This window comes from Prionailurus bengalensis, chromosome A1 (assembly GCF_016509475.1).
Source record: "Prionailurus bengalensis isolate Pbe53 chromosome A1, Fcat_Pben_1.1_paternal_pri, whole genome shotgun sequence".
In the NCBI taxonomy this organism is placed as follows: domain Eukaryota; kingdom Metazoa; phylum Chordata; class Mammalia; order Carnivora; family Felidae; genus Prionailurus; species Prionailurus bengalensis.
This window is the reverse complement of record NC_057343.1, coordinates 129,101,559-129,241,920: the sequence shown is the minus strand read 5'-3', so window position 1 is coordinate 129,241,920 and position 140,362 is coordinate 129,101,559. Positions and strand designations below refer to the sequence as shown.

Genomic DNA, 140,362 nt, shown 5'->3' with positions numbered 1-140,362 from the left:
AAGTGTAGGGAATGGCTAAAAGACCAAAGCAGAGGAGGATTTTTTGCAGGTGAAACAGAGAGATGAGTCCAGAAAGGGAAACGAGGTCAGAGATTGGGGCCCACGTGCCTGTGACATCTGGGCTTGATTCTCCAGGATAATGAGAGCATTCAGTGTTTTTTGAGGGAGGTGAGGTTTAATCAGAGTGGTACCTTAAGAGTTATCTGGTGGGGCAGGGTGGAGTGGCAGCTTTAGATGCTAAGGAGAGAGATAAATTGGTTGATTAAGGGTGAGGGGAGGATAGCCAGCATGTGTGACCAGAAAGAAAGGCAGATGTGAGAGAGCTTTTGAAGGGAGAGTTTCATCTAGGCTGACCATGGATGGATGGGTAGCAGGGTCCAAGGAAGCTGTGTGGTGGTGTGGAAAGCGGTCTGAAACTGAAGCCATGGGGCATGGATGTTAGGTGCCAAGTGACCTTGGAGAAGCCAGTTAACCTCTCTCAGCTTCTGTTTCTTCATCTGTAAAACGATAGTACAAGTTCTCCTTGCTGGATTATTGTGTGGCTTAAATGAAACAATGTATTTAAAAGCCCTTTGTAGTAATTGATAAAAATAAGACCATAAGCAGAGAGAATACTAACTGAGCAGGCTTAAATGGGGAGGAAAGCAAAGTGAGTCCCTAGCTCAAAAGAGCACAGAGGTCACATTTCTCTCTACTTCAGGTGGAGTAAGGTATGTGATGATTGGGGAGGGGATGAGATAAAGGGATTGAGGTAAAATTCTTTTTTTTTTAATTTTCAAAAAATGTTTATTTTTAAGAGAGAGAGCAAGTTGGTCAGGGGAAGAGAGAGAGGGGGCAGAGGATCTGAAGCAAGCCTGACGATGGGCTCAAACTCATGAACCATGAGATCATGACCTCAGCTGAACTCAGATGCTCAGCTGACTTCACCCAGGAGCCCCTTTTTTTTCTTTTAAGGAAGCAGAATAATCATGTTTCTTTATTCTAGGGATGACGTGAAGAGTGAAAATGCATAAACTGTGGGGAATGGATGTGCTTAGGGATAGATACAGATTTCAAATACTTCCCAGCCTCCAGGAGAGCCCTGCTGGAGACCATACACTTGCAGTGGTCCCAATTTGCATAATTATGTTAGCCCATAATCATGTAGGCATGGAGAAGACTTGGATTGACCAAGGTAGGGATTGCAAGAAAGATGCAGCAGGACAAGGGAGGAGGTTGGGAACGCCAGCAAGAATGGATACAGTGATGCATTATGAGAGCAGAGTGAGGCTGTCAAGGGACAGTGGTGCTTACCAAACTCCTTATATGTATCATGCAATAAGAACCTCATAATATCCCTATAAGTTAGATACAATGAGGTAGCTACACATACGGAAATTGATGCTTATACCATTTACATAAATTGCCCAAGATCAGGAAATTATTGGGTGGTAGAGCTGGTGTCAAACCAACTCTCTTTGATTTCAAAACTCTTAACCATCGTGCTGTATGGCCAAGAAAGGCTGATGGAATAAGGGAGTGAACGGATTTGTAAGTTTAACTAGGAATGATGAAAACCTAAAAATAACAGTTCCTTAAACAAGAGAGATGTGCTTTCTCATATAAGGTTCCAGAGATAGGCAGTTAAAGTTGGATTAGTTGTATTATAATATCTGAGACCCAGGAGATTTTTGTCTTGCAGTTCTGCCATATGGGCTTCCTTTCCCATAGTCCCCTCATCCAAAATGGATGTTGGAACCATCCATTAATATACATATAACCAGCCATTAATATGCATTTCAGCCAGCATGAAGGAGGAAGAGGATAAGAGAAGGAATGTTCTCTCCATCTAAGACCTATAACGAAAGTGATACATCACTGGCCAGAATTGCCACATGGGTCACATGTAACAGAAAGAAATCTGGGAAATATACTCTTTATCTTAGGCGACTCTATCTAAAGTCAGAGATTCTACGTCTCTGGAAGAAGGAGGTGAATGGGCATAGTGGGGGCTGTAGTCTGTGGTCAGCATTTCAAACTGTGGAGTAGTACTGTATAGCTCTGGAAGTGAGTGGCTGATACAGAATGGGTATGATGGTTATTGGAACTGAACAGACTGATGAAGTGTTAGACATGGTGGTGGATGGTTTGACTACATGAATGTTGAAAGGCCTCAGAATGATGAAGAGTCTTGGAATGAAAAACTAGCCAGATGATAAAGTGTTCTGAATGTGAGTATATGGCCAAGAAGACAGTAGATGACAATAATGAGAAAAGCAAATGAGCAGTAACCTCAAAAGCCTCAAGATCTGGGCTTGTGTATGAATGGGGTTCTTTTTAAAAATTAATTTTAGGGGTACCTGGGTGGCTCAGCTGGTTAAGCGTCCAACTTCAGCTCAGGTCATGATCTTGTGGTCTGTGGGTTCGAGCCCTGCATCTGGCTCTGTGCTGACAGCTCGGAGCCTGGAGCCTGCTTCGGATTCTATGTCTCCCTCTCTCTTGGCCCCTCCCCTACTCACCCTCTGTGTCTCTCTCTCTCAAAAATAAATAAACATTAAAATAGTTAATTTTTCAAAAAACAAGAGTCCAGAGCCAGAGGGCTTTCCAGGGGAATTCTACCAAACATTTAAGGAAGAGGTAACACCTATTCTCTTGAAGCTGTTGCAAAAAATAGAAATGGAAGGAAAACTTCCAAACTCTTCCTATGAAGCCAGCATTACCTTGATTCCAAAACCAGACAGTGACCCCACTAAAAAGAACTCTAGACGAATTTCCCTGATGAACATGGATGCAAAAATCCTCAACAAGATATTAGCCAACCAGATCCAACAATACATTAAAAAAATTATTCACCACAACCAAGCAGGATTTATATCTGGGATCCAGGGCTGGTTCAGTATCTGCAAATCAACGTGATTCATCACATCAATAAAAGAAAGGACAAGAGCCATATGATCCTCTCAATAGATGCAGAGAAAGCATTTGACAAAATACAACATCCTTTCTTGATAAAACCCTCAAGAAAGTAGGGATAGAAGGAGCATACCTCGAGATCATAAAAGCCATATATGAATGACCCAATGCTAATATCATCCTCAGTGGGGAAAAACTGAGAGCTTTCCCCCTAAGGTCAGGAACAAGACAGGGATGTCCACTCTCACCACTGTTATTCAACATAGTATTGGAAGTCTTAGCCTCTGCAATCAGACAACACAAAGAAATCAAAGGCATCCAAATCGGCCAGGAGGAGGTCAAACTTTCACTCTTCACAGATGACATGATACTCTATATGGAAAACCCAAAAGATTCCACCAAAAAACTGCTAGAATTGATTCATGAATTTGGCAAAGTTGCAGGATATAAAATCAATGCACAGAAATCGGTTGTGTTCCTATACATCAACAATGAAGCAACAGAAAGAGAAATCAAGGAATCAATCCCATTTACAGTTGCACAAAAAACCATAAAATACATAGGAATAAATCTAACCAAAGAATTGAAAAATCCATGCACTGAAAACTATAGAAAGTTTATGAAAGAAATTGAAGAAGGCACCAAAAAATGGAAAAAGATTCTATGCTCCTGGTTAGGAAGAACAAATATTGTTAAAATGTCAATACTACCCAAAGCAATCTACATATTCAATGCAATCCCTATCAGACTAACACCAGCATTCTTCACACAACTAGAACAAATAATCCTAAAACTTGTATAGGACCAGAAAAGACCCTGAATAGCCAAAGCAATCTTGAAACAGAAATCCAAAGCAGGAGGCATCACAATCCCAGACTTCAAGCTATCCTACAAAGCTGTAATCATCAAGACAATATGGTACAAGAACAGACACTCAGATCAATAGAACAGAATAGAGAACCCAGAAATGGACCCACAAACGTATGGCCAACTAATCTTTGACAAAGCAGGAAAGAATATCCAATGGAAAAAAAGTCTCTTCAGCAAGTGGTGCTGGGAGAACTGGATAGCGACATGCAGAAGAATGAACCAGGACCACTTTGTTACAGCATACACAAAAATAAACTCAAAATGGATGAAAGACCTCAATGTAAGACAGGAAGCCATCAAAATCCTTGAGGAGAAAGCAGGCAAAAACCTCTTTGATCTTGCCTGCAGCAACTTCTTACTCAACACGTCTCCAGAGGCAAGGGAAACAAAAGCAAAAGTGAATTACTGGGACCTCATCAAAATAAAAAGCGTCTGCACAGCAAAGGAAACAATCAGCAAAACTAAAAGGCTACCGACAGAATGGGAGAAGATATTTGCAAATGGCATATCAGATAAAGGGTTAGTATCCAAGATCTATAAAGAACTTATCAAACTCAACACCCAAAAAAACAATCCAGTGAAGAAATGGGCAAAAGACATGAATAGACACTTCTCCAAGGTAGACATCCAGATGGCCAACCGACCCATGAAAAAATCCTCAACATCACTCATCATCAGGGAAATACAAATCAAAACCACAATGAGATAACATCTAACACCTGTCAGAATGGCTAACATTGACAAGTCAGGCAACAACAGATGTTGGTGAGGATGCAGAGAAAGAGGATCTCTTTTGCATTATTGGTGGCAATGCAAGCTGGTGCAGCCACTCTGGAAAACAGTATGGAGGTTCCTCCAAAAACTAAAAATAGAACTACCCTATGACCCAGCAATTGCACTACTAGGCATTTATCCACAGGATACAGGTGTGCTGTTTCGAAGGTGCAAACATACACCCCCCATGTTTATAGCAGCACTATCAACAATAGCCAAAGTATGGAAAGAGCCTAAATGTCCATCGATGGATGAATGGATAAAGAAGAAGTGGTATATCTATACAATGGAGTATTACTTGGCAATCAGAAAGAATGGAATCTTGCCATTTGCAACTACATGGATGGAACTGGAGGGTATTATGCTAAGTGAAATTAGTCAGAGAAAGACAAAAATCATATGACTTCACTCATATGAGGACTTTAAGAGACAAGACGAATTAACATAAGGGAAGGGAAACAAAAGTAATATAAAAACAGGGAGGGGGCCAAAACAGAAGAGACTCATAAATATGGAGAACAAACTGAGGGTTGCTGGAGGGATTGGGGGAGGGGCTAAATGGGTAAGGGGCAGTAAGGAATCTACTCCTGAAATCATTGTTGCACTATATGCTAATTTGGAAGTAAATTAAAAAAAAAGAATGAAACAAGTTTTTAAAAAGTTAATTTTAGAATAGTTCAGATTTACAGAAAAACTGAAGTTAGTGCAGAGAATTCCCATATATGCGCACCCAGTTTCCCCTCTTATTAGCATCTTACATATGTATAGTACATTTATTACATTTGATGGGCCAATATTGATACTGTATTATTGTCTAAAGTCCATACTTCATTCAGATTTCCTTAGTTTCTACCTAATATCCTTTTTCTTTCCCAGGATTCCATTTAGGATACCACTACATTTAGTTGTCTCCTTACGCTCATTTTGGCTGTCATGGTTTCTCAGATGTTCCTTATTTTTGATGATCTTGACAGTTTGGGGGAATACTGGACAGGTATTTTGTAGAAAGTCCCTCAGTTGGAATGTATCTGATGTTTTTCTCAAGATGAGATAGGGGTTATTAGTTTTTAGGAGGAAGACAATAGAGGTAAAGAAGTATCATTCTTATCACATCATGTCATGGGTACTTACTATCAATATGACTTCTCACTATTGACACTAACCTTGGTTACCTGGTTGAGGTAATGTTACTCTTTTTTTCTCCTTTTATATTGTATTTTTTGGAAGGGAGTCACTGTGCAGTCACACTTCAGGATCACACTTCAGTGCAAAGTATCTACACAAATTATTTGGAATTCTTCTGCCTAGTTGCCTTATGCAATGATTTATTCACATTAGCATGGATTTGTGAATATCTATTTTCTACTTTGGGATGTAATCTAATACTGCATTACTTATTGAATTGCTCAAATTCTTCCAGCTTTGGCCATTGAGCGTTCTTCTGGATGGCTCTGTGTCATTTTGACATATTCCCACTTCCTTACCTTCTGGCACTGCTAGATACCCCAAGCTCATCTTGCATATTTCCTGCCCTAGTTCTACAGTCAGCCAATTCTCCCAGGGGTCTTGGTTACTTTTCCTGGGGAATGGTATTAGAAACCAAGAGCTGGCGCTAAGTGCGCTTGTTGCTACTGGAGTGTCATTGCTTCTAGGCCCTCTCAGATGACAGCAAGGAATTACATGTGTGTATACTAACATACACACATCCCTGTAAATATTTCTATATGTAACCATCTGTATATATATTAAGGAAAACATGAGTTCATATTGATATCCCCAATTCTAATCCATTACCACATGGATCATTCTAGCCTTTATCCCGCTTGATTCTCTGTAACTCCAACAGTAAAAAAAACAACAAAAACCCTAGCTCTCACATCAGCCATCTATTTACTTAATAGTTCAATTCTAATATATGCATGTATATATATATATATGTATATATATATATATATATATATATGCACACATAGTGATTTCAGAATTGTTAACTCATACCACACTTTATCAACTAGAGTTCCTTTTGTTTTCCATTTACAGATCCCACTCATTTCCAAAATTACTTAGGTTAGCACTCTTCCCTGTCACCCTCTTCAATGAGGTTGTTTCATATATTTATAATACAGTTAGATTCTTTTGTTACCATTCAATATTCCTTCCTGGGACTCCCTCACTTTGTAAATGATTTTTTTAATGTTTATTTATTTATTTTGAGAGAGAGAGAGAGCAGGGGAGAGGCAGAGGGAGAGGGAGAGAGAGATAATTCCAAGCTGTCAGTGCAGAACCTGATGCAGGGCTCGAACTCAGGAATGATGAGATCATGACCTGAGCCGAAATCAGGAGTCAGATGCTTAACCAACTGAGTCACCCAGGTGCCCCTCTAAATGATTTTTGCAATTTTTGCATCTTTTGAGTTTGACTCTGTGCTCTAAAGCTCTTGGAGATTTGACAAATGCGTGGCGTCATATAGTCAATATTACAGTATCATACAGAATAGTTTCACAGCCCTAAAAAAATCCTCTCTGCTTCACTAATTGAGCCTTTTGCCACCATAAGCCCCTATCCACTGACCTGTTCACCATCTCTATAGTTGTGCCTTTTCCAGAGTGTCATATAATTAAGGTGTTTGTTTTTTTTTAAGATGAGTTTAAGATTCACCTATGTTTTTCTTGTGTCTTGATACCCCATTCCTTTTTACTGGTCAATAATATTCCCTTGTCTGGAGAAACCTCAGTTATTTCATTTTTCTTTCTTTCTTTCTTTCTTTCTTTCTTTCTTTCTTTCTTTCTTTCTTTCTTTCTTTCTTCCCTTCTTTCTTTTTTTCTTTCTATCTATCTTTCTGTCTTTCTTTCTGTCTAGAGGGTAAGTGGGAGAGGGGTGGAGGGAGAGAGAGAGAACCTCAGGCAGGCTCCATGCTCAGTACAGAGCCCGATGAGGGCTCTATCCCATGGCCCTGGGATCCTGACCTGAGCTGAAATCAAGAGTCGGGTGCTTAACTCACTGCGCCACCCAGGCATCCCTGAACCACTGTTCTTTATCCACTCACCTATTGAAAGACATCTTGGTTGCTTCCATTTGGGGAGATTATTATTAAAGAAGCTGTAAACATTCATGTGCTGGTTTTTGTTTTCAAAATCAGGAGGATAAATATGCAGGAGCACAGTTGCCGGATTGTACAGTAAGACTATGTTTAGCCTTGCAAATAAAACTGCCAACATGTCTTCTCAGGTGACTGGACCATTTTGCAGTCCCACCAGCAACAAATGAGAGTTTCTGTTGCTCTACATGTTTACTAGAATTTTGTATTTTCAGGCTTTAGGGTTGTAGGCATTCTCATAGGTGTGTTCTCATTGTTTTATCTCATTGTTTTATTGGGGTTTTTGTTTGTTTGTCTTTAAGTTTTTATGTAAATGCCAGTATAGTTAACATACGGTGTTATACGGTTCAGGTGTACAATACAGTGATTCAAGAGTCCCCTACAACACCTGGTGCTCATCACAACAGTGCCCTCCTTAATCCCCATCATGAAATCTTTACAGACCTTGTTAGTCCTCCTAGCAACACCTTCCTCTTTTGATTGCTATTGCACTGTACTACAGTTAACTAATACCCTAATAGTATCTACCTTACTCAAACTCACTTACAGATTCCCAGTCTTTTCCTGTGATTAGAAAATCCAAAAGTCCTGAAACCCGAAGTCTGTAAGTTTGTGGCACACTTATTTGGTGGCCAAACCTGACTTGGGCGCCGAGAGACCATTTATCTTTTTATTCATCCACATAAAGTAACTATTAATATATTTCACTGCAGAAATAGGAATGTGTTTTTTTTTAATTTTTTTTTTTTTTTACATTTTACTTATTTTTGAGAGAGAGAGAAAGAGCACAAGTCGGGGAGAGGCAGAAAGAGAGGGAGACACAGAATCCGAAGAAGGCTCCAGGCTCCGAGCTGTCAGCACACAGCCCGACGTGGGGCTCGAACTCAAACCACGAGATCATGACCTAAACTGAAGTCGGATGCTTAACCGACTGAGCCACCCAGGTGCCCCAATAGGAATGTGTTTGACTATGGGGTGCTGGCCGAACCCTGCTGTGATGTTAAATAATATGTGGTATATGTACAGCATAATCCTCTCAGAAACATCCTAGACTGCATTTAGTAATCCTCAGGGAATGGAGGTATTTTAATTTTCTAGGGACCCGTAGGGAATGGATCTGAAGAGGCAGAGGGATATCTTTGGCTCCTGAGAGCTCCCCTCATACAGAGCTCCTGAGAGGGGAACTTCACCTTCCTTCTGATAGTATTTCTGGAGAAGTGGTACTCCAAGAGAAATGGCTGCATGGGGCATTTGGTCAAACAGGGCCAGGAAGAGCCTGGACCCTAAGGTCCTAATGTAGAAAGGAGCTGTTGAATCCATGAGGAGAGGGAGGAGGGTCCACAGACATCACAAGGGCCATCTCTAAAAGTCAGATGACAAAAGGCACATGTCCACCCCCACCTTCCCACTTCACAGCCCACCCTCCCATACCTGGAGAAAACTGGAAAGAACTGAGGGTATAGTTTCATTGGATGAAATACATAAGACCAAACCAGTAAGGAAAAGTTCAGTGTTAGAAATTTGGACTATAATAAAAACAGTTTTATTTTTTGGAGTCATGAGTTTGTGGACTAAAAGTCATCTCTGACATATAGACGTAAAATTACATCTAGTCCTCACAGAGACGATTTTATTTTTGGTCTTCTTCTTTTTATTTTATTGAAATCAACTGCTCCGGGTCTCACTTCTTGGAGGTCTTTGAATCGTCATTGAAGCCTGAGGCTACTGATGGAAAACTCACCACAGTTTCTTCTGGTTTCTGTTAGTTCATCGCCCTGTGGTGTTCTGTGGATGGATTGCTTACATTATGGTACTTATCCGTGGGTTTTTCTCCACATGTGTACTGTGTGTCTCTCCAGCTTTCTTCTTTACACCATTTTGCAGGTGAATGGAGATAAATTCTTTCCACCATTCTCCTATTCACAGTAAGAGTAGTCACAGTTGCCAGGGGGGAAGCTTTAAGACTCTGATTTTAGGAGTATGAATCAGTTTCATGCCTACAGGCAAGGTAGCCTAGCATGGCAATTCCTCATTTAAAATACATTCCTTTTGTCATTATTTACTTCTTTCACTGGAGAGCACTTTTCCGTAAAACCTCAATGTATTTTGTCCCAGTGAAATCAAACCAAGAGTTACTTTAAGGGAGTTACTTTAGCCTTTAATTAGAGTTACTTGAGCATTTAATTTCTTGTCCCTGGCTACAAGAGGGAAGGGAGTGTCTGTTGCTGCTGGATGGTAGTGGTGATGGTGATGGTAGTGATGCGACGTGTGATTGTTTTTCATTTCTAGTGGCCTCCTTCCCACCTGAGTAACTGCCTCTTGCTTCCTTCTTGGCTACTACTGACTATGAAGACTCTTCTTGGTGTCCTCGGGTGGAACGCATGCCTCTCCAAACTGAACGTAACTACTGCTTTCAGAATCTTTTGCTGAGCCAACCAGGCAGCCCTTTGTTGTCATTTCTTAATAGGCTCTGATACTTTAGGGTTGTAAGACCTGTACTACAATTAACTTTATCGTGTTTAAGTCACTATTGTGTGCTTGTATCATTTTTTTTTCTTTTTTATGAAATTTATTGACAAATTGGTTTCCATACAACACCCAGTGCTCATCCCAAAAGGTGCCCTCCTCAATACCCATCACCCACCCTCTCCTCCCTCCCACCCCCCATCAACCCTCAGTTTGTTCTCAGTTTTTAACAGTCTCTTATGCTTTGGCTCTCTCCCATTCTAACCTCTTTTTTTTTTTTTTTCCTTCCCCTCCCCCATGGGTTCCTGGTAAGTTTCTCAGGATCCACATAAGAGTGAAACCATATGGTATCTGTCTTTCTCTGTATGGCTTATTTCACTTAGCATCACACTCTCCAGTTCCATCCACGTTGCTACAAAAGGCCATATTTCATTTTTTCTCATTGCCACGTAATATTCCATTGTGTATATAAACCACAATTTCTTTATCCATTCATCAATTGATGGACATTTAGGCTCTTTCCATAATTTGGCTATTGTTGAGAGTGCTGCTATGAACATTGGGGTACAAGTGGCCCTATGCATCAGTGCTCCTGTATCCCTTGGATAAATTCCTAGCAGTGCTATTGCTGGGTCATAGGGTAGGTCTATTTTTAATTTTCTGAGGAACCTCCACACTGCTTTCCAGAGCGGCTGCACCAATTTGCATTCCCACCAACAGTGCAAGAGGGTTCCCGTTTCTCCACATCCTCTCCAGCATCTATAGTCTCCTGATTTGTTCATTTTGGCCACTCTGACTGGCGTGAGGTGATACCTGAGTGTGGTTTTGATTTGTATTTCCCTGATAAGGAGCGACGCTGAACATCTTTTCATGTGCCTGTTGGCCATCCGGATGTCTTCTTTAGAGAAGTGTCTATTCATGTTTTCTGCCCATTTCTTCACTGGGTTATTTGTTTTTCGGGTGTGGAGTTTGGTGAGCTCTTTATAGATTTTGGATACTAGCCCTTTGTCCGATATGTCATTTGCGAATATCTTTTCCCATTCCGTTGGTTGCCTTTTAGTTTTGTTGGTTGTTTCCTTTGCTGTGCAGAAGCTTTTTATCTTCATAAGGTCCCAGTAATTCACTTTTGCTTTTAATTCCCTTGCCTTTGGGGATGTGTCGAGTAAGAGATTGCTACGGCTGAGGTCAGAGAGGTCTTTTCCTGCTTTCTCCTCTAAGGTTTTGATGGTTTCCTGTCTCACATTTAGGTCCTTTATCCATTTTGAGTTTATTTTTGTGAATGGTGTGAGAAAGTGGTCTAGTTTCAACCTTCTGCATGTTGCTGTCCAGTTCTCCCAGCACCATTTGTTAAAGAGGCTGTCTTTTTTCCATTGGATGTTCTTTCCTGCTTTGTCAAAGATGAGTTGGCCATACGTTTGTGGGTCTAGTTCTGGGGTTTCTATTCTATTCCATTGGTCTATGTGTCTGTTTTGGTGCCAATACCATGCTGTCTTGATGATGACAGCTTTGTAGTAGAGGCTAAAGTCTGGGATTGTGATGCCTCCTGCTTTGGTCTTCTTCTTCAAAATTCCTTTGGCTATTCGGGGCCTTTTGTGGTTCCATATGAATTTTAGGATTGCTTGTTCTAGTTTCGAGAAGAATGCTGGTGCAATTTTGATTGGGATTGCATTGAATGTGTAGATAGCTTTGGGTAGTATTGACATTTTGACAATATTTATTTTTCCAATCCATGAGCAGGGAATGTCTTTCCATTTCTTTAAATCTTCTTCAATTTCCTTCATAAGCTTTCTATAATTTTCAGCATACAGATCCTTTACATCTTTGGTTAGATTTATTCCTAGGTATTTTATGCTTCTTGGTGCAATTGTGAATGGGATCAGTTTCTTTATTTGTCTTTCTGTTGCTTCATTGTTAGTGTATAAGAATGCAACTGATTTCTGTACATTGATTTTGTATCCTGCAACTTTGCTGAATTCATGTATCAGTTCTAGCAGACTTTTGGTGGAGTCTATCGGATTTTCCATGTATAATATCATGTCATCTGCAAAAAGCGAAAGCTTGACTTCATCTTTGCCAATTTTGATGCCTTTGATTTCCTTTTGTTGTCTGATTGCTGATGCTAGAACTTCCAGCACTATGTTAAACAGCAGCGGTGAGAGTGGGCATCCTTGTCGTGTTCCTGATCTCAGGGAAAAAGCTCTCAGTTTTTCCCCGTTGAGGATGATGTTAGCTGTGGGCTTTTCATAAATGGCTTTTATGATCTTTAAGTATGTTCCTTCTATCCCGACTTTCTCAAGGGTTTTTATTAAGAAAGGGTGCTGGATTTTGTCGAAGGCCTTTTCTGCATCGATTGACAGGATCATATGGTTCTTCTCTTTTTTTTTTGTTAATGTGATGTATCACGTTGATTGATTTGCGAATGTTGAACCAGCCCTGCATCCCAGGAATGAATCCCACTTGATCATGGTGAATAATTCTTTTTATATGCCGTTGAATTCGATTTGCTAGTATCTTATTGAGAATTTTTGCATCCATATTCATCAGGGATATTGGCCTGTAGTTCTCTTTTTTTACTGGGTCTCTGTCTGGTTTAGGAATCAAAGTAATACTGGCTTCATAGAATGAGTCTGGAAGTTTTCCTTCCCTTTCTATTTCTTGGAATAGCTTGAGAAGGATAGGTATTATCTCTGCTTTAAACGTCTGGTAGAACTCCCCTGGGAAGCCATCTGGTCCTGGACTCTTATTTGTTGGGAGATTTTTGATAACCGATTCAATTTCTTCTCTGGTTATGGGTCTGTTCAAGCTTTCTATTTCCTCCTGATTGAGTTTTGGAAGCGTGTGGGTGTTCAGGAATTTGTCCATTTCTTCCAGGTTGTCCAATTTGTTGGCATATAATTTTTCATAGTATTCCCTGATAATTGTTTGTATCTCTGAGGGATTGGTTGTAATAATTCCATTTTCATTCATGATTTTATCTATTTGGGTCATCTCCCTTTTCTTTTTGAGAAGCCTGGCTAGAGGTTTGTCAATTTTGTTTATTTTTTCAAAAAACCAACTCTTGGTTTCGTTGATCTGCTCTACAGTTTTTTTAGATTCTATATTGTTTATTTCTGCTCTGATCTTTATTATTTCTCTTCTTCTGCTAGGTTTAGGCTGCCTTTGCTGTTCTGCTTCTAGTTCCTTTAGGTGTGCTGTTAGATTTTGTATTTGGGATTTTTCTTGTTTCTTGAGATAGGCCTGGATTGCAATGTATTTTCCTCTCAGGACTGCCTTCGCTGCATCCCAAAGCGTTTGGATTGTTGTATTTTCATTTTCGTTTGTTTCCATATATTTTTTAATTTCTTCTCTAATTGCCTGGTTGACCCACTCATTCGTTAGTAGGGTGTTCTTTAACCTCCATGCTTTTGGAGGTTTTCCAGACTTTTTTCTGTGGTTGATTTCAAGCTTCATAGCATTGTGGTCTGAAAGTAAGCATGGTATAATTTCAATTCTTGTAAACTTATGAAGGGCTGTTTTGTGACCCAGTATATGATCTATCTTGGAGAATGTTCCATGTGCACTCGAGAAGAAAGTATATTCTGTTGCTTTGGGATGCAGAGTTCTAAATATATCTGTCAAGTCCATCTGATCCAATGTCTCATTCAGGGCCCTTGTTTCTTTATTGACCGTGTGTCTAGATGATCTATCCATTTCTGTAAGTGGGGTGTTAAAGTCCCCTGCAATTACCACATTCTTATCAATAAGGTTGCTTATGTTTATGAGTAATTGTTTTATATATTTGGGGGCTCCGGTATTCGGCGCATAGACATTTATAATTGTTAGCTCTTCCTGATGGATAGACCCTGTAACTATTATATAATGTCCTTCTTCATCTCTTGTTACAGCCTTTAATTTAAAGTCTAGTTTGTCTGATATAAGTATGGCTACTCCAGCTTTCTTTTGGCTTCCAGTCGCATGATAAATAGTTCTCCATCCCCTCACTCTCAATCTAAAGGTGTCCTCAGGTCTAAAATGAGTCTCTTGTAGACAGCAAATAGATGGGTCTTGTTTTTTTATCCATTCTGATACCCTATGTCTTTTGGTTGGCGCATTTAATCCATTTACATTCAGTGTTATTATAGAAAGATACAGGTTTAGAGTCATTGTGATGTCTGTATGTTTTATGCTTGTAGTGATGTCTCTGGTACTTTGTCTCACAGGGTCCCCCTTAGGATCTCTTGTAGGGCTGGTTTAGTGGTGACAAATTCCTTCAGTTTTTGTTTGTTTGGGAAGACCTTTATCTCTCCTTCTATTCTAAATGACAGACTTGCTGGATAAAGGATTCTCGGCTGCATATTTTTTCTGTCTAGCACCCTGAAAATCTCGTGCCAATTCTTTCTGGCCTGCCAAGTTTCAAAAGAGAGATCAGTCACGAGTCTTATAGGTCTCCCTTTATATGTGAGGGCACGTTTACCCCTTGCTGCTTTCAGAATTTTCTCTTTATCCTTGTATTTTGCCAGTTTCACTATGATATGTCGTGCAGAAGATCGATTCAAGTTACGTCTGAAGGGAGTTCTCTGTGCCTCTTGGATTTCAATGCCTTTTTCCTTCCCCAGTTCAGGGAAGTTCTCAGCTATTATTTCTTCAAGTACCCCTTCAGCACCTTTCCCTCTCTCTTCCTCCTCTGGGATACCAATTATGCGTATATTATTTCTTTTTAGTGTATCACTTAGTTCTCTAATTTTCCCCTCATACTCCTGGATTTTTTTATCTCTCTTTTTCTCAGCTTCCTCTTTTTCCATAACTTTATCTTCTAGTTCACCTATTCTCTCCTCTGCCTCTTCAAGCCGAGCTGTGGTGGTTTCCATTTTGTTATGCATTTCGTGTAAAGCGTTTTTCAGCTCCTCGTGACTGTTCCTTAGTCCCTTGATCTCTGTAGCAAGAGATTCTCTGCTGTCCTGTATACTGTTTTCAAGCCCAGCGATTAATTTTATGACTATTATTCTAAATTCACTTTCTGTTATGTTATTTAAATCCTTTTTGATCAGCTCATTAGCTGTTGTTATTTCCTGGAGATTCTTCTGAGGGGAATTCTTCCGCTTGGTCATTTTGGATAGTCCCTGGCGTGGTGAGGACCTGCAGGGCACTTCCCCTGTGCTGTGGTGTATACCTGGAGTTGGTGGGCGGGGCCGCAGTCAGACCTGATGTCTGCCCCCAGCCCACCGCTGGGGCCACAGTCAGACTGGTGTGTGCCTTCTCTTCCCCTCTCCTAGGGGCGGGATTCACTGTGGGGTGGTGTGGCTCGTCTGGGCTACTTGCACCCTGCCAGGCTTGTGATGCTGGGGATCTGGCGTATTAGCTGGGGTGGGCAGGCAAGGTGCTCGGGGGCAGGAGGGGCACGCTTAGATCGCTTCTCCTTAGGTGATCCACTTCAGGAGGGGCCCTGTGGCAGCGGGAGGGAGTCAGATCCGCTGCCGGAGGTTTGGCTCCGCAGAAGCGCAGAGTTGGGTGTTTGCGCAGAGCGAGCAAGTTCCCTGGCAGGAACTGGTTCTCTTTGGGATTTTGGCTGGGGGATGGGCGGGGGAGATGGCGCTGGCGAGCGCCTTTGTTCCCCACCAAACTGAGCTCTGTCGTCAGGGGGCTCAGCAGCTCTCCCTCCCTTTGTCCTCCAGCCTTCCCGCTTTCCGAGCAGAGCTGTTAACTTATGACCTCCCAGACGCTAAGTCGCGCTTGTTGTGGGAACACAGTCCGTCAGGCCCCTCCGCTTTTGCCAGACAGACTCGGGGGCTCTGCTTGGCCGGCGAGCCGCCCCTCCGCCCCGGCTCCCTCCCGCCAGTCCGTGGAGCGCGCACCGCCTAGCCGCCCTTCCTACCCTCTTCCGTGGGCCTCTCGTCTGCGTTTGGCTCCGGCGACTCCGTTCTGCTAATCCTCTGTTATTTTCTGGGTTATTTAGGCAGGTGTAGATGGAATCTAAGTGATCAGCAGGACGTGCGGTGAGCCCAGCGTCCTCCTAAGCCGCCATCTTGCCGAAAGTCCTCATTTTCTTCCTTCCTTTTCTTTTCTCAGCTTTATGGAGGTATAATTGACAACTAGGAATTGTACGTTATTTAAGGTGTACAGCTTGATGTTTGTATACATTATGAAACGATCACCACCGTCAAGCCCATTAACATTTTATCTCACATAATAACTATTCTCTTACTTTTTTGTGGTAAGAACACTTAAGACCTACTTTCTTAGTAAATATCAAGTATAACATACAGTGCGGTTTAACTGTAGTCATCACACTGTGCATTAAATCTCTAGAACTTATTCATCTTGCATAACTGAAACTTTGTACCCTTTGACCAATACATCCCCATTCCCCACCACCCCAGCCCCATCCGCTGGCAACCACCATTCTATTTTCTGTTTCTATGGGTTTGACTATTTCAGATTCCACACTTAAGTGAGATGGTGCGGTATTTGTCTTTAAGTGTCTGGCTTATTTCACTTTGTATGATGTCCTCCAGGTTCATTCATGTTGTCACTAATGACAAGATTTCCTTCTTCTTCTTTTTTTTTTTTTTATGGTTATTTAGTTTTGAGAGACAGAGTGCAAGTAAGGGAGGGGCAGAGAGAGAAGGAGACACAGAATCTGAAGCAGGCTCCAGACTCTGAGCTGTCAACACAGAGCCCAGTGCAGGGCTCGAACTCACAGACTGCGAGATCATGACCTGAGCTGAAGTTGGATGCTTAACTGACTGAGCCACCCAGGTGCCCCGGATTTCCGTCTTTTTTAAGGCTCAATAACATTCCATTGTGTATACACATACCACATTTTCTTTATCCATTTGCCCATCCATGGACTCTTATGTTGTTTTTGTATCTTGGCTATTGTGAATAATGCAGCACTGAACACGAGGGTGCAGATAACTTGTCAAGATAATGATTCCACTTCCTTTGAATATATACTCAGAAGTGGGATTGCTAGATCATAAGGTAGTTCTTTATAAATTTTTTGAGGAAACTCCATACTGTTTTCCATAATGACAGTAACAATTTATATTCCCATTGCATTGTGCAAGATGTGGATTTTCTCCATATCTTTGCCAACACAAATTATCTTTCATCTTTTTGATAACAGCCATTCTAACAAAAGTGCAGTGATATTGTTGGCCAGGATATAACTAGGGAAGTTACTGAAATCAGAGGGCTAAAAGCTATCAGCAGAGGGAGGAGAGGAAGAGACAAAAGCAGAGAAGGAATGTATTTTGTTTTGAAGAACCAACAGTTCCAGCCAAGCAGATGCCGAGCTAGGTCTTTTGCCTGATAACCCTTGTGAGGTGTTTTGCCTGATAGTCCCTTCTTACGAGAGCCAGTTTGAGCCAGATTGGAGCTGAGAACCTGCACGGAAGCCCCTCTGAGTTACCTTCAGCTCATGAAATTACCTTTTAGCTCATTATAATACTGAGAGATCCTATGTGCAGGGCTTTCCACCATTTTCTGAACATACAATGTATGCAATAGAATATTGACATGGTAGGTATGCACAATTGAAACTTAGTTCCTCAGTAATAGAATAAGTTCCTTAATATATATGGAAGCTCCCTGCCACCACCCCGAATACACTGAATAAAAGTTTCCTGGACAAACTCCACAGGGAGACAGCACTTTGAGAGCTATACACACCCCACCCCCCACACCCAGGTCTCTTTACTTGTAACAAAGTAATAAAAGGGTTATTTGCTCTCAACGCCTCCTTGGGTTGTGGCCAATTTGATGCACCCCAAGTGGCAAACTTGAGTTCATTTACAGTATCTCATTGTGGGTTTGGCTGGAATAATTTTTATTTTCTCATTTGGGGATGAAAAAAACCCCTCATTTTTGTTAGTAAAAACAGTATCTTCCCATTTTAAGAATTTATACCCCAAGAAGCAAAGATTATCAAATTGCTAGAAATAATTTTTACTCTAAAACATTCTGCTTGAGGTGCCAAGGTTGCTCAGTTGGTTGAATGTCTTAACTCTTGACTTCAGCTCAGGTCATGATCTCACTGTTCCTGAGTTCAGACCCCGTGTTAGGCTCTGGGATCTGCACGGGCAGTGCAGAGATTGCTTGGGATTCTCTCTCCCTCTCTCTCTCTGCCCCTCTCCCACTCATGTGCTCTCTGTCTCTCAACATAAATAAATAAATAAATAAATAAATAAATAAATAAATAAATAAATAAATAAAATCATTCTAGTCTTTGCTTTATTTTTTTAAATGTTTATTTATTTTTGAGTGGGAGAGAGACAGTGTGCAAATGGGTGAGGTGCAGAGAGAAAGGGAGACACAGAAACTGAAGCAGGCTCCCAATTCTGAGCTTTCAGCACAGAGCCACCCAGGCACCCCTACCATTCTGGTCTTTAAACCATTAGTGTATTTAATCCAATCATATTATCAAGTTTTAATTTCTAAATTAATCTTTGGAAGGAATCTGATTCCTTTTTTTTAACGTCATATAGTAATTTCTACCTAATGTGGTTTTGTTCCCTTTCACAGGGTGAAATAAAAAACAACATCTTTTTCTCCAACAACAACAAAAAAGGGAAACTTAGATATTATGTTATTAAATAAATTATATACATTTAAATACTTCTAGTTGCTTTGCCCTAAACTTTTAATAAAAAATCATGTCTCCAATACACTGAGATTGTAAAACTGAAGAATGAAACCTGCTAGTCTAAAATATTTCAGTAATGTCAGATTACAGAATGTTCTTAAGTTAACTTTTTCAAATGCATTCTCATAGGGGATATGTTTTTATGGCTGTACATACGCAGTTGGCAAACATACATAAGACAGTCTTATAACCAAAGGCAATATAGGCTAATATGGAAAAAGACGTGGAGTGTGCAGATAAATAACTCTTTACTGTGATACATGAAATGAGAGAATGGGACAGAGCATTACCATGGTTTATAAATGAGTGGGTGTGATTCTTCAGCTTTGTGAGGACTACATTTCAAATTCTTCCCCTCTAAGCAGTTGGTGATTGATAATGTATTGATCCTTCACAGTTTCTCCTTTCCTTAGGTTTAAAATAAAAGGAGAAAAAAAGTTGTTAAATGAGGCAGAAATGTGTGGTTTGTGTGTTTAGAGGTAGTAGACGAAAGAAGGGTCTGTGTATCTGCCTAGTTCGGGAAGCCTTTAAGGAGAAGAACACCAAGACAGGCCCATAATGATTTTCTTGTTAAGATGTCATACTTTTTTACCACGTTTACAGTGTGAAACTCCCAACACTCATTGACTGATTGTAACCTTGCACACAATGTGGAAAATTAGCAATTTTGTTCTAGTTTAAATACAGAGTGAGAAGAAACATAATTATTTCCATTGTTTTGGGGTTTTTTCTCCTAATCCTTCTTTTTTTTATTATTTTTAAATGTTTATTTATTTAGTGTTTATTTTTGAGAGTGCACATGCATGTGAGCAGGGGCGGGGCAGAGAGAGAGAGAGAGAGAGAGAGAGAGAGAGAGAGAGAGAGAAAATCTGAAGTGGGCTCTGTGCTGACAGCAGAGAGCCCAAAGCAGGGCTCAAACTCAGAAACCGATCATGACCTGAGCTGAAGTAGGACTCTTTACCCACTGAGCCACCCAGATGCCCCCATGATTCTTTCATCTTAACAGTAAGACAGCAAAACAGAAACCTTTCATCCTATGACCCGAGCCAAAGTTGGATGCTTAACTGACTAAGCCACCCAGTTGCCCCTCCTAATTATTCTTTTAAATTATATTATTTTTTTCCCACCTCAATTTAAAAGGTAACATAGGCTAAGGTTAGAAAATGTGGAAAACACAAAAAGTGAAAAATCTACCATATTCTATTCATCAAAAGAAATCCACGATTAATATTTTGTTAGAAGTTTCAGGTAACTATTGGCAAGTAATGCTACATATCGATCAACTTCAAAGTCTCAGTAATTTATAACAACAAATATCTATTTTTTCCCACTCATGGGTCTGTGCATTGGTTGGACTGATTTTGGCTGGACTCAGTTGGATTTTGCTTCAAGCAACTGATGTGGGTTAGGTCCCCTTCATGGGATTTATTTTGGGGGCCCAAATAAGACTGAAGAGCTTGAAGGGCACTACAATTTTCTAGTGAGATGATATGGTGGGATGCATGTTGGGCTGGGGAACAGTGGGTGGGGCTGTAGATGAAACAACATTGGCCTTAAGTTGATCATTACTGAAACTGAGTTTATTATACTATTCTTTATACTCTTGTATATTTTTAAACTTTTACATAATAAAGAGCTAATTTATATCCAGGGTACTGCCTTTACTATTAGCAGTTTCTTTAAACCAATCTTTAATGTCTACACACTGTAGCAATAGTAGTATAGCAGTTATTGTTGTTATCTGGTAGCAAATACTGTATGTTAGGTATTTAGTCTATAATCCTGTCATGGTCATGAGCTGCTCTTAAGATCAAAGGACCTATCAAAGGCCCAGCAACTTTTATTGAAGCTCCTGACTTGTTATATTTGTATGATTCATTGTATTTTACAGTAATAGATACGGACAAATCTGTGGAAAGCATTTTAATAGTGGACCCACCAGGATCACCACACGAGCCACTCTGCCTGCCACGTCTCCCTGGAATAATCATACCCAAAGCAATTACATGGTTTGTTTACTCATACCCCATCTGCCACCTGTGTATTTACTATAGAATCCCAAAGTTTATTGGCACTATAACTAGCCATGCCACTCTCCTGTTAAACTTCAAGAGAACCCCTGTTAGTGGGCACTGGGCAAAAGAAGGGCCCTCTGCCTCTGACCCAACCCTCCTCCATCTACTACTGCGTCCAAGAAGAGAACAAGTCCTCAGTGAGGGGTTTCATCACACTCTCCCAGTCTGAGCTCTAAGGAACTCACAGCCAGTAGGGCCATATCTTCTTTCTCACACATGCACAGTCCTACAGGGCATCTTCTTTGTCATCAAACATTATGGTAATGTCCCACAGACATAGGGCATTTCCACGGATAGGAAACTCAGCCTTAAGATCTAGAATGATCTGCTTCCAAATCCTATCAGGACTTCACCCATAAGAATAACTCTACCAGTGGCAGGGAGTCTGGGTGGTTTAGTCAGTTAAGCAACCGACTTCAGGTCATGATCTCATGGTTCATGAGCTCGAGCCCTATGTTGAGCTCTGTGCTGACGGTGTGTTGCCTGGAACCTGCTTCGGATTCTGTGTCTCCCTTTTTCTCTGCCCCCTCTCTGTCTCAAAAATAAATAAACATTAAAAAAAAAATAACTCTACCAGTGGAATGAAGAGTTCCTAGAAAGTTTGACTGGTTGCTGGATATTCTAAGTTCTTTGCTTTTTAAGCACCTATAACCCCAACAAGTCTCCTACCAGACACAGGTGAATCAAGTCTTAATCAGTAGTTAAAGTTATTTAACGATTTGCAGTGCTAATAACTTAACTATTTGTTTAGGTTATCTACTGTTGCACAACAAACTGCTCCAAACTTGTGGCACTGAAAGACAACTAACCATTTGTTATGCTCTCAGATCAGGACAGGACACAACATGCATTGCTTATGTCTACTGTGATATCAGGGCCTCAGTAATGAAGACTTAAAAGGCTGGAATGTCTTGAACGGCTGAAGGTTGAAATCATCTGGAGGCTTTTTCTACATCTGGCATCTAGGCTGAGATGATTCCAAAGCTGGGCTCAGCTGGGACCATCATTCATGCACCAATATTTGACCTCCCACCAGCTTGGCTTTTCACAGAATGGCGGCTGGGGTTCAAGGGGGAGTACCCAGTGAAGGAATTTACATAGAATGAGCAGTCTAAGAAAACTGGGGCAAAGCTGTGAGACCCTTTAGGACCTAATTTCAGAAATCACTCAGTATCACTTCTGTTCTGTTAGTTGAAACTGTCACAAGCCTACCAGATTCACAAGAGGAGATTTAGAGCTCACCTCTTAATGGGAGGAATTTCAAAGTGCTTTGGGGCAAGTTTTAAAACCGAGACACAGAGGCACCTGGGTTACGTATCCCACTCCTTATTTCGGGTCAGGTCACAATCTCATGGTTTTGTGGGCTCTGCATGTGGTACTGCACAAAGCCTGCTGAGAGATTCTGGCTCCCTCTCTCTCTGCCCTTCCCCTGCTCATTCTCTCTCTCTCTCTCTCAAAATAAATAAATAAACTTAAAAAAATAACATTTAAAACCACCACATCGGTGTTCAGTGGATTCCAGCTCCAGTGGGAACTGCTGTGCCTTCAGAACTCCCCAGGTAAGGTGCTTTGCTACCGGCATGATAATAAATACGTATGCAACTTACAACTCCCACCTGGCATTGCAGTCTTGAATAGAGCACTTTAGGAGTCTTGCCTTTTTTCCATAAAGGCCCCAGCATTCTTTTCTCTGAAACAAAATGTGTAGTTCATCCATCTCACTTGTGTTTTCAGAGCTTTTTAAGTGCTCAGTTTGAAATGCTAGAGCATTTCAAATGCATCATTGGTTTCGGTGTTATGGATGGAAATGTTTCCTCTGGCTGTCCAGCCTCCATTTTCTCACATTAAACGGATACGTCAGTTTGGGTTCTGGTCCTTGCAGAGCAGGACAGAAGCATTTTTGACACCCCTTCTGCTGTAGTAGCCACACAAGGTCCCTTCACTCTTTGTCCTCACAGAGGAAGTGACCAGAGAGCTAGACAGGGTTCCATCCTGTCTCCCCAGCCCCTGCTATCAATCCTTGGACATATTCATTGACTACTTCTGCTTCATCCCTGGCAACCTTCTTGTGCCCATCCTTTACCCACTTTTCTATTAATGTCTTTGTTTTTTTTTAAGGAAAGTCTCCTTTACATTAGCATAGCAGTGCTTGGCTTCCATTTGAAATGAAACATTTTTAAAGTTTTTTTTTAACTTTCTTCTTGCATTTATTTTTCTTTTTTTATCTCCAATTTTCACAATAAACATATGCACTTTTAAAATTTTTAAAAGTAAACACACACCCATTAGGATGACTACTATTAAAAAAAATAACAGAAAATAACAGGGGTTGGTGAAGACAGAGAAATTGAACCTTGTGTGGCTGCTATGGAGAAAACGATGGTAGTTCCTCAAAAAAATTAAAAATGCAAGTACCGTATGATCCAGCAATTCCACCTTTAGGTATGTAATCAAAGGGACTCAGAGATATTTGTACACCCAGCATTTGCTACATTAGCCAAAAGGTGGAAGCAACCAAAGTGTGCATTGACCAATGGATGGGTAAACAAAATGTGGTCTATGGGCACAGTGGAAAATTACTCATCCTTAAAAAGGAAGGAAATTGTGACATATGCTATGACATGGATGAACTTGGAGGCCATTACAGTAGGTAACATAACCCAGTCACAAAACGACAAATACTGTGTTGTTCCACATATATGATGTACTCAGAGTAGTCACATTCGTAGAGACTGGGGGTAGAAGGGTGGTTACCAGGGGCTGCGGGAAGCGGTAGTTGTTATTAATGGGTATGGAGTTGCACAATATAGTTGCACAACATTGTGAGTGTGCTTGACCTCTACTGAACTGTACCATCAGAATGGTGAAGACAGTGTCTTTTATGTTGCCTCCTTCCCATTTGCATTTACTATGTCTGTCAGATTTGGTGTCAGAGTTATGCTAGTGTTTTGAAAGGAGTTGGAAAGCTTTTAAAAAAACCTTTATGACACTTTGAAATAGCTTATGAGTTGGATGTGGTTTTAAGGAATAATTCAGGTTATTCTCTGGCTCCCTTCCTCCCAGCTATGTCTGCTAACATTCATCTCTCACACATTCCCTGCCCCCACCTTACTATAGACTTCATTCCTTCCTGCTCTGCTTTCACCATTACCCCTGCTCTCTATTTCAAATCATTTCCACCGCTGGGACAGACCAGGTTTTTTTCATGATGCCACATCTTATGGTGGGAAAAGGGCAGATCCTATAGAGTAAGGGCTGGGTGTGGGAAGTCCTGTGCTCAGCCCTCCATTAACCTCTCATCCATCCTTTCCTCCTCCTCACAAAAGAGCCAAACAAGGGAGCCTGGGTGGCTCTGTCATATAAGCATCCAACTCTTGATTTTGGCTCACCTCGTGATCTCACAGTAGTGTGATGGAACCCCATATCCAGCTCCTTGCTGAGTGTGGAGCCTGCTTGAGATTCTCTCACTCTCTCTCTCTCTCTCTCTCTCTGTCTGCCCCTGCCCTGCTGTTGTGCGCACTCACATGTTCTCTCTCTCTCTTAATGAAAAAAAAAAAGCCAAACAAATTTCTACCTCCTATCCCATCTCTTTCCCTTCCTCCAGAGACTTCCACCCTACTTGTGACGTATGTTCGGGTTTTGGGTTCTTGTACCTTTCTGTTCCTAAGCTCTTGCCGAGAGATCAACTCTGATCTCCCCTTTGTCTTTTCCCTACTGTATAAAAGAAAAGCAAGGAGCAGAGAGAGTGGGGGCTGGGAGGGAGATCTTAGGGAGGAGCCCATTAACTAGATTCCCCATTGTCTTTAGAAACTTTTAGAGAGCTTAACATGGGTGTGTGCTAGCTTCAGTGACAGGAAATGACAGTGAGGTTTCACAGCCACCACTCTATAACACATTACTTGGCAGCTCTCTATGCACTCCTGCAAAGAGCCTGCCATCTGGAGGCTAACATGCATCCTTTCCCCCAGCCAATCTCTTCTGTATTAGCCATTATTCATTTGAAAGTGTAGATCTAATTATGCCTCTCTCCTGCTTAAGTCCTTTAATGGCGTCCCTTTATTTGGAATATGGTAAAGACTAAACCCTGTAACTTGCCCTGAGCTTCCTATGGAGTTAGCATCTGCCCAGTCTTCCAGCAACCCGGCTAGCCTCTTACCCTAGCTCTTGGCTGAATAAAGATCTCACACCCTTCTGTTTTCTCAAGTTCCTCCCTTAACCTGGGTCTGGAACCTACTTGACTGACAACCCCCCTTACCTTCTGCTACCACCATCACTACCTCCAGCATTACACAAATCCCCTACCCTTGGACTGAATAACTGCTCTCCATTTTTCAGTTCATATGTTTAATGAAGCTTTCCCAACTACTCAGAGTATATCAGATTCCCTGTTGTACGCTTAGAACTCTAGAATCTTGTGCCTATATTTAGAGTGCTTATGGTATTTTTAAATATTTGTAGGGTCATCTGATGCATATTTGCCCTGCTCCCTAGACTGTGTGCTCCATTAAGCCCACGAATGTGTTTGTTTTGCTTCACATTTTATCATGGGTGCTTAGCATAACACTGTGAACAATAAGCATTAAAAAAATATTTTGAATCAACATAGAAATGTGAAGATAAGGTGTGAGTCTGTTCTTTATCACATTGGGTCATGTGTTGAGGTGTAGGGGGATTAATTCACAACACCACAAATTCTCCTGCAAACATGGAAATAGATGCAGGAATCAAGCAGGTAAAGATAAAAACATTACTGTTACTACTGAACAGAAATGGTATGATAAATGCCATCTCTACTTAAAAGGGATGTCGGCTTCTTGGAGAGATTGTTGATTTCATGTCTAGAGAAGGAAATATACAAAGTGAGCCTGAAGTGTCTTGCAGTAAAAATAAAGGCCCTTCCTAAAGGCTAATGGAGACATGTTGAAAGAACACAAGAGCTGGTTTCAAAAAGACAAATAACAATTATGAATCATAATTTGTCAAATAAGCAAAAATCCATTGGTCCATAATGATACTCAAAAAATCAAGAGGGGCGCCTGGGTGGCTCAGTCAGTTAAGCGTCTGACTTCAGCTCAGGTCGTGATCTCATGGTCAGTGAGTTTGAGCCCACATCCGGCACTGTGCTGACAGCTCGGAGCCTGGAGCCTGCTTCGGATTCTGTGTCTCCCTCTCCCTCTGCCCCTCCCCCGCTCATGCTCTGTCTCTCTCTGTCTCTCAAAAATGAATAAACATTAAAAAAAAATTTTTTTTAATAAAAATTAAAAAAAATCAGGAAAGGGAAAAAAAGTAGGAAGTGGAGTAAAGGGGAGAAAAGCTCCTATTTATAGTGGAATGTCTGTTAAAAAATGTAGAAGGAATGGCAGAATTAGAAAATTGCTATTGGCAACCACCATTGTCATAACTGGTTATCAGTGGATGCTAAGACCATTGGGTATAAGTATGTTGGGAAACAGGATATTCATATGGTTTAATAGTATCATCCTGCAGATTATTTATTCTGTATAAAGTAAAAACATACCTTTAAAACAAAGAGTTCAGGTGGGTGCCACCTTAACTAAGTGATTAAACTCAGCATTGGAGACAATGGGGCAAACTGACTTTATGATCTTCCTGATGTGATACAACTGGAACCACACAACATCATCAACATGGTATTCTTGCTAAATATTTAAGTTGAATCTTAGGGAAGCATCATGACTTTTGGGGTATTCTGCAACATACTCTGGCTCTTTTAAATTTGTCAATGTCTTGTAAAAAGGAGGGAGATTATGCTAGATTATGGAGAGTAAAGAGACAAGTAAATGCAGTGTGAGGTCCTTAAAATAGGTATAAAAGAGATTTTGAGATGATTAGAAAAATTTACTTTTTTAAAAGTTTATTTATTTTGAGAAAGAGACAGAGAAATCATGAGTGGGGGAGGGGTAGAGAGCGAGGGAGAGAGAAAGAATCCCAAGCAGGCTCCACACTGTCAGTGCAGAGCCCAATCCGGGGCCTGAACACACAAACCACAAGATCATGACCTGAGCTGAAATTGGATACTTAACTGACTGAGCCATCCGGGTGCCCCCAGATAATTAGCAAAATTTAAATATGGATTGTAGATTAGGTAATATTAGTGTATCAGTGTTAAACTTCTTGAGGGTAAAAATGATATAATGGTTAAGTAGAAAAATGCCCTTGTTTTTGGGAGATACCTATTGAACTATGCAGCTTCAGCAGTGGGTAGGGAGAGGTGGCAAATGAAGCACAGCATTAACAATTAATGAAAGTGGGGGCACCTGGGTGGCTCAGTTGGTTAAGTGTCCAACTTCAGGTCATGATCTTGCGGTTCATGGGTTCGAATCCCACATTGGGCTCTGTGCTGACAGCTCAGAGCCTGGAGCCTGCTTCAGATTCTGTGTCTCCCTCTCTCTCTGCCCCTCCCCCATTTGCACTCTGTCTCTTTCTCTCTCAAAAATAAATAAACATTAAAAACTACTCCATTAAAAAAAAACAATTAAAAGGGGCGCCTGGGTGGTTCAGTCAGTTAGGCATCCGGCTTCGGCTCAGGTCATGATCTCGCTGACCGTGAGTTCAAGCCCTGCGTCGGGCTCTGTGCTGACAGCTCAGAGCCTGGAGCCTGTTTCAGATTCTGTGTCTTCCTCTCTCTCTGACCCTCCTCCGTTCATGCTCTGTCTGTCCCCGTCTCAAAAATAAATAAACGTTAAAAAAATTAAAAAAAAAAACAGTGAATGTATGTGGAGAGTTATGTAGGTTGACGTTTTCCCAAATTAAAGCTGGGGAGGTAAATGTTCGAGGAAGATGGCTTCAAACCTGTTGACTAAGTGGGATTGCTGAAACTTCCTTATACCTAAATTAGATAGCCTTAACTTGTCGTTGTCACTTGTGCACAACCATAGGCTTCTCCCAGCTCCTGTTCCCTGTGCCCCTTGCCATAGGGCCTAACATTTAAAAAATTGATGTCTCCGAGTAGTAGAACAGATTTGGCACACTTTGTAGGCAGGCAGATCCCAAATCAAACCCAGCAGAGCCTGAGCCATGCTTGTTGTCTCACCTCCTGAACTCACTGCTCAGAGAAATTCCAAGGGCAGAAATATGGCTCTAGAGCAATGGTTCTCAAACTAGATTGTGCTTTATAAGCCCTTTACAGTCTGATGCCTGGGCCATTCGCAGAACAATTACAGCACAATCTGTGGAGGAGGAACCCAGGCATCAGTAGTTTTTGAAGCTCCCCAAGTGATTCCAATGTACAGACAAGCTTGAGAACAACTACCCTAAAGAACTCTCTCTGTGTGGAAATCACATTAAGGCAAGGCTGGCAACACCAGTCAGAGAAGAAAAGCTCTCCACCAGGGGCCCTGAAGTTGTAATAGGATGCAGGCTCAGAAAGGGAAGAAAGTCTCCTGGGAGCTTACACAATCTAGAACCCTTGTGCCCATAACCATCCAGTCCCTACATTGCTGGAATCTCTATCCTTGGCCACAGGATTGCACAACTTTTGCAGCTATTTTGTAGACCTCATAGGATTTTCTGCATAGACAATCACATTGTCTACAAATAAAAACAGTTTTGCTAATTCTTTCTAATCTGGATCCTTTTTATTTTTTTCTTTCCTCATTACACTAGTTAGAATCTCCAGTACAATGTTGAATGAAACTGATGAGAGCAGACATCCTTGTCGTGCTGCTGATCTTAGGGACAAAGTGTTCACTCTTTCACCAGTAAGTATGATGTTAGCTGTAGGATGTTCATGGGTTCTTATCGCATTGAGAAACCTTCCTTTTATTCTCTGGTTTGTTGAGGTATGTGTGTGTGTGTTTAAATCAGGAATGGATGTTGGATATGGTCAAATGCTTTTTGTATTTTTTCTTTTCCCTTATCTTAAAAAAAGAACTTTTAAGAACAGAAATTGCAAACATAACAACAGTAGACAGAATAGTCATAGGGAGCCCTCATGTACCCATCATCCAGCTTGTTAGAAATGTAAAGTTCTCAGACTGCCAAAAAATCCTACAGGACAGAAACTCTGGGAGGAGGGTCCAGTAATCTGTGGCTCACCAAGTCCTCCAGGTGATTCTGAGGTGTGCTAAAGTTCTATGTCCACTGCCGGGAAGAGTAAGGAGGCTTGGAAAAGATAACTACATGGCGATGATCACACCTAACATTTTAAACTGCAATTCCTGATTATCTTCAAGTATTTGCTCAGTGGTTCCAACTCCCAGTTGTCTCTTTTAAAATATTTTAGTTATTATTTTTCCACTTGGTTGAATTATAATTCAAATAATGTCCACACACTGCAATTAGTTCATGTGTCTCTTAAATCTCTTGGGGTTGTCCCTCCACCCTCTGTTCTCCCCCTTCCTTTCAGTGGCAAACACCTGCTCATTACAGCCTCTCCCACATTCCAGATTTTGTTGGTTGCCACCTTCCATATTCTTCCATCCTCTGCATTGCCTGAAAATTGACAGTGGAGTAATAACAGTGAGGTGTGGCCAGGTTCAAGTTCTACTTGTAGCAGGGGTAGGGGGCAAGAATCCTTAGCAGATGGAATTGTGGTCCTTTTCCCTTTAAAAGCTCCTGGCCCAAACTGGGTTCTAGCTATCTGTACTGCAGTTCTGTGATTTTACTCCATGCTCTGCCTCAAGCCCATGTCCTTGTACCTCCTCTGTTCCCATCTCCTTGAGTTCTTTATTTTTCTGGCCCAGTTTGGAGACCTGACTTGACATTGCTTATGGACTTTATTGAACATTCCTTTAGGATGCTACTTCTGGTAATGTCAGCTTTGAGCGTAGAACACATGGAAGGCACTCTCTCCTAGAATGCTGCCCAGGCTCTCAGGACACCTCTTGGAGGGTCAACAGAACCTTACCAACAGCTGTCAGCTGGCCTGTGGGAGGGGGTCAGATTACAACATTTCTGTGGTCATTCCTCTCTTGTCCCTTCTCCCCAGAGCCGTTACTTTCTGGAGACCTGACGTCAGGTCTGGCATCAGTATTTTCATTAGTTTTCAGTGTTCTGGTCTGTGGACAGCCTGGGGGGGGGGGCACTTCTTAGTGAACTCTGCGTAGATACTCTTCTGCCTACTCCCTCCTTGGAGCTGGAATCAAATCACTGTCCTGTTGTTAATTCCAGGAGTACCCCAATCTGAGATTTTTTAGAGAGAGCTATATAAGAAAATGCATTCAAACAGGTTTGAATGACTACAACGTTTCTGTTTAATTTTAAATGAACGGAGAAGTCTAAAAATGGTATATGTAGGGACGCCTGGGTGGCTCAGTAGGTTAGGCATCTGACTTCCGCGCAGGTCATGGTCTCGTGGTTGTGAGTTCAAGTCCTGCATTGGACTCTGTGCTGATAGCTTAGAGCCTAGAGCCTGTTTCGGATTCTGTCTCTCTCTCTTTCTGCCCCTCCCCCCCACTCATGCTCTGTGCCTCTGTCTCTGTCTCTCTGTCTGTCTCTCTCTCTCTCAAAAATAAATAAGGATTAAAAACTTAAAAAAAAATAATATATCTAGTCAGGCTGGAAACCACTGTGTTTTATCCACTAAATAAAATCCTTTCATCCCTTCTCCCTCCACATTCATAGTTGGTTTTTGGGTTGCCATATAGATGGACTAAATTCCTACTAATTTGTGAGTTGACTCCTGTTCCCTCTTTGGTCTGGGATAAACTCCTTCTTGTTTCTTTTTTTTTCTTACGCAGCAAAAGACCTGTGACAGTTATCCTTGGGGGTGGAGACCGGAGGTGGTGTGAGAATGTCTGCTCAGGCCATGTTCTGTTTCTGGATTGGAGTGCTTGTTACCAGGGTGTGTTCACTTCGTGAAAATTCCTCAAACTCTCTACAGATAATGTGCGTGTTTTTTGTCTATATATGTTACAATCCAGTGAAAAGTTGAGAGAAAGAAGGAAGGAAGAGAAGAAAGGAAGGAAAGAAGGAAGAAAGGGATCTGTGTCAGGAATGAACAAAAGAAAACTATGAAATAGAAAATAATCATCATTAGTAAGGACAAATGTTTAAAATCATTTTTTAAAAAATACATCCAAACCAGTTTCAGTTCCTTGTCCCTGAAAGAAAATAAGAGTGGCAATGTTGTAGGCAAACACAATAATCATTGTTGCCTTTGTAAGCCCTTCCAGATAGCTCAACAAGTACAGACACCCTGCCCCAACCCCCGCTCACAGACCTTCCTTGTTTGACAACAGCTTTTGCTCATTTGCATCCCTGGCTTAGTAATGCTCACCCTGTCCCACTTACTCTCTGGGCTCCTGTGTGTGTTTGTGGTCCACAGGCCCTGGCTACCAGGATTATCTGTTGCTGCTGCCAGAAGAGGAAATACCCCATTACATATCTTACCTTGCAGGATGCAACCCCTGCTACTACTTACAAGTGTCTGGCAGTGAGACCCGAAAGTAGTGTCTTCTGAAAGTTCTGCACATTATCCTTCTCTGTCTACTCTACTTTTATTTTTCCTTGGAAAATTGAGTTCTTTTTTGGCTATATTAACTACATTTGCTATTTCAGGGACTACTTGTGATGAATCTTTTTATTTTTTATTTATTTTATTTATTTTTTCTAAGTAGGCTCGGAGCCCAACACGGGGCTTGAACTCACCGCCCTGAGATCAAGACCTGAGCTGAGATCAAGAGTCAGATGCTTAACCCACTAAATCACCCAGGCTCCCCTGTGATGAATCTTTTAAAAATGCAGACGACGTCATCCTAGATTTTAGGTTTTTCTTAAAAGTGAGCTTAGGTGCTATGGTCAAGGCAATTGATCTACTGAAGCTGGAGTTTATCATTGGTCTCTTTGAGAGCTAGTCAAAAGTTCGGTAACATGTATTGATTTGCAATTCTGGTGAGGCTAAAACTGGAATCTGGTGCCTTTGGCAGCAAAATGGAAGAGAAGGTCTTTGATAGATGTCCAGAGCGTAAGCTTATAGACAGGGAACCAAGAATGGGGACGTGCTCCAGGGAAGCCTGGGGAAATGATGTAAGTGAAGTGACAAGAGTGAGCAGAAAAGCCTAGATTCAGGGGTGAAACAGCAGGTTTGAGGGCCAAAGAAACAGGTCAGACAGAGTAGTAAGCCCAAAGGTCTGAATGGGACAGTGGAGAAGTCCTTTCTTCTCTCCATATTCTTCCTTCTTCTAAGTCCTCATTTACCTGTAGGGTTCCAACTTACCCAACTCTGTCTCTTCTGCCCTTTTGATTTAATATTTTCAACCATGAGTCATCTCTATTTGGATGTTTCACTGTCAGTCAAATGCTGCATGTCCAAACCCCAACTTCTTTTGGCCTTTGACATTTATGGCTTGGGTGAATTCTCAAAAACCAGTAGATATGTTCCCCATACCATGCATAAACATGAAGAGTCGAGAATGTCAGGGTCATATTGAGTGAGGGAATACCTACTCCTACCTAGGTGGTTACGTAGGCTCACTTACAATCTGGATGACATACTCTTGCACAGCAACCTCCAAGGGGAGTTTTATGGTTTTGCCTTATCAGAATTAAAAATCTGTACATGTCATGGATCTCTGGAGTCACTGGTAAAGAGTCAAACCATAAATACCTATGGAATATAGATACCTGGAGGTACTTCTGTGGGTAGAATCCATAAAACTGAATTTTAAACAAGCTACTTTGGTGGTTCTTATGAATAGTAAAGTCCCTTCTCTTTGTTCCTTCTTGCTTATGCAGACAAACCCTGTTTCATTGTGACCAACAATACAATCTTTCTGCCAGTCTTCCAGGTGTCATTTAGAGCCGTATGTGGCCTTTTCTTCTCCCTCATCCTTAGAGCTAACCGTTCACTAAGCACTGACATTTCCACTATCCCCTCTATTGCTGTGTAGTAGCTAGAACAAACATTTATTGAGAGCTTGTGTGTACAAGATGTATCAGTTACCTATTGTCAAATAAGAGAGTACTATACATTTATCAATGAAACACACTCGTTTCTTAGCTTATGTTTAGTAGGTCAGAAGTCTGGAGTGAGGTGGCTGTGCTCTCTGTGCAGCGTATTAAGTGTCAGAAGCCTGAAGTCGAGACATCAGCCAGGCTTGGTTCCCTTGTGGAGGCTCTGGGAGGACATCTGCTTCCATGTGCATTCAGGGTGACAGAATTCTGTTCTACTTCCAATCTCTGACTTCTGCAACCAGCTTAGAGAAAACTCTGCTCTTAAAAGACTCGTGTCATTAAGTCAGGCTCATCTAGGTAATCTCCATGTTCCGAGGTCAACTGATTTGATATCATAGGCAAATTCCCTTTACAGGAGCACCTGGGTTAGTGCTGACAAAATGGGAGAAGTAGGCACATTGGGCCTGGGAATGTTCGAGACCATTTTGGAATCTGCCTACCATACAAGGGAAGCAGAATTCTCAGAAATCTGCATGTATTTACTTAAGTAAGTCTTTCAATAGCCCTATGAAGCAGATACCACTGTTATTTCCAGTTTTTGGATTAGAAACTGACACACAGGAGTCTTGCCCAAGGCTACACAACTGTTTTCATAACACTCCACTGCTCTTGGATTTTCATGTCTATGTTCATTTGACTACCTTCTAAATGGCTTTCCTGTTTCCACAATCTTCCTCCTTGAAATTACACAAGCCAGACCAATGTTAGTTAAAAAAATTTTTGCCACCGAGTGGCTTTCCTATATATAAAGAATCATACTTCTAGCAACAAAGAAGCATGGTTAATGTGCAAGAAACTGAACTTATACTCAAATATGAGAATCCATTCAGCTATATCCTTGGCAAAGGTTTTATTATGCTAACTTAGCACACAATTATGTAATTGTGAAGGGGCAGGAGGTGTGTGTGTGTGTGTGTGTGTGTGTGTGTGTGTGAGAGAGAGAGAGAGAGAGAGAGAGAGAGAGAGAGAGAGAGAGAGATTATAACACAAGGCATCAGGTATGGATTGTGTCTAAGAAAAAAACAGTATAGTAGGTTCAGTAGCAAATTTTATAGGTTATATTGAAAATATAAAAGTTAGCTATTATATTGCAGAGTACATGCAATATAATTAAGACATCGACTTAGAGACAGAATGAATTGATCTTTAAGAGACAAATAACTTACAAAGTTTCGTTTTAATTTGTTCATCCATTTATTCCTTCAGCAACTGTTTGTTGAATGGCACTATGTGCCAAGCACTGTATCAACCACATTTATTTATTGTTTTCTATTAGAGTGTTGCAAGCTTCCTAACTGGTTTTCCTGCTTCCACTCCACACCTACCCCCATTCCAGTCCATTACTCACACAGTGGGGAGAGTGATGCTTTAAAAAAACCCACTGAGATATTGACACACTTTTAAAACTTTGTAATACATTTTCAACCAATTCAGAGTAAAATCCAAGTCCTGTGGCCCATAATGTGACCTCTCCTCTCTGTGTCCAAACTCATCTCCTCCCCTCTCCCTTTCACTCATTCCACTCCAGTGACACAGGCTTCCTTCCCATGTTCCCTGGGTGGACAAGCATGTGTCCACCTCATGCTTTCACACGGGCTATTATTCCATCATCTTAGAAGGTCTGCCCCCAGACAGCTAGTCTTTTGACTCAGATTGTTTACTCAGCTGTCACTTCGACAGAGAGAACTTCCCTGACCACTGGAGCCAAAATAGCATCCTTATCCCCTCACCCTCTCCTCTTTCTTCTTCTACTTTCCTTCCCAGCACTCAGTTATCCCTTGATATAGTATATATATTTTTAGGTATATAGTTGGCTTGCTGTCTCCTCCCACCCTAGGATGTCAGCCTCTGGACTTTGTTTTTTCTCGTGAAGTATTCCAGTGATTGGAAGAGTGTCTGGCACATAGTGGGAATTCATACATATTGAATAAGCGAATGAATGAATGTAAATCTCTATTTTTGTGGTATTTATTTTTTAAATGCTGAAATAAAAATATTATTTAACAGTTTCAATGAAATAGTATGGTTTTACATTTCCCATATATTTTTATCCTTTCTTTGCCACCCATATCCCCAAAGAATATGATGCCCTTATTAGTGAATAGTATTGATACAATTTCTGGGGGAACATTTCCCAGTAGAGTGATGACAGTACAGACCAATAAGTATGGAAATCAAGTCACGGATTTTGCAACTTTTAAGAACCTCAGCAAATGGACTGTCTTGATAGCTTAAATGCCAAGGAACACGACTGAATGGGGTTACAGCATAATCCAAATGGCTCAAGTCTAATATAAGCAGTGAACGACTTGGGTTTCAGCAGAGGAGTTCTTTCAAAACGACCCATCCAACCTGCCGGGAGACCTTTCAGGCAGCAGGAGGAATGAATGAGGTAGTCAGGAACCCTCTGGGCAGTGAGGGACTTGCTCCCAACCACTCCCTACTCAGTGATTGAGAAACACAATTTCCAAACCCACATTAAATATACTTGGTGCCTATGTTGCTTTTTGCTCCACAGCCTGGAATTTCCTAACGCCAGTGATAAGTTAGCTGGTGATGGTGAAATTGCCAATACTCACTGCACCTTATAAAGATGTTCTGAGGCTGAGTCAAAGTTTCTACAGGATCTTGATGGTGTCACACTTAAACGTGCCAGAGAAGAGTATGTAAGCAGTTTCCCAATTGTTTTTATGTGATGCTGAAAGACCGGTAGATTATCAGCAGCCCAATTTAAACTCCAGTCACAAAGACTGTGGCCTCTGATATGTAGATCATTTTGAAATATGTTTTTCCAGTAAAAGTAATTATCTTGTGTATGGCTCATGATGGACTCTTGGGAAAATGCTCAGGAGGCAGGGCATGACATTTTGTATCAGATCGCAGTTTACAACCACAGTGGCTGGTGACAAGTCCCGGATGGATAAGGTTCTGAAGTTACATTTCTTCTTTCTCTTGTGCCTCATTGGAATCCTTTCTGATAAGGATACACTCAGTGGAGGCAAAAATTACCTTTATGTTATCTGTATTGTTTTTTCTGAATATAAAAGTAATACATACATGTCATCTCTGAATTTTTCTGGGCTTTCTAAAATGCAGCTAACTATATATCTAAAGGAGCAAATGGAGGAGGGGTGTCATGAAAGTGGGGGTTTGATCTTATCCCGGGTACTCACTGAGGTGACCAGATATGAACTTTTTTTTTTCATATTTGAACTTTAAACTCCAGTTGTAGGTATAGAGTGGTGACCTCATTTTTCCTTTAACAATAGCAAATCAGACCAGCACTTCATAGGGAGAAAATTCTGAGCAGAAAAACAGCCCTCTGGCAAAAGACAGAAATTTTTAGGCTGATATAAAATATAGAATTCAAATTCAAGGGATAGACTATCAAAAGAAAAAATAGATGAATTGGCACTCTTCCTGCTCTTTTTTTTTTTCATTAAAAAAAGTTTATTTATTTTGCAAGAAAAAGAGAGAGAGCGAGAGCAGGAGTGGGGTAAGCACAGAGAGAGGCAGAGAGAATTCCAAACAGGCTTAGCTGTCAGCGCAGAGCAGGACATAGCGCTCTATTCCATGACCCCGGGATTCTGACGGAAGCCCAAATCAAGTTCAGATCAAGAGTCCCACGCTTACCTGACTGAGCCATCCCCGCGCCTCCCCTCTCCGCCCCCCGACCCCTTTTCCCTCATTTTATTTATTTTAGAGAGAGAGAGCCAGCGGGGGAGAGGGGCAGAGGGAGAGAGAAAGAAAATCTTAAGCAGGCTCCACGCTCAGCACAAGCCTGATGCGGGGCTCAATTCCACCATCCTGGGATCAGTACCTGAGCTGAAACCAAGAGTTGGATCCTTAACCTATTGAGCCACGCAGTCATCCCTGTTTCCAGCTCTTTACTGCTTCTAGGGGCTGTCGACACTCTTTGGGGCCAAGTGACCTTATCCATTGTTTCAGTGTCCCTCCACTTGTAGATGCCGTTCACTCGCTTCATTTCACTGCCCACTTCTCCCAATCCTACTTAGTAGCACCTGCAGGTTCACTGTACGTATGGAATGCTGACTCGGATTTGTTCACAGTCCACGATTTCCATCACCGAATTATACACTCTTTATTGACCCTCTACCAAAGAAAGCGTAGGTATGCCGTTGTCTGAGGTCGGCCAGGTTCGCTCCAGTGCTAAACAGAGACACCCCGCACGGTCAGTGCACATCCTGGCGTGAGCCGGGTGGGATAAGGGAGGACAGCCGACTCGGTCCCCGGCCGGTCTGAGCTCACAGGAGACGCCAACACAGCCACCAGTCGCCTACCAGGCGGGGCCCCGCCCTCGCCCCTCAGTTCCCGTCACGTGTCTCCGTGTCGCCCAATCAGCGTCTGTAGCGCTTAGGCTCGCGATTCAAACTGCTGCGCCGCCAGCCTGCAGGGATCCGCGCAGGGGCGGCCGGCGCCGCCACTGCTTACCAGCTATGGAGCACCGCATCGTGGGGCCCGGCCCGTACCGGGCCACCAAGCTGGTGAGTGACCATGCCGGGGCTGGGCGCAGCCGCCGGCCGCGTACTGGTCAATCCTCCCCTCTACAGGGCTGGCGGGGCCCGGGTTTGGAGGCGGGACATATTTCGGCCGGTGCGGACGGGCCCCACCGGAAAACCGGCCGTTTTCCGGGCGGTGCGCTAGGAAAGGCTTACCGGGTCTGGAGCTCAGCACGTCGTTGGGGTGCGTGCAGCTTCGTCCCCAGACGTCGGCCTGGTTCTCGGCAGTAAGTGACGCCTTCCGATATAAAGCATCCGAAACACTAGGGTGACCGTACCCCCCACCCCCTTTGTCCTCTGGAATCGAACGCCTGCTGCCGGGAGAGGAAGGACCCACCTCATCCGTAACCTCACGGCCACCCACCCTTTCTAACACTCACCCTTTGCCGCAGTCCAGGCAGGGCGTGTCTCCGTCTTGAGTGTCTCGTGTGGTGACACTTGCGGTTCTTTCTAACGGTGCCCCCGGGATGGTGGTGGGTCTTAGCCGCTTTTCTGGCTCCCAGCGTTTCTGGTTCTGGCAGCACCGACCTAAATCAGCGGTTGACCCGAATGGTTGTGAAAGGGACTTTGCAGCCCCTGATGGTCCCGGGTGCTGTCTTTTCTTCTGGGAGAAGAACTTTGGTGTTCAGGGCTCTTAGGTGTAGTTGATTTCTTTGTGACCTGGAGCAAGTAATTTTAGCGCTTTGCGTTTCAGAGGATTACTGTAATGGAGTAAGTGGTGACAATTTGTCAATGTCACTGGCAGGTTTTTAGAAGCTTTGTATGAAAGCCTGCTGATAATTTGGCAGGAAGGACATCGCTCCTTGGTCTGTTACCACTTCTGGCCACGTCTAACTTGGGAATTCCTTTCATTGTTCTCTGCCACCTAACGGATATCCAGGAAAAGGTAGGAACAGCACGGGAGGAATTATTGCACTCATCCTTGCAAACAATCTGTTTGTTACAGGCATTCATAATGATTCATTCATTAAAAAAAATTCAGCAAATATAAATTTAGAATTTCCATTGGGCTAGCCTCTTAGAGGTGTGGATGGTGCTGACAGAGAACAGATAAGGGTTTTAAAAAATCGTGTTTTCATACCTGCTTCCACTTCACAATTGCTTCTACCATTTGAAACCATCTGGGGTCGGGGCTATTAGTAGGTCCATCTTTAGGGATGAGATATAGATTGTGCTTCATCAGGAACTTTGAAAAAGTTTACTGTCCTTTGTGGAGGGAAAAGACACATCCCTCTCTCCCCAGTTTATTCACAGTAGTTAGCAAGGGAAACAGAGAGGCTCAGGATCTTGGAGTAACTAGTTTTCATCCTTCCTGCTTTAGACTAAAACAAGTTACATCAGAATTGGAACTGTTTTTAATCTCATTCACTGAATTGTATGAATCACTACTTTTCTTGGATGCAGAGTACCTATGTAACAAGACACCGCTTCATTCTGAGTCACATTAAAATATTATCAAAGGAATTTATAAAGGAATGTGTTCTTTGTCCTCCAGAGGCTGTCATCCTCCAAGGAGTGATACACAGGTCAAGGTTAGCCAAGCCTGATCAAGTTAAGCAGAAAATTATGCGAATCATTAATGAAAGCACCTCAATTTTACCAGAATTTCCCAGGTAGTCAGTTCATTTGTCAGCTTTATTCTGTTTGAGATCCTTGATCCTAAACTAACATTTTGAAAGCCCAAAAAACATTAGCAAAATTTTTTTAAAAAGTGAGACTTTCTGATTTATCAGTCATCTCAGTCATCGTTACAGGTGCTTTCTCCCTCATTATAAAATGTATGTTTCCCCAAGCATAATTCACTTGTGTCTTACACCTCTTACCAGGTAAATCATGAAGTTTGTGACCAGTCCTCTCTTTACTTATTTATCCCAGCTCCCCTTTCCATCTCCCTCTCCCCTCTTATCATTTTCCCCTTCTCCCAGCATCACCCTCAACCCAATCTTCAGGAAAAGCTTGGGAAAATCTATTGGCATTCCAAGAGCAGACCATTACTTCCTCCTTTCATGCCTTGCTGTACTTTTTCAAACCATGTACAGCTTCATTTTCTAAAGCATCAAAGTCTTATCTGAAAATAACGTTTTATGGATTCGGTGAATTTTTTATGCCAAAAATCAGATGACAGATTCTAAGTCATTACATGATGAATGTGGAAGTTGATTAGCAACTTACTCATCTTCTTTGAAATAGCTTTCACTTTTGTAACCCACATACAAATACAGTTTACCCTTAAACAGTATGGGGGTTAGGAGTGCCCACCCATGTGCATTTGCAAATTGGGGGTGTTTGCTGGCTCAGTCAGAAGCATCTGACTTTGGCTTAGGTCATGATCTCATGGTTCCTGAGTTCGAACCTTACATTGGACTCTGCTGTCAGCACAGAACCCATTTCAGATTCTCTGCTCCCTCTCTCCCCTGCACCCCCAAAATAAAATAAACATTTTAAAAAAAGAAAAGCTGTGTATAACTTTTGACTCTCCTAAAACTTAAGTACTAACAGCTTACTATTCACCAGAAGTCTTACCAATAACATAAATAGTCAATAAACACATACAATAAAACCTTGGTTTGTGAGCATAATTTGTTCCGGAAACCTGCTTGTAATCCAAAGCACTTTATATCAAAGCGAATTGCCCCATAAGAAATAATGGAAATTCAGATGATTTATTCCACAACCCAAAAATATTCATATGAAAATGATGACAATCCTGTAATATAATACAAAATAATAAAGAAAATACAAAATATAAAGAAAAATAAACAAATGAACATGCACTTACCTTTGAAAACCTTCGTGGCTGGTGTGAGGGGGACGAGAGAGGAGCGTTATGGTGTAGGACGACTTTCACTGTCATTAATGGAATCACTGCTATCTATTGGCTCAATGGAATTTTTTTCTGCATAGGGGCCATTGTATACACTCACATCGATGTTGACTACAGTCCAGTATTAATAAGCTCTTGTCATATACTGTATTTAATGAGACTGGCAATAAGGCAGCAGAGGATAGGGTCTGTATCTGCAGGCAGCCTAACCTAGAATGAAGCAAAGCATTCCTAAGCTTACTCTTGTATGGAAAAGCAAAGGACCGTCCATAGGTGCTTTGAAGTGACAAAAAATACACTGGTGCCACTTGTGGGCACCTTCCAGTGTTCTAAAAAATCACTGATTTCTGCTAATCACCGTGGCCTGAGACTGAGTGTCTGAGCATGGGAGATGATCACCCACAATCCCACAGAGAGAGAGAGAGAGAGAGAGAGAGAGAGAGAAGAACCATTGGGTCAGTTGTGATCATATGATGTTTGGCGTCATGTGCAACTCATATTGCAAGACACCTCTCGTTTAAATTTATTAGAAATGTTTGCTCATCTTGTGGAACACTTGCAGAGCAAGTTACTTGTAATCCGGGTTTTACTGTATTGTGTATGTTTATGTATTATATACTGCATTCTTAGAATGAGCTAGAGAAAAAAGTTACTAAGAAAGTCATAAGGAAGAGAAGATACGTTTACAGTACTGTACTGTATTTATAGACCAAAATGTGTATAAGTGGACCCATGTATTTCAAACCCGTTGTTTAAGGGGCAACCATAGTTGATCATTTTAATAGAAATAATGAGGAGAAAGAAAACAGCTTTTTAAAAACTCCTCTATTATCTATGGATTCTTTCTTTGAACTTAATTCTGAGTTATTTATAGCATTTGAAGCAACTGTTAAACTTTAAAACACAGCTGTCATTGAATCTGAGAACTAGAATGGATGTGAATGATTGTCTAGTCCAGTCCCGCCATTCTGTTGAGACCTAAAGGGGTGAACTGACTCGATTAGGCCTGTCTTGTTAGTATGCGGCAAGTACAACTAGATCTAGAGTTTGGTTGTCTCTGCTCCCAGGTGCTATATCATTGTAGCACCATTATCACAATATTTTTGGTACTAAGAAGGAAGGAAATAGAATAAATATCCTGGAGAAAAGAACAGGAAGCACATTTCAACCCTCAGTGCTGTATTTTGTAGTTTGGCTCATGATGTGAAGCAAAAACAATTGTTTGATTCCTTATTTCAGATCCCTAGTTTAAGGGATAAATAAGTAAAACAAAAAAAGTCTTTTAATCACAAAGAAATCTGTTTTATCCCCTTTGCTATAAAGATTATCTCTTCAAATGTAATATGTTGTAGAACAAAATCATTCTGAAGCTCTGCCTTGTTCTTTGTTGATGTAGGTTATTTTCCTTCTAAGTGTGACTGAGAATTGTAACTTGTTTTACGCAGAACTTAATTCTTTGTTTTACAGAGTAACGAAATAGCAACATTATTAGTTTTGGAAATAAGTGGTTCTCCACAGAGTCAGTAAAAATGTTATCATAATGAATTGTTTTTTTCTCTGTGGAAAATGCATTGAATGAAAAGCTCATGCAGAATAGTAAAAGTATGTTCAAAAATTTTTTTTTGGAAAAAAAAAGACTGTAGGTGACCTTGACCTACCAGAAATTTAAACTTAGTATTAATTGATTGTAATCACAATTAATTAATTGTAATTAATTAATTGTAATTTCCTGTGGTATAGTATAGCACAGGAAAACACAAGTAGCACAGTGGGATAAAAAAGAGTTCAGATCTTGATTCAGAACAGAATCAAGAAAGATACTATGTAAGGTAATTTACTATTTCAATTCATTGAAAAAAGGGTATTCTTCCTCCTCCCATAAAAAATTCCAGTTGTAGATTCAAACAGTAAAAAAAAAAAAAAAAAAAAAAAAAATCACTCTAAAATATTAGAAGACTTTGATGAATACTTTTAATACATCAGGATGGGAAAATGTCCAACTTCCTTCCCCTAAAGGGGAAAACCCTGAAGCTATAAAGAAAAAGAAGATATATTTGTTTCATTAAAATATCATCATCAACAATAAAACCTTCATGTAGCTAGAGACTACATAAACAAATTGATAAGCCAGGAGAAAACATTCCTAATATATTTAAAAATAGATTAATATTCCATATTTTTTAATTCAATACACCTTTATTAAATACATGTACACTGCCTTCAGTTGTGGGGATATGGAACTGAGCAAAATAGACTAACTTTCTTGACTTCTTTGCGCTTTGACTTAAATGCTAGATGTAAACATTTAAAAAAAATTAAGAGACTACCCAATAGAAAAATGTCAAGTCTCAGATGAGTAAATGAAAATTACTAAAGATGAAGAGAGCAACATGCAAACAAAATTTAAGCGATACCATTTCTTGAACGCAGATTGGCAGAAACAATAACATCTAGATGATAGTAACATCTAGTGATGGACAAAGGTAAGGTAGGATGCGCATACGCTGCTGGTATCACTCTAAATTGTTACATTTGATTTAAATATGCTGATCCTCTCTAGAAATCCATTCTAACAAAAATAAATAAAAACATTGGTCCTTTAGGTTTTTAAAATAAGAATATTTTGAAACAACAAATACTCATTATTTGAGTACTCATTGAAACAACAACTCATTGAAACAACAACTTATTCATAAGAATGAGTAACAACTCATTGAAACCACAATACTCATTGAAACAACAACTTATTCATAAGAATGGGCTGGATCTACAGGTATTCATATGGAAAGACATCCATGCTATGTTCAGTGCAAAAACAAGTTGGGTAATGTGTGCAATAGGATTGATCGTATTTCTTTAAAAAGGAAGCAAACAACAGCAGTAATAATAAATAACACACATATATAAAAAAAGGAAAAATCTATATATATGTGCATATGTTTGATAGGTATGTGGGATTGGAGAGAGACTGGGCAGGTTCTATTGTATACACTTCTGCATTTAATTTGTTACAGTGTATATTATTACTTACCTAATTAGAATAGAGGAACTGCTTACCATCTTGAGTCAATTAATAGGCATGTTTACTTCTGTTTTGAAATATTGGATCCCAGGAACCCATGTCTCCATTACATTTATTAAGTAATATATAAAGTATGATGTATTAAGTTTAACTGATAATGATTATGATAATTCAGTCAACCTAAAATAAATGCAAATCTTTTTTATTAACTCTTCCCACTCCCAATATGCTTGATCAGGACTAACGTGAAGGCTAGGTGTCAGCAGAGAATAAACAACAACAATGGTTAAAAATATGTGGATATTGTTTAAAAGTATGTTTATATTTATAGCTATAGGTGCTATAATGAAATGACCACTTAATGAGGAAACTACAGAACAGATTTCAGATTATATTCTGAGACTAACTGCCTGAGGGAGATGTGCCATTTTGCACATCTTCCTTGGGTCTTGGTTTTGCCCCAATTTCTTTCTAGCCCTAGAATAGTTTGCACCCCAAATTTGTTGTAAGAGATTACCCTGGGGGTGCCTGGGTGGCTCATTCAAACTCTTGATTTCAGCTCAGGTCATGATTCCAGGGTTATGGGATCAGGCCCCTTGTTGGGCTCCGCCCTGAGCGTGGAGTCTGCTTAAGATTCTTAAGATACTCTCTGGCTCCCTCTACCCCTCTCCCCCACTCATGCTCTCTCTCTGTCTTTCTAAAAAAACAAACAAACAAAAAAACCCAACTATAATTATTAGAAAAAGATTTTCTGATTTCAATGGGAAAGGAGGTGAAAAGTAAAAATTCACTTGGTGCAGTGGTACAGAAAGAGAAGAGTGGGAGAAGGGACAGTGGTTAGGAGAGTAAGACCGTGAGGTTTTAATACTTTTAGGAGTACTGGCAGGAAGCCTAGAGTCCTAAAAAGAAATTGGTATAATTATGTAGGAAGGATACCTTATGTGAACATTTCATTTAATTTAGGGAAGGCAGATGAAGGGGTGGATGTCTAGATTTTTTTTTAAGAGGGAAATATTTTGCAGGAGTTTTAAACATGTTTTGACATCAGGACTATATCTTGTACATCTACCTTTTCTTCTCTCCATTTGATGCTTTTCATGTAATAAAAGATACATATTGCTTAATGATGTAAAATCATATTAGAGCTCCAAGAAGTGAATTAGGCATATTGGGCTCTGGTTTATCAATTTTTTTGATCATATGTTTGTCATTAATGTAAAAATCCATTAAATTCACATAATGGGACAACTTTCTGGTCTTATCTCCAGTAAATACCTATTGAATGAATAAAATACAGTTTTTAAAAATATAAAATACCGTTTCAAAAGTTATTTTTCTTTCAAGTGTGAAGGTCGTAAATAAAAAAAAGTCGAGGCTGTCATTAAGACGGTTTTCTAAGTGGAAAAACTGCCTTCATCATCTTAAATATTTGGGATGTAATAACTTGAACAAAACCAGTTGATTGCTACATGCTTTTCTCCCTTTTTTCCCCAGTGGAATGAAACAGTTGAGCTTTTTCGCGCTAGGATGCCCTTACGGAAACATCGCTGTCGTTTTAAAAGTTACGAACGCTGCTTCACGGCGGCTGAAGCCGTGGATTGGCTGCATGAGCTGTTGAGGTGCAGTCAGAACTTTGGCCCCGAGGTGACCCGTAAGCAAACAGTCCAGCTGCTGAAAAAATTCCTTAAGAATCATGTTATTGAAGACATCAAGGGAAAATGGGGTCAGGAAGATTTTGAAGACAATCGTCACTTGTACAGGTAACGGTGACAAGTAAACCTTAAGGGGGAGGACGGGCGGCTCTGGTCAGTCTCTTGAAACTGCCTCATGTGAAAGAATCTCTCTTGTCCACTGGAGTGATGCTCGTCCTTGTGATTTGTTGAGTGAAGACCTGAATGTGTTGTCACAATAAAGCCTGTTGCCGTGTTCTTAGGTCTGTAGAGTGCCCCCTGGCCGTGTTTTGTTGTAGTGAGTTTTCAGAAAGGACATCTTTTCTTGCCTTTTGCACATCTGGGAGGGTAATCATAGTGGCTCAGTGCTTCTAGAGAATAGGAGAGGGTGAAATAGCTCTGGACCGGGCCTCTCTGGCAGTGAGAATGTATTTATTCAGGGGATTAGCGGCAGAGTGGGTCTGATCTTTAGGCAGATCTCAGAGCCTGTATGAAGCGTTGTACTAGAATTCCCTGATGTATGTCTGCTTTCCGCCAAATGTTTTTGCTCATGTTTTAGTGCTATTTTGTGATTGGTCACTTACCACCCGATCGCCCAAGGGAAAAATGCATGTCTCTCACTCAGACTTTCCTTCTCACTACATGCTAGGTTGTTTTACTGCTGGAGGCGGAGGGGACTTACCTAAGTAAGCTTTAGGGACTGGGAGAGTATTAGAGGAATGAAGCTGCACATGTCCTGAAAAGAGTAAGTATTGAGTTACTGACAGGCCTACCAAAGGGGTGAGAACCTGAAAGGGATTAAAAGAAGAAATGGAGAATATGGATCCTTAACATTTGTTTTCTTTTACTCCAAAAGAAAATCGGGCATGCTCTTACAACACATTTAGTAAGGGAGTTTGGGGTCCCTGGGACCCATGACTTTGAGCAGAGAAAACCTGTTTATTTCCTCCCTGAACCATTTGGCTCTTTTGTGGACTAGCTGCTGAGGAAGCTCACAGAGCAGTGTGAGGGTTGCCACCAGCCCCAAGGCTAAGACCAGACACTGCTGCACATTTAGCATTAACTTCTTTATGGAATTTCATCGGCAGTCTCCAGCTTCTAGATAGCAAGACTGTCATGGGACATTTAGTTGTCTCTCCATTTGGCAGTTATTTCTGGCTTGTTCATCCAACTTTTAATTAGGATCTTGGGTGATTTGAGCTTATTCTGAGACTGTAGTGCTTGTTAGCATCAGGCAGTGGAAACTCCAGCCCTGGTTCTGCATGCCATACTTCCCTGGGGATTTGTAAGTGATTATTTCTCTTGGGAAACTGTAATTGCTTGTACCCCATCACAACTTAGTTAGAACACTTGTGAAAGATTCTCTGGATGAGTAACTTGCAATCTGTTCTCTTGTGACCACCTTACGTTGGGTAACATCCCTTGCATCTCAGGAGGCTTTGAGGGTCCTCAGAAGAGTGAAATGGGAGAATGCTCTAGGAGCCGGCCACCCCGCCCTGGCAGAGCATGCTTCACGTCAGGATGAAGATTTAATCAGGTGTCCCGCTTTAAAACATCGAGTGCACAGCCAGAGTACATTTGTCCTCTAAATAGCGATTTTCTCTTCACTTTCTCTAATACTTGTGAATCATAAAGGGAGCACTATTTTCTTCTGTTGTTTACCACCTGAAAACTCATAGCTTTCCATTTGCCCCAGTGGAAGTATTCCGAGTTAACCACTGGTGTTTGCCAATTTCTCAGATTACTGTCAGATGTAATCTATTCAGATAAGTAAAGCATTTGTTAAGGAGCATGTGCCCTGAATTGAGAGTGAGCTAATGAGAGAGGCGGCAGCTGTTGCCCGCGTGCAGCTTCCAGGACCGGAGCTCGGATCCTCGCAGCTGTGTGCCAGGGCTCCAGAGAAGAGTGGGACGGGGGCTGCCCTGCCTGCTCTGCTTGCACCTGCTTTCCTAGCAGAGTACGTCCTGCTGCCGGATTATAATGGAAGCAGATGAGGGAGATGAGGATCTAGAGGCAGGTTAGATTTGAAAGTAGATGGAGAGTCAGTAAGGTGGAGAAATTCCAGAACATGCTTCTAAATATCAAGCCTTCCTAGGTAGTATCAAGGAGGCTGGAACAGATAGCCGAGGAGTCTTGCTGGCAAGGAAGGAGCTAAGGTACTCACACACTGATGATGTGCTGACTTGTCACGTTATTGTTATTTAATTCAGCATCTGTCGATGTAGCGTATTATCCTGATTTTAAAGATTAGGAAGTTATTAAGGCCAAAGTTACTAACTTCTGCAGAGTCACTCAGCTGGTAGTAAGAGTCAGGATTTGAATTGAGGTGTCTGTGTCTGAAGCCTGTGTTCTTACGATAGGCTATATTGCCTCCATTTCCACAACGTGAGATTGACTTAGGTTATTAGATAGTGATTGGATGAGTAAACACACAGTAATAAACAAGATGCATTTGGTGTACCCAACATGCGTTTATGTATTTACAGAATTCCAGTAATGTTTTAACTACCAGGTAATACAGTTAATGATCCTCTGTCTTCAGGAAATTGTCAAAGGATGACTGGGTGGCTCCGTTGGTTTAGTGTCTGACTTCAGCTTAGTTATGATCTCACGGTTCATGAGTTTGAGCCCAAGATTGAGCTCTCTGCTGTCAGCGGGGAGCCTGCTTTGGATCCTCTCACTTCCTCTCTCTCTGCCCTTTCTCTGCTCACGTGCTCTCTGTCCTTGAAAAATAAGCATTAAAAGAAAGAAAAGAAGTTGTCAAATAAAGGAAGTGAGGTAAACATCATCAACCTAAGCACTTACAAATATAGCAGGAGGTGGGTGGTTTCTTGGGTTTGTGAATTACAGAAAGCTACATGAAATACCAAAGGCTCTTACAGCATTTTTTGGAAGTCCGAAAACACACACACACACATACACACACACACACGCATGCACACACAGTATATGTGGGAGAATTTTGTAACAGAAAGTTAAGCTTTTATTTTGGAATGTACCAAATTTTATTTCTAGTTCTTAAAGACTGTGTGTCATATTTCTTCTGTGACTACAGTTACATTTGTTAACCATGATTTTTTTCCCTCCAGAATCAAAGATGTAAGTATAGAAAATAGAAGGAAGTAGTGAATTTTAGCGTGCAAGAAAGGAAAGCAAGATCCCAATATCTGAATGTCCATCATTGTCAGAGATGTTGTAGAGAACTGCCCAGAGCTAGTTACCGAACCACATCCTTCTTGTTAATAATGCCGTTGTCTGGAAAGAATTCTGAATTTGCTGCTACTAAAGACCATTTTAGATTTCACTAAAGGGTCTATGTAGTTGAGCCAGATGCTTTCATCTGTGTCTGACAAAGTTTCCTGGTCCTATACCTCTAATGAGGAGAGGCATTGATATATATTTGTATGAAAAATTTCAGTTTATGAAGCAGTTTCCCTTCCATGATCTCCTTTGATCTTCATGGCAACCCTGGGAGGTGGACAGGGTGGATAGTTCATCCAAAGAGAACCAAGGATGTTTCTCTTTGAAATATCTAAACCAAACACCAGGAGTATTCTAGTTAAGGAAAGTTCATGCTGATCATCAAATGTGTCTGTTTATTTATGTGAACAGGCAGTTATATAGGAGTATTTAAGACTAATGTAATGGGTCATATAAAAATTGAAGTCGATATTATGATAATTGCTTGTTTTGAATGATTTAATGAGAAAAGTGTTTGTCCTACTGTAGATTTTTAGGAGGATGAGGTTCCTGGTCTTGTGAGATACCTGGCCCTTGACCTGTTCTCATTACTGATGCTAGCTCTGGTGGATCGTGTAAGTGGGAAGGTGTTTGGTGTTCACAGATAGGAATTTGCTTGGCTCAGCTTTAGTGGTTGAGATCTGATGTGTAGGGAACCACTTCCTCTGTTTTCCCACCTCTCCCTGTCCCCTTTATCTCTTCTTTTCCTTTGTTTCTACCTCTTTACGTGTGTCTCTCTCATATTCCTACTTCTTTCTCTTTGTTTCCTATATTCTTTCTGTTCCCTTTGCTTTTTTTCCTGTCCTATTTCCAAAACACTGATTTTAATTTGAAACTAGAATTTGTTAGGTAGATATTGCCAGCTCTCTTGAATAATGTTACTTCCACATTCTTAATTTACAAAAGCAAGACTCATGCTGCCCAGTTTTAAGACTTATTACATAAAGCTACAGTAATGGAGACTGTGGTGTTGGTGAAGGAATGGATGCTTAGATTGCTGGCACAGAATTGGTGGTCCAGAATCACACACAAACTTGGCCACTTGGTTTTTGACAGAAGTGTAAAAGCAGTTTAAAGGAAAAAAGAGTAGTCTTTTCAGCAAATGGTGTTAGAACAATTAGATATATATCCTCTATATTAAAAAAATGAACCTCAAATGTAAACTGTGTACTTTATGCAAAAGTTAATTAAAAGTGAATCATAGATTTAAATGTAAAACTAGGAAAAATTTAGAGAAACAAGAGAAGCTCTTTATGCCTTGGGGTTAGGTAAAGAGTTATTAGACATGACACCAAAAGCATGATTCATAAAAGAAAAAAAAACATGATAATTTGGACTTCATCAAAATTAAAAACCTTTGCTCTGTGAAAGACACTATTAAGAGTCTGAGGAGACAAGGTACAGATGGGGAGAGACTTTGCAAGCCATATATATGACAATGAACTGGTATCAAGAATATATAAAGAACTTAAAAAACTCAACAGTAAGAAGACAAACAACCCAATTAAAAAATGAACAGAACACTTAAATGGACATTTCACCAAAGATAACTCAAGAGCTACTGATGCCTAAAATGATTTTTATGATTAGTATTAGGGAGATGCAAATTAAACCTGGATAAGATACTACTACATATTTATGGGAATGGTTAAAATAAAAATACTGACAATATCAAGCGCTAGAGAGGATGCAGAGCAGTTGGAAATCTGCTCTACTGGTGGTAGGAAGCTTGGATTGGTTATCACCGTGGAGAGAAGTTTGGCATTTTCTTTTAGAGTTGAACCTCTATGTACTGTATAACTCGGTATTCCCATGCTTGGGCATTTACCCTAGAAAAATGAAAACTTATTTTCACACAAAAACTTGTACATGAATATTGATAGCAGCTCTATAGTAATTGCCAGGAGCTGAAAACAAACCAGATGTTCTTCAGTGGGTGAGTGGATAAACATTTTACATCTATAAAATGGAATGCCACTGTGTGTGTTGGGGGGAGATGTGACTGTAAAATCAGAGGAGGGAGTTCTTGGGAAAAATGGAACTGTTCTGTTTCCTGATTGTGGTGGTTGTACAGATGTATACATGTATTAAAATTGATAGAATTGTGGACCAAAAAAAACACATCAATTTTACTGTATGCTAATAACATTTTTTTTAATGCTGGAGATTTGAAGATCTCCGTTTGTACCTCTGGAGAAAGAAATTTGAATTGTTTAGGTCCGTGGCTCTTTAGTCACATCCTGTGGCCCTGGGAAAATGTTTTCATTATCCGTTTGAGGGGAACACTTTTACGGACCTCACCTTCAAGTTAATGGACTATGGCTCCCTCTAGTGGGCATCCTGTATTCTCATAGTAAGCTCAAAATGTGTGTGTGATTTTGTTTTTCTTTTGTTTTTATTCTTTTCATCAAATCCTGGGTCGTTGTCCTGTCATAATTGGAGGGGCCAACATGGGGGAGAAGTAGGGGGTCCATACTTCCTGTGTCTCTCAAACAAAGAAGTGCAGAAGCCAAAGGACTTTGAACATCAGAGCCTGGGAGGAAAAGAGACTGAATCTACCAGGAAGAAAATGGGAAAGCTGGAAAAAAGGGCTACTGCAAGAAACAAATCAAAGCACACCTGGTGGAGGGTCCAAAATATCACTATGAGTACGGTAATAAAATAAGCAAAGTCACAATAACAGAAAGCAAGTAACAGTCTGAGAAAAGACACCTCCTGAAGGGCCAGGCCCTGGACAGTGTATGACCCTCCTTTAATATAGCAGTGCTTACAGGTGCAGAGCACACAACAAGTTTTTAAAATGCATAAGGGACAGAAAACTAGCCAAAGTGATGAAACGGAAGAATACTCCTCAAAAGAAATTCCAGGAAGTAGCCACAGCTAATGAATTGATCAAAACTGATTTAAGCAATATAACTGAACAAGAATTTAGAATAATGGTCATAAAATTAATTGCTGGGCTTGAAAAAAGCATAGAGTACAGCAGAAAATCTATTGCTACAGAGATCAAGGGACTAAAAAATAATCATAATGAATTAAAAAATGCTGTAAATGAGGTGCAAGATAAAATGGAGGTGGCCACAGTGCGGATTGAAAAGGCAGAGGTGAGAATAGGTGAATTAGAAGATAAAATTATGGGAAAAGAGGAAGCTGAGAAAAAGAGATTAAAAAAAAAAATCCAGGTGTACGAGGGGGAGAATTAGAGAACTAAGCGTTGCAATCAAATGGAACAATACCCGTATAATAAGAATTCCAGAAGATGAAGAGAGAGAAAGGGGCTGAAGATGTACTTGAACAAATCATAGCTGAGAACTTCCCTGATCTGGGGAAGGAAAAAGGCATTGAAATCCAAGAGGCACAGAGAACTCCCTTCAGACGTAACTTGAATTGATCTTCTGCACGACATATCATAGTGAAAGTGGCAAAATACAAGGATAAAGAGAGAATTCTGAAAGCAGTCAGGGATAAATGGGCCTTAACATACAAAGGTAGACACATAAGGGTAGTAGCAGACCTATGTACTGAAACTTGGCAGGCCAGAAAGGAATGGCAGGAAATCTTCAATGTGATGAACAGAAAAAATATGCAGCCAAGAATCCTTTACCCAGCAAGTCTGTCATTCAGAGTAGAAGGAGAGATAAAGGTTTTCCCAAACAAACAAAAACTGAAGGAATTCATCACCCCAAAACCAGCCCTACAAGAGGTCCTAAGGGGGACTCAGTGAGTGAAATGTTTCAAGGACCACAAAGTAGCAGAGACATCACTACAAGCATGAAACCTACAGACATCACAATGACTCTAAACCTGTATCTTTCAATAATAACACTGAATGTAAATGGACTAAACGCTCCAACCAAATGATAAAGGGTATCAGAATGGATAAAAAAAAAAACAAGACCCATCTATTTGCTGTCTACAAGAGACTCATTTTAGACCTGAGGATACCTTCAGATTGAAAGTGAGGGGATGGAGAACTATCTATCATGGTACTGGAAGTCAAAAGAAAGCTGGAGTAGCCATAGTTATACCAGACAAACTAGACTTTAAATTAAAGGCTGTAACAAGAGATGAGGAAGGGCATTATATAATAATTACACGGTCTACCCATCAGGAAGAGCTAACAATTATAAATGTCTATGCACTGAATTCGGAAGCCCCCAAATATATAAAACAATCACAAACATAAACAACCTTATTGATAAGAATGTGATCATTGCAGGGGACTTTAATACCCCACTTACAACAATGGGTAGATCATCTAGACCCAGGATCAATAAAGAAACGAGGGCCCTGAATGATACACTGGATCAGATGGACTTGACATATATTTAGAACTCTGCATCCCAACGCAACAGAATATACTTTCTTCTCGAGTGCACATGGAACATGGAAAAATATTCATGGTCATGGATTGGAAGTATAAATATTGTTAAAATGTCAGTACTACCCAATCTACACATTCAGTGCAATCCCAATCAAAATTGCACCAGCATTCTTCTTGAAGCTAGAACAAGCAATCCTACAATTTGTATGGAACCACAAAAGACCCCGAGTAGCCCAAGTAATATTGAAGAAGATGACCAAAGTGGGAGGCATCACAATCCCAGACTTTAGCCTCTACTACAAAGCTATAATCATCAAGACAGTATGGTATTGGCACATAAACAGACACATAGACCAATGGAATAGAATAGAGACTCCAGAATTGGACCCACAAATGTATGGCCAACTAGTCTTTGACAAAGCAGGAAAGAATGTCCAATGGAAAAAAGACAGTCTCTTTAACAAATGGTGCTGGGAGAACTCGACAGCAACATGCAGAAAGTTGAAACTAGACCACTTTCTTACACCACTCACAAAAACAAATTCAACATGGATGAAGGACCTGACTGTGAGATAGGAAACCATCAAAACCCTAGAGGCAAAAGCAGGAAAAAACCTCTCTGACCTCAGCTGCAGCAATTTCTTACTTGACACATCTCTAAAGGCAAGGGAATTAAAAGCAAAAATGAACTATTGGGACCTCATGAAGATAAAAAGCTTCTGCACTGCAAAGGAAACAGTCAAGAAAACTAAAAGGCAACCAATGGAATGGGAAAAGGTATTTGCAAATGACGTATTGGATAAAAGGCTAGTATCCAAAATCTATAAAGAACTCACCAAACTCCAAAAAACATCCGAAAAACAAATAATCCAGTGAAGAAATGGGCAGAAAACATGAATAGACACTTCTCTAAAGAAGACATCCAGATGGCCAACAGGCACATGAAAAGATGCTCAACGTCACTCCTCATCAGGGAAATACAAATCTAAACCACACTGAGATACCATCTCACGCTGGTCAGAGTGGCTAAAATGAACAAATCAGGAGACTATAGATGCTGGCAAGGATGTGGAGAAATGGGAACCCTCTTGCACTGTTGGTGGGGATGCAAACTGGTGCAGCTGCTCTGGAAAACAGTGTGGAGGTTCTTCAAAAAATTAAAAATAGAGCTACCCTATGACCCAGCAATAGCACTGCTAGGAATTTACCCAAGGGACACAGGAGTGCTGATGCATAGGGGCACTTGTACCCCAATGTTGATAGCAGCACTTTCAACAATAGCCAAATTATGGAAAGAACTAAATGTCCATCAACTGATGAATGGATAAAGAAGTTGTGGTTTATATATACAATGGAATACTACTTGGCAACGAGAAACAAGGAAATCTGGCCATTTGTAGCAACATGGGTGGAACTGGAGAGTATTATGCTAAGTGAAATAAGTCAGGCAGAGAAACACAGATACCATATGTTTTCACTCTTATGTGTATCCTGAGAAACTTAAGACCATGGGGGAGGGGAAGGGGAAAAAAGAAAGTTGTAGAGGGGGAAGGAGACAAACCATAAGAGACTCTTAAATACTGAGAACAAACCGAGGGTTGATGGGGGGTGGGGGAGAGGGGAAAGTGGGTGATGGGCATTGAGGAGGGCACCTGTTGGGGATGAGCACTGGGTGTTTATGGAAACCAATTTGACAATAAATTTTATATATATAAATAAAAAGAATGAACAGAAAAATAAATAAAATGACGTGATAACCTAGATCTTTAAGGACTTTTAAAATTCTAAATGCTTATGATTCCAAATATTCAGTAGTTTTCCCACGTGTTTGTCATTCTAATGCAATATAACATGATTCATTTCCTCCCTAACTTGGCATTCTCTGGAGAGATAGAGTATACATATATGAAAAAGATAAGTAGCAGAAAGACGGTGTTATTTAATTAATTAACCAAAATGAACCAGAACAAGTAATAAATTAGAGGTGTTACACTGTTAGCCCTTGGATTGACACATCTGTTTTGTCTCACTGGCATAGTGTTTTTAGTGATAAAAATGTTTTCATCTCGTTTTTTTTTTTTTTCCCCAATTTTGGGTATTTTGGGAAGATAATACTTTAATGTAGTTCAAAATTTATAAAGTATAATAGAGTATTTGCAATGAAAAAATCTCCATTCCACCTCTCTCCTCCAGCTACCCAGTTCCTTTCCCCAGAGGCTCCTAATAATTCTGAGCTTTGACGCAGTGTCTTAAGAAATTGTGAACCTGAAAGTCTTTAGTTGGGGCAAACCCACTGCACTTGATATTCTTGCCACCATTCCCTTCCATTATACTGCACTGTATCATGGTGATGTTGTCTGCCTGGCCACTGCAGGATTTGTGTTTGTGACCCACTTGCTGTGGGAGTGTTTTGAGATCTCATGGAGCAGGAGGTGGAGGACTTCAACCTGCGTCCCAAGAATGTGGTGGGATCTGGTTAATGAGAAGAGAGAGGGTATTTCAGGTGACAAGGATAGCAAGACTGAGGCTATTGTTCAGAAATGTCTAAGTGGGCTTTCCTAGGAGAGGAGAGAGGAGAATGGCCTGACTGGAGAAGTTTAAGGTCAGGAAGTCATAGGGATAAATTTGGTGCAGTTACTTAAATATGTGGTTGTGGAGCAGACTTTAACTTTTAAAATTTATTTTTAATCAAAGTATAGTTGACATATAGTATTATGTTAGTTTCAGGTGTATGACGTAGTGATGAACAGTTATATATATTACAAAGTGCTTACCACGATTAGTATAGTTATTCTCCATCACCATACAGAGTTATTACAATATTATTGATTATATTTCTTCTGTACTTTTTATTCATGACTTATTTACTTTATAACAAGAATTTTGTACCTCTTAATCTCTTTTGCCTGTTTTACCAATTTCTCTCCCCGCTCCCCTCCAGCAAACACCAGTTTGTTCTTTGTCTTTATGAGTCTGTTTTTGTTGTTGTTATTGTTCATTTGTTTTGTTTTTAGATTCCATGTGTAAGTGAAATCATATGGTATTTGTCTTTCTCGGTCTGATTTATTTCACTTAGCATAATACTCCTTGGGTCCACCTATGTTGTTGTGAATGACAAGATTTCATTCTTTTTTGTAGCTGGAAATCCATCCTTCCTTCCTTCCTTCCTTCCTTCCTTCCTTCCTTCCTTCCTTCCTTCCTTTCTCTTTCATCTTCTTTATCCATTTGTCAGTTGATGGACACTTGGGCTCCTTCCATATCTTGGCCATCGTAAATACTTCTGCAATAAACATAGAGGTGCATATATCTTTTTAAATTAGTGTTTTTGTTTTCTTCAGGTGAATACCCTAATATGGAATTACTGGGTCATATGGTATTTCTTTTGAATTTTTTGAGATACCTTCATGTGGATTTCCACAGTGGCTGCACCAGCTTACATTTCCACCAACACTGCACAAGGGCTCCCTTTTCTCCACATCTTCCCAACCCTTGCTGTTTCTTTTTGATTCTAGCCATTCTGACTGGTGTGAGGTGGTATCTCATGGTTTTGATTTACATTTCTCTGGTGATTAGTGATGTTGAGCATCTTTCCATGTGTCTTTTGGACACTGGTTATGTCTTTGGGAAAATGTCTCTTCAAGTCCTTTGCCCATTTTTAGTTGGATTATTTGGGTTTTTTGCTATTGAGTTGTAGTTCTTTATATATTTTGGGTATTAACCCCCAATCAGATGCATCATTTGCAAATATCTGCCCCTACTTAGTGGGTGGCCTGTTTGTTCTGTTGATGGTTTCCTTTGTTGTGCAAAAGCTTTTCAGTTTGATGTAGTCTCAAAAGTTTTTTTTTTTTTTTTTTGTTTCCCTTGCCTGAGGAGGCATAAATATGTTGCTAAGGGCAATATCTAGGAAATTACTGCCTATGTTTTCTTTTGGGATTTTTATGGTTTCAGGTCTCACATTGAGGACTTTAATCCATTTTGAGTTTATTTTTGTGTATGGTGTAAGAAAGTGGTTCAGTTTCATTCTTTTTACATGTAGCTGTTCAGTTTTCCCAGCACTGTTAATTGAAAAGACCACCTTTTCCCCCATTGTATGTTCTTGCCTCCTCTGTTGTCTATTAGTTGACCCTATAGGCTTGGGTTTATTCTGTCCTCTTCTTTTCATCTACGTGTCTATTTTCATGCTAGTACCATACTGTTTTGATTACTATAACTTTGCAGTATAGTTTGAAATCTGGGTTTGTGATACTTCCAGCTTTGTTCTTCTTTCTCTAGATTGCTTTGATTCTTCAGAGTGTTTGACTCTTCAGAATGGTGATACAGAATTTAGGATTAGTTGTTCTATCTAGTCCTGTGAAAATTATCATTGGAATTTTAATAGAGATTGCATTAAACCTGTAGATTGCTTTGGATAGTATCAACCTTTAAAAAATTTTTATTTTAGGGGCGCCTCGGTTGGTCAGGCGGTTAAGCGTCTGACTTCAGCTCCGGTCATGATCTCACAGTTCATGAGTTTGAGCCCCACATCAGGCTCCGTGCTGACAGCTCAGGGCCTGGAGCCTGCTTCTGATTCTGTGTCTCCCTCCCCTCAGCTCCTCCCCTGCTGACACTCTGTCTCTCTCTCAAAAATAAATAAAGATTAAAAAAAAAAATTAAAAAAAATTTTTTTTAAGTTTATTTATTTATTTTCAGAGAAACAGAGACAGCTTGAGTAGGGAAGGGGCAGAGAGAGAGAGAGAGAATTCCAAGCAGGCTCTCCATTGCCAGTTCAGAGCCTGATGTGTGGTGCTCAAACTCATGAAACCATAAGATCATGACCTGAGCTGAAACTGAGAGTTGGACGCTTAACTGACTGAGCCACCCAGGTGCCTCTCAACATTTTAACCATATTACCTTCCAATCCATGAGCATGATGCATCTTTTCATTTGTTTCTGTTGTCTTCAATTTCTTTCATCAGTTTCTTAGAGTTTTTAGAGTGCATCTTTTACCCCCTTGGTTAGATTTATTTCTAGGTATTTTATTCTTTTTGGTTTTTGGCTGTTTTGAGGTTTATTTATAATATCCTAAATATATAGCAGTCTGTATTAAGTCTATGGTCACTTAAGTTTGAGCACATTCTAAAAACCGACACTTATATTCTCCCACCTGTGTATTTTTTTCATTTCAGAATTGCCTTATACTTATTGGCCTTTTCTACTTAAAGAAATTCCTTTAACATTTCTTGTAAGGCTGCTTTAATGGTGATAAACTCCTTTAACTTTTGTTTGTCTAGGAAATTCTTTATCTTTCCTTCAATTTTGAATGATGTCCTTATTGGGCTGAGTAACTTGGTTATAGGTGTTTTCCTTTCAGCTCTTTGAATATATTATGCCACTCCTGTGTGGCCTACACAGTTTCTGCCGAAAAATCAATTGACAGCCTTAGGGAGTTTCTGTTGTTTATAACCACAGCTGACCCTTGAACAACACAGGGTTTGACTGCATGGGTCTACTTATACGTGGATGTTTTGCAGTACAGTATTATAAATGTATTTTTTCTTTATGATTTTCTCAGTAACATTTTCTTTTCTCTAGCTTACTTTATTGTAGGAATATAGTATATGACATATAATACACAAAATATATGTTAATTGACTGTTTATATTCATCGGCAAGGCTCTGGTCACTGGTAGGCTATTCGTAGTTAAGTTTTGGGAGAGTCAGAGTTAGACTTGGGTTTGGGGTGCATGAGGGCAGTGAGTGGGGTGTCATTGCTCCTAACCCCCACATTGTTTAAGGGCTTCATTGTTATTTTTCTGTTGCTCCTGTTAAGATTCTCTTTTTATTTTTAATTTTGGGCATTTTAATTATTAGGTATCTTATTGGGACCTGGATGGACATTTCTTTCCCCAGGTTAGGGAACTTTTCTTCAAATAAGTTTCTGTGACTTTCTGTCTGTCTTCTTCTGGGACCCTTATAATGTGAATGTTAGTATGCTTGTTGTACCAGAGGTCCCTTAATGTGATGTGGTCCCAGAGGTCCCTTAACCTATTATCATCAGTTTTTAAAATTCTGTTTTCTTTTTGCTCTTCAACTTGGGTGTTCTCTCTTACCCCATGTTCCAGAATGCGGATTCGTTCATCTGCATCCTTTAATCTGCTCTTAATTCCCTCCAGTGTGTTTTTTTATTTCAGTTATTGCGTTCTTCAGCTCTGGTGGTTCTTTTTTATATTTTATCACTTTGTTGAAGTTCTCACTAAGTTCAACCACTCTTCTCTCCAGTCTGGTGAACATCTTTATGAGCATTACTTTGAACTCTTTATCAGGTAGATTGCTTATCACTGTTGTATTTAGTTCTTTTTCAGAGGTTTTGTTAATTCGTTTGGAGTATATTCTTCTGTCTCCTCATATACACTTTGTGTATATGTTTCTGTGAATGAGGTGGTTTGGGCTGGCTGTGTGCAGCCGGAGCTGGAGTGGGGTGGAGGACCCTGCAGAGGGGACATGCTGGTGGGATGGCTGGAGCTAGAGGAGGCATGGGCCGGGAGGTTTCCCAGAGTGGACCATGCGGTAGCCCTTGTTGGGCTGGGTGGAGCTGGGACAGGTGTGGGTGGGGTGGCCACCTTGGCAGCATGGCTGGAGCTGGTGTGGGCCAGGGACCCTGCGCTTGCTGAGGCAGCAGGCTGGCTAGAGTGCCTTGGCCCTGCCCCCCTCTGTGCTGTCAAGATAGGGGAGGAACAAAAACAGGACCCTCCAACCTTCGAGAGAGTTTCAGCAGTTCCCGCACTGTTCCGTGGGTGCTCTAGGGTTAGTAAATGGGATTCCTCCATTCAAAGTCTAGTTGCCCTTGAAACTGCTATTTTTTGCTGTGCCCCAGGTTGTGCAAATCTGTTGAGGGCCCTCTGTTGCTATCCCTTCCTTCTGCAGTTTATAGTGTGGGGGGGTGGTGGTCTCATCATCACCTTGTCTCTGTCTCTCCTGCCCATTCTCTGTGTGGTCCCTCTATCCTTGGGTGTGCAGAAGCTGTTCACTGACCCTCAGTTCTTTAGGAGTAATTGCTGTACATGTAGGTGTAGATTCCATTTGTCTCTGGGATGAGGTGAGTTCGGGGTCTTCCCATGCTGCCATCTTGGATCTCTCCCTTCACCCCTTTGCATTTAGAATCTTTACTGATGTTTAACATTTTCTTTTACTGAGGTCTGGAGTCTAACTCTTACCTTTGTCAAGGCACCTGTCAATCTGTAAGTCCTTGCAGTTCTTCAAATACATCTGCGGTTAGTGAACATCTAAATCTTTAGGATTTGTTCCTGTATAAAGTCTCTGGGAGCTTAGACCCTTTGGAGCTGGATGAGTATCTCAGAGTCTCTGTACCCACTCCTCCCATAAAAGTCAAGAATGAATGTCCAGGTTTCCATGTCATAGTTGTGGGGATACTGATAAAAAACATATACTGGACATTTCACCTTTTTTGCTGCCAAACATTTTAAGCTCCTTTTCTGTTTTGTGAGATTCCCTGTTTTTGTGAGCCTTGGAGGGAGGGAGAGCCCTGTCTTCCTTGTAGAAGCCGAGGTAGGTGAGATTCTCCGTCTTTCAGCAGTTAGGGTTCAGGGACCTGTCCTGCCCTTGGAGGTTGATACACTCCTACCTACGACTTTGAATGTCAAGTGAGAGATGTGAAGGGGAAGGGACAGCATAGAATTTCTTGTGACAGCAGTGGTGGCCTGCAGGAGCAAGGGCAGAGCACATAGAGGCAAAGGCATGCAGAGGCCATGGTGTCAGCCGTCGCTCTCACACTAGACTGTCCCTTGTGGTTCCTGCTCTGTGTGCTGCTGTGGCTTCCTTTCTCCCTAGCACGTTTTTTTCCCCCTTTCTGATGCTAGTTCTCCAGCTCTCCCTCCTATTGATTTTGTAACCTACTTGGATATTTTCAATTTTTTTGTGTCTGGTTAAATTAGTCAGAATCGGTTTTTGCAACCAACAATTCAAACTGATACAACAGGCAGTGCCTGTTGAAGGAGCAAAACTGGGGAATTGTTTTGGGCAGAGGAAACAGTGCCATGATTATGGTGTGTATATAGACTGCCCAAAAGGTAAGCAGCAGTGCAGTCTGCCCCAAGCTGTGGGGATGGATTCCACCTGAGGACCCTGGCAGTCCCTGAGGTGCAGGAGCAGAATCCGCTAAAAATAAGCCGTAAGCTGATCTTTGCCCTGGGGCAGACAGTTCTATACCAGGCTCAGCTCATCCTGAGGTTACATTATGGCTGCCCTCTTTGGATGTAAAATGTGCCAGGGAAAGTAGGTGTGTTAAACAGAGTATTGAATAGACTGTCTTGACTCATGAAAAGCATCTACTGGTTACTGATAAACTTTTGTGGCATCCTTTTTTTTAGGCTTTTTGGTGATTACCTCAGGTTAATTTCGAACCTATGTTTTATCTTTCTACCCTGGCCATTCATGTGTGGTCATATTCCTGTGTTTCATGTTTTGTGTCATGTTTCTTTTTCCCTTCACTTTGTATTTGTTTCACCCACTTGGTCTTTAATTCTTTTTTCCTTTAATCATTACCCAAGTTTCTTTCCTATGAATTCATGATGCCTAGTGATTATAATTAATAGAGAATGGAGTTTCATAAGTAGAGAATCCAGAAAAATCAGTGAACATAACCCACTGAACGCTCCCCTTAGAGGAAGAGAAAGGTATTTTGGCCAAAGAAGGTAGATTGAACAGTTCTTTTTTTTTAAACTTTTTTTTAAATGTTTATTTATTTTTGAGAGAGAGAGAGATAGAGAGTGAGCAGGGGAGGGAGAGGGGGAGGGAGAGAGAAAGGGAGACAGAATCGCAAGCAGGCTTCATGCCATCAGCACAGAGCCCGATGTGGGGCTTGAACCCATGAACCATGAGATCATGACTGGAGCCGAAATGAAGAGTTGGATGCTTAGCCAACTGAGCCACCCAGGCGCCCCAGGAGTAGTTCTTAAATACTCTGACCTCAAAACAAAATGATCCCATGGGGATCCATCAGTTTTTCTCAGTTAACCCCAGACCAGAAGTTTCTGAGAAGAGTGGGAACTTGCCTTGAGGTGCAGGCTGTAAGAGTGGACTTGTGAGGGCTGTGGAAGGGTGGGGCAGGCTACTCTCTGAATTTGATAAGCCTGCAAACTAGCAGTGGGAGAGGCCTGACAGGTGTTTTATGGGAGTGTCAGAAAGCATAGTCTGTTTCACCGTTTTTGTTTTTTAATGTTTATTTATTTTGAGAGTTCATGTGCAAGCTGCTGAGCAAGCAGGCTCTTCACTGTCAGTACAGAGCCTGACATGGGGTTTGAACCATGAACTGTGAGATCAAGACCTGAGCTGGAGTCAGATGCTCAACCGACTGAGCCACCCAGGTGCCCCTGTTTCAGTGTTTTTATGCAGCTGGTGTCCAGTCAGCATTTCACCACTTGCAAAATACTTCTGGGTTCTTTTTGGTGTTGGTCCTTGTTTGTTACGGTCCTTGTTAGTTAGATCGTCAAGTGTGCTGCTTGTTGCTGTCCTCTTTTTGCTTCCCTTTCTCTTCTCAGGCATCTAGGAATACCTACTTTATGCCAGGCACAGTGCTAAACACTTTGGATGCATGACCCATGCTTCAAAGAGTTCCATTTTAGTTAGGAAGACAGATAAATCTGAATTCATTATCACAGATGCCATGATTAGGGTGTGTTATAGGAGGACTGAGGAATCAACTCTGCTTGTGTATGTCAGAGAATATTTTGCCCAGAAGTGATGCTTGGGTTCAGTCTTGATGAGTCCGTGGGTGTTTCCAGGCAAGGGAGAGGGTCAATCAGGGTGGAGGGAATTGCTTATAAAAGTGGTCATCACAAGTGAGCTTGAAGGATATAAGAACGTGGAGGGTGTTATTAGGAAGGGTGTGGTGGAAGATAAGGCTGTGAAAGAATTTGCTGTTATCTGTGTCCCCCACACCTAACACAATGCCTAGTATTCATTGAGAAAGAAGTTCAAAGGTTAATAAGGTCCCTTTAAACTGAGAAGTTAAGCAATAATCACTCCACCTGTTCCTGAGTCAGAGTGGCTCAGTCTTTTCCCACATCAAGTGAGCTGCAGTTAAGTATAATTGTGAAGTCAGTAATGGAAGGACTGTAACAAACACACTGGAGTGAGACAGGCCTGAGTCTGTTAGTTCAAGTCTCTGAGAAGAGAAGGAGATGCCACGATGGGGCTAGATGTGAAAGGAAATTAACGCTAGTATTTGGGGCCTGTCTGGAATGGTTGAAGGGGGAAGGGAGCAAGGGGCTGGGACTCTGATGCAGGTCTGATCTCTGGGAAAGCAGAGGGGAAAGAATTGGGCAGGAAGGACCTAAGATGATAGGGTGCAGTTCTGAGAAAGTCTTGGCCAGGTTGATGGGGAGTCCTTGGACAATAGTTGCTTTCTAGAGGAGTCCTATGTCTTCTGGTGGAATTGGCCCAGCTCCAATACCCACTGTGTACTCACTGATGTGCTGGAAGCATCGTGGCAAAGCCTGAAAGGCACAGCGGTTAGAGCCTGGGGACTGTCTTGGAGGCTGTTGGCCTCTTGAAGGAAGGTAGGGACCGTGCACCTCCATGGCTGGCATAGTCAATCACTTGTGCTGCACACATCTGCTTCTCTTTGCGTGGGCATGGGACTTTCCTCCTGAGAAGACATGCAGGAGATGGAAATTACTGAGAAGAATATATCCCTTGTTGCCACAGCTGGTCTTAGGGCTACAGCTGGTCCTCATCCTCTTTCTTCTCCTCTTGCCACTGTAAAGTTCCTCACCCTCAGCTATCACCTTGACAAGCTTTGGGTGTGTTACCTCATAGTGTGACCCTAAAGTTCATTCCTCAAAGTGTCTGGACCTTTGACAACCATACACTTCTCAGGTTGATGTTTCTGTCCATACCCATGTACAGTTACAGTGGGACAAGGAAGTACCAACAGGTGCCATAGGTGTTCTTTTTTTGTTCTTTTTTTTTTTTTTCAATATATGAAATTTATTGTCAAATTGGTTTCCATACAACAAGGTGTTCTTGCCCCCACAGGTGAAGAGCAGCCCACCCTCCTCCTGCTGGTCAGGATCAGTTACCCCTACCATGACAGCAGCCCCTCTTCTTGCCTCTGCTCCTTGCCGCAAGGAGTCTAAAGTGTACTTAGTATGTCTCCTGGCAGGAATACTTGTTTCTCTTTTGGGAACAGGACCTCTAACTGCAGAACCAAGAGTTGTGGGGATGGGTCACTGGGAGGGATGGTCAATAGGGCTCTTCTTACTTCTACTCCTTGATCCTGGGCCGTACTCTTGCGGATATGGGACATAACATCATATAAAGTCCTGTGACTTAATTTATATATTGTTCCACTGTCCTGTATGTCCAGCTTGTCTCCAGTACAACAGTCTTGATTACTGCAGACATATAATAACTCTCAAAATCAGTTAATGTAAGTCCTCCAACTTTGTTATTTTTCAAAATTATTTTGACTATTCTAGTTCTTTTGCTTGTCCACATAAATTTTAGACTCTCCTTGTGCATTTCTATAAAAATTTTGTCAAAATTTTTAATGATATTGTATGGACTCTATAGATCAATTTGGAGGATTTGACAAATTAACAAAATTGAACCCTCCAAATCATGAACATAGCATAGCTCTCAGTTCATTTAGGTCTTTAATTTCTCAGCCGTGCTTTGTTGCTGTGCATGTACTGATGCTGGACAAGTTTTGTTAGATTTAGATCTAAGTAGTTCATGTTTTTTGCTGCTATTGTAAATAGTGGTGATTTTCTTTGTAGATCTCACACATTTCTTTAAGTTATATTTTATATATTTTCTTCTGTTGTAAATGGAATTCATTTTCTAAATAGTTATTGCTAATAAGTAAGAGTGTCTTTCAGACCAGATCACATTTCTCCCTTCCTTAAAAAAAACTTATTTGATCCTTTACTCATAATGGAATCTTTATTCATATGGAATAAGGAATGATTTCTGATCTCAGAGGTCATGGCTTCCTTAGTTTGGCAACTGTTTTTTCCAGCTTCATCTTTTATTCTCATTCTCTCAGTTACTTTATGTTTCTGATACACCTTTAAGCAGTTTTTGTGAAATATAGTCATTTACGGTTTTTCAGCATTTACACAATACTGTACTATATACCACTACTGGTCCTGAACAATACATTGAATGGGTACAGAGCACATTGGAGCCCAGCAAATTGCTACCGGTTTGCCTAATGCATGGGTTTCTTGGAAACCACAGTCTCAGAGAGGTCAGCTCCTATAATCACTTTCTGCCTGGCTTTTCTTGTACAGAGGCTTAGGTGACTAAGGCAAAGAGGCAAGCTGGCAAAAGCTGTAGATGCTGCAAATTTCTGCTGATGCTAAAGAAACAATTTTAGCATATGTAATGGGAAGAACTTTGTTAGTGCATTGTGTCATTTATGACTCAAATTTATTAAGATTTATAAACTATGTTCTCCTTGCAGTTTAGATGCCCTAGAATATTTTAATTGATTGATTAGTTAATAAATTCTAATTTAAGTAAATTTGTCAAAATATATTAAGTTCTGGGATAGTTTATTACTATTCATTTTATTTTTAGCGAGACAGATGCATGAGCTGGGGAGTGAGGCAGAAGGAGAGAGGGAGAGAGGGAGAGGGGGAGGGGGTGAGGGAGAGAGAGAGAGAGAGAGAGAAAGAGAATCTGAAGCAGGCTCTATGCTCAGCACAGAACACGATGCCAGGCTTGATACCATGACTCTGGAATCATGACCTGAACCAAAATCAAGAGTTGGATGCTCAACCAACTGAGCCACCTAGGCACCCCGGAATGGTTTATTTTTAACTGCTTTTTTTCCAACCAAAAATTTGGCAATACAGGTAAGACCTGGATTGTTGTTGCGTTGGATGATTAGCTGGTGCTGATTCCTTTTCTGGTCTCATTTTATTCAGTGTACAACTAGATCATTTCTAAGAGACTCTAATTTTGGAAGCCATGATCATAATGGTAGAATTAAATTTAGAATTTTAAAAGCAAAGACCAATATAACCCACTGGAGGGAGCTCTGCTCTTTTTAAATGTTGTCAGTTGTATTTAAAATATATGCCATAGGTGAGTGTATAAACTATCTGAATGATTTATATAAGAATAGTAAACACCTGTTCACTGACAATTTGCATTTTCTTCTGCAAGAGATCATCACTCTTGCCTTATGTGTTAATCATTTCTTTGCTTCTCTCTATTGTTTTAACACTTATCCTTGGATCATTTTGGCTCCTGAAATATTTTTCTCTGCTTTGAAATTTATTTAACAGATATCAAACAGTATGTATTCTTTTCTGACTTTTAGTTCTCATGATTTTTGAGATTCATCCATGTTGGTGTATTTAATTATAGTTAAGGAATTTTCTCAGCTACTTTATATTTTATCAGTATACCACAATCCATTATCTCTTCCTTTTCCAATGAGATTTGGGTTGCTTCCAGTTTTTTGCTTTTATAAGCAGTGCTGCCATGAACATTTATGGACTTGTCTCCTTTTGTACATGTGTAAGAGTTTCTTTAGGCTACCCAGAGTTACATAGAATGAAATTAGTTTAGAAGATACTGCATATTTGTTCACCTTTACTAGGTAATGCCAACATAGCATAGGGGATATGCTAAGTTTTATCCAGTAGTAGAAAACATTTGATATTGACTGACTTGATCTTTTGCCAATCTGGTAAGTATGAAATGCTGTCTTGTTGTGATATTATTTGATTATCGATGGATCAAGTGTCTTTTATATGTTTATCATCATTCCTGGTTCCACATCTGAAAATGCCTGGTTCATGTGTTTGCCCTTTTTCTATAGGATTTTTTTTCTTATATGTTTTTAGGAGTTAAAAAAAAGTATATTCTGGATATTAATCCTTTTTGTCAATTATTTGGATTGATATAATTTTTTTCAATTATTTGGATTGCAAAGATCTCCTTTTTTTCATTTTATTGTGTCTTGATAAGCAGAACTTTTTTTATTTTAATGTAAGTGAATGTGTCAATCTTTTTTTTAATAGTTTATGTTGTTTTAAAGTTTTTAAAATATTTATTTATTTTTGAGACAGAGATGGGGGTGGTGGCGAGCACAAACAGGGGAGGGGCAGAGGGAATGGGAGACAGAATCTGAGGTAGGCTCTAGGCTCTGAGCTGTCAGCACAGAGCCCAACATGGGACTCGACCTCACGAGCCATGAGATCATGACCTGAGCTCAAGTCAGGTGCTCAACCGACTAAATCACCCAGGCGCCCCATTTACTTTATGGTTTTTGTATCTTGCTTAACAAGAGTCCTTTTATTACTGAAAGTCAGAGAGATATTTTCTTATATTATATTCTAAATTTTAAGGTTTTTACCGATGATTTTTATTCATGGTGTGAATTTGGGATTGTTCTGGTATTCTCATTCTGAGAAACAACCTATCTCAAACATTAGTGGCTTTAAGCATTTTATTTTGCTCATAATTTTGTGTCAAGAATTGAGAAAGAGCACATCATCTGGCAGTTTGCCCATTACCCATAAAGCATCAGTTGGGCTGCACAATTCACTTCCAAGATGACTTATTTCTCTGCTCAGAGTTGTGGTTGGTGCCTTTGTGCTTCTTGGCCCCTCTCTCTTTTCACATGAGGTTTGATCGTATCGGGCATTTTCACATGGGTTATACTTTTCATGACATGATGTTGTTAGGGTGGTCACTATTCTTATATGGTGGCTGGCTTCCAAGAGGTTATGTCCCAAGAATGAGCATCCCAAGAGCAAGTATTTACAATAGGCTAAAAGAGGAAACTGCCAGCTAGGTAAGGTCTATTCCTGGAATCAGCAAAGTGTCACTTCTGCCATGTTCTATTTGTCAAAGCAGCCATAGGGCCTGTTCACATTCAAAGAGGTAGAGAAATCATCTCATCCTGTTGAATATTTGACCTCATCAAAGTTACACTGAGGAAGAGTCACACTGGAGAAGAGTCACATTGGGGAAGGATGGGCAATACTGTTGTGGCCATTCTTGCAAAATACACTTTGGCCACAATGGCATTCATTGGCAAACTGCATTCATCCTCTGCATCATGACTCTCTAAATTTGTCCCATTATGGCATCACATAAAACAGTGTTAGTCTATAGCACTTCTAAAATGCAGTTGAACATCTGTCTGCCATTCCTTGATTAGCGCCCAGTTCTGCTTCCTGTGAGTGATGGTACATGGTTCCTGGCTCTTCCCCCTAGAGTCTTGTCTCTGCACACTTAGTCATTTTTCCTTTTCCATAAAGAATGGCTCATGTTTGCAGTGAAATAACTTTCTGATAAACTTCCTGCTTACAGAAGCTTGAGACTCTTGACTGGTTTTTTTGCATTTTGAACTGTTCACTTTTTAGTCCAAGTGGATGGTGATTCTGCTAGTATTAGTGTCTTAAAAGTGCTGTGGCTTTTCTGTGAATTTTATTTTGATTTATTCCATTAGACAAAAGTCACACAAGTGTCTTTGAAACAGGCTCTTTTCTCCCTGGGCTACTTATAAGTCTGCCATGATACAACACCTTCAAGATTCTTAAACTCTAACTTTAACCAAGATGATCTGTAAGGTACTGCCTTAAATCTTTTTAAGGTTATAGTAAAAGTATTTTATAGCCACGCATGCAACTACCCAAGAACCATGTCTTACTAGAAACATCTTGAATTTGATATTGGTTGTAAGGCCATTTTACTTTGAGAACCTTTTGTTGAGAGAGACTGGGGATGAGAAATAGTTTTGTTTATGAATCAAGTCATAGCTCTTTTATGTTTCCTTTAAATTCTGCTTAAAATTTGAAGTGGTCATTCTCTAGTTTATCTTTGTCCATCCATACCTGGTTATCAAAACTGAAAGAGACTGGTTGGCACTTTCAACATTCATCTTGGAAAATTCCTTATCCAAATCCACCTTTCATATTTTCCATGTCACTGCAGGGGACAATTTTGACTGGAATTGTTGCCACTAGGCAACATGGGTCTTTCCTATACCTCCAACCTCAGCCTTCTCACGGCCCTTCCACGTTCCTGTAACAAGTCTCCCTGAGGCTCTTCAGAGGTCCACTGACTGCCTGTTCTGATATAAATAAATTTCTTTTCAGCTTATCTGTTGTTGTGTAACAAAACTATGCCCAAACACAGTGGCTTAAGACAGTTGTTGCTTTTACATAATTTTGTGAGGAGTTTGGGAAGTCTTAGCTGGACATTGGCTGGGACTGCTGAGCCTGGAAAATGCACCTCCATGGTGACCTCTGCATGCACAAGTCTGGAACTGCCATATACTTGACCTCAAGTTTCTTTCCATGCAGTGTCTCATCTTCTAGGACCTCTTTTTGATGCTTACGTGCCTCGCAGTATTCTGGTCTCAGAGTACTCCCCCTTCTTTACATGATGACTAGTCTATAAGAGGGAGCTTGGCAAGAAGAGTGGAAGCTCTTAGAGGCAGGAAGGGCATTCCAGGCCATTTTAAGGCTAATGCCCAGAACTGGCACCCCCCCCCTTTTTTTTCACACTTGAAGTATAAAATTTATTTCTTAATGATCTGAAGCAAATACAGGCTGTAGAACTGGCACCCTCTTACTCTTGCCATCCTAGTTACTAAAGCCCTTGGAGGGAGTCTCACCCAGAACCAAAAGAGTAGAGAAACACACTCTGCTGCCTCTTGATAGAGTGGTGGCAAGATCACTTGCAGAGAAGCATGTGGGAGGGAAGTGCCTTTGTAAAACATCTTTGGAGGTGCAGTCTACAGCAGGGGTGCAATTTCACGTTTCCCATGTGTGAAACTCTTGGACCAGAACTCTTTATTGAACAGTCCATACATTCTCACTGATCTGTAATGTCTGGTCTGCCATAAACCAGGTTTCTAAATAAATGTGTATGTTTGTTTTAGATTATCTGTCTGGGCCCATGATTTTCCACTGGGGGCCATTTTGCTGGGGACAGTGTCTGGAAATATTTTTGGTTGTCACACTTGGGAGGGTGTGCTACTAGCATCTAGTGGGTGGAGGCCAGGGATGCTGCTAAACAACCTATGGAACACAGGATAGCTCTCCACCACAAAATTATCCAGCCCCAAATGTCAATAATGCTGAGGCTGAGAATCCATAGTCTATGCCATCAGTATAGCCCTACCATATTATCTTAATTAGCCTTGATAGCTGGTAGGGTAAGTCTCCTCGCTTTGTTTTTCTTCTTTAAGAATGTCTTGATTGTTTTTGGCCTCTTGCATTTCCATGTAAACTTAGAATCAGTTTATCATATTTCATAAAAAACTTTATGTTCTAATTAGAATTTCTCTGTAAGTGTATATCTTCATGAGGAATATTTACATTGCCATTTTGCTGTTGAATATTGATATTGAATCTTATTTACCAATATGATACATCTATCAATTTACTTCATTAATGTTTTTCAATAAAGTTTTGTGATGTCCTTATTAAAGGGCTTACAAATCTTTTGTGCAAGATGGTTTGTTTGCATGGCCAGTTAGTTGTGAGTCTTTTAATAAGTTGCTTTCCTCTTTTGGGCCTTGATTTCCATAAGTAAAGAACGTGACAGTTGGATTAGATCATCTGTGACTGCCTTTGAAGCCTGAGAAGACATGATTAAAGTGTTAGAATTAAATGGAAAACTTTCAATACACACAATAAAAACAGTCCACGAGAGGGAGCTCTTCTGCATTTCATCTCTGGCCAGGTGGCTGCAAAGACACCACATCTGTTATTGATCTTCCCAGGGCATCTTCTCAGGGCAAAGGCAGAAAGTGACTCCCTGGTATCTCTTCAATCACAGTTCTCCACTTAGGAACTGCTGCTGTGGGTTTTGGAAGCTATTACTTGTTTCAGGGTGTGGGAATACAAGAAACGCATTTTGAACCCAGGAGGAAATTTATGGATCATCCAATTTAATCCCTTTGTTTGACAAATGAATAAACTTAGAGACACTGTTATTTTCCAGAGGACACAAAGACTGTTCCGGAGAGAACTAGGGCTGGAGCACAGGTCAAGTTATCACACTTTAGTTGACAGAGTTGGGGAATAAGCAGTGGGTGTTAGTGGTGGGGTGGGAGTAGCGATGGTGTTTAAATTTTTTTTAATGTTTTTTTTTGAGAGAGAGGATGTGTGAGAGAGAGAGAGTGGGGGGAGGAGCAGAGAGAGAGAGAGGAGAGTATCCAAAGTGGGCTCTGAACTGACAGCAGAGAGCCTGATGTGGAGCTTGAATGAATTGTGAGGTCATGACCTGACCTGAAGTCAGACACCTAACCGACTGAGCCATCCAGGCACCCCGGGATGGTGTTTAATTTTTAAAGAACTGAGAAATGGGTGATCTCCGAATTCCCTGGAGACAATTTGCTACACCACATGTGTTTTTGAATGTGAGAGTGTTTGTGTGTACCTGAGTGTGTGCCTACGTGCTGTATGTTGGCAGTAGGACTTGTGTTATGATTGTTGGCTTCTTAGAAATAAGCTGGCTTAAGTAAAAGCCAGCCTTTACTTAAGGAGTAGGGGCAACTGTGTGGCTCAAGCAGTTAAGTGTCCAACTTTGGCTCGGGTCATGATCTCACTGTTCGTGGGTTTAAGCCATGCATCTGGCTTTGTGCTGACAGCTAAGAGCCTGGAGCCTGCTTCGGATTCTGTGTCCTTCTCTGTCTGCTTCTACCCTGCTTGCACTCTGTCTTTCTCTCTCTCAAAAATAAATAAAACATTAAAAAAAAGAAGTAGAGTGACTTTTATGGGCTTTAAAGATTTAATTTATATTTTGGAATTGTTTGAAAATACCTGTCTTTTAACTTGATTAAAAAATTTAAGCTTTCAGTTTATTTATCTTTGATTTAATGATTTCATTTTTTTCTCATTGACTTTTCAAATAAAGCAAAGTCATTGCATATTTTTTTCAGAGAAGATGAAACTTATCTTCGTTAGCCATCACTTTTTTTTAAATGTTTATTTATTTATTTTTTTTGAGAGAGAGCGTGCAAGTGGGGCATTGAGAGGGGGAGACACAGAATCCGAAGCAGGCTCCAGGCTCTGAGCTGTTAGCACAGAGCCAGACTCAGGGCTCAAACCCAGGACTACAAGATTATGACCTGAGCCAAAGTTGGACGCTTAACCAACTGAGTCACCCAGGTGCCTCTAGCCATCCCTTTCAAGTCTATTGTGACTATTTTTGAAATGTTGCTTCATAGTGCTTATTACTTGTGATTCTTCTGATTCACTGCAATACAAACTCTTTTGGTAAACTATAGGCATTTGAAAACTATTTCTGTCTTCATTTGCCTTAGGAATAAGATCTTTCTAGTTTATTTGGATTATTTTTCCTACCGGTATCATGGATAAGATTTTAAACCTTTATTTTGGCTTAAATAAATGAAAAGTAAACTACCTACTGACTTCCATGTCAACATGAAGAACTAGAGATCTTGTGTTACCTTTTCAATGTCCTGCAGCCTGTCTTTTTCTAACAAACTAACAAGAATAGTTACTCTGAGAAAAATATATATTTAGTTACCTTTCTATTGTTGTTTATCGGGTATGGCCTAGACTGATTTAAGGAGGGTTAGCGTATTTAGGTTTCTCTGTGTTGGTCCAAGGAGTGATGTTGCCAGTGACTTGGCGGTATGGGGACAGAGGAGGGGATCAAAAGGCAGAAGGACACTGGGCAGCTTTCACCTCCTCCAGGACTGAGGCTTCCATCTCACTGTGAAGTGTTCCATATTCAAGGGAAAGAGGATTGATTCATCTTCTTTTGAAATAGTTATAAAAATGAACATTAGGGTAAAAGATTCTTGTGCTGATATGATCTTCCTCAGCAAGTAGCGCTGAACATTCATTGGTCCATATTTTCTTTTGCATACGTACCACCTAGACATTTCAGAGAGTTGTGAGGTACTAAGGATTTCCAGCTGGGTGAAAGAACTGGCTTGCTCCAGCAGTCCATTAAGAACATCTTTATTCGTGAAAATCATTTGATAAGAGAACAAATTTTATTTATTTATTTAATAATGTGTCACAGGTTTGATTCCTGTTTTCATAAATGTTTTCTAGTAGACATAATGAATGAATTTTGAAAAAAATCGTATGTTGGGCATAGTGAGCCATGTGTAATAATTTGAGCATTCATACTCTGATTGATAGTGAGAATTCCATTATCTGAAGTTTGGAATTATTACATAAATTATCAAGGACAGAAGAAATGGGGGCTATTGTTAAAATATCTGTGTCTCCCACTGACTGAAATAATAGAGATTTCCTTCTTGGTTTTTAGGTTTCCTCCTTCCTCACCCCTGAAACCATATCCAAAGAAGCCTACATACCAAAAAGATGCTATAAAATTTCCAGAATGGAATGACCCCCCACCAGGGACTTCACAAGAGAACATCCCAGTGAGGCCACTTGTGATGGTAAGTGTGTTACTAAAAGAGTGGGTGGGATGGTCGGGGCGGAGTGGGGCGATGGTGGTGGCGGTGGCTGGGGCGGGTCTAGCAGCTACCAGAAATAGGATATGATCTGTGAACCACCAGCCTTAGTCTTTTTTCTACTGGTCCCTTAGGAACAATGGTCTGAAAGTACTTTAAAATATCTTAGGTGTCAGTAGCTGAGAGAACAGTGACAAGGAAAGATTAGCTGTTGAACTCTTGCCTGTTGAGGCTTTGGCATATATATGGTACCTATTTTCATATGTTCAGAACAAGTAGGTTTATGTGACAACTTCCTTATAATCTCATTCTCTTGTGTTCTAGAATTTACTCTTTTGCCTCTTTGTCTCCTGGATTTTGTTCTATTACTAGTTGAGAATGAGAAGGTTAGGATGTGAAGTATTGTGGAATGACCCCTGACACTATAGATGATCAAAGGTAGATTCTGTTAGTTTTGGAAAACCTAAGCTTATTGTTGAATAATCTAATTTTTTTGGTATCCTTTTTCATTAAAATATTCCCAGTAGAAAACTACCATGATTGAGACGATGCTAAAAGATAAAATACAAAGAAAAACTTTTATATGGCAGTTTTTAAGAATTGTACTCACACCAGTGTTTTAAGTTAGTCTAGTCCAATAGGACTAGATGTCCAGTTCATACGTTTGTTTGCGAAGATGGGATGTAAACATTTTTAGGCGATGTAATTAAAAGAAAAAACACTTATTTTTTAAAGAGATTGTATTTTCAGTTTGAAGAGAATAGCTAAGAAGCTTAGGCTTTATTAAAGATAATTCTAGAAAGAGAGTGGCACCAGTAACAGAAATAAGGACTCCTTTAAGGACTTGCAGGTTTGTCAGTCAGGATGGTGATGAATTTGGTTTTAAATATGATTGGTGATAAACCTGGCTTATCTTAAATGGAAGTGTCTCATAGGCAGATGGAGATAATGATCCTGGAACTTAAAGGCAGGATCATATTTGGAAGTCATTAATTAATTTATTTACTCAACAAAGATAATATTGAATCAGCGTCTACTGTGTGCCATGAATTGTGCTAGGCTCCACAGACACAGTAATATGTGATACAGTTTTTACTCTAAAAAGGCTCATAGTCTAGTGAAGCATACAGTACCAAAATAGATAATTAGAAAACAGAGTCAAGTGACTTAGGGTATTTGAGGACTTTTAATTAATTCCTAATAAGGAGTACTTAATTGAGGTCTAGTTGATAGTTTCTGTCCCAGAGAAAATTAGAATATAAGTTCCATGAGATCAGGTACATTTTTTTCTTTTAACATTTGCATTTAAACATCTGATATGACCCCATTGGCAGAGTGGCTATTCAACAGACATTTTTTTTCATTATAAGGTCTTCAGTGCTGTTTATACAAAGGAGATAAAATCCCGTAAATTAATATGTATGTCATTCGTAATAACTACTTTCCTTTTCTATTCCACTTGGTTCTATGAAGTTGGAATATTCCTGGTATCAGCTGCAGAAGACCAAATGCTCATTAGCATACTTTAATGCCCTAGTGACAATGACTTCTGTCTTTTCTTGTCATTTTCTAATTTTTCAGGAGCCCTGAAGTGGTAGACCAATGTTCTAGATTCATCAACCATTTTAGCCCAAAGCTTATCCTTTCCCAGGTCATTTGTACCTGTATTTGTTTTGATGCTTTTGTCTCGCCTTCTCTTTCTTATACATCCCCCTTAATTCAAATGGTAGAGGTTTGAGCTCCCTGCTCATTGTAATTCCAGCAAAGCTTAGGCTGCTACCTCTTGAGCATGGTTCACAGGAAGAATGGCAGAGCAGGATCTGTGTCCCCGCTTGGGCCTTGGTGTAGGTTTTAGAATGATGAGGTTATTAATGTCAATAAAGAAATGTCATCTTTCTTAAAAAGAACTTCAACTCATCATTTATTTCTATTTTACTTTCCCTGTTTCTATCTTTGCTTCCTCTTTGCTCGGTGGTTTTTTTGTTTTATCCTGTCTTTTCTCTTGCCTAGCCACTTACACAGTTAAAACATAAAATAGTAAAATGAAACCGTTGTGTTTGCTGAGGGGCAGAATAGTATGGAAAGTAAGATTGTGCACTCTGGAGCAAGTCGACCGGGTTTGGATCTTGGCTCCTCCATTTACTATTTATTTGGACTTGTTTCTCTGTTTTAGTCATTGTGTTTGTGTCTCAGTTTTCTTATTGGTGAAACTGAGATGATAATAGTACCCTCTGAGATAGGCTTGTTGTGAGAATCAGGTGAGTTCATATCTATACAATGCTTAGAATGGTGTCTGGCCCACAGGTAGTCAGTAACTTAACTGCTATTGCTGTAATTCACTTATTCAATAGAATTGTTTTCAGGCAGAGATGAAAAAAAAAATCACCCATGATATCATCCAGAGAGAATTAATATTAACATTTTTCTTCTGTATTCTTTTTTCTGTGCACATTTTTACCTCCAAAAGAAGATCATGTTGAGTTTTTTGTGGCCTGTGTTCTTCACTTACAACAATGTTTTGCTTCTTTTTTCATGTTATTATTTAAAAAAAAAAAATTTTTTTTTAATGTTTATTTATTTTTGAGACAGAGAGAGACAGAGCATGAATGGGAGAGGGTCAGTGAGAGAGGGAGACACAGAATCCAAAGCAGCCTCCAGGCTCCGAGTTGTCAGCACAGAGCCCGACGCGGGGCTCAAACTCACAAACCACGAGATCATGAGCTGAGTTGAAGTTGGACACTCAACTGACTGAGCCACCCAGACGCCCCATCATGTTATTATTTTTAAGTTTATTTATTTTGAGAGAGAGAGAGAACAAGTGTACAAGCAGGGAAGGGACAGAGAGAGAAGGAGAGAGAGAGAGAGAGACAGAGAGACAGAGAGACAGAGAGAGACAGAGACAGAGAGAGAGAAAGAGAAGAGAAGAGAGAGAATCCCATGCAGATTTTATACTGTCAGAACAGAGCCCGATGAGGGGCTTGGACTCATGAATCGTGAGATCATGACCTGAGCCAAAATTATGAGTAAGATGTTTAACCAACTGAGTTACCCAGTTACCCCCTTTTTTCATGTTATTAAACATTTGACATCATATTTAGTATCTGTATCTTGTCTAATATAAAAGCACTATAGTTTATGTATCTAGTCCCTTCCTGTTAGTACATACCATGTTTCTAGTTTTCTGGTAAACAATGTAATGAGCAATGTCTTTACACATAATTAGTTGAGTATGTCCATGGTATTTCTTTAAGCTAACCTTTTGGAGGCGCCTGGGTGGCTTGGTCAGTTAAGCGTCTGACTTTGGCTAAGGTCATGATCTCGTGGTTTGTTAGTTTGAGCCCTGCATCGGGCTGTGTGCTGACAGCTCAGAGCCTGGAGCCTGCTTCAGATTCTGTGTCTCCCTCTCTCTCTGACCCTCCCTCACTTGTGCTCTCTCTCTGTCTCTCAAAAATGAATAAATGTAAGAAAAAATTTTTTTATAAAAGGTAACATTTGGAAGTAGATTTTTTTGTGTGTGTGTTGCCTAGTGGCAGTTTTTTTAAATATGAAATTTATTGTCAAATTGGTTTCCATACAACACCCAGTGCTCATCCCAACAAGTGCCCTCCTCAATATGCCTCAACCACCCTTCCCTCCCTCCCACCCCCCATCAACCCTCAGTTTGTTCTCAGTTGGAAGTAGATTTTCTAGGCAAATGCAACAATTTACATGCCTGCCTTCAAAAATGAACACCTAATTTAATTTAGATACTTAAAAAAAATTCACAAATCCACATGGTCTTCGACTTTCTTTTGTAATTCAGTAATTCTCTAAAAACAAAATCATAAAATAACTTTCTGGCTCCTTTCATCCAAATTTATAAGATTTTTCTGTAATGATACTTTCGTAAAAAACTATTACAGAAAATCTTTATAAGTGATTTCTTACATGTTTTGTCTGTAAAACCTCAATGTTTCTCTTTGTGATTATAAAAAGGAAGTTTTAAGAATTAAACGTTTAGTAGACTATGTGAGAAAGGAGATACTAAGAATGTTGAACTGGTAAAGCTGTGTGGCTTTGAGCAAATTATTTAACCTCTCTGAATTTTAGTTTTTCTTCCTACTGTCTCAGTTTTCCGGGGAGCTCTTGTTTTTTCTGCCTTCTGCAGTTGCCTAAGATCTGGGGGCTGCTCTTCAAATTGTACTTATTTGATTTTTGCTTATAAAAAATAGAGAGTTCTTAAAAGTAATAGACTTTAATTTTGTTTTAAACAATCACTCAGTTTGGGCAGCGTGTGAATATGGATAGGTATTCTTTTTTTTTTTTTTTTTTGGATAGGTATTCTTTGACTTAATTTTGAATTAATACAATTTTATTTCATGGCTACCTCGTTGATTAGTTGAAATTCCCACAGGAAAAAAATAGCTAGTCAATGTCATGTTTATTGCTATAGTTCTTTTGCAATTTACAAATACTCATTTATGATATAACCTGATCTTTAACAGTTATACTTCTCTGCAGTCAGTACAAAGAAAGTTAGTTTATATTTCTAGTTATTATTTTAAATCAAATTACAAATAACCAAGTCAAAGAAATTTCTCATACTACTGCCTGTTGAAATATTTATTCTCTTTTTCTTTCTTCTCTCCCCTAATTAGAACTCTGAGATGTGGTTCAAGCGTCACAGTATTGCTATTGGAGAGGTGCCGGCCTGCCGTCTTGTCTACCGCAGACAGCTGACGGAGGCCAATGTAGAAGAGATATGGAAGTCTATGACATTATCATAGTATGTGCATTTGATATTAATGAGAACTTTCAGTGTTTTTTTTTTTTGTGTGTGGTTTGCTTCTCTACTACTCTCTGCATATTTAATTTTTTGAAATTATGTATTAAAAGCTTAACTTTGCATTTGCAGCTATGCTGCTTAGCAAACATAATTTAACTGAATTCTGGGAATTTTCTCTTGTCATTTATAGGACAGTTAAGAATAGAAGTTTAAAAGTTCTTCAACTTTCTAGTAACACTGAAGTTTTATGTTTAATGAAACACAGTGGTAAATTTCATCTCCTAGATACTTGCTGTACTGTAGGTAATTAAGGTAAATGATGTTACAAAGCATTTTCTTTCCCTCACAAACGTGTACTAATAGCAGTTTCTCATCATTGGATAAGCTATTTTCTGTTTTTATTGTGTCTTATGAAATCTTTTTCCTGGCATTGAAGGTGTTATATTAAATTAGTGAAGCAACATGTTAATGACCCAAGGATCTTTTAAATTTGTTTTGTCATATTTAGTTTCTAGCCTTTTTGCCAAAGATTGTATAAAATGCCTAAAAGCAGCACATTTTGAAGATTGATCTTTTACATGCCGGGTTTTTGGGTAATAATGATTTTTTAAAGTAATTAATTATCATACATCTTTTCAGTTTACAGAAAGTCCTTGGCCTGGATTCTTTGGAAGAAGTCTTAGATATTAAACTGGTCAACTCCAAGTTTATCATCCATAATGTATATAGTGTGAGCAAGCAGGGAGTTGTCATCCTTGATGACAAGTCAAGTAAGTGCATAAAAACCACTGTGGTCCCATTTGATCCACTATGCTGGCTGCACAGCTCCCTCAGCTTCTTTTTGACCATTCCTCAAACCCTCAATGAAGGTACCTCCTCAGTATGTATAGCCTTCTCTCACTTTCATGCCTTTTAAATGATTGTGTGCATAAAGGAGATGTCATGGAAAGTCAAAGCCTCAGCACAGTCCATCCAGAGGCTAGTTCAATGTTTGTCACACTGGGCATTAAGTGGTTCTATATTATTCACAGAAAATCCCTGAAAAGTAGGTAAGTTTAAGACCTGAGTGCTTAAGTCAGTTAGAACTGGGTCTTGGAGATTAATTTTAGGTTTCAGGTGAATTTGACTGATTTTAGGTTCTCCCCGACCTTTTCATTATGGAGTCTCTGTGGTAGATTTTCCAGAATAGTCTTGGTTTATGTCGGGTTTTTTTGTTTTTTTTTTTTTGTTTTTTTTTTAATTAATAAGGGTAGTTCTGTAAATGCTGAAGGTGCTTCAATTTTTTTTATACCTTTTATTCCAAGCCAGTTTACAAATCAGGAAAAAAAGACATTAGGCAGCTGCCTATCCTCTTTTTTTGTTTGGAAAAATAAGGTCATGGTACCCATGGTGGGCCAGAATCCCCGAACTGATTTACTGATTTTAAAGCTTACTTCGCTTGGATCAGGGATGGACCAGAATTAGATGGGTTTTTTGAATAGTTCTTCCTTTACTTCCAACCCTTGGTCCTGGAAATAGCTGGAACTAGAATGACCTTTGGATGTGGGAAGATGCTATAGTACTTTTGGGTTTTTATAAATTATTATTAAATTTAGAGCTGGAGTCTCCTGGGCAACAAGATGGAGCTCTACCAGAAGGAGCCTCAGCAGCTGTGAGAGGGGAAGAGGTTTTTCTAGGCCATGTTTCCTGACAGGAACAGAATGTGTCATTGAAACTTGAAACACTTCTTTCATATAGTCCCTGTATTGGGAATGAAGGACATTAAGGAAACAAACGAATTTGTGACCTTGTGAGTTGTCAGGTTAATATCAACATATAAAATTAACTTACATAGAATGATGGAAGTATTGCCTTTGAAATATATCTAAAATCCTTCCACATTCTTTGAGTGCAGCAAACATGAATACTTTTACCTACCAGTTAGATGACCAGTCATCTTTTGTCTTATCAAGTTCTTCAGAAAGAAGAGCCTCAGGTTCATTAGATCTAGCACAGTTCAGCCAGTATCTTTGCAGTTTTTAGAAAGTGGAGAAGGGGAAGCATGAGTGATGGTCCATCTCATCAGAGGTCCATCTCATCAAAGGAGGGGAGAGACTCCAGAAAAAAGGCTCAGCTGGGACTTTTTGTAGCCGTGTTAACAATTATTATTTTAATACTGTCCAAAAAGAGGTAGCCTATATTAGTATGTCATTAGCACTTTCTTGCCCTGAAACATTTTGAAAATTGAAATGTGTAAAATGATGCTTATATTGGACATTGGACATACAGAATTCACCTTTTTTTTTTTAAGCTGTTTGCTGAACTGAATTCACAAATACAATTGATAACTAATATTTTTGCTTTTTCTGTTTTTTCTTTTCCTTCTTTAATTCCTAGGATAACTGATCTGTTAGTTTGCTTCTTTGCAATAAACTGTCAGATGTATACTTTTCACCAAAGCTTCAAAAGGTGCATCTTATCCTTAGAGAAATTTGTAGGCATGATTTATAAAAGCATATTGGAACACTGCTGCAAAAGAAAAATTTCCATGTTTTTAAAACATTCGGCTATATTAATAGGTGATTTGTGGTTTGCGATTGGCAGATAGGTTTCATATTATTTGGGCAAGTTATATATTCTTATGATACTATGTATGTATATAATTCTTTGAGTTATATGCAGTTGAGTAAAATACCTTCTTTTTATTTTCATTTCTCTGCAGAAGAACTTCCTCATTGGGTACTGTCAGCTATGAAGTGTTTGGCAAATTGTAAGTACTAATTATCCTCCAGTTTTATGAGATTAACAGAAATTAGTGCCCTGAATTAGAAAATATTTTTGCTCAATGGCTGAACATTGATTTGACACCTGTGAGACTGGCAGTTAATTATTTTGGGACTTGTGTGCTTTTAGTGATGAATTTGTGACTCGGTGAAAGGGCTGAGTTATAGAACATTTTTAAAGGTATTTTGTGCTTCTTTTTTCTAGTGCATATAATCACACTACAGATTTGCCCATACTACTACTTCTGACTGCACAGTAAAGAAAAATTAGTAGTATTGAATATAATATTGTACAGATAGCTGCCTGTTGACCGTTTGTACATTTTTATTTCTAAAGCATGTATTTTATTCCTAAAACATATATCCCTAAATATGCCCTATATTTACATCTCCATTTGCTCAGCAGCTCCTATCTACTATTGGCTTTTTATAGGGCACCAGTTGAAATGGGAAAGAAATATTTTAGACTAGTCTGACTGATAAGCAGGCGGTTTGGAAGGAGAAGAACTTGGCGTGCAGAGAAACAAGAAGGGATGTTTCAGTAATTGGATGTAAAACGAAGGGGCTTGGATCACAATGGTCCTTCTGAGGATTTTCATAGGCACCCACAGTCCATTTCACAGGCATGTGATATCCACGTCATCGGATGCTGTAGGCACTGTGAAAAATGTATTATAGTATCCCACTAACATTGCCATTTTTTTCTGGGGATTTTTTAGAAGGGTTAACCCAAAGAAGGGATTCTAATAGTTAATGGCTTAACCCAAACAAGTGATTTTAATGAGAAGAATTCTAGTTCTTTTGCTAATAGTGGTGACATTTGGTCTATGAGGCCTTTAAGCCTCACAGATGGCCTGAGAGAGGTACCTTTTGGGTAGAACTAGCATGTACAGAGACAGGTATAATAAAATTTTGAGTTAGTAGACTCTGAATGATTTATTTAATTGATGTTAGTTTTGTTTGATTATAGAATGAAATTAAGATAACCAAGCAGCTTACTGTAGGTAATTCCAGTCATAATATGTGGACAATGATTATATACTATCATTCTGAATATGAATACCAATTATTAGCTTGTATGAAGCCCAAGGTTCTCTGTGTTTAACTATTAAATTTTCATTGGTTTTGGTTAATATTTTGGGACGTCTGAGACATAGAGTGGTTTTAGCTTGGGAGAGTGCTTTTTATTATTCCCAATCAACCATTTGAGGTAAATTAAATTTAAATTATATCTTTGGACAGTGTTGGCAATGACGAGATAGAAGGTCTAAATGCAAAGTTAAATTACCCATTTCTAAATTCCTGGCAAACCAAGCATTTGGTAATTGATGAACTGGGAAAGAATAGAAGAAGCCAGTATGACAAATCTAGGCTATAATATGTTGTGTAATGTATATTAAGGTGGGATTATGATACAGATTTATCAGTGATCAAAACGTTGTGAAGAGTGTAACTTTTCCTGCAAGTAAGATGTATACATAAAGCCACAAAAACTTCTGCAGGAATATTATAATAATTGGAATTACTTATTAATGGAGAGGAAAGATGTAAAGAGCAACTTAATAATGTTCTCCATGTGTGTCGTGGTGTTATATTATTAGGTGGAAATTCTTGAGAACAGGGACATGTCTCACATGTATCAAGTACAGTGTTTTACAGATAGTTGGCATATCCATAAAAATGCTTATTTATGTTTCAAAGACAAAGTGACCAAAAGGCAAGAATATCCTTTTGAATAGTTTTGTGACATTATTAAATTTTCCAAATGCTCCTTGGCCCCTTGAGTTTACTTTGAGTCTATCAAAGTGATGACCTGTTACTTATCCTTCTTATCCTTATTGAGTCTAGGTTCCCATTACAGTCATGTAATAGGGAACAAAAAGGATAGGCTGGCTGGTTTATGTGATATTTTGAAGGCTTCTTGCCTCCTTTTCTGTAAATTTCCTGCCTACCTCTTTCTCTGAGGCCCATTGGTAGACCATGTGCACATAGGCCTGCATTCTTTCCTTGTCCAGCCTCATGGTTGGCCACAGGATGATGAACTGATACTAAGTATAAAACCAGGTTAACTGTGTCTTCTTTGTGCATGTACATTGCATTCAATAAAAAAAAACAAAAAACAAAAAACAAAAACAGATACAGACAACTCTTTTCCAAGATCTGTCAGGAATAACATTTATAAAAGCTATTCTGAAGTTCAAGATGATTAAGAAACAGAAGATCTTAGAAATATGGCCTCCTCTCATGGGGCCTACTATGCATTTGCATTTGTATGGAAACTGTTTTTGTTTTGTTTTTGCATATTTTTAGCAAGAATGATGAAATGTTTGTTCAGGGATACAGCTGCTTACAATCAACCGCATACTTCTCTTGGGAGGAAGTAATTCACGGCATTATGGATTACTGAGACATTAAACTAATTGTTTCAATCGATGAAGCTTGGAGTATTTCAAAGGAGGAAGCAGGCAAGAATGATGGTTATGTTGGCTGCTAGGTTAACATGGTACCACACAAGAGTCTCTCATAATTTTCATTATTTTAGTCAATCAAATTAAGTTATTTTATGACAAGTGTATACAGAATATTAAAAGGTGAGAGGGTTTTTAAGGAGACCAAGAAAAAGCCATTTTCACTTTGTCCCATTGGCCTTGGGATGTGAAGGCCCAGAATGTTTATCTGTTCTTTTTAGTTTGATCCTTTCTCTTTAGTTACAGTGGTGCTGGAGGAAGGCTTTCTTTTAGTTTTTACTGGCTTTATCTTTCACTCTCCTCTGAGGGTAGAGCTCTGTTTGGATCTAGTTGTTTAGTCTTGTATTCTGCTGGCCCAGAACCGGCCATTGCACTTGCACTGCTTCTCCCTTCCACGCTGTCAGAGCAATTGAGAAGACTGGCCAAACTCTCCCTCATGAGGCTACTTGCCATTTCCCCAAGGCATGGGCAGCTCTGGTTTGTCTCTCCACTTGACAATGTCAATCTGTAGTCTGTGTGTGGATTCTTGGGGGCATTTACTGCTATATCTGTAGAGGGCTAGGCGTTTCTTCTTGTTCCTCTTTGGTCCCAGATACAACTGGATCTTTGCCTTGCTGTCTGCATGGGATATGGCTGGGACCACGTTGTTCCAGGCTTTTTATTGTTACCCTAACTTTGGAATATGCTTTGCCTGATACACTATCTTTTAAAGGTTGGTTGGGGATCACATAGAGTTTTACAATCAAAATGAATCACAGGACCCAGTGTAAAATCTCCTTTTTAGAATATCTTTATGAAAAAGAGTGTAAGTTTTTATTAGTCTGAAATAATTTAGTTAGAGGCAGACATCGATTAACTCAACTCTGATTCTAGGATTTCATAATATAGCAATGACAAAATACTAAAAAGCTTTGAAAATTGCTTTATAACTTGTCTATTACATATGTGAGATAATTATCACCTTGGTCAACTGTCAAGCCTAGGAAAACATCGAATATTTCAAACAAAATAATCATTGTCTACATTTAATAAAAATGCCTTTCAGAAGATGTAAAAGAAAAGAGTGGGTTTCTCTTAAAATGCAAGTAAGCCATTGATTTTCCTCCTTGTTTTATAATAGATTTCGATTTAGACATAAAGTATTCATGTAAGCAAATGTATAATGTCCTTTTAAATAACATCAGTTTTCCCCATGAAAACTTTTGTGATCTTGACTATCTATACACACCATACATATGCACAGAGACTAATCCTCATAAGTGATCATCCCAGTAATGTTTCTTCTTTCTCTCTTTCTCTTTTTTTAACAGGGCCTAATTGTTCAGATTTGAAGCAGCCTATGTATTTAGGATTTGAAAAGGATGTCTTTAAAACTATAGCAGATTACTATGGTCACTTGAAAGAGCCTCTACTTACATTTCATCTTTTTGATGCCTTTGTCAGTGTATTAGGTAAGTTGGAATATAATGAACGTGTGTCTGTATTATTGATATGGAATCATTTCATTTTCCAGTGTCTTGAGATTTCCATTAGTCAAACCTCCATAGCGTTTCTAAAATAAAAATGGATGAGGTGCTTGCCTGGTTACAGTCCTGCTCTGTGAAGGAGGAAAAGAAAATGGTTAAGCTCTGTTAAGAAGCTGAAATCAAGGACCAATAGTTTTTACTTGATAAGAAAGAATAATATGCTATGTGTCACTTTTGTGCAAAACAGTACAACTTCTTTGGTAGAGAAGAATGTCAGTTTGATATTGACTGTTGCAGTAGATCTACTACTCTGGATGTGCCTTTATGAACAGTCATGTATGGGAGACAGATTTTCATTTAGAAATCTAATTTCTTTTCATAGAAGGAACAGGTTTCTGTAGGGCTATTTGTTATTTGTAACATGAAAAATAAATATAGTAACTTTATCATTCTCTGAAACTTGTTACTGTTCTTCACATAGATCTGTATGCCAGAATTTATAGTGTCACAAAAGCAGGGTAGAGAGGAAAAAAAAATCAATGTTATTGCTGTAGGCCTTTGTGGTATTGTTCCTTTCTTCTTGCATATCAGATTTTCCTGTTGCTATTGTGATTGTTCAATAAATATTATTCTTTTATTGTTTGCTTTAATGACTGATCATTGTGTAGATATCATACTCTGTTATGTAAATTTGTAGGAATTTGCATGCTCTTGTTCCTGAGTACTGGGGGGCTTAGCCCCCTGCCCTGCCCCGCCCTGCCCTTTCTTCTGCTTTCCATCTTATTGGAAAGTATGGATGCTACCATAGAAAATACTCATAGTATGAGTAATTTACCTGATCTCATAGTACAGTACTTTAAATTTTAAGATTCTATAAGTTTTCTGATAAGAAGAAACAAAGTACAAAACTATAAATCATGCGCATAAGAGTGAGTTTGTTTTTAGAGGGATTAGTATTGGGAACAGATGAAAGGATTAGGCCTGTTACAGGTGTTTGAGACCACTGGGCTGTCTTGGTATTTTGTTTTCAACCAAAGAGGATCGAGTGCTTATGTCCTTTTGAACATTGTACCTAATGATGAATACTTGCTGTTGTTTAATATGCATTTGGACTCATTGAGTAGATTCTTTTAGCCACTCACTGCCATGTGCCACTGGTAAAATAAGAATTCTAAGGACTGGAATAAAAATTACTTAGGTTTTCTTTTCATTTTCCATTTTCATAATGTTATGTAGTAAAAATGATCTGGTTTGGAAACACAAGTACTTGGAACTTTTTTTGGAGAACAGATTCCAGTTTGAATCAGCTGTGTTTATGACATCACTGGTCTGTTCTACCACAATTGTTCATTTTGATCTCTGCTAGGAATTAAAGCTGATTATTTCCAAATTGATGTCAGAATCAGCCTCCTTCTAAAGTATCACTTATACAGGGTTTAGGGTGGAGAAGGATGGATAGATTGGAGAATTTTGGCAGTTAAGTATCAGCAAGAATAGACTAATGTGTGCAGATAGTCAAGATTTATTATCCTTCTCTGATCCAGTCCTTCTCAAGTGAACATGTTTGAGACACCTTGCATTGAAAACCATATATTTTAGATCCTTATGTAGTAAAAGGAGAAATATAAGGACATATAGATTATCATAAATTTGATCATCATTTGATCAATGAAGATCATCTAGTATAGTAATCTTGTTAAGAGTCTGTGGGAAAAGGTGTTATATATAGATATGTGCAAAGCAGATATATAGGTTGAATCTTGGTGTGGTTGACTCAATTCTTCAAACTTTTTGACTTACTTGGACTGCAGTAGGATGCTATTAGATTAGATAAGTAAGTAATAAAGTAGGTAATCAGCATACTTTGTGTAGCACCTAAAAATCCTATAGCATTTTCAGTGGAAATAGTTTTCAGTTTAATTAATGGGCTTTTTTGAGGCTGATTCCTTTGCTTCTAGAATGAAATAATGCTAGCTTGATGTAAAAGTTGTGACCTTGAGAGCTGTTAGTTATTGATACATGAAAAAAAAAATCTAAGAGTTCTTAAACAAAAAAAAAAAAAGAAAAAGAAAAAAGATTTTTTGGAGAAATGAGAATTATTCTTTAATCACTAGAAAATGATTTAATTTGGGTCAGCAGTCTGACCAAACAACATAGCTGTATATAATAATAAATTTTCATTTCTAAAATGTCAGTTTGTTATTAAGATAGAATTTGGCTGACTCTTAAGTGGGGTGAATGAGATGGTATAGCATCCTTCACTCCATTCCATGTGTACCCTAAAATCCACTGAGCTGTGTAGCTTGCTGTAATTTGTCATATTGAGGAAAAATGGACACCCGTAGGAGGCACAAAAAGGCATAGCAGCAGGGGATGGTGTTTGGACAGTTGAGAGACTTGTGGGTTGTATAATGTTATAGTCTTAGTTCCCAAACTGGTGATCTCTGGGCCAGATCTGAGTTATAAATACATCTGATTTGACCTCTGTGTTTTGTTTTGTTTTGTTTTGTTAATGTGTATTTATTTTTGAGAGAGAGAGACAGAGAGAGATGGAGACAGAGTATGGGCGGGGCGTGGGAGAGGGAGACACAGAATCAGAAGCAGGCTCCAAGCTCTGAGCCATCATTGTGGCTTGAACTCACGAACTGCGAGCTTGAGCTGAATCAGACGCTCAACCGACTAAGCCACCCTGGCACACCGACCCCTGTGTTTTAAAAAGAAAATGTAATTAATTGCCAAACTTTAAGAAACAGGAAGTTCAGGTAAGAATTTGTAAATTTGTGAAGAGAAAAAGTGGAAAATGTGGCTGCTCTGGGCTTGAATTTACATGGGCACCAACTGTTGCATCTGTGTGGCTAGTGCCGCCACTAGAAGGAGCAAGTGTTCCAGGGACACAAACTCCAATTTGCAGTGCTTCCCACTGCTTCTCAGACTCTCAAGCTAAGTTCACTTGACTCTTTGCTCATTTATCCCTTTTGTCTGCTCCTGCAGGCACTTGGGCTTTTGGCTCCTGGTTTATTTGCTCAGAGGCTGGAATACTGAGTAGCTCTTTCCTGCTCTCTACCTTCTAAAATGTCAAGTTTAGAAAATGCCATTGTAATTCACTAGATTGATCGTACACTGGATTATCAAACTAAATAGCTGAGATCTTCTATGTATTTTTTAAGCCAGAGACACCTATAAGGGTTAACTTTCCAATCTTTGATTCTTTTGTCTGATGACTTCTCAGATATCCTGTGGAGCTATATGCCATCATGGACTTATTACCTCTTGTTATGTTCTTCAAGTTATCTTAGGGTCTGTGTCCCATAGTAATTCTTAAGGGAAAACAATTCTTTTTTTCAGAGAGTGCCTGGTTGGTGTGCTTGACCAGACAGAGGGCTCTTGCCCATGTTAGTGCAAAGTTCTTGCTGGTGGTTCTCTTTGCTCTCAGAGCCCAGGGCTTATGGCTGGAGTTTTTGAAGATGTAGATGAGCCAAGGTAAGGATGTTGAATCACCTCCAAATAAAATGACTACTGTTAAGTTAATTGCTGGAATAAAGTGGGGTTAGCTGCTCCTTAAAGATAGCAATTTAGGGAAGTGCCTAGGTATTTCTTGGCTATAACAAAATATCTAAGCTGTTTGTAAATATACCAGTAATCACTAGGATAGCTGATAAAACTTCTGGGGGAAAAAACTTAAGACTTTTCTCATACCATTCATCAGGATAAATTCCAGCTGAATTAGAGAATTAAACGTAAAAAATGTACATCTAAAATATAGTTGATGTTGGGTGGGTGAAGGACTTTCTCAGCCTGAAAGCAAAAGAAGTCATAAAAGTCCTATAGCAGTTTGGGACTCTTCATGTAGGAAAGGGCATCATGTTGTGGTAGGTGAATCTGTGTCTACTTTTAAGCAATTCAAAGACGACTTGTTTGTGTTTCCTTAAAAGCCCCTAGAAAAATAGTCTCTCTTGATATGTCTTTCTTTAGGCAGGGAGTTCTGACCAATTGATGTGTAGTCTGAATTCTTTTACCTTAGTATAAACCTTATCCTTTTTATACCTCTTCTCTGTGAAAATGAAACTTTTTTTTTTTTATTCCTTTCGTTGTTCGAAAACTTGAGTCTTCTTGAGTTTCTCCTTCCCTGGCTGAACAGACTCGATCCCCCTGGCCTTTTGGGGAATGCTGGGCCCTTTCAAAAGTCTTCATATTTTACTATTTTTTTTTTGAAGCTCCCATAAGGGTTCGCTTATTGATAACATAGCATATATTAGTAGAAATGCCATTTCTACTTTACAGAAATAAAAATTTGTGTTTGTAATGATTTGAGAATGGAAATCTGATGTAACCACTGGAGAATGGGAAGGAGGGTGACAAAGGTAGTTGTCATACAAAGCACTGACAACTCTGAAGCCTGTCATGTGATCTTCATGGCTGAGGTGTCACCTAATCTCTAATCATAGAGAATATTATTTTAATTTTACTTATTTTTATCATAAGGAACACTTGGATTTTTTTGAGTATTCAATTATTTATTCACTCATCCTTCATCACTGGGGCTAAATAATGAAATGTTTCCCTGATTGAAAAAGTCTCAAAGATGAATTATTTGGTGGATTATTATGGAAAATTATTATTATGGAAAATTATTTCATTATTTTATTCTTTTTTTGTTTGTTCATTATTTTATTCTTGTTTTACCAATGGAAACATCTCCAAACTCAAGAACTTGGTTTGTTCACTGAGGTGTACCCACTTAGATGACTCACTCTGCCTTTCTAGACCCTGGTTTTTTCATTGGTAAATGGCAGTAATGCCTACTATATTTGTAGATATGAAAACATGAAATTTAAAGTAGTGGGTTACACTTGTTTTCCTACTAAGTTTCATTTTTTTTGTTTTTAAAAATACAAAAAAAATGGCAAAATGTGTAAATTAAGATAGGATAATCATGTTGCTAGCTAGCCATATCTTCTTTCAAATGATAGCAAGATTTTTTTAATGTGAAACTACTTGTGATACATCTTTATAATCCATGATTGGGATAAGCACTAGTATATCATTCTGAAATGCAAGAAATGAGTTACCTTTGGGGCTGCCAAAGGTACTTGTCATTTTCTTGCAAAGGAAGACTCAGTATTTTTATGGTGATGTTGAGGTTGAAGAAATGATGAAAGATGAAAAGTTACTCTTTTAGCTTTTGTTCAGCAAAGTGAAATTAATCCAAAGAATAAAGTAGTTAGTCTTTTAAACTCTTTGGTTATAAAATGAGGAGAGCCTACTAATATCCCTCAGGAGCTCTTAAAACCTAAAACACCCCCCAAGAAGCTCTTTAAAATCAGTAGTAGTTTATGATCTTGAAGAATCCAATAGTACTTGTTGAAGATGTGTTTTGAGTTCAACTGTATACCATCATGTGTATTTTAAAACTAAATTATCTTGCAGTCATTTCCCCGAGTTCTGTAATGTGCTTTTGTCAGTAACATTTTATGAAAGAAAATAAACGTAATGGTCAGCAATGAGAAAGAAGTTAGGAAACAGAGAAATCAGATTAAACTGTTTTTGAGAATCTAAGTATTCTGCATGTGTTTGAACTGAGGAAAGCATTATGTCGCACTCCAACATTCAAAAGCAGAACTAAAAGTGAGTCCTGCTTTGACATTTGGACAGATTGAAAAATAACATCCTTGGAACTGGTTGCCAAGAAGGACTGAAGTATTACAGGCGCTTCAAATCTCAGCTTTTCCCCATACGTCTTCCCTTTGATCATATTCATACTACTTCATAGATGACCCATGTGCTAAGGATTTCCACTCCTTACTTTCATCCTCTGTCTCCTGAGCTCTGACCAGAATATCTCTTTGGCTCTGGCTGTGTATTCCTGGATGTTCGTTATACAAGAGCCTTGGTTCAAATTCAGGAGTCTCTGTAAGCCACTATTTCAGAAACTGTGTGTTGGATGTGAATTCTCTGTAGTAGAACAGTGTTAAAAAGACAATATACATAGTAGGTATATTTGTAGACTTTGTTTTAAATACCTTTGTATATGCGTATATATTGTGACGTAACATATATTTCTTAATTTTTGTTGTAAAAAATTTTTGAAAAAAACCCCTACTTTAAATTTCATCTCCATTTACCTACATAGTAAGATGACTATGAGGATTTAATGAATGAGAAAATCTCTCAAAGTGTAATATTTCTCAGATATTACTAGTAATAGTAGTGAATGGTGAAAGATGCTTATGCTATATGTGGTTTGTCCTTTAAACTTCGATAAAAAAATAACTTTTTACTTATGGATCATATATATTTTTTTAAGTTTATTTATTTTGAGAGAGAGAGTGTGGGGGAGAGGGAGAACACAAACACAGAAGAGGCAGAGAGGGAGAGAGAGAATCCCAAGAAGGCTCGGTGCTGTCAGCCCAGAGCCTGATGTGGGGCTTGAACCCATGAACTGTGAGATCATGACATGAGCCAAAATCAAGAATCGGCCACTTAACCTACTGAGCCACCCAGGCGGCCCCTATGGATCATATTGTTTAGAGTTACATTCAATTTTTCCTTCTTTTTGTGGTGGAATTAGCATTTTAAAGTGGTTTGGAGGTTTCTTCAGGGTTATACTACATTGTAGTTTTACTTGATGAGAGAGAAATGAAGAGAAGAAATGGTTTTATGTGCTCTCTCTGGTATAAAGGAACTAGTTTCAGATTTCACTATGTTGAGAAATTCTCTTCTTTTTACCATCTACTTCTTGCCCGCAGTTGAAGAATGCAGAGTGATATTTTGACTATCTGCGTATGAAATATTTGTGCATATTCTTTGAGCCAACATTTCTACTTATAGGAATTTATCCTTAGGAAATAATTGGCCACATGGACAAAGTCAGTAATATAGAATGGTATTGAGGCGTGTCTGCCGTAGACCATGTGAGTAAGCTCACACCCCACTTTGCCACTAACTAGCTGTGTGATTTGGGCAAGTGACCTCATTTCTTTAAGCCTCACTGTCTTTATCTGTAAGTGGGATTAATGATGGTTAAATACCTTATAGAGTTTTTGTAAAGATTAAATGAGATAATGTTTAGTGTTTAGAACACTATTAGGTACATAATAAAGTATGTTTAATGTTAACTCCATTAATGTTAACTATTTTCTTCTCCCATAAAAAAATTAGTTTTATTATTATATATATTATATATAATATATATATATAATATATATATTAGCTGCTCTTATTTTTTTATTCTGATTTTTAAAGACAGAAAAATAAGCTTCAAAACCACTATCATGCTTTTAAAGTTCCTTTCTGTAGTGGAAGATCTTGTACTTTAGTTCAAAAAGTATTTTATGAAATTCATGTGCTTTTACATATAGTAGACCTATCTACTCTCATCAAGATTAATGGCATGGAAGTGTTGCAAATTGCCACATTCTACAAATATTTTTACTTTTAATCTAGTCTTCTATTTTTCTCTGGTATGTATAGTGATGTGATAAACTGGGGCACAGTTAAATGTCTTTGGGACCATGTTTTTCCCCTTGTCTATAATATCTATATTTCTAATGCTAAGGGAATTCTAGGACTATGACTTTTTATGCTATTGCCTCTTGAAACTTTCCAAAATATTTAAAAAGAATAATTTATAAAGTATTCCCCTGCCAGTTTTCTAAACTTCCTACCAGTTAATATTTTTTAAAAAAAAATTTTTTTTTTCTAACGTTTATTTATTTTTGAGACAGAGAGAGACAGAGCATGAACGGGGGAGGGGCAGAGAGAGAGGGAGACACAGAATCTGAAACAGGCTCCAGGCTCTGAGCCATCAGCCCAGAGCCCGACGCGGGGCTCGAACTCACGGTCCGTGAGATCGTGACCTGAGCTGAGGTCGGACGCTCAACCGACTGAGCCACCCAGGCACCCCCTTACCAGTTAATATTTTTGTGATTATAAGTTGTGGCTTTGGTGTGGTTGAGCAATGCTATTAGTTTATGTCTCCTTTATTCCCTAGGTTCAATTTCTTTTAAAATATAGATTTACTTAATGGGTACTAGAGCTTGAAGACTTTTTTTTCAGGTTCCTGAAGATTTTGGTGGTAGACTCCTTAATGATATAACACAATGATGATGGATGGCTGACAGATAAACTTTTTAAACCTACTCCAAAATTATTATTTTTTTTCTTTAGGACTCTTAGAGTAGTCAAGAAAAATATATCTGTCAGTGTTAATAAAGGATATAGAGTATGGTATTAATTCAAGAGTGTAATCTTTTAATTAGCAATTAATAATTGCTGACCATCAATTTTAAAACTAAATTAAAACCAAGTAGAGTTTATTGGAAGCAGGTTGATGATTATGTGTTGATAATTATGTGTGTAAGGGAGGAAGAGCACATTGGTGTGAATCCCAGGTGTATTTTATGTTTATTTATTTTTGAGAGAGAGATGGGGGTGGGGGAGGGGCAGAGAGAGAGGGAGACACAGAATTGGAAGCAGGCTCCAGGCTCTGAGCTGTTAGCACAGAGCCCAACATGGGCCTTGAACTCACAGACTATGAGATGATGACCTGAGCTGAAGTCGTATGCTCAATTGATGAGCCACCCAGGTGTCCCCCGGATGTATTCTTGGGGCAAGTCTTAACTACTTTGGCATAGCCTTTTTATAAAACATTTTGGCATTTCTTTAAAAAAGGTTAAACATTGCCATATGAGTCAGCAGTTCCACTCTTAGGTATATACCAAACAGTTGATAACATATGTCACACAACCACTAAATGTTGATGGCAGCATTATTCATAACAACCAAAAAGTGGAAATAATGGAGATCTCCATGAAATGATGAATGAGGGAGGAGCCAAGATGGCAGAACAGCATGGAAGCTTTTTGTGTGTCTCGCATCCATGAAATACAGCCAGACCAACACAAACCATCCTACACACCTAGAAAACCGATCTGAGGATTAACACAACAATCTGCACAACCTGAACCACCGAACTCAGCAGGTACATGGCGGGGAGAGGTAAACTTGGGGAGCGAGAAGCCATGAGAAGGGAGGTGCTTTTGTGGGTGGAGAGAGGACAGATACGGGGTGGGGGGGGGTATGGGAAAAGCACCCCTCCCCAAAAGCAGCTGGAGAGAAAGTGGAAAATTGGAAACAGCCGCAGGGACTAAACTAAAAAGGGAGAAAGGAGAAAGAAGAGGGTTTAAATTCCATTAAGACTGTAAACAAGGGGAGCACAAAGACTGCAACTCCACAGCTTGATACCTGGTGGTCGCAGGATATATTCAGTGTGCTGAATCAGAAAAATATGCAGCCAAGAATTTTTTATCCAGCAAGGCTGTCATTCAAAATAGAAGGAGAGATAAAAAGTTTCCCAGACAAAAATTAAAGGAGTTTGTGACCACTAAACCAGCGCTGCAAGAAATTTTAAGAGGGACTTTTCTCAGGGGGGAAAAGATGAAAATATATATATACATACCAAAAGCAACAAAAGATTAGAAACGACCAGAGAACACCACCAACACTCCAACTCTACAAGCATCATAATTACAACAAATTCATATCTTTCAGTACTCACTCTAAATGTCAGTGGACTCAATGCTCCAATCAAAAGACATAGGTTAACAGAATGGATAAGAAAACAATATCCATGTATATGCTGTTTACAAGAGACCACTTTAGACCTAAAGATACCTTCAGATTGAAAATAAGGGGATGGAGAACCATCTATCATGCTAATGGCCGACGAAAGAAAGCTATGTTTATATCACTCAATCTAGACTTTAAAATAAAGATTGTAACAAGAGATGAAGAAGGGCATTATATCATAATTAAGGGGTCTACCACCAAGAAGACCTAACAATTGTAGACATTTATGCTCCAAATATGAGAGCACCCAAATATATAAATCAATTAATCACAAACATAAAGACACTCATTGATAATAATACCATTATAGTAGGGGACTTCAACACCCTCCTTCAGCAATGGACAGATCATCTAAACACAAAATCAACAAGGAAACAATGGCTTTGAATGACACACTGGTCCAGATGGACTTAACAGATATATTCAGAACATTTCATCCTAAAGTAGCAGAATATACATTCTTCTCCAGTGCACATGGAATGTTCTCCAGAATACACCATATACTGGGACACAAATCAGCCCTAAGTAAGTACAAAAAGATCAAGATCATACTGTGCATATTTTCAGACCATAATGCTATGAAACTCGAAATCAACCGCAAGAAAAAATTTGCAAAGGTAACAAATACTTGGAGACTGAAGAACATCCTAGTAAAGAATGAATGGGCTAACCAAGCAGTTAAAGAGGAAATTAAAAAGTATATGGGAGTCAATGAAACTGATAACACCACAACCCCAAACCTCTGGGACGCAGCAAAGGCAGTCATAAGAGGAAAGTGTATAGCAATCCAGGCCTTCCTAAAGAAGGAAGAAAGATCTCAGATACACAATCTAACCTTATGCCTTAAGGAGATGGGAAAAGAATAGCAAATAAAACCCCAAACCAGCAGAAGACAGGAAATAATAAAGATTAGAGCAGAAATTAATGCTATCAAAACCAAAAAAACAGATCAATGAAACTAGAAGCTTTTCTTTGAAAGAATTAACAAAATTGATAAACCACTAGCCAGTTTGATCAGAAGAAAAAGGAAAGGACCCAAATAAGTAAAATCAAGAATGAAAGAAGAGAGATCACAACCAACACAACAGAAATAAAAACAATAATAAGAGAATATTATGAGCAATTATATGCCAGTGGGTAATCTGGAAGAAATGGACAAATTCCTAGAAACATATACACTACCAAAACTGAAACAGGAAGAAATAGAAAATTTGAACAGACCCATAAACCAGTAAGGAAATCGAATTAGTAATAAAAAATCTGCCAAAAAACAAGTGTCCTGGACCAAATGGCTTTCCAGGGGAATTCTACCAAACATTTAAGGAAGAGTTAACACCTATTCTCTTGAAACTGTTCCAAAAAATAGAAATGGAAGGAAAACATCCAAACTCTTTCTATGAAGCCAGCATTACCTTGATTCCAAAACCAGACAGAGACCCCACTAAAAAGGAGAACTATAGACCAATTTCCCTGATCAACATGGATGCAAAAATCCTCAACAAGATATTAGCCAACCAGATCGAATAATACATGAAAAAAATTATTCACCATGTGACCAAGTGGGATTTATACCTGGGATGCAGGGCTCGTTCAATATCTGCAAAACAATTCACGGGATTCATCACATCAGTAAAAGAAAGGACAAGAATGATATGATCCTCTCAATAGATGCAGAGAAAGCATTTGACAAAATACAGTATCCTTTCTTGATAAAAACCTTCAAAGTAGGGATAGAAGGAGCCTATCTCAAGGTCATAAAAGCCATATGTGAAGGACCCAATGGCTATATCATCCTCAATGGTGACAAATTGAGAGCTTTCCCCTAAGGTCAGGAACAAGACAGGGATGTCCACTCTCACCACTGTTATTCAACATAGTATTGGAAATCTTAGCCTCTGCAATCAGACAACACAAAGAAATCAAAGGCATCCAGATTGGCCAGGAGGTGGTCAAACTTTCACTCTTTGCAGATGACATGATACTCTATATGGAAAACCCAAAAGATTCCACCAAAAAACTGCTAGAACTGATTCATGAATTCAGCAAAGTTGCAGGCTATAAAATCAACACACAGAAATCAGTTGCATTCCTATACACCAACAATGAAGCGACAGAGAAATCAAGGAATCAGTCCCATTTACAGTTGCACCAAAAACCATAAAATACCTAGGAATAAATCTAACCAAAGAGGTAAAAATCTGAAAATTATAGAAAGCTTATGAAAGAATTTGAAGACACAAAAAAATGAAAAAGATTCCATGCTCCTGGATAGGAAGAACAGATGTTGTTAAAATGTCGATAATACCCAAAGCAATCTACATATTCAATGCAATCCCTATGAAAGTAACACCAGCATTCTTCACAGAGCTAGAACAAACAATCCTAAAATTTGTGTGGGAGCAGAAAAGACCCCGAATAGCCAAAGCGATCGTGGAAAAGAAAACCAAAGCAGAAGTCATCACAGTCCCAGACTTCAAGCTATACTACAAAGCTGTAATCATCAAGACAGTATGGTACTGGCACAAGAACAGACACTCAGATCAATAGAACAGAATAGAGAACCCAGAAATGGACCCAGAAACCTATGGCCAACTAATCTTTGACAAAGCAGGAAAGAATATCCAATGGAATAAAGACAGTCTCTTCAGCAAGTGGTGCTGGGAAAACTGGACAGTGACATGCAGAAGAATGAACCTGGACCACTTTCTTACACCATACACAAAAACAAACTCAAAATGGATGAAAGACCTCAGTGTAAGACAGGAAGCCATCAAATCCTCGAGGAGAAATCAGGCAAAAACCTCTTTGATCTTGGCCGCAGCAACTTCTTACTCATCTTACTCAACTTCTTGCCTCTTGTCTCTGGAGGCAAGGGAAACAAAAGCAAAAATGAACTACTGGGACCTCATCAAAATAAAAAGCTTCTGCACATTGAAGGAAATAATCAGCAAAACTAAAAGGCAACCGACAGAATGGGAGAAGATATTTGCAAACAACGTATCAAATAAAGGGTTAGTATCCAAAACTTGTAAAGAACTTCAACACCCAAAAAACAAAGACTCCAGTGAAGAAATGGGCAAAAGACATGAATAGACACTTCTCCAAGGTAGACATCCAGATAGTCAACTGACACATGAAAAAATGCTCAACATCACTCATCATCAGGGAAATACAAATCAAAACCACAGTGAGATACCACCTCACACCTGTCAGCTTGGCTAACATTAACAATTCAGGCAGCAATAGATATTGGTGAGGATGTAGAAAAAGAGCATCTCTTTTGCATTGTTGGTGGGAATGCAAGCTGGTGCAGCCGCTCTGAAAAACAGTATGGAGGTTCCTCAAAAAACTAAAAATAGAACTACCTTACGACCCAACAATTGCACTACTAGGCATTTTTCCACAGGATACAGGTGTGTTGTTTTGAAGGTGCAAACATGCACCCCCATGTTTATAGGAGCACTATCCACAATAGCCAAAGTATGGAAAGAGCCCAAATGTCCATCGATGGATGAATGGATAAAGAAGAGGCGGTATATCTATACAATGGAGTATTACTTGGCAATCAAAAAGAATGAAATCTTGCCATTTGCAACTACGTGGATGGAACTGGAGGGTATTATGCTAAGTGAAATTAGTCAGAGAAAGACAAAAATCATATGACTTCACTCATATGAGGACTTTAAGAGACAAGACGAATTAACATAAGGGAAGGGAAACAAAAATAATATAAAAACAGGGAAGGGGCCAAAACAGAGGAGACTCATAAATATGCAGAACAAACTGAGGTTTGGTGGAGGGGTTGTGGAAAAGGAGATGGGCTAAACAGGTAAGGGGCATTAAGGAATCTACTCCTGAAATCATTGCTTTACTATATGCTAACCAATTTTGATGTAAATTTTAAAAAATAAAAAATGAAATTAAAAAACAAACTAAAAAAAATGAATGAAAATATTTAATATATCCACATGATAGAATATTATGCAGCCATGAAAAGGAATGAAGTATTGTTACATGCTATAACATGGTTGAACCTTGAAACATTATTCTAAATGAAAGAAGCCAGACACAAAATACCTTATTTTGTATGATTCCATTTATATGAAATGTTCAAAACAGGCAAATCTGTGGCTGTGATTAGTGTTTTCTACGAGGTGAGGGGAGGAGAGAATGGGGAGTGAGTGTTAATTGGTATGAGGGTTTCTTTTTTGAGTGACAGAATTATTCTGGAATTAAATAGTGGTGATGGACCTAACTTAATAAATATACTAAAAACTGCTGAATTGTACATTTAAAGATAATTTCATAACAAAAAAACAGAGAAAAAGAACCAAATTGGACTTTAGGACTTAAAAAAGCACAGTATTATAAGTGGAAATTTCATTGAATGGGTTTAGGAACAAATTGGACATTGCAGAAGAAAAGATCGGTGAACTTAAATATACAGTAATAAAAGCTAGCCTAAAGAAAGCACAGAGGGAACAGGGTCTAGAAACAAAACAAACAACATGCGTCAAACACAGCCCTAGTGACATATAGAGCAATATGAAGTAGTCTAATATACTTGTAATTGGAATCCCTGAAGGAGGTCCTTAAAAACTAGCTCATGTATTATATATTTTTTAAACCACATCCCTATCATTCTTGGAACACTTTCTTATTTTCTGGCAGGAAAGGTCCTTATTCTTTCTTTCTCAGGCATTTCTTCAAGGATTCTTGCTTCCTGTGAGTAGAGAATGATATATAGAAGCCAAGATTTAGTAGTTGTTGTGTTCATTGTTATTGGAAATATTGTCTGTAGAAAAAATAATTCTCCAGTGACATGAAATGAGTGACCCTGAAATCTGATTTCCAAACTTTCACTTTAAGTACTATTTGGGAGGAGGATAGTGGTTAAATTGTCAGTGTGGAGAGTAATACAAGAGACATCTATGTGCCCATCACCCTAATTTAACACATATACTGTGCAGTGATACAAAACATCCATGTCTTTCTCTATATCTAGAAGCTGAACAACTGGGCTGTTTGCTATTTACATCTTTACTAGTTGAAGCAAATTGCTTTCCAGAGTCACAGCAACTTACACATATATTAGAAATATATTTCTGTTGGACCATTTTTTTTTTTTTACCAATGCTTGGTTTCATCAGGCATTAAATTTTTTTAATTGGGAAAAATTTAGTTACTAAGCATCAAATGCACTTTACATCAATAACTGCAGTACTGAAATTGTGACATTTTAAGTATTTTTCTCAAAAAAGTGTTGATTTCTGCCCCCCCCCCCCCCCAGGAAACTTGGAGATTCAACTATATACATTAACATGGCCAGTCTATGTCATTATGGTTTATTTAATGCTAATCTCAACAGGTGTTCATATTTCCATCTACAATAAAGTAGATTGTGAACTTCTTATATTGTTGAATTTTAGCAAAACTCCATGAGATAATTTAAAGGAATATCAAATTTTTGAAGGGCAAACTCCTAAAACTCTACATTGGGATTGCATTTTTGCTTCAAGCTCATCTAACTGGAGAATACAGGCAATTTTTCTTTCTTAATCCCTTGGAGAACTATTTCTGCAATAAGTCTTGTGTCTTCTTAACTATGATTGGGTGGTTTTGAGAAAGGTTATCAGCTCTGTGGTTAGTTTCCCACAGTTGTTAAAATTCTGTCAAAAGCATTTTAATAGTTTACAAGAAAAAACACTTGTTTTTTCAAAGGCCACAGGAACAGGAAAGAAATAGCACTTCTTATTTGTATAAGCACAAACATTTAAAGCTACTCATGCTGCAGGTAAATCCAAGATAGTATTCAGAAGTTCTATAAAAATGAACAAAAGATAATCTTTACTTCTACCGTGCCAAAAGCCAAAATTTAGATCTGCATGAGAGATGCCCTGTAGCAGTTCACTGGTCTAGTTTAAGAGTTCAGAGTCCTTTTTGGCCCAGTGATGTCCACATGCCAGATAAATTCAGTTCATTAAATGGAAATTAGGGCAAAGACTGCGTTCAACAAAGCACAGGGATATGCTACTAGAAGTGGCTGTTCTTCCATGGCTAATGCAGAATTAAAAATTTTGGAAGGGGAAAAACTGCACCATCCAATAATTCCAGCAGTGAGAATGACTCTTGCCATTCCTTGCAGAGCTGGAAAGTAGGATCATGGGAAGGAGACAGTATCCACGGACACTTGCCACACAACCAAATGAAACACCTGTCATACTCAGTTTAGTAGACAAAAACATTCCTAGACATCCAAGTGCACTTATGCCACATACATAGTCAAACTGGATTTTGCCAGCCAGTAACAATGTGGCTCCAAAGGCAAGGCAAAAAACCATTGGTTGTGCCAAATCAGTCACATTCATGATGCTGCCATCTGCCACTTGTAATGGATGTAACACTGTTCATGTTTTTTGCCAGATGTGGTCACAAGTGATACCTGATTCTTCTAATAAAGGTGGCTTATCCTCAAAGTGTTTTCCATAGACAAGCTAATGTGTTAGAGTGTATGCCTGAGTTGGCTGGAAAATTGGCCCGGTATGTGGCTGTTATGGCTGCCTCATGTCTAGAGGGACAAATTGGCCTTGCTGTGAGTAGTCATAGCCAGCAAACTGTTTGCTATAGGGTTCTCTACTTCCTCCGTAGTCATAGGATTGCTGTGATTGGTCATCAATGCTGTAACTTGTCTGGTAGAAATCTGTGTTTGTTATCAAAGCCTGTCATTGCACATGATCAAACGTGGCAGCAGTGTCAGCAACCCCCCCAAACCCCCAAACGTGGCTTAAGATCCCCAACTGGCCCTGTTGCTACATGTTACAAGGCCAAACAATTGCTGGGGCTTTTTAATTTTTGCAGTCTGATATGTGTGAAAAGGAATCTTGTTGCTGTTTATTGGTCATATGGATTTCTTCTTGGGTGAAATACTTTTTCTGTCTTTTACCCATTTTTTTCTCTTGGTTTCTTCCTTCCTTCCCTTTTCTTTCTTTCTTTCTTTCTTTCTTTCTTTCTTTCTTTCTTTCTTTCTTTCTTTCTTCATTCTAAAAATATATTCTAGGTACTAATTCTTCATACCTTGTGTCTTGCAAATATATTTTATAGTCTGTGGCTTCTCTTTTGGTTTTAATCAAAAGGTAAAAAAAAACCTTTTATGTTCTATTTTGGTCAAATTAATTTACTTGTGTATCTTAAGAAATCTTTCACAAAGAGATTCTGTACTTTTAAGATTTTTAAGTTTTGCATTTCTCATGTTTAGGGCTCTAATTTCTCTTGATTTGTTTAATTTATTTAAATGAATAAATAATTTATTTTAACTTTATAAAGTTGACTTTATTAAGGTATAATTAACATACATAATATACAATTAATATGCACTCATTTTGAGTACAGTTCAGTGAGTTTTGATGAGTTTATACTAGTGTAATTAGCATTAAATTAACAGGTCATTTCCATTAGTTCTGAAGGTTCTCTTGTGCTCTCTCTTAGTCCCCAACGCCACCCCTGGCACCAGACAACAAGAAATAGAAGCTTTTTATCTGATAGATTAGGTTTTCTTTTTAAGCGTTTCATACAAGTGGAATTATACACTATGTACTTTGTATCTGGCTTGTTTTGCTGAGTATTCTAGTGCATGGATATACTACAAACCATAATTGGTTTATCCATTTACTTGTTGCAGAACAGGTGGATTGTATCCATTCTTGGGCCATTATGAATAAAGCTGTATGAACATGTATCTTAACTCCTTTTGAGTAAATAGTTAGGGGTGGAATTGCTGAGTCATATGATAAATGTATATTTACTTTCATTATGAAACTGACAAGGTATTTTCCAGAATTGTTGTGCCATTTTACATCCCCATCAATGATGTGTAAGAGTTTTGGTAGTTCTACATCCTTGTCAACATTTGATACTGTCAGTCTTTTGTTGTAGCTCACTTAGTAGGTGGGTAGTGCTATATCTGTGGTTTTTAGCTGTATGTATCTAATGACTAGTTATATTGAGCATGTTTTCATTTGCCCAATGGCTTTTCTGTTATCTTCTTTTGTGAAGTGTCTATTGAAATATTCTGCTTTTTATTGGCTTGTTTGTTCTCTTATTGAGTTGTAAGAGGTGTTTGCATATTCTGCCTATAAGTCCTTTCTTTGATTATGTATTGTAAATATTTTCTCCCAAATTGTGGTCTTTTGTTTCTTTTCCTTAACAATGTCTTTGAAAAAGCAGAAGCTTTTAGTTTTGATGAAGTCTATTTTATCATTTTCTTTTATGGTTCATGCTTTTTGTCTCAAGAAACCATTGCTTACCTTTAAATATCATATTTCTTCACATATAATGTTATCATGTTACCGTATCCTTTTTTTTTCTCTTTTCTATCCTTTCTGATATTATCATCATCCATTTTGTGTGATATATTCTTTTATAACATTTGTAATAAACCCTGCTGTATGTTATTTTTTCTTTGGGTAGGTAATTTTCTTTTAAAGAAATTAAGGAACACAAAGCAATCTTTTATTCACATATTATTCTTTTCATTTATTCACATATTAATCTTTTCTGGGAATCTTCATTCCTTTATGCAGATCCATCTGGTATCATTACCATCTGGTATCATTTTCCTTCTGCTGGAATAATGTCCTGTGACATTTTTATGGTATAGGTCTCTTGGCTGTAGATTTTTAGAGGGAGGTTGGGGTTCTGAAACGTCTTTCTTCAGACTTAATTCTGGAAAGTATTTTCAATGGATATAGAATTCTAAGATAATTTTCTTTATTTAGCACTTTGAAGGTGTTTTCTGGCTTGAGTAGTTTCTGAAGAAAAGTCTATGGTCATTACTTATTTTTGTTCTTCTGTTTGTAATGTGCCTTTTTTCCCTCTGACTGTTTTTGAGATTTTCTTTATCACTGATTTTGGGAATTTAATTATAATGTGCTTTTAAGAGTTTTTTTTTGTGTTTTTTGCCCTTTGATTCATTGAATTTCTTTATTCTGTTGATTTATCGATTTCACCAAATTTGGAACATTTTTAGCAATTATTTCTTCAAATATTTTTTTCTGTGACTCCTACTTTTCTAATGACACAGAGTTTAGGTCATCTGATGCTTTCCCACAGTTTGCTGCAGCTCTGTTTATTTTTTTCCCTACTTTTTTGCCTACTTTGCTTCTATTTTGGCTGATTCATTTACTGTGAATTTAAGTTTTCTTTTTTTGAAGTGTTAATCTGCTATGGTTCTCACCTAGTGAGTGTTTCTTTTGAGGATGAGGATTTTTCATTTCTAGAAGTTCCATTTGGTTTTTCTTTATATCTTCCATTTTCTCCTTCCTGTATTTATATATTTTCTAATAATATGAGAACATAGAATATCTTTTGTAACATACTTTTCTCTAAGTTCTTTATCTGTGGCTATTTTTATGATTTTCTACTAATTTTTTCTCCTGCCATGGGTCATACTTTTTTGCTTCTTGGTATGTCTCGTGATTTTGTTTGAACAAAATGTTTTTCCTTGTTGAGTATCTGAATTTTGTTATCTTCCTTTGAAGAGGTAAGCTTTGTTCTCTTAGGCAGTTAATTTAATTGAATTTCTTTTTGATTCATTTGGGTCTTATTTTTAAATCTGTTTTTAAGGCCAGATTAGATTAACCTTTACTGAAGTGAAGTTTGGTCCTACTATTGAAGCATAATCCTGCTGGGCTTTCTGTGGAATGCCTTCAGTGATCAGCAGGGCTCTCTTCTATGTGAGCTCTGGGAACTGTTCAGCTCAAAGCTCACTGGTTGTTTTTTGTATGACCTCCTAGAGTTTTGCCTTAATCATGTATATGCATTTCAGTGTTCATCAGAGTCTCAGGGGATTTCTATGCAGGTTTATGGAACCCTTCTTCTGTTTAGTTCCCTGCAGTTGGAACTCTGCTTTGCAATGTCCAGCTGACTCAGCCTCCACAAACTCCAGTCTGTCTCTTCCATCTGCTTGAGCTCTCTGTCTCTGATACATGATTTAGAATGTGCCTCTAGGCATAATGTGGGGAAATTGTAGAGCTTGTTTGTTTTGTTCTCTTTTCTCAGGAATTATGGTACTGTTTCGCTATCCCATGTATAGAAATTGTTATTGCATAAAATTTGTCCAGTTTTCTAGCTGTTTGTGGAGGGAGGGTTAGTCTGGGCCTTGTGTAAATTAATAATTTAATTTTAGTGATTTAATTTTTTTCCTGACATATGGTTATTAGGCTATTCCAAACACCTTTTTTGAACAGACCATTCTTTCCTTGCTGATTGGTGATGACATTTCTGTGATGTATCAGGTTCCCAAGCATACTTGGGCCTGTTTCTAGACTTCCAAATTTGTCGTGTTGGTCTTTTATGTTTTCTCATGGTAGCATCATACTGTTTAATTAACTATAGCTTTGTAGCAAGTCTTGCTTTCATGTCAGGTGAGTCCCTACTCCTAATTCTTGCCACTTATGGACATGAGATAATTTCTTTGGTGTTTTTCTCAATGAACTTTTTATCTATTTGAATTACTTGATTGGAGTAAGCAACAAAAGCAGGTCAGCTGTTGTAGTTCATCCTTGAAATCTTGTGTTCAGCCACACAGTTGCTATGTCAGTTAGCAAATTAAACGCCGTTGAAAGGTAAGCCTTTTGCCTAAAGAACAACTTTCACCTAAGTTTTAAGACTATAGCGTTGTACATTATACATTAGTAGTTAATTCTAACAAAGACTTCTATAATCTTTAGGTTAACAAGGGGCCAACTACCAAATATTGTGATAGTTCTGTCATTGATGGCAACAAAGGCATCCACATTCTTTCAGCTAAAAAGTCAAGAAAAATTTAAGGGTTGTTATAGATCTTCTAACATCAGTAAGTCAGACATAGCTGTTTTTACCTAATAATAATGTGGGCATGAGATTGTTCCAGTGACCCAAAAAGTCATAATTGTGAGTCTTTCTGAATTACGCATGGTCAAGTTGACATAACCATTGCATGAGATGATGTTTACATATGTTTATATTTTTTTCCATCCTCTGTCATGGGGTTATGCAACTGCTGAGGCATATAGGCTTGAGGAGGGCATTCTTAGATGATTTGTTACTCAGTAATACAGTTCTGCTGGGGCATTGTGGGACTTTATTTATTCTATCATCACAGAGATCCAGAGCCAAATTCATGTCTGTGTACTAGTGTACAGTACATTTCTTAACTGACTTTTTAAGAAAATCTAGCCAAAGTTGCATCTGATTTGCATCCTATTTTCCACCCTGGTATTAGTCTTAATGCTTTAATTTAGTAGTAGTAATTGTAGTAGTAGCAGCAGCAGCACCTATCATCAATGCTATTAAAAGTTTCAATTCACGTAGGCTTTCTTTTATAGCCTATGGGCCCTCAGTTCAGTACAATGATTCGGTTCTATGGCCGTCCACCACAATTTACTGCTGGGTTAATTGGGATTCATGGAGGTTAAGTGACTTGTCCAAGCATATACAATCAATGGGACCGGGGACTTAAGCCAGATATTCTAGTTCCAGTCCTAGCAAGGGAGGACTCATTGTTATTCCTTCATTCATATAGTCATTCATTCACATGTTCACCACAGAATATATTTAGTAAGCACCTGTGATCTACCAGGTGGTGTTCTACCTGTTGGAGGTATCAGTAAACAAAACTGAAAGGAATCCCTGCCCGTGTAGAGCTTACATTTTAGTAAGGCAGAGGGGAAACAATGGTAGATAACAAAAAAGTAAATTCTGTAGTGTATTAGGAGGTGATAATGTATAATTAGAAAAAATAGAGGTGCCTGGGTGGCTCAGTCGGTTAAGTGTCTGGCTCTTGAATTTGGGTTCAGGTCATGATCCCAGGGTCATGGGATTGAGCCCTGCCTCAGGCTAAGCGTGGAGCCTGCTTGAGATTCATTCTCTTTCTCTCTTTCTCTGACACCCCTACCCTCCCACTCATGCACACTCTCTCTCCCTCTCAAAAAAAAAAAAAAAAAAAAGAACAAGTAGGGGGCATTAGGAGTACCAATTTTTATACCTTTTGGGAGGTAGGAACACTTTAATTTTTTAATTTTATCTGATAAATTATTAAATTATGTCAAAATGACAGGTTTTGTTGTAAACCTTTCAGAGTATGTTGTTTAGAACAATGTTCTGCTCCTTGCCTCCCTCCCCAAGAAGCAGTGCTGTAAAGGACAGCTAAGTTATAAGATCAATTTATAGAATATACTTAATTCATTATGAATTTTAGCTGTAGTTAAAAGCTAATGGTACTGTAGGCCTAGTCAGTCCCTACAGTGTTTTGTTTTGTTTTGTTTTGTTTTGTTTTGTTTTGTTTTGTTTTGTTCTTCCTTCCTCTGGTAAAATGCATTCCAGGCTCCAGGAGGGAGTATTAGGAGCCTCATAGTTTCATGTTACTCTTCAAGCTTTGGGCATAAGCAACTCTCCTTCCTTCCACATTCTGGAGTGTTGTTCAGCAGGAGCTTCCCTCATTCAAACTATTGATGGTGGCTCCTCCACAGCCAGAGGCTGCGGCATTGTTTTGGGGGAGATTAGGAATTTAATGGAGGAAGGTATCAGTGGCATTCTCTTTTTACAGGAGGTGGGAAGTTGGCAATTGGAATGAATTGCAGGGAGTTCTCACTTGGGATCCGTGGCAGAAGGAAGGGAGTCCCTGGCTTCACGGGGGGGCCCAGTGAGTTATTGGGATGTATGCGAGTCAAGGGTGGACTTTGTCTCCTATTTGTGTAGGTTTGTGTAGATTAATTCCTGAGATGGATTTACTGATACATTCTCACCCTAATTTTCATAAAACCCAGAATCATGACCAACTCCAAGTTTGGGATTTAAGCAACTGGAAGTTTAGAATTTAGACTTTTTAAAAGATTTGATGAATGTAACTTTTATGTGTTAGTTTAACAGTGTCCCAACAAAGAAATCTGAAAATTAAAAGCAAATTGATGTAGTCTTGATCTTTTCCTTTTTACTACCTTATTTTTATAAGGTTTATTATTGTGATTTTCTTCATAAATATTGTACTGGAAATATTGTTTCATAACTTCAAAATTTACCATTTTTAATAGCCATGTAATACTCTATTGACAAATAGGTATTTGAATGTTCACCTGTACTTTATCAGGAAGTAAGGCTTGCCAAAGGAAATGGATTATGCTTTCAATTAGCTTGCTCTCTCTTTGGTAAAACAGTACATATATACAATATACCTATTGTATATATACATGAATCATAATAAAATAAGGTAAAGTCTGTCAAAAGGTGTTTATAATTTGGAAAAAGAAGGGATTTGTGGGCTAATGTGATAGAAAGTTTTATGGAAAAAGTAGAAGGCTTTGTGGAGAAAGAGATTTAGAATTTAATTAGTTCTTACTAGTTCCACTTCTTCTATCTTATCCAGACTGTCATCATGCTTCTCATCTTCCTCCTTCTGTGTTACCCCCTTACAATCTCTTCTCTCTAGAGCTGCCAGAGTAAAAAGTAATTCAGGTTAATGATTCCCCTGCCCAGAACCCTCCAGTGTTTTCTGAGGTCACTCATAATAAAACTCAAAATTCTTAATGGTAGCCTACAGGGTTCTGCCTGGTGTGGCTCTTACCTTCCACTCTAACCTCCTTTCCTGTTTGAATGCTCTTATACACTCTTCTGTCTTCACACTGGCCTCACTGCTTTTCCTCACACACTCCAAACATACTCTCGTGTCACAATCTCTGTCATTGCTCTTTCCTCCACCTTGGAAATTTGTCTCTCAGATAACTTCCCTGGCTTACTCTCATTTCCTTCAGATCTCTGCTCAAATTTCACCTCCTTAGAGACTTTTCCCAAAAAACCAGAAATGTTTTTCTGAGCACATCCCATCACTCCCCTGCTCCTTTCTTTTTTCTCCATAGCATTTTTCCACCTGCCATATGTTTGTACCTCTTTGCTTATTATCTGCTGGAAAGTAAGCTCCATGACATCAGGCAAGGATTTTGTTTTTATTTCCTACTGTATGTCCTCTTCTAAAATAGTTCCTGGAATACAGGCAAGGCTTAATAAATATTTGTTGGATAAGTGAAAGAAAGAATTAATATTTGATCATAAACCTTTTTTCTTTTCATAGACCTGATTATATAGAGTTGAAAGAAGGTCTAGTGATGAGAATCAGCAGCAGTATTTTCAGTGAACATCTAGGATTGAACTTGGTGTATTAAAGCTCCCCTTCTGCCTCCTTTTCTCTCCCATGCCCACCCACTGCCGTCAGGGCCAAACCCAAGCTCCTTAGTCTGGCGTTCAAGGCCTTTTCGTGTCTCATCTCTGTTGACCTTTCCAGCTTTACTTCTATGCCAAGCCTGTGCTGTGTCCTAAGGAATGACTTATAATTTCCCTAATGTTGCCCTTGCAGATGTCTCTTGCAGCACCTCTCACATTTTGCCATTTACAATTTTTTAATGGGTGTCTCCTCATAGCACATCAGCTCTTCAGAGTGAGGGACCTGGCATATTTTCATATTTCCAGGACTTGGCACAGTTCCTGGCATATCATAGATGGTCAGAAATACTTACTGGGTGCCAAAGATGGTTTTGCCTCTAAGAGAAACCATTGGGAACTTGAAGAGGTTGGACATGGAACAAATAAATTGATGAAAGCAGTTTCTTCTCATTAGAGGGTTTGGATGTGGATGTGTCTGGGGACAAATGTGGTTGAAGAGAGCACAGTATTAGAGAACCGTGATTTGTAGCACAGTATTAGAAGACTGTAGTTTGGTTGAGGAGGGCTGGCATATAACATGATTGAATCGGTACACTTAGCTAGGAAGAACAGCTTATGTGTGAGGAAGGGTTATTTGATGTGTGTTGTTTGGAAAGAAGTACAGCCATCTGGCAGTGGTCTGACTGTAGGCCAATCGGACCTGTTTTCAGTCCGTGAGAATCCTGTTAGATGGTAACCCTGCTCATCCCAGGGACATAATACAAGGGGGCAATTCAGGGCAGCAGTGGCACATTCATATCTTTGCTCATGCTGTCTTCATCCTGTAGTAACTGTGAGTGTTGAGTGTTAGGTTAGACTTAACCTGACTGCTCTTGGTTTGCTGGGAAAGAATACTACAAAAAATCTGAGAGAGGGAAATGGCTGTATTTGTTTTATATATTTGTCATCCTTAGTTGATGGTTTGTATTTTTGGTGCCAATGCATTAGATCTATAATCATTGGGCCCAGCGTAGTTGGATATGTGTACATGTTCTATATAATTTTAATAGTACATAATTTGAAAAATGTAAACATAATGGAGTCAAGTTGGCTATTGGTTTTAAAAGATTAAAAACTTCTTTCTAAATCAGGTTTGTTACAGAAAGAGAAAATGGCTATTGAAGCATTTCAAGTTTGCTGCCTCCTCCTGCCACCTGAAAATAGGAGGAAGTTACAGCTGTTGATGAGGATGATGGCAAGAATCTGCCTAAATAAGGAGATGCCACCCCTGTGTGATGGCCTTGGTACCCGAACACTGGTAGGTTGATCTCTACCATCTAACTTGACTTCAGTTTTGGCAATAAAATCCACCTGAATAGAGTTTACTAGCTTGGCAGCCAGAGGAAGGTGCAAGGCAGGCTTGCTTGTAGAGCCATCGCTTGGAAACCACCCCAACACTAAACACTTTGGGTGTTAGTGTCTTAAATAACATAATGCAAAGTGGAGAGTGAGTAGGGATAGGCTCTGAGTTTAAAGGGGTCTGCTGCCTAGGGCCTACTGTCAACATAAAGAGAAGGAAGGGTGGACAGTGAGGATAAGCGGTCTCTCAAGAAAACAGTATTCTTTCCTCCACGACAAAAAGGGTTGTGAAGCATTTGTCACTATAACAAGTGGATGCAGCCTGTATAATGAGGTAAAGAGGAAAGAAGTAAAATACAGAGTTGGATCAGATAGCCTGGCAGGGAGATTGAGAACTTGTTCACTCAGGTTATGATCTTAGGGTCCATAAAATATTCTCAGTTTTGCTTACCAATGTATGCTAATTTTATTTTATTATTTTTTGAAGTTTTTGTTTATTTTATTTTATTTTATTTTATTTATTTATTTTTTTTTAAATTTTTTTTCAACATTTATTTATTTTTGGGACAGAGAGAGACAGAGCATGAACGGGGGAGGGGCAGAGAGAGAGGGAGACACAGAATCGGAAACAGGCTCCAGGCTCTGAGCCATCAGCCCAGAGCCTGACGCGGGGCTCGAACTCACGGGCCGCGAGATCGTGACCTGGCTGAAGTCGGACGCTTAACCGACTGCGCCACCCAGGCGCCCCTGTTTTATTATTTTTTTTAATGTTTATTTATTTTTGAGAGAGACAGAGACAGGATGTGAGTGAGCTAGGGGCAGAGAGAGAGGGAGACACAGAATCCGAAGCAGGCTCCAGGCTCTGAGCTGTCAGCACAGAGCCCGATGCTGGGCTCGAACTCATGAGCTGTGAGATCATGACTTGAGCCAAAGTTGGACGCCCAACCAACCGACTGAGCCACCCAGGCGCCCCTATCTATCTATCTATCTATCTATCTATCTATCTATCTATCTATTTATTTTTGAAGGAGAGAAAGAGCAAGCAGGGGAGGAGCAGAGAGGGAAGGAGGGAAAGAGAATCCTAAGCAGGCTGTGCTCTGTCAGCGCAGAACCTGATGTGGGGCTCAAACTCATGAACCGTGAAATCGTGACCTGAGCCAAAGTCAGACGCTTAACTCATTGAGCCACCCATGTGTGCCACATATGCTAATTTTAAATTCTACTTTGCTAATGTTAGTATGTCTTTTAAAATAGGGTTTATGTTTAGAATTTCTTATTACAAAAATTTTTAATTTTCCTCAAAATTGGAGGCCTTAGAGCAAATTTGATGCTTCTTTGAGGTGTATGTCCTTTTCACGTCCAGGTGAACCATGGTGTACCTCTGGGGGTCCTCTGGTCCAGTTTTAGAAGTGTGGGGTGGGGTAAGATCAGAGGAGCACTCAGTGCCCAATAGAGGGATTCTTGACCTTGGTTTTGGTTGGGTAGATAGGTAATGGGGCTAATGGGCCTTTGTGAAAGGCTGAAGAAAACTTTGCACTGTTCCCCAGGAGGATACACATGTAAAATTTTGCATACAATTTCAAGGCATTCAGATTCCCTAAGGTCCATAGTCTCCAGGTAAAAAATGTCTGTCTGCGTGTCTCTCTGTACACGTACATGTGAATGAAAAATAAAGGATCCTCTGCAGTAAGTTGATGAAATGAAGTCTAATTAAGCAGAATTACATGATTCATGCTTGTAGGTTTCAAAATAAGATTGTCAGCAGTAAAATTAGTAGGAAAAGGAAAAAGTATCTATCCAAAGGATAGTATTAAAGAAGGAAATAGTTAATATGCCTTCTATGAAAGCAGCTACATAATATTTTTTATATTTCTGCTTTTTGTAAAGTCAAATCATTTAATGAACTTGTTACAAAGTCTAATGATTTTGTTCAAATGTGATTGTCAAATGTACACCCAAAATCCTAGAGAAAATTACAATTAACTGGGAAAAAACATAACTGTTGAGGCATTTATGTTGTGCTAGCAGATTTAAAAAAAAATCAATAGTGAAATAAGGATATTAGTAAACTAAATGGCTTTAAAGTACTTTGAACTTTGAAATGCAACATGATTCAAGTAATGGTAGTGATAATAATTTTCAGAATTCGTTTATATATGTTTAAAACTGTCTGTAAAGGGGTGTGCTTTAAAAACTGCTCAGACAAGCATGTGTGCTGAGTCTCTGTGAGATGAGACGCACCTTCTGTTTTGCTGGTTGATAAAAATCAGCCCATCTCAGATGACCAGGTATGGCCAGGTGCCAGATTAGATGTGTACCCTGTCCTGTGGGCCATTTCTCCCTGACTAGTCACATTTGTTTTTTGCAAATTAGATTGAACTCAGTTCATTGTAGGGAAAGAAGACTTCATCTGTGTTTCATGAAAAAATACTTCCCCTTCTTGTTTCAGATGGTTCAGACATTTTCCCGTTGCATCTTGTGTTCCAAGGATGAAGTAGACTTGGATGAGTTATTAGCTGTGAGGTTGGTGACGTTTCTAATGGACAATTACCAAGAGATTTTGAAAGTCCCTTTGGCCTTGCAGACCTCCATAGAGGAGCGTGTGGCTCATCTACGAAGAGTCCAGGTAAAGAAAGGGATGGTACCAGTCCTTTAAAATTGCCAGAAGAAAGTCATGTAAACTTGCTAGGTTTCTTGGAACCTCTTGTTGGGAAGAAGTCAGTGAATAAATCTGTACAAAGTGCTTCCAACAGGGCTTGCTGCATGGTAAGCTCTATATGTGTTTGGTATTAATTGAAAACTTATAGAATGCTTACTTGGTTTGGTTATGTAATCAATGCTGCATACTTCTGATTGCAACTTCCTTAAATGAATTTGTTTAGAATCTGCATATACTTCCTGATGGAAATGATTTATGTGTAATACATGTCTTGATCATAATCGCCCTGTGACCTACATACAATTGATATTTGCATTTTTTCACACTTGATCTTAGCCAAAAGGCCGAGAAGCGATATTTGCATTTTTTCGATCAGTGAGCTAAGGCACGGAGAATTTACGTCACAGAGCCAGGATTCACACAGATAAACTCAATTTCCAGAATCCGTGGTCTCTCATACCACACTGCCTCCAAAAAACGTGGTGTGGTAGAAGAATGGCCTTAGAGCTGTAAAGTCCTGGCTGGGCCAGTTCCTGGTTTTCCCTTTTCCTGGTTTTGTGGCCTTGGGCAAGTCTGTTAACCTCTCTGAATTGTAGTTTCTGCAAGTGTTAAAATGGGCCATACCTGCTCTATAAAATTGTTGCTAAGAGTAGAATACTGTATTGTAAAACCCCTAGCATAAATGTCTGACTTATAGCAGGTACTCGTTGAAAGGTAGCTTTTACTATTGTTCTGTTAAAATGATGCAGAAGAAATGTAATGCATAACTATTATGTGGGCCCCAAGTGGGGTTTGTATGTCAGCCTGTGGGAGCAGAAACTTGATAAATGCAAGCAAAAGGTCTGCTTAGCTCCTTTGGAATGATTGGCCCTCTTTCTGCTTAAGCACTTTTTGAGGTTCCACGATTAAGGACCAGTGAGCTGCTACCTCCCAAAGTATTTTCAGGGTGAATAACGGTTCACCTGTTTCAGTGTGCAATTTAAAAATTAAAATAAAAAATTTTGGGTAATTGTCAACCTAATCTATTGAAAGAATTTGGAAACTATAGAAAATGTACACCAAAAACTCTAAGAGTAACACTACCTATTCAGTTAGTATTATCGTCTTTCAGATGTTTTTCTGTGTCATGTCTTGTCTTGCCTTGCCTCCCCGCTTCTTCTCCCTTCCCTTCCATTCCCTCCCCTCCCCTTTCCTCTCTCTCTCTCACTCTTGCTCTTTTCTTTTATACCTTATTTTCTTTTGATAGTACAACAAGAAATATTTCCCATATCACTAAATATTCTTGACTGACACCAGGGTTGTTGAGAGCTCAGACCCTGGAGCTAAGTGGTACTTGTGTTCTTGATATACCCTTTATTGGCCCTGTGACCTTGGGCACATTTTATAAAATGTCTCTGCTTCAGCCTCTACCTGACATCCCTCTTTTCTTATCTGTAGAGTGGGATAATAATAGTCAATACCTACCTCCTGGGGTTGTTTAGGGATTGAATGGCTTAAGATGTGTAAAGTGCTTAGAATAATATTTATCACATACTAGGCCCTCCGTTGGTAGCTGCTGTTAATATTATCATCATCATTAGTGTTATGTCATTCCACAGTATTGTTATTATTGATAGTATAGTGTTCGGTAATATGGATATATACCATAATTTATTTAAATGGGTTTCTTTGGTTAGATTGTTTCCATTTCCCCCTCTATTTTGCAAACAACCTACCAGTAAATATTTTTGTAGCTAGATTTTTTTTTGGGGGGGGTGTGGTGGTAATCCTTGATTATTTTCTAAGAATAATTTGTTTTAAGTTTATTTATTTATTTTGAGAGAGAAAGAGAGAGAATCCCAAGCAGGGTCCATGCCATCAGCACAGAGCCTGATGCAAGGCTCCATATCGCAACCATGAGATCACAACCTGAGCTGAAATCAAGTCAGATGTGGGTGTATTTTAAGTATTGATTGCATATTGCCAAATTTCCCTTTAGAATGATTATGCCAATGTATATTCCCATGAATTGTCTAAGAAAGTGTTCATTTCTTTGCACCCTTGTGCTACTTTGGGTATTATCATTAACACATATACCTTTGCTGTTTTAACGGGTAAAAAGTATAACCTTAGTGCTGTTTTAGTTAAATCTTCCCTCCGCCCAATATTTCTATGACCCTAACCTATAAAAAAGGTAAAGAAGAAATACTTCACTGAATTTCTGCAGGGAGAATTGATAGCAGTAGCTATGTTCCTCTATATGCTTGTTGGGTTTGTGTGTCCCATAGCACAGGCATATGCTGCAGCAGCTTATAACTGAGCCCTTTGCTCTCAGTTGAGGATCAGAAGGCTGAGCTGTGCTGATTCATTTAACTGCACATTATCATGATCTTGAGGAGGGCACTGCTCTGGCACTACATAAAACCAGTAAGCACTCATTTGTCCAATTACATTTTCTCTGTTGGAAGTACTCAGAATTGCTGACCAGTTGTTTCAGTATCAGATTTCTGTTCTCTCATGTGGACTACTCAGCCCCTACAGCATGTGAGATTTAGGAAAGTGCTTCTCTGAAAATGAACAATGTTACTTGGATTGTTCTGGGGAAATTACACAGCTGATCCTGGGATAGATAAATTGTGAGGTAGGTGTTATTTTTGACACCAACCTTTTATCAGCCTTGACTACAGTCCTCTTCTTCCTTTGCTATCTTTAATCATAGATATCTAGAATTTTCCTTACTAGGCTTCTGGCTGCAGAAGAACAAAAGGTGTTATATTTTTGGGAAGATGGAACACTTTAACTGAGGTCTATCCTGATGGGGCTTTGTCTCTAGACCTACATCATTGGAAACTCCTCATAGAGTATATGTGTGGTTTACTGTATTCACAGAACTATGTGTTTAGATCTGTAGGAAGAACTACAAGACGTCTTTCTGCTAAAACTATGTGAAAGATGTAATAGTCAAATTTTTTAAGTCTTAGGTATTGGCATATCCCAACAATCTCTACAGTTTTAGGGTGGGATAGTTTAGGGGTGATTATGATTTGCACTCATTTACATTTAGAGGTTGTCTGAAATTGAGCACCAGGAAGATCAGATCCATCTACTCTGACCCTAAATGTGTGGGGTATTTTTGAAGTCTGTCCATATTCAAGTGGAGATCAAAGAAGTCCAACTGAAAAGAACTCTGGAGTGACAGTGACAACTGGGGATTGAACCAAAGTGCTTTTCAAAAGGGCTATTTTGAAGATTATGATTCTGATTTTGGAGAAACTGTGGTGATTGGCAGTGCAAAGAATCACATGTAAAATTCTTTAATTAAAAATTTATTGACCTAAGGGGCGTTCAGGAATCTACTCCTGAAATCATTGTTGCACTACATGCTAACTTGGGTGTAAAGTAAAAAAAAAAAAAAAAAAAAAAAAAATCATTGTCTACTAAAGTCTGAGGCCTGTGTTTTGTTAGGCTTGCTTTCTGGAGATTTAGGATTTGATTTTAGTGGACCATGTTTCCAAGTTTCTTTGTATGCCTTATGATCTTTTGTTGAAACTTGGGCATTTGATAAAACACCCACATCACCTCTTTGCAGACTGGCTCCATGCAAAGAAAAGTCTTCCCCTTCAGCCTAGCATGAAGGCCTTTATTGGGCATGGGTCTTCCCTGCGTCTGTGGGTGTGCTTTGTTCCCAATCCCCCTGTAAAAATGTCTGCTTTTTAAATGTATTAATTTCTATAAGAGTTTCACAAGTCCATATCCTAGACCATTTGACCACCTTCGCATTGACAGACTTCACTGTTCTTGTTTTTTAAAAGATTTAATTTTTTTAAAGTAATCTCTACACCTAACGTGAGGCTTGAGCTCACAACCCCAAGATCGAGTCGCGTGCTCCCCCGACTGAACCAGCCACATACCCCAATACAATCCCATTGTTATTTATGGTTTGTGGTCATCTTTAGCAGTACAATTCATTCTACCTCTCTCTTTTTGACCACAGATGTCATCCTGGTAATCTTTGGCAAGAAGGCACTGGCAAAACCGTGATGTAAATTTTTGGAATTAAGAATAATGATAAATTTAATAAAATTTAATAAAAAATAAAATTGGAGGAAAAAATATTTGAACTTGTATGCACATTATGATCCTCAGAATGTATAATTATGACAAAATTACAAGTTGACTTGAAAATCCACAATTGCAATGGGACGTTTTAATATATCCCATCAGGAAATGGATAAGATAATATTTGTTAATATCTAACAGTTAATAAAACATTTTAAGGAACATGTACAGAAAAAAATTATTACCTAAAAAAACACTTTAATTTCTTTCTAATTGAAGTATAATTGCCATAGTGTTACATTAGTTTCAGGTGTATAACATAGCCATTCCATAGTTCTGTACATTACTCAGTGCTCCTCACAATGAGTATGGTAACTATACAACATTGTTACATTATTGACTGTATTCTCTATGTTGTACTTTTCATGTCTATGACTTATTTATATTTTCTAACTGGAAGTTTTTACCTCTTAATTCCCTTCATCTATTTGCCTATCTCCCCCCATCCCTGTGCCCCTTCTTCTGTATATGAGAGTAAATTTGTTTTTTTTTTAATTTGTTTGTTTTTTTTTATATCCCAGATGTAAGTGAAATCATATGGTGTTTGACTTTATCTATCTGACTTCACTTAGCAAAATATCTTATAGGTCCATCTATGTTACCACAAATGGCAAGATATCATTCTTTTTATGGCTGAGTAATGTTCCATGTATATAACACTTTTTTTTTTGAAGTTGCAGTATAGCTAACATACAGTGCTATATTAGTTTCAAGAGTGTAATATAGTGATTCAACAGTTCTGTACATCACCCAGTGTTCATCATGACAAGTGCACTGTTTAATCCCCATAACCTTTTTTTACCCATCCCCCACCATCTGTCCTGTGGTAACCATCAGTTTGTTCTCTATAGCTAAGAGTCTGTTTCTTGGTTTGTTTTTCTCTTTATCCCTTTGCTTGCTTGCTTGCTTATTTATTTATTTATTTATTTATTTATTTATTTATTTATTTTTGGTTTGTTTCTTAAATTCCACATATGAGTGAAATTATATGGTAATTTTTTTCTCTAAGTAACTTATTTCTGTTAGCATTATACTCTCTAGCTCTATCCTTAATTGTTGCAAATGGCAAGGTTTTGTTCTTCGTGTGTGATAAACGTAGGTGTGTGCATATTTATTTTCAAATTAGTATTTTCATTCTGTTTGGGTAAACATCCAGAAGAGGAATTACTGGATCATATGGTAGTTCTGTTTTTAATTTTTTGAGGAACTTTCATACTATTTTCCAAAATGGTTGCACCAATTTACATTCCACTAACAGTGCACGAGGGTTCCTTTTCTCCACATCCTTGCCAGCAGTTGTTATTTCCTGTCTTTTTGATTCTAGCCATTGTGACTGGTATGAGGTGGTATCTAATTGTGGTTTTGATTTCTGTTTCCTGGATGATTAGTGATGTTGAGCATCTTTGCATGTTTCTATTGGCCATCTGTGCGTCTTTGGAAAAATGTCTTTTCCGGTCTTCTGCCCATTTTTAAATCAGATTATTTGTTTTTTTGATGTTGAGTTATATAAGTTCTATATTTTGGATAGTATAACCTTATTGGATATATCATATGCAGATATTTTCTCCCATTCACTGTGTTGTCTTTTTGTTTTGTTGAGGGGGTTTTTGTTTTTGTTTGGTTTGGTTTGTTTTGATTTGGTTTGTTTGTTTGCTATACAAAATCTCTTTATTTTAGTGTAGTCCCAGGAGCTTATTTTTACTTTTGTTTGCCTTGCCTGAGGAGACATATCCATAAATATGTTGTTTAGGGTAATGTCCAAGAGATTATAGCCTATGTTTTCTTTTGGGAGTTTTAAGATTTTGGGTCTCAACTGACTAAGCTACCCAGGTGCCCCGGACCATTGTGTTTTCATTTTCATTTGTCTTCATGTATTTTTTTTTTAATTTCTTCTTTGATTTCTTCATTGATCCATTGATTATTTAGTTGCACATGTTTTTGTTTATTTCAGGTTTTTTGTTTTTTTGTTTGCTTTTGATAACTGATTTCTACTTTTACACTGTTGTGATTGGAAAAGATGCTTGATATGATTTCAGTCTTCTTAAATTTACTGAGTCTTGTTTTGTGGCCTAAGATGTGATCTATGCTGGAGACTGTTCCATGTACATTTGAAAAGAATGTGTGTTCTGCTGTATTTGAATGAAATATTCTGTACATATTTATTACGTCCATCTAACCTTGTTGATTTTCTGTCTGGATGACTTCTCCATTGATGTAAGTGGGGTGTTAAAGTCTCCTATTATGATTGTATTACCGTCAGTTTCTCCCTTTATACCTGTTGATATTTGCTTTATGTAAATTAAATATATGTATTTTTAAAGTTTTTACGTACTTACTTGTGTGAGAGAGAGAGAGAATGAGCAGGGAGGGGCAGAGAGAGAGGGGAACAGAGAATCTGAAGCAGGCTCTGTGCTGACAGCATAGAGCCTGATGTGGGGCTAGAACTCACAAACCATGGGATCATGACCTGAGCAAGGTCCAATGCTTATTCAACTGGGCCACCCAAATGCCCCTGAAATTAAATATTTTTAATGGATGCTCGTTTATTTATAGGTCTTGGTATTATGTTTCCTCTTTTTTCTTCCTTTTCCCTTTTGCCCTATACAATGTCTGAATATTTTTTTTCTTGATTTTCAGTATTAACATATTTGGAGATGGTTGTAGAACTTCTCTCTACATAACAGCCAAGCTATATGTGTTTCTCTGTCCATCCCCAAGAAAGAGAGGATCAGATTCTCCAGATGTGGGAAGGGATCCACAAAGTGTGGTCAATATTATAATTGTTTTGAATCATTTTTGTCAACATGTTTAGTTTATGTTTCAACTTAAGATTTTATTTAAAAGAACACTCAGGTTTTTTATTTATTAAAATGGATCTTGGGTTTAAAAAGGTAAACATCTCTTACTTAAAACTGTGACTGTGATATTTTTTTTGAAGTTATAGAAACACTGTTACCTTTTACCAAAGAGTTTTCCCCAAATTGAAGAATGATGTGGTACCCTTAGTAGGAGATATGCTGTATTTGATCTGAACTAATTTTTGCAGTTTATGTGAAAATATACTTATGCCATTCACTATTAATCCTTTTGCCTTAGATAAAATACCCAGGAGCTGATATGGATATCACTCTATCTGCTCCCTCATTTTGCCGTCAGATCAGTCCAGGGGAGTTTGAATACCAGAGAGCATACGGCTCTCAGGAACCTCTGGCAGCCTTGCTGGAAGAAGTCATAACAGATGCCAAACTCTCCAGCAAAGAGAAGAAGAAAAAACTGAAGCAGGTAAAAGAAGAATATTCTTTAGAAGTCATTTCTTCTTCTGCCTGCTGTTCTTATATTTTTTCTTTTTATTCTCTGTTTTACTAAGTTTCACATAAATCTCATCTTCTATGACATAGCAGTTTTGAAAGTATATTACTCAATTTATACATTCCGGCAGTCTCATTGTTTTACACAATTGTGGTCTGTTTTCCACGTCTTTATTTTCCAGTGTAGATATTTTACCATTGTTGAACTCTTCATTTGTGGAGCTCTTCTCTATTATTTGTCCTTTGTTTTGGTATGTGGCTTGATGTGTTAGTGGAGTAATTACTTTAAATTCAGAGAAACTATCAAATGAGGACAGGTTCCTTTTGATTTTTTTTTTTTGAAAGGCAAATTATACTGAATTTGCAAATAGAAAATGTGTAAAACTGGAAAGGCTTTGGTTTTAGATCACCAGTATCAAATTGTTTTTTTTGCCTCGGGCAGCACTAAAAGTTTTTAGTTCCTGCTAGGAACAAGGTTTAGGGTTTCATTGAGTAGTGTTTAACTCACACTAGATTTACTTCAACCATTCTTAAAGTATTGATTCCAGATTAAGTGAATTGTTTTTATTTTTGAAGTCTGACTCCTGCAAGCTTGATCCCTGATCACATCATGCATATAGGATTATACACAGATCACCAGAGTTCTAGACTCCCAATCGTATTTTTCTCAGTAATTTTGGAGAAGAGTTCAGTGTTGAGGATGAAGGAAAAGCATATTGCTTCTCTTTAAGCTTTTCATAAAGTCATATATACTGGAATGTTTTCCCTTCCATTTGAGCAGAAGCAGGTGGGACTGAGTTGGAGAAGCTGGGAGATCGTGAAATGTAGTTGGGCCAAAATTTTCTTTAACTGTGTAGAACATAAGTTATTTTCAAGTCAGGATTACTTGTGAATATTTTTAAAGTGAAGTCTATTTATAGTTAGCACTGGGGGAAATTTTAAGAAATAAGACCAAAATGAGAAGTGTATTTGAAGCTTTGATCAAATTTAAATTGAATTAGATCTATAGCAAGTGGAATCAAATGATCTTACCAAAAGAAATGGATTTGTGTTGGAGTGAATTTGATTACGATTAGTTGTCTTGTTATTCTCTTTTCTGATAGAGAACAATAAACACTGAAACAAAACAAAAACAGCTTGTATGGAATCAGATCAGAAAGTCTTTAATTTTAAAATTAGATCTCCTAATTTTATTGGCCCTTATGTGGGTTTTTTTTGACTCATCTTGAATCTTTTTTTTTTTTTTTTTTTTTTTTTTTAGTTTCAAAAATCCTATCCTGAAGTCTACCAAGAACGATTTCCTACACCAGAAAGTGAAGCACTTCTGTTTCCTGAAAAACCGAAACCGAAACCACAGCTCCTGATGTGGGCACTAAAAAACCCTTTCCAACCATTTCAAAGAACTAGAAGTTTTCGGATGTAGTACTTACATTGCTCTTAGAGATCTCTGTTGCTGTTGCCTCGAGCAAATTGGTGGTTATAGGAGGATTATGGCGATGGAAGAAAGAAGAGCAGAAAATAGAGGCTACGGAAAACATAAAGTTACCGGACTTCCTAAAATGTTGAGCCATTATCAGTATTTTTGTAAAACCCAATGCTATTTTTAAAGTGTACAAGTCAGTTAAAAGTTGAGACAAATGTATAGTGGTATGGTTAATATGCGTGTCTGTAATTGTTACAAAATTTGTGGGTAGTTTTATTTTTTTATTTGTTATCTTTCATGGTGTTAATAAAATAATTGTACATTTCAGTTACTGATGTCTTTGTTATAACCAAGTTTTAAAAATAGTGTATGTACTTGAATAAGAGAGACACTGGGTACTGCTACTGTGATGCTCTTGACTTCACAGCTTAATAGTTGTGACTTCTCTTTGTGTAAAATTTGGTTTTCATTGTTGTACAGAGAGTCTTAAGGCTCCATATTATGACTGTGTCTTTTATTGCAGATTCGTTGGATGTTATGACAGCTTTAACTAAAGCTGGTTCTTTTAGAACATATATTAACTGGTGTTCACCTATATGTGGGGTTGATTTTCATTTGCCTGCAGTGGTATAATTTCAGTCTTGGCTGGAGATGGAAAATTGAACTGAGTAATCTTTTTGGGTCCCCTTGTTCCTGTGATTGTGAGTCAGGCCTTTGTTGTTTCGTGAAAAGCACAAATAGGTTAAGTAAAACAAGACTACTTCCTTTGTATTTCTCCCACCTTCCTCGTCCTTTGGAAAGTAAATGGAATGTAAATAAATACTGGTTTTTGTTTTTTTATGCTCTGTGGTGTTTCTTTTTTGGTATTTATTTAGTTCAGTTAGAAAACATCTTCAGATGCTGAAGTTCATCATCTTGGCCAGTGTCCTCACATCATTCATTTATTTCTATGATAAAATGAGTGATGTTTAGGCTTTTTATGAGCCTTCAGGAGCCTTTGTCCGTTGTGGCTAAGTGATAGGATATCTCTTGAGATTAGAGTACATAAAGACCCAGTTTGCTTTGCCCTTTTGCAAATAATGGTACACTTAGAGTATGGAGCATCTGGAAGCCTTCTTCTGTAAGTAATTACCCTAAATTTTAAGAGTAACAGTCACTAGTTGGCTTTGGACTGGATTTCCTTGCCTTTGCCCTCTGGCCCTGTTCTTTTGTTGCAGAATGCCTCCTACATGTGACTCAGATTTTGTTTACTTACAAGTGGATAAAAGTATTCCTCTTGGTTTGGATACCACTTTTCCCTCCGAATAGGTAAAGGAATGGGAGATTTTTAGTATTTCAGGATTTGTTTTCAGATCTTAGAATGATGTTTAGAGCAAAGAATAAGTCTACTTCTGCTTTCTTTGCGCTCCGGTAAACCTTCCCATTGACAGTGTCTAGGAGTTCTTTTGGCTTAATGTCCTCACCAAAACTTGCTATTGTCAGAGTTTGAATTGTTGTCAATGTGGTGGGTGTATAATGGTATCTCATTATGGTTTTACTTTGTGTTATGGATATGGTTTAGCCAAAGACTTCTACTGTATATGTTTTTTTTACTTTTTCCATTTTTACTCAGATTTTAGTATCAGCCTGTCAGGCTTTACACATGTGCGCACACACACACACACACACACACACACACACCTCTGAGATTTTGATTTGGATTGTATTGAATTTATAAATCAATTTGGAGATAATTGCTATATTTACAATATTAAGTCTTCCAGTGGATGAACATAGTTTATCTTTCCATTTATTTAGAATAAATGAGAAAAAAAATCTCTGCGAAGGTTTGCAAATCGTTAGATGTGTTCCTAGGTATTTGATACTTTTAAAAAATATGTTAGTATTAAAAATTTCAAGTATATGCAAAAGTAAATAGTATCCATCCCTAACTTCACTAGTTATTATTGAACTGAAAAATACCTCTTGTTTGATCCTATTATGAAGGGGGCTATTTTTAAAATTTCCACTTTCAGCTTCTTGCTTATATATAGTATAAAACTGATTTTTGTGTACTGATATTTGTATCCAAACTCCCTGCTAGGCTTTCCTGTTTTTTTTAATGTGTATTTATTTTTGAGAGAGAGAGGAAGGCATAGAGAGAGAGGGAGACACAAAATCTGAAGCAGGTTCCAGGCTCTGAGCTGTCAGCACAGAGCCTGATGTGAGGCTTGAACTCAAGAAACGTGAGATCACGATTTGAGCTGAAGTTGGACTCAACTGACTGAGCCACCCAGGTGCCCCTAGTCTTTTCTATTCTAAACATCTAGTGTGATTTTTTTTTTTTTATTTCCTACATATTCACTACATAATAAGCAAACAATGACAGTTTTTGTTTTTCATTTCTGCAGTCTATGGCATTTAAAATGTCCCCAGTGACCCCTGCCTGTTGGTATTTGTGTAATCTTTCCTTGAATGTTAAGTTGGGTGTAGTGACACATTTGTAACAAATAGAATATGACAAAAGTGATAGGATATCTCTTGAGATTAGAGTACATAAAGACCCAGTTTCCATCTTGCTTGCCCTCCCTCTCTCTTTCCCAGGCCTGCTCTGAGGGGAAAGCCAGCTGACCTGCGTGAGCTGCCCTATGGAGAGGCCCCTCAGGCCAGGAACTCCTGTCTCTGCCTTCTAGTGAGCAAGGACGTGCGGCCTGCCAACAGCTGTGTGAGCAATCTTGGAAGTGGCTGTTCTGAAGCCTGCCAGCAGTCACGTGAGTGATCCTGCAAGCACACTCTCTCTTAAACCTTGAGGTGAAGGCAGCCTTAGCTGACGCTTTGACTGAAGCCTGAGGTCCTGAGTCAGAGGACTCAGCTTCATTGTGCCTGGATTCCAGACCCACAGAAACAGTGAGATAATAAATATTTGGGTTTTCCAGTCACTTAATCTGGGGCTAATTTGTTATGAAGTGATAGATACAATACACCTTCCAATTCGTTTTCCCTCCTTTTCTCCCTCCCTCCCTCCATCCCTCCTTTCTTCCTTCCCTCCTTCATTTTTTAGTATTATAAACTGTCACTCTTTATGTTTAGCAATGTACTTGTTTGCAGTCTTTCCATATTATATTTTAGTTGTGTCCCTTATAACCATCATATAGATTATTTTTTAAGATGCCAACTTGACAATTTTTGTTTCTAGTCAAAATTTTGTAACAAATTATATTTAATAAAATTCTATATTTGTGTATAAACATTTATTGATGTTTTACACCTCTTTGTCTCTACTTTCTTGACTTTTTTTGAATCTTACACCTAATTTCATGTTTTCTTCTAATTTGAAACTCAATATTCTGTTTCTAATTTTCTTATTGGGTCCCTAGAAATTACATTTTACATACTAATTTATCAAAGTTTAAAGTCAGTAAATACCTTTTACCCTCCACGGAGGCTGTTCAGGGACCTTAAAGCACTAACAACACCCTCCCAAATGAGGTATTATTCTTCTGATATATTTTAACTTTATTAGTTTTAAACCTCATACTATATTGTTTTTATATATAGTATTTGTTTATTAGACTTACCCATGTTTTACCACATTTCTCCTTAGAGTACCTTCTTCAGAACTTAGTATTTGCTGGTTTTTGTCTTTTTCATTTTGCCCTCATTCCTTTTTTAAATAAATAACTTTATTGAGATGTAATTCACATGTCATGTAATTAACCCTTTTAAAGTGTATAATTCAGTGGTTTTTAGTATTTTACGTTTTATGTTTTTCTTATATCAAAACTTGCCATTTTAATCATTTTTAAGCGTACAATTCTGTATAAAGAATGCCTTCATTCTTTACAAATATTTCTGCTGCTTACAGAATTCTAGGTTGAAGGTTTTTGTATCTCAGTACGTTTTAGTCATTCATTTGTTAGCTGGCTTCCATTGTTACTGATGAGAAGTCTGTTGACACTCTTTATAGATAGTGTGTCATGTTTTGGCAGCTGCTGTTTATGATTTTCTCTTTATCTTTGGTGGTCTGCAGTTTACAATGACATTTCTGGTTTATATAATGTACTCTTTCAGTGATTATTCTGATTGGTTATTTGTGGGGCTTCTTAAATAAGAGGATCAAGGTCTTTTACTCTCTTAAATATTCCCTTTCTCACAATCTCTCCTCTGCTTTTGATTCTTTAAACATATTTTAGATCTTTTCATACTATTCTCTGTTTCTTAATCTCTCATGTACCTTCCATATTTTTGCCTTTCTGTGCTGCATTCTGGATAATTTCTTTACTCTTTCTTCCATTCCAGCACATTTCTCTTCAGGTGTGTTTAGTCTACTATTAAGTTCTTGTATTTGCTACTTTCGAATTTATATCCAGTTTACAGCTCAGGAAACAAGACTCAGTAAGGTTGGGTAACTGCCCTAAGATCACCCATCTTGTGAACAGCATAGTAAGCGGTCATGACCAGCTGTGACTGCATTGTCCAGGCTCCTGACTCCGATGTCTTATTGTCTCCCATTGAGCATTGTTTCATGGTTTTTATGAGCACCGTTTGATATTTGTGTATAAGCTCAGACATTATTTTTTTGGCCTATGCTTTGTAAAACTTAAGAACTCAAATTTCTTTTTTATTGGCAGTGTTTTCAGTGGCCTAACCTACCTTGCCAAATTCATTTCCACTCTTTTTCTGGTCACTTTCTATGAATATCTACTAAAGATTTTTCACTGAATTTCCTACATATCCCTATAAAAAAAATTGCAACAGTGATGAAACTAGAGTGTTTTGTAGAAGCTCTCTGGTGCAGTCATGTATCGGCTTTGTAGGTATGCCTTTTAAGGTATTGTGATAGGCAGGATGAGTAGAAAATGTCACAGGGATTATCATTGATCTGAGAGACTGCGATCAGGAATTTATCAAACGAGTGTTCCATACAGAAAATTTGGGGGTTCTAAGGCACATTTCAAGATTGAGTATATCCCATGTAATGGAATTCAGCCATTCTTCATTCTCATTTCTCATACATCATTGTGTTCCTGCATCTACCTTCAGGGAAGTCATATTTGGGCTCTAGCAAATGCAGCAGATGTATCAGTCATGACTTAGCATTTGTGTCCTCCAGGAGCTCTGTTTGGATTCCCACAGCCAGAAGAGCGTTTCTATACATTTTTATAGGAAATGTAACTTAAAAAGAGCCAGTATTTGTGAACTGTTAATGTATAAGAATAGGTAACTGAATATTTCTATGTTTAGAAGAGCACAAAATCTTTTCGCATGATTAAGAAAGGAATCAATTAAAATGCCTCTTTACTATACGGGGTGGCTGAATCTTTAACATCTTTCCTTTTGCCTTGAAGAACAAAAACGGACATTAAACATTAAAGTCCTGGAGTAATTTACTAAAACCAATATTGTTACTAAATAAATATTTATTTACGAAATAATTATTATTTACTACAATCAGTAGCAAAAGGCAATTCAACTGTATGTCTCTCCATCATTATAGCATTGGCCCAAATTTGAAGTGTTTACTTCAAAATGGAGCATTGGAAATTCTAATTTTGTGGCATTTGGAATCATTTTGCACTTGCATTTTCTTGCCTAAGACAACATAATCTGCAAAAAAGTATACTACCTTGAATCATTACATGTTGGGTCTCCCAGGCGAACAAATTACTGTAAAACAAACTATGATTATTAGGACTTAAAGAAAATATTTGCTCCTGGGTATGCAAGTAATTTGTAAGTTGGGATCTGGTACAGCATTAATAAACAGAGAATTTGCTTCTTTTTATCAACTTGAAAATGCATTTGTTAGTTAATTTTGTAGAAGAAATATACTCCCTGGGATAACTGGAGGGTATATTCACTAATTTAAGAATATAATGAGTAACTTTTCGTGGATTTTTTTGTGTTTTAGTGTCTGTATAACCTCAGTGTTTCAACTTTCCATTTGAGGAAATGAAATGGGAACAACAATGAGATAATAAGGTACTAGCCCATTAAAAAATGAAATTTGTTGCTTGTTCAGTGTAGGTTTGTGTTGCTCTGTAAGTTTCATAATTCAGTGAATCTAAGATTTAGTTAAAAAACTATAGTTTTTGCAAATTCCATCTTGGAGAATTGTTAAGTGAATTTGCCTCAAATGTTTGCCTCATTTGAGGACCTAGAATAAATTCTATTTCCCATAAAACATACCTGTCTCAAAGCAAAAAATAATATATGTGTTTGGCTGGGTGTATTCATTATATAATATCTCTGTTGGGCCTCTTCTGTCAAAACCGAGAACAGATTCCAGATACTTTTCTAGAGCATATAACAGAAGGTGTTCTCCCCTTTTCCAGCCTCCACAAATTTTCCTTATAGCTGCCAGCCTCTCTCTCATAGTAATAACAAGGTAGTCTTCTTGAGCATTCTAGTAAAACAAAGAAAACACCAGAGGACTGAAGATTATTTTGTTTTCATAAGAACTAGGAAACTATAATTGATATTTAAAATAGAAGTACTTTTAATCAGTGTAGGGTTATCTGACATGGGAATGAAGAGGTCTTTTGCTCACTGTTTGCAACTAAGAACTTGTGCCCTTTGGAAGACTCTTTGCAACAAACATTTTAGTGATAATTTACTAAAGTAGCAGAACAATTTCCTGTGAAAAACAGTTATGTTAGGATAAAATGCAATCTGTGATTTTAAGAGCCTTTGATTCCAGTTTATTTCTATTTCTATATATATATATATATAAGTATTTATATTTTTAAAAAATCAGGTGTGTTTTAGACTCAGTTATTAAAAAAAGCAAAATCATACCATGCGAACGATGTTTTGAAGATTAGAATCATGTGGCTGAAAGTTTCTTCACATGAGATCTTAAAACAGACCGTAATACAGGCATAGAGGACATAACAGCAGAAATGAGCCTTTTTATCTACTGATTCTGCCTTTTTTTTTTTTTAAATCAAACCTGGGATTTTGCCCATATGCAAGTTTGTCTTAAAGATTCCAATCTTATTTAAAAAAGAAAAAAAAGCTTTCTGATACTTAGAAAAAATTTAAAACTTTTCTAAATGGCATGTAGAGGGTGGTAAAATCTGATTGGATAATACTCCTTTCACTGTTTACCTCTTAATAATTACCTGAAGCAATAATTAACATTTGAAACATACACTGACATCATTTGTAAATTTCTTTGAACTTTCTACTCATCCAAATGCCAAGTATGATTAACCACCATTATTGGTTAAAGACCATAAAGGCTTTGATTTCAGAAAGTTCCTCACTCTTCTCTTCACAGAGAATGGAATTCACTGATCTATTAAAAGCTGTTGGAGGTGTCTGGTTTAGGAAGACTCTTCACAAGTCCTGACCATCCATTGAGGACAGATGGACCCAGTGGGAACAGTCTTGTGTTGGTAATGATTGTACCATAAAGGAAAAGCTAGGGATTTTATTTAAAAGTTATGTATATTTTACATAATTTGTAATCCATTAGTTGTGGAAAGAAGAAACTTAAAAACTGATAATCTTTATTGTAACATAAGTAACTATGGGTACTGTTTTGACTCCTGTATCACCATATTTTTCTCCAAAACCTCACAGGGCTCTATTGCTTGCTAAACACTCTCCAAAAGTGGGCTATCTACATGGTGAGAATACACAGTTATCTCAATGCAGCAGCAGATAATTTGGGTTAAATGTCAGATTACTAGATTTTAAAGTGAAAAAAATTGTCTACAAAATTGAGTTTGAGAAAAAAAAAACAACAGAGGTAGGATAATTTTGTGCAAGTCGGCTGTCTTTTCTACAACGTGGGAGTAACTGCCGGCTCTCTTTCCTTAGAATAAATCTTGGTTACCTCTTATTCCTCAGACTCATTTTTCATCTCTTTACCAAGCACCTTATAATAAGTGCAGAAGTAGAATCTGAGATAAAACATGTGTTTGCAAACGATGCTTTTGGAGTTGACGACACCAACCTACTGCAAGGAGTCCAATAAGCGTAGCCCAGAAAACACCTTAGAGGTCACTGAGAAGATTACGTGACTTTACCAGAGATATACAGGCGAGTGGAGAGAACACTGTGAGCAGTGGCAGTGGTACCAGGGCATAGCTGGGGGAGACTTTCATCTCCCGCACCTGAAAGAAACAGAACTAAGGAAATGGTATATTTGCTGTGCAAATGTCAACCTTAAGGCAAGACTCTTAGTCCCTTCTTTCTATCTGAATTGTTACCGAAAGGTCCTTCCCACTAGAATTTGTAGCACCAATCTTGGTTAGTGAGTGACACTAACTTGAGTGAATCACAGCCTCTCTGGGCTTTGGTTTCCTCAGTAAACTGAAGGGATTGGATTTCAGAGGTCACAAACTCCAATGTCTTCTGGGGACAGGAAGATAGTAGAGGTTGTGAGTAGTGGAAGGGCCAGTAGAAGATGGAACATTCAAGTCCTGCGCCAAAGTATTTGAAACAAAAACAAAATGCCAAATGCCAGTGTTGGCCAAAAAAATAATATGGGCAGAGATGACAAAATTTGCATTCGGTGAGTTGTGAGGTCTCTTCTGGTTCTGGTGTTTCGTGATTTTTTTTTTAACCTTTTCCCACACTTGGCCCCTTATTGCTTTATGCTTATTTTCCTATTTCTGTCTCTTGAGCTCTTCTGCTTTTGTTTTGAGTAAAACACATGTCAGCACACTCAGTTCTATATGAAAATAGAAGAAAGCCTGTCAGGGTAAGTTTAAAGTGAATGCTAATGCATCATGAATCGCCTTTTTCCAAAAGAAATTTTATCTTCATCCTTAGGCTTGTTAGAATGTGCCTAACCTGGGGCATCTGGGTAGCTCAGTCAGTTGAGCATCTGACTTCACCTTAGGACGTGTTCTCGTGGTTTGTGAGTTCGAGCCCTGCGTCGGGCTCTGTGCTGACAGCTTGGAGCCTGGAGCAAACTTTGGATTCTGCATCTCCCTCTCTCTCTGCTCCTCCCTGCTCACACTCTGTATTTCTCTCCTTCAACAATAAGAAAAAATAAAAAAATAAAAACATTAAAAAAAAAAAAAAAAGAATGTGCCTAACTTAACTTGAACTGCTGCTGTTTGTCTCTGTTTAGATGATTAGGCTGGTTGGTTTAATCCCCAATAGCTACCAGAACATTTTTCTTCATCAGTGTCAATACTTGTGTTATATGTTTGCACCTGTCATCACAGTTGTTGATAAAATATTCACAAATTTTCAGTACTCATTGTGCCAACCGAAATTGCCAGAGCCAGCCTTCAGTCTCTGTGCATGTTTATTTTCGCTAACAGGTGGCTTTTATGTTATTATTACCTACATTGTCTTGTTGGTTAGACCAAAAAACAAACAAACAACAAGAACAAAAAACAAAAACCAAACAAAAAAAACCCCCAGTACTTTTCATTTCTGGAGACCTTGGTGCAGTGATTTCACCTGCACCAAACTCTTTTCAAATCCCAGCGGGCAAACAGATGCAGATGAGGAGGCAGGTTCAGAGAAGTGCTCAGACACTAATGCAGAACTTCAGGTGTGCTCTTCTCTTTGATGATCCAATACTCTTGCATTTTACCACACTAATCCTGTTGCTGTCAGGTGAGGTATGTGGGCTTGATCCAAGCAGATCTCCGAAAGAGGGCACTTCTGGGGGGTTTCCCTCTATCCTCCATGTGTGCCCCTTCATTTTGGGTTCTTTTCTCTTCACCCCCACCCCCCCATGTCAGCCATGCTCATGTATGTACTGAGCATTGGTGTTTATATGAGACTCCATTTACGAGCTGTCAGAAGGGCCCAATGTCTGCATGGTGCTGCCCTCTCACTTCAGGGTCTCCACTATCATGCCGACCTTTGCCCTCAGCATAACTAATCCAGGCTGCACTTCGTTTCTTCAGAAAGACTATTAGCTATCCAAATAATTAGAGCTGTTGCAGTTATTCTTTGTTTTGTTTTGGTTTGGTTTTTAGACCCTTAATATGCAGACCCTCAGCAATGATGCAGGAAGAAAGGTCTAACTCTGAAGGCATGTAGCAGTGAGGAAAATGCACATGCCTCCTCGTAACTGTAGGTGATGACCTTGGAGCCACAGAGCCCCGTAGCGTGCAGGGACACAGAGAAGAGAAAGGCAATTTTTCCAGGGCAGTTGGAGGCATAGGGAAGATGTCCCTGAGGAGCTAATATTTAAGCTGAGCCCTGAAAAACATGTCCACCAGGACGAAGGCAGGGCAAAAAGACATTTCCTAGGTGGGTCTGGTGCAAAATAAGGCGCTAGTGGCAGTCAGAAGTCATTTGTCATTCCATGTTGTCAGTATAATACTAGTATTTTAATAAAGAGTCTTAAATGACTTTATCTAAAGGAGTGGTTGATAAGGGGATCTCATGACCTGTGGTAGAGCAGGCAGGGAATTATTTTGAGGAGCTTTACCGCATCTCTCAAGTAACATCTCCAAGGTGACTTCCTCTTCTACTTTATTCCGGCCCAGTACATCCAGACACCGTGCTCTCTGGACTTTGCTTTGGAATCCTGCTTAGGCTGGGGCTTCATCATGGTTTCTCTTTCCAAGTTTTCACAAGGCATGCCTGTGTTCATTTATACTGGTGTATTTACGAAGGTTGCAAAAAATCATTGGTATTGATGAACCTTCCTTGTGCTTTATTTAAAAGAGTGATCCTTTTATTTGCCCGTTTTCTATTTTACCCTCAACAGCCTGATATATTCCATGCCTCTGGGTCTGTACTGTTCCGTTTCATAACATTTAATGAATGTTAGAACTGGCTCCACAAATGCATCGCCTTAATCTTGTTGCCTGCAGTGAGATGCTTTTAATATTTTCTCCACATGCGAACTCCGTGTTTTCCTTTAGCTTTTCTTTCATTTCCATGTAGTTAATTCCCTTCGACTGCAGGGAGTCTGGATATTTATAGATTTCTTCCTTTCACTCTTCAATAATATTCTTTTTACATTCAGTGAACACATCCATCACAATAAATGGTCCTTTCCCCATATGTATTGACTTGCATTTATATAAACCAGACTCCCTTTTCATATCATTATTAACATTCCTGGCAATTTTCAGTAGCTTGGCCACATGGGTAATAGAGTGAGCACGGAGCTTCAAGTTGTCCTGTTAGATCAAATGACTCATGTCATAATGCCTAGTTTCAAATTTTATCATTAAGTCAAAACCAAAGTTATGTAGTTTTTTTTTTAATTGACTCAATATAAAATAAGAGTATTAAATAAGCATCTCTAAATTATTCCTCATTTCATTAAAATGTTCTTGACTTGATAGCCTTTTTATGTGTGGAAAGATGTGAATATTCCCATTACCAGGGTTGAATATTTTAAAAATCAAAAGCCCAATTTTATAAACTTTTATAGCCCTCGTAGATATAAGCAGGGCATTGAGTTAGAAGCAGTTAACATTGGTCATACTTAGATGCTATGCCTTTCTGTAGTTCAGTTTTTTTTAATGGAGTATAGTATAGTATAGTTTGAAAACTCATTTGGATGCTTCATTTATATACTAATGTAAGGAAACTCTTTTCCCATCACTATGCATGTTATCAGTTTGTAGCCGGTAAGGAAGGATGTAATCAGCAGGACTTGTATTGCTGTTCTTTAGGCAAAAAGATGTATCTAGAGATCATCAAACGCCTTACAGCTTGTGCAGTTGTCTCAGAGGACATCTTTCAGAGGGACATCTGGGTGGCTCAATTGATGGAATGTCTGTCTGACTTTGGCTCCGGTCGTGATCTCATGGTTCGTGAGTTTGAGCCCCACATCGAGGTGTGTGTGGCAGTGCAGAGCCTGCTTGGGATTCTCTCTCTCCCTCTCTTTCTGCGCCTCCCCCATTCGTACTCTTTCTCTCTCTCTCTCTCAAAATAAATACACTTAAAAAAAGAAAGAAAGAAAGGAAGGAAGGAAGAAAGAAGAAAGAAAGAAAGAAAGAAAGAAAGAAAGAAAGAAAGAAAGAAAAGAAAGAAAAAGAAAGAAAGAAAGAAAGAAAGAAAGAAAGAAAGAAAGAAAGAAAGAGAAAACATCTTTCAGAGTAGCCCTGGGTGCTTTCGCAGACCTTGCAAACCTCCTGAACCAGCCATTCCACGGGAAGACAGAGTCCCGTGCTTTCCTATGATGATTTTGACCGCTCAGCAGCTTTTCCAGGAAGAAGTGGCATTTCCATGATTCTACTTTGTTATATTCCTTTTCATTTTTTAATTGCATTTTGGAAGACCTTAAATACCTGTTTCAAAACCCTGCATCCTTGTTACATTTTTCTGTAGTATTCTGTGTGTTATAGAAATGGTGAAAATTGGGGCGCCTGGGTGGCGCAGTCGGTTAAGCGTCCGACTTCAGCCAGGTCACGATCTCGCGGTCTGGGAGTTTGAGCCCCGCGTCAGGCTCTGGGCTGATGGCTCAGAGCCTGGAGCCTGTTTCCGATTCTGTGTCTCCCTCTCTCTCTGCCCCTCCCCCGTTCATGCTCTGTCTCTCTCTGTCCCAAAGATAAAAATAAACATTGAAAAAAAAAATTTTAAAAAAAATGGTGAAAATATTTTTGATTATTCTAGTTCTTATTTCATTTTTTTTTTATTTTGGTAGCAATCTTTTTTTGTATCTCTAACATAACTGAAAGTGATCAGTTAATTTTTGTTTTTAAGATTCATTCATCTCTGCTACCATATTTTATTCCACCTAAGACATTTTTTTCTCCACATTTTAACATCTCTGAAACTCGGATGCATCTCTCAGTTGGTGGTGAGTCATTGTTTAATTGGCAGCATCTAAAAATTTTTTTAGTGGTGGAAAAATTAATGGTGTCCCAGATTTTATAAAATGTGGCATTTTATTTCTATCTCCTTTCTAAGCCACTTTATTAAGTTTTTATTGACCTACAAAAAGATGTATGTTTCTAATGTATACAGTTTTATGGGTTTGGAGATAAATATATATTCATGAAAATCAGCACCACATCTATGCCGTAAACATCTTTCACCTCCAAAAGTTTTCTTCTACCTTCTTTATTTTGTGTGTGTGTAGTGTATGGTAAGAACATGTAATGTAAGATCTACCCTCTTAGCAAGTATTTAAGTACATACTACAGTATTGTTACAGGCACTGTGCTGTTCAGTAGGCCTCTAGGGCTTATTCTTCTTGCATGATCGAACTTTGTACACTTTGACTAATACCTTCCTATTTCCCCTCTTCGCAGTCCCTGGTAACCATCCTTCTACTCCCTGGTTCTAGGAATTTGGCTACTTTAGATTTCTCATATAATGGTATCACATTGTATTTGTCCTTCTGTGGTCTGCCTTATTTCATTTAGCATCGAGTTCTCCAGGTTTATCTCTGTTGTTACAAATGACAGGATTTCCTTCATTTCTTAAGGCTGAATAATATTCCATTGTATATATACACCACATCTTCTTCATGCATTCATTCATCTGTCAATGGACGTTTAGGTTGTTTCCATATCTTGGCTATTGTGAATAATTCTGTGGTGAATGTGGGGGTACAGATATCTCTTTGAGATCCTGATTTCAATTCTTTTTGATGTATTTTTATTTCCTAAGGACAAATAATGGGGAGCGGTTCATGGTCTCAGTGACTTTGTTTATGTATCAAGCAAACATTCCTGAGTGTTCTGTGAGCTGGCTTCTTTTCTGTCCTGTTATTTCTTATGCAAGTTTATCTTGCCCTTGTTCACTTATTTATTCATTCTCTTCACTTAGTAGAAGTGAAGTATTTAACAGAGGGTAATTTTTTTTTGAAATGTGCTATGTTCTCTCCTGTCCTGAATTTCTGTGTATATGACTTTATTTCTGGTCGGGCCAAGGCATCTTTCTGCAGTGAGGGTAGGAGTGTGAGAAACTATGGGACTAGCAGTGGGATTAAGACTTTTATAATAAGAATGCAAAGATTCAGTGTTCAGCTTTTAACTGTGATAGAATTTTGTTAAAGTTTTTATTTAAATTTTAGTTAGCATACACTGTAATATTAGTTTCAGGTGTACAATACAGTGATTCAACACTTCCATCACAAGTGCACTTCTTAATCCCCATCACCTATTTCCCCCAACCTCCCCCCACCTCCCTTCTAATGACCATCCATTTGTTCTCTATAGTGAAGAGTCTGTTCCTTGGTTTGCCTCACTCTTTTTTCCCTTTGCTCCTTTGTTTTGTTTCTTAAATTCCACATAGGAGTGAAATCATATGGTACTTGTCTTTCTCTGAATGACGTATTTTGCTTAGAATTAGATTCTTTAGCTCCAACCACATCATTGCAAGTGGCAAGACATCATTCTTTTTTACGACTGAGTAATATTCCATTGTGTGTGCTGTTTCCATAATTTGGCACTTATAGATAATGCTGCAATAAACATTAGGGTTCATGTATCCCTTTGAATTTTGTATTCTGTGGGTAAATAGTAGTACAATTTCTGGATCATAGGGTAGTTGTATTTTTTAAAATAGTGTGGGCAGCATGGAAAGTTTGACTTTGTCAAGAGAAGGAAGGAGTTTCTAAATTTCTTTAAAAAAAATTTTTAAAGATGTTTTATTTATTTTTGAGAGAGAGAGAATGAGAATGAGAATGAGCAGGGAGGAGCAGAGAGAGAGGGAGACACAGAATCTGAAGCAGGCTTCAGGCTCTGAGCTGTCTGCACAGAGCCAGACCTGGGGCTCAAACTTACTAACTGTGAGATCATGACCTGAGCTGAAGTCAGATGTTTAACTGACTGAACCACCCAGGTTCACCTCTAACTTTTTCTTATATGGGCCCTAATGCCATTTCTGAGGTTAGAACCCTCCCAAAGGTCCCGCCTCATAATACAGTTGCATTGAGATTAAGGTTTCAGCATATGAATTTTACTGGGGGACATAAACACTAAGGCCATAGCATGAATAATGTAGAAATCATATAAAATCTTAATTAAATTAATTGATCTTAATTAAATTAATTGATCTCAATTTGAAAAAGAGGAGAAGCAGAGAATCAAATCCAGAACTAGTATAGGTCAATAAAGCCCTAAATGTTACCATTTATTAAGTACCAGATTGAATCAAGAGTTAAAAATAGTTGTATAATTAAAAAGTGGAACAACTATGTTGTGAAAAATCATGTATCATCTTGACAAGTTAAATGGACTCACTTTATTAAATCTATGTATTTATGATTTAAATGAAAATGATTATAGTATTTGTTATATATTTTATAGTTTCTCATTTTAACTTTTAAATCAAATATTAATCTTGATTGCATCAGATAAGAAGTTATCCGATATATTTAAATTTAGTTAATTTAAATCCTGAGTTTCTTACTGCCCAGCAGGATAGTCTAGTTAGGAAGATGAGACTAGCAACCATAAATAAACTGCTTTGATTTGCCTTCCCTTCTCTCCCTCCTCATGCCATCTCCATGTAGGGAGAATGAATTTTCCACTCCACAGCTATATACGATTCATCAGACAAAATAGCCACAATGTGGGCTTGTGTATATGTCTGTTGGCCATCTGTATATCATCTTTGGAGAAATGTCTTTTCAGGTCCTCTGCCCATTTTTAAACATTTATTTATTTATGTATGTATTTATTTATTTAGCAACAGAGTGCGAACAGGGTGGGGGAGGTGCAGAGAGAGAGAAAGAGAGAGGGAGAGAACTGCACCCAGGCTCCATGCTGCCAGGTGCAGAGCCCTATGCAGGGCTTGAACAAACAAACTGTGAGATCATGTCCTGAGCCAAAAACAAGAGTTGGATGCTTAGCTGACTGAGCCATCCAGTCACCTCTTCTCTGCCTATTTTTAAATCAGATTGTTTGTTTTTTTGGTGTTGAGTTCGGCTTGAAAGTTGAAAGGGAGCTCCTTTTCTGTCCCTTATTGCTTTGGCTACTGCCTCTTGAAACAAATCACAGCTGTGATGGTTGAGCAAGTCTGTGAATATATTAAAAATCATTGAATTGCTCTTTTAAATGGGTGAATTGTATGGTATGTGAAACATATAAATAAAACTGGTACAAAAACAATCACTGGAGAAAATAAAAAACTTCGTGCCCAGTTCATGGAATAGATTTGAAAATAAAAATGTATTCCAGCATCCACTAAATGTTAGACAATTATACATGGATGGATATGAGTATCAAAAGTGCACGGCAACTTAAAATAAGATAATCCAAACATTTGCTTCTGTTTAAGGTCATAAAAATGCTATTCCAAATAGTGGTTTTATTTATGTAGGTGTACTGTCAGGAGAAAGCTATTTTGTTTTTATTATCATAGTGTAGAAAATATAATATTGGGCAGACCAAAACTGAATTGTAGTTTCTAGGTTTAAAGTAATTAAATTATGGATCTGGGAGCCTGTCTTTTTCTTATTAAAATGAAGAATTTCAGGGTGCCTGGGTGGCTCGCTCAGTTGAGCGACCGACTTTGGCTCAGGTCACGATCTCATGGTTTATGAGTTTGAGCCCTTCGTCGGGCTCTATGCTGACAGCTCAGAGCCTGGAACCTGCTTCTGATTCTGTCTCCCTCTCTCTCTGCCCCTCCCCCACTCATGCTCTGTCTCTCTCTGTCTCAGAAATAAACAAACATTAAAAAAATTTTTTTAAATAAATAAATAAATAATTTCTAGGCTCTTCATGATGTCCCATTATGCCTGGGCTCATATAAAACGCATACCAGATAGGTAGTAGTAAGACTGATTTTAATTTACAAAAATAGAAATAAACATTGACATTAATTTCATCCTTTTAAAGAGTGAGCTCTTAATGTTAAAATGCACTCATTTTAACAATGTTTCCATTGTTCAAGACATTTTTGGCACCATTTTCTTTAACTTCATAATGATCATGTCTCATTCATGTGTGTGTGAGTGTTTATGTCCATATATAGTATTCATAGTATTCATTAGTATCATCACTTCTTTCCAAATGCCTTTTGGCTGTTTCAAAACTCAAATCTACCCTTAAAGGCAAAAAATTTTGCCAGTATTGAGAATATTCCAAATTATGTGCTAAATGGGGCTCACAGAACTAGTTGGAAGATTAATATAGAAGAACTAGGCTCAGGAATTTGGCAGGGACTTTGGGCATGGAGGACACAACAGAGGTCATGTCACAGAGCAGTGTGGTTTAGAATGTCCATAATAGCATGGCCACCAGTAGACTTTTACCCCTACTGGTACCAATTGGCCATGGAGTCTTTTCTCAATTCCGTTGAATGCATTAGTCCAGCTAGGGGTGTTGGTGCAAGCTAAGTGTGTGTGCCCTGCACCAGACACCAGTTGGTGGGGATGTGTGAATCCTTTGGGAAGAGAATACTGTTTCCCCCTTGAACATGTTCACACCCAAATTCACACAATGAAAGATTTCCCCACCAATGTCCCTTACAAATGTGTTTATGTTAAATATTGTTTATACCACAGGTGCATCTTTGGATTATTTTATCAGTTAAAATGAGCATGTATTAGTTTTGCAATTAAAAAAGTGGAATACAAAATAGTTACTAAAAAGAGATGTTTTTCTTTCAGGGTCTAGGTACAGAGGTTAGAACCTGGGCTGTGATGTTGGGCTGTTACCTCCCTAGCTCACTGTTCCACAGGCTCTCTGAAGGAAGGAGAGAGGTTTGACCTTTAGAAAATTCCACTGAGTGGTGCAATTACTTACAGGCAGTGTGTGTGGTGGGAGACATCAGGCAGAGAAAGAAATAGTAGTAAAATGTGCACACATCCCTTTCCCCCCTAATCATCAGTGAGCTCCACTCAGAACTTCAGTTTAATCTATTGTCTGATTTGGAAAGGACAAAGTATATTAAAAAAATAAATAAATAAAAACAGGACAACAAGAACACCATGCTGGAAAGGCAAGTGTTTTGCTTTTCTTTGTTAAGAGACCCATGTGTCTAAACCCCCCAGGGACCCCTCGTGGCTGTTGTGACCATTGTTAGTTGGAGAAATGTGAGCTTAGGGAAACTCAGGGGAAACATTTTTCTTCATTTTCTTCTCAAAATAGAGGCAGGAATAAGGCAGAGGAAAATATAAAGGAGTAAATATAGCCATTGTCGCCTTAGGATAATTGGTGATAAAGTGCTGGTGGATCTTATTTTCATTCAATCAAGCCATTTACTAATTGGCTGTCCTTGGAATGGTGGTTTTCTCAGCTTTCTCCTTTGCTTCTATTTTCCTATGAATGTCCTTTTTTAGGGGTAGGACAGCTCTACTCTGGCGAATGATCAACTATTCAGGCAAGTATATCTTGTTATAAGCTCATTAAATTTCTTGTCATTTCTTCTAGTATGCAGGGAAGTGCTATTTACAGCACATTTTTGCAAGGTAGAACCCGTCTTATGTGAGACGCTGTGGAAGCTTCTGCTTTGATAATTAGGCTCCTGCTTTAGTCAGAGCCATTAAGAGCTCTGTATAAACTGCCCACACCTGTGGATGGGCAGAGCCCTGTGCGTTTCCTTTAGCTTCAGGTGGAGATGCCATTTTGAGATGCTTCTGGAAGTCTTTCTCAATTTACCTTAGAGCAGGGGTTCTCAAACTTCAGTGTGGATTAGAATCACCTGGAGGGCTTGTTAGAGCCCAGATTGCTAAAGTTGGTTCTGTAGCTAAGGTTGGTTCTGTAGATGCGGCCTGATAATTTGCATGTCTAACAAGTCTCAGGTGATAGAGATGGTGTTGTCGCGAGACCACACCCCGAGACCCACGGGAGTTTATGCTCCAATGGGCTTGTAAACCCCCTAAATAAAAGGGAGAAACCAGTGCAGTGAGTCATAGAATTAATTTTTGCCACATATGGCAGAGTTCGGAGTATTCTGTGAGGACTTGGGGGAACATTTCAGGTAAGCACATACAATTCCTTTCACCTAGGCTTTTAACAGTGAAATGGCGTTTCAGTTTTCTAAATTTATTGATCCCATAATGTTATTTAATGAATTTCTTCTCTTTTGCATTAAAACAGTAACCTAATTGTTTTCTGTTCAGTATAAGAAATATATTATTTCACATAAGCTACAATTGACTTTTTAAGGGCTCTTGCCCTGTAAAACACTTGAGAGCTACTTTAACGTAGAAAAGGTGTGGGCTTCAAAAAATTCTCTGCAAATGTGTTGCAGTAACAGTGATTTCACTGTCAAAATCCACTTGAAAAGCAGACTTGACTTACCGTTTTGGTCCTATCTTTAACAAATGGTCAGAGTTGCTTTTTAAAAAATGATGTACTTCATGATTCCCTGAATCCCATGGAGATTATGAGCAGACCATGGCTCAGGAGCTTGGTATTGGGCTCATTTTCACCTAGGTTTTTTAAGTGAATTATTTATCAGTAACATGTTTTTAGGCTTTTTTGACCTCTGTATTGTATATTTGTTTTCTATGTCTTATCTTTATTGTCTTCACTTGGTTTCCTTGTGTTAATTTGCTCTTGTTTCAGTTGTGTGAGATAAACACTTAGCCTGCAGCCAGATTTCATCTTATTCTAATAAATGTCTATAAGGCTATAAATTTTCCTGTAAGCACGGCTTTAGTAGCTTCAGTTGAGTTTTAATAGGTCTTA

General features: G+C 38.7%; 1 protein-coding gene, 1 non-coding gene and 1 pseudogene across 3 annotated transcripts; 2 read left to right on the top strand and 1 right to left on the bottom strand.

Moving 5' to 3' along the window:
- The first annotated feature begins 37,082 nt into the window (after window positions 1-37,082).
- Window positions 37,083-121,691, top strand: DEPDC1B (DEP domain containing 1B). 2 transcript variants are annotated; one of them, XM_043590879.1, is made up of 12 exons: window positions 37,114-37,218; window positions 37,979-38,119; window positions 44,574-44,839; window positions 72,597-72,732; window positions 77,385-77,512; window positions 78,152-78,282; window positions 80,214-80,261; window positions 84,053-84,193; window positions 109,156-109,322; window positions 111,813-111,989; window positions 119,217-119,402; window positions 120,690-121,691. In XM_043590879.1, the coding sequence occupies exons 3-12, from the start codon at window positions 44,607-44,609 to the stop codon at window positions 120,849-120,851; spliced, it is 1,509 nt and encodes a 502-aa protein (XP_043446814.1). In that variant the 5' UTR covers window positions 37,114-37,218; window positions 37,979-38,119; window positions 44,574-44,606; the 3' UTR covers window positions 120,852-121,691. The 2 variants fall into 2 exon arrangements, with proteins under 2 accessions (XP_043446804.1, XP_043446814.1); XM_043590869.1 differs by lacking the exon at window positions 37,979-38,119 and having other exon boundaries at window positions 37,083-37,218.
- Window positions 99,775-100,561, bottom strand: LOC122489270 (annotated as a pseudogene).
- On the top strand, window positions 114,801-114,931 carry LOC122496799. Its single transcript, XR_006300948.1, has one exon. It is a non-coding gene; the product is annotated as a small nucleolar RNA SNORA18 (small nucleolar RNA).
- Window positions 121,692-140,362: the final 18,671 nt, after the last annotated feature.

Coding starts and splice junctions, on each gene's coding strand:
- DEPDC1B (XM_043590869.1), top strand. CDS start 37,171: ATGGAGCACCGCATCGTGGGGCCCGGCCCGTACCGGGCCACCAAGCTG. Junction 44,840..72,596: donor GACAATCGTCACTTGTACAG/GTAACGGTGACA, acceptor CTTGGTTTTTAG/GTTTCCTCCTTCCTCACCCC. Junction 77,513..78,151: donor AAGTCTATGACATTATCATA/GTATGTGCATTT, acceptor ACATCTTTTCAG/TTTACAGAAAGTCCTTGGCC.